The 144179-nt window shown below is 43.6% G+C and overlaps 2 protein-coding genes across 2 annotated transcripts in view; both read left to right on the top strand.

Annotated features, from left to right (window-relative positions):
• Positions 1-24379: 24379 nt before the first annotated feature.
• Positions 24380-130921, top strand: col13a1 (collagen, type XIII, alpha 1; the record flags this gene model as incomplete). The annotated part of the gene is made up of 43 exons (XM_079229879.1): positions 24380-24694; positions 35672-35741; positions 74514-74521; positions 78280-78306; positions 84994-85029; positions 86180-86206; positions 89671-89721; positions 91741-91776; positions 92867-92893; positions 93178-93204; positions 95142-95168; positions 95259-95285; positions 95672-95698; positions 97301-97372; positions 98647-98709; positions 101824-101916; positions 103156-103197; positions 103309-103326; positions 104076-104102; positions 104557-104601; positions 107516-107560; positions 112551-112586; positions 112675-112728; positions 113330-113416; positions 113527-113553; positions 113651-113686; positions 113785-113841; positions 113934-113957; positions 114048-114101; positions 115269-115313; positions 115727-115861; positions 117065-117136; positions 117322-117363; positions 117461-117511; positions 118159-118185; positions 118320-118406; positions 121245-121280; positions 123066-123119; positions 123200-123253; positions 124007-124042; positions 128411-128497; positions 130614-130652; positions 130807-130921. 43 exons carry the CDS (start codon positions 24380-24382, stop codon positions 130807-130809), a joined length of 2253 nt encoding a protein of 750 aa, XP_079086005.1. The 3' UTR covers positions 130810-130921.
• Positions 130922-140344: 9423 nt separating this feature from the next.
• The window catches only part of prkg2l (protein kinase cGMP-dependent 2, like), a 24300-nt gene continuing 20465 nt past the window's right edge, over positions 140345-144179 (top strand). Inside the window, exons 1-3 of the mRNA XM_079230302.1 lie at positions 140345-140360; positions 140969-141194; positions 143643-144038. Coding sequence (XP_079086428.1) covers positions 141076-141194; positions 143643-144038 — 515 coding nt within the window. The 5' untranslated portion in view covers positions 140345-140360; positions 140969-141075. The remainder of the gene's footprint in view (positions 140361-140968; positions 141195-143642; positions 144039-144179) is intronic.

Here is a 144179-nt window from a genome sequence, read left to right as displayed (position 1 = left end):
CCGAGGCTACCATGCAAGGTCAGGACGATCTACTCATCCATACACATTCATGCACCACAGGAACAGCTTGTGGGAGCAATTTGGGGTTAAGTGTCTTGCCCAAGGTCACATGGACATGGACTAATGAAGCTGGGGATCAAACCGCCGATCCTCTCACAGTCCCCCCCCACCCCTGACGGTGGCTTGATCTTTTAACCCTTGAATCCCTTCAGCTTGGTGAGGATGCTGGGGGCCAGTGTACTCAAAGGCTACCTCACTGCTGAACCAGTTCCTTGATGGTTAACATGCAGATCTTCTTTGAAACCAGGAAGTATGCAGAGTCAAATATTTTCATTCTGTCATGAGAGGAGACAGACTAAACTCCAATCGCCCCCTAGGGTGGGAAGACTGAGCGATTGTTATATAAAACTGTAAATCATAGTTTGTTTGATGAAAAAAATCCCCAAACTGCTATATTTGAATGTATTGAACACAATAAGTAATACACAAGTGAAATATATGGTTTGGTACCTGAAAAAATTAAAATGTGCCCCAATGCAAATGATGGAGTCCTCGTCTGAATGTTCTCTGTTCTAAACCCTCTCTAACTTTGTTCTGCTTCATTTTATCAAAGTCAACCTTTGCAGAGAGAATGTTAACATATTGAGCTATGATTTGGGTTAGAGAATGTTCACATATTGTGTTATGATTTGGGTTAGAGAATGTTCACATATTGTGTTATGATTTGGGTTAGAGAATGTTCACATATTGAGATATGATTTGGGTTAGAGAATGTTCACATATTGAGCTATGATTTGGGTTAGAGAATGTTCACATATTGTGTTATGATTTGGGTTAGAGAATGTTCACATATTGAGCTATGATTTGGGTTAGAGAATGTTCACATATTGTGTTATGATTTGGGTTAGAGAATGTTCACATATTGAGCTATGATTTGGGTTAGAGAATGTTCACATATTGTATATGATTTGGGTTAGAGAATGTTCACATATTGTGTTTTGATTTGGGTTAGAGAATGTTCACATATTGAGCGATGATTTGGGTTAGAAAATGTTCACATATTGAGCTATGATTTGGGTTAGAGAATGTTCACACATTGAGCTATGATTTGGGTTAGAGTTGGACCTTACAGCTGCATCATTTCAAAGAAATAACCATCTTGAAAGTGATTTTTTTTTATAGGCGGACCTGAAACCTTTTAATTTTTTTCTGTGTGTCATCTTCATTTACTCTTAACCAGTAACATATAGACTGATATTTACACATCTGAACATAATCTCACATGTGCACCTTTTATTATAACACCCATATTATTCAAACAGCTCTAGTGGTTGCAGAGATACACCCTTTTTAGTTTGGGGATGACATTTTCGAGGAAAGGGCCTAAAAATAGGATGTTTCAAAAGGTTAAAGTAGCGAGAGAGCGAAAGATTCAACTACAGGTGAGAGAGCGTCTAAGTCCAAGCCTTAAACAAAACTTTTAACTGACATCAAAGACAGGACTTTTATTATACCAAAAGGGTGAAATAAATGCATTATTAATTTGCAGGATTATTATGTGAGATAGACACTGTGCACCACTTCAATTATGATAATACACTTTATAATAAATACACTTAGTTCTGGAACTTCAGTGTGTAGAAAGCAGCGAAGGAAGAAGTGTGGGATGTCAAGTGATGCTGTAGAATAGAACCTTAAGGTCAGAGTATAGAACCTTGATGTCAGAGTATAGAACCTTGAGGTCAGAGCAGAGAATCCTGAGGTCAGAACATAGAACCCTGAGGTCAGAGCATAGAACCTTGAGGTCAGAACATAGAACCCTGAGGTCAGAGCTTAGAACCTTGAGGTCAGAACATAGAACCCTGAGGTCAGAGCATAGAACCTTGAGGTCAGAACAGAGAACCCTGAGGTCAGAGCTTAGAACCTTAAAGTCAGAACATAGAACCCTGAGGTCAGAGCAGAGAACCCTGTGGTCAGAGCAGAGAACCCTGAGGTCAGGGTATAGAACCTTGAGGTCAGAACATAGAACCCTGAGGTCAGAGCATAGAACCCCGTGGTCAGAGAACCCTGAGGTCAGAGCCTAGAACCCTGAGGTCAGAGTATAGAACCTTGAGGTCAGAACATAAAACCCTGAGGTCAGAATATAGAACTTTGAGGTCAGAACATAGAACCCTGAGGTCAGAGCATAGAACCCTGAGGTCAGAGAACCCTGAGGTCAAAGCATAGAACCCTGAGGTCAGAGCAGAGAACCCTGAGGTCAGAGCAAAAAACCCTGAGGTCAGAGAACCCTGGGGTCAGAGCCTAGAACCCTGAGGTCAGAGCCTAGAATCCTGAGGTCAGAGCCTAGAACCCAGAGGTCAGAGAACCCTGAGGTCAGAGCCTAGAACCCTGAGGTTCTCTCTCGCTGGACCTATCTGAGTGAGTGCCCTGCTGTAGATGTGAAAGTGAGGCAGAGGAGCAGAGCGGGTTCCTCTGATCCCTGCCAGCTAAACTGTTTCTGGGAGCAACTAATTGCAGCGATTACAAGAAGGGCTTTCATGTTTTCTCAGCTGACAGTCAGCTGCAGGCCAGCGCTTAGACCTGCTTGTGTTTAATGGCTAAAGCATTTACTGGTATAGAAGGGATGGAAATAGTCTGCTGAGCTCACGGAGCAAAGTCAATGCACAGATGCCAATGGTTGCGAAAACGCAAATTTCTTGCCGGGCGGCGCGAATGAGGCGAAAAAGCGCTGCGAAAGATTTGCTTTTCGCAACATTTTGACCGAGTTGAACTAGTGGTTATTTCCATGGTGGATTGCGGAAACAGTAACTGTTTTCACAGAGTTAAGCCACGGAAAAGCCACGCCCCCTTTCCGCGGCGAAAAGGCGAATGATGCGAATTTACCACATAAAGTTGAGCGAGTCAACTCAAGCGAAAAAGCGTTGCGAAAAAGGCTTTTGGTGTGAAGGCAGCATGAGGGAGGATGCTTGCTCAGCAGCTGGAGGCCATGTGGTCTCTCCTGCTGGGCTGGCAGACCCATATGTTCTGGGTCAGGTCGAGTGGACTCACCCTGCCACAAAGACCAATGTTCATCATTTTTAAACAGCCAAGTTGGCAGGAAATTGTTTTGGCATTTTGCATTTCTGTAAATCCCAGATTGAATCTATGTGGACCTTCTTGCCTGGGGTCAGACCGAGTGACGCAACTGGAGAGTCTCAAGAGATTTATCAGAGCGGCCTGATGACAAGGACATGATCCAGGTGTGTATGTCTTTAAGGCATACTGGAAGTTTAGTTAAGTGTTAAGTTGGTTTCCTCTGGCTTGATTGATAGATATACTTGGGTATCATCTGCATAACAATGAAAGTGATTTGTTTTATAATATTGCTGGAGGGAAGCATATATAAGGGAAAGGATTATAAAGCATATGGCCGGGAAGGCAAGCATATATAAGGTGAAAGGAATTGGTTCAGGACCAGAACCTTGTGGAACTCCTGTCACACACACTGACACACACACACTCACACACACACACACACACACACACACACACACACACACACACACACACACTGACACACACACACACAGCAAGAGTACTTTTCGAGGCTGCTGCTGCACTGACTTTATTTTTCCTTTTCTGCAAACTCTCCCTCCTTGTGTCTCTGTGTCTCTCTTCCTTTGACTGGATCATGTCATACAGGCATCTCAAGCAATAACACCATTCATTACAATAAACTACAATAGAAAAGTGTAATTTATGACTTGAATGCATGTGGTATAAATATATCAAAGACTGAAAGAAATGATTAAATAAAATGTGAGCAAATTTCAAATGATTTATTTCCATGGTGTTTTAATAATGCCACGCAACACTTCTCATTATGGAAATTATTTTACTGCAGTAAAACCATAATTTCATAACCAGCATTTCATTTGGGACAGTGGAGGAAAAAGTTAAGTTAGAGCCCTGAATCAAACTTAAAGTTACTGTGAGAACATATTAACTGGTTCATTGAGCTTCAATACAATACTAATGCCTAAATATGACCTACATAAGTAAACAAGACTATTAGTGAATATATTGGCTATTTCTATAGAGTTATTCTTAATCCATGTCATTGGCCCACCAGGTTGGTTTCAGCACAAAACCAGATGAAACGATGGAGGTTTACCAGAACCTACAGAAGAACCAGAGCCAGGACTGACCCAGCTGCAGTGAAATGAGAGGTTTTCATGAGGGACCTGGTCTTCAGAGACTTTTAGTCCAAAGGGACTGCCAAAGCAACGCCAAAGTTCCTTGTAAACGTAATTAAAAAACATGGTGTCTAGTGGTTGGGACTGTAAATGAACAGTGGTCTGTGGCAACCTTCCTCTTGTGTTAGCTTTGTGTTAGCATCTCTTGTGTTAGCTTTCTGTTAGCATCTCTTGTGTTAGCTTTCTGTTAGCATCTCTTGTGTTAGCTTTCTGTTAGCATCTCTTGTGTTAGCTTTCTGTTAGCATCTCTTGCGTTAACGGGTCGGTTTTGACCCATGTCTTAAATCAGCTGTAAAATACACTAAAAACAATTATCCTTCATTCAATGTGTTTCTCATCTCTTGATGACCTTGTTAGGCTTCCTTATCTATGAACATATTGTTTATGTTTAATATTTTTAGTGTGGGTCTCTGGGCCTTTTCTTTGTCACAAAACTTTGATTTCAATAAAGAAATGCTAAAATGAACCTCAAGAGAATCCTATAAATAAATAAAAGGTTGTTGTGTTACATACATTTGTTTTATTTATTGTTTTATTTTAATATTATTAACTATAGTAACTATTGTATCTATGGTGTTACGGGTCAATTTTGACCCATATGTATTTACTTCAAGAAAAAGGCTAAAAAGTATTTTTTTTCATGATGCGATTGCTACTTTGGAGGATTTGAACCGAGACAGATGTCGTTTTGGAGAAATGCTAAAATGACTCTTGTTGTTTTAAACGACAATAAAACAACAGAGAGAGTGTTCAGTATCAACAAAGTCACATGTGACCTGGGATGCAGAGAACCCTGGCGGCCATCAAGACTTCGTAGAACCTTCATGATGTAACGTTTGTTCTTCCTGACCCGAGACGGAGAACCTCTGCTTGGACAGGGCGGGCCCAGAGCAGACAAACAGGCCATCAGAGGGCTGGAAGTCACACGTTACCTGTATCAGGATGCCTCTCACATTCAATTCATATCACACATTGCTTTGCACAAATATTCTCTTTATCACAGTCAACCCAGCAGTGTCATCAGTGCTTGTACTAGTGAGTCATAACTATAAACACTTACAATGTGCTAATGTTGTAGAACAACGTCTGGCAATGTCACCAATACCTGAAGAACTATAATCACAGCTACACTGGGTAGAGACAGCTGGATGATAAATAAACCAGTATTTATCCGACACCAGGGCCTCTGGGTTTTACTTATTGGTTAATTAATGAAGTTACGACCAAGTGTTCGATATAGGAGGTCAGAGGAGGTCAGAGGAGAGTCAGAGGAGAGTCAGAGGAGAGTCAGGGGAGTCAGAGGAGAGTCAGAGGAGGTCAGAGGAGAGTCAGAGGAGAGTCAGAGGAGGTCAGAGGAGGTCAGAGGAGAGTCAGAGGAGAGTCAGAGGAGAGTCAGAGGAGGTCAGAGGAGAGTCAGAGGAGAGTCAGAGGAGAGTCAGAGGAGGTCAGAGGAGAGTCAGAGGAGAGTCAGAGGAGAGTCAGAGGAGGTCAGAGGAGAGTCAGAGGAGAGTCAGAGGAGAGTCAAAGGAGGTCAGAGGAGAGTCAGAGGAGAGTCAGAGGAGAGTCAGAGCAGAGTCAGAGGAGGTCAGAGGAGAGTCAGAGGAGGTTTCTAGACTACTGCCATGTACCGTAAAAGTCGGTTACAAGCCGCTGCTACCTCCGATCAGTGTCACCGCATTAGCAAGCTAGGAGCAGCGCTAGCTAGCGCTGCTGCTATTTAGCGCTGCTGCTATTTAGCGCTGCTGCTATTTAGCGCTGCTGCTAGCTAGCGCTGCTGCTGCTAGCTAGCGCTACTGCTGCTACTGCCCGCGTCCCCTCTGCACAAGTTGGGTGTCGAGCCTGGTCTCGCTACCTTCAGTGGTTTTCGCGGAGCTAGCGAAAGTTAGCGGGGAAGTAACGGAGCGCTAGGAGGAGCCCCAGCTGGCTACAGCGGGGAGCTAGCGGGGACACTGACCGAAGGTAGTGGCGGCTCGTAACCCGACTTTTACGGTACTTTTATCATGTGTTCACTTTATTAGAATAATACTAAAGAACTGAGGAGAAACGCCTTACTATATTGTGTGCCTTATTTTTATTTATTTATTACCTTAAGTTTATTGTAATTCTGTGTGTAAGGAGGACCCAGCAAAATAAGCTTTTCATTGTACAGAGTAACTGTCTGTTATCTGTGCATATGACAATAAAAATATCTTGAATCTTGATTCATGGGGATCGAACCGTGAACCTTGTGGTTTCAGGACGACCACCATGAGCTAGAGCCGCCGCAATTCTGTCCACCACTGACCACCAGTGTCCACCACCTGCTAATTCCAATTATAAATCCAATTATCCGCAATGCAAAATAGTCAGAAAGGACTTGCGACCCCAGTGACCTCAGTCTGTTTCCAGGCCGGACATCTTGACCATCAGTGAGTGTGGTTGGCTGTGGAAGGTCTTAGCTATGCTGGTTCAGGCCCAAGTCCGGACCAGGCCAAACCCCAGCTTCTAAATCAGTCTGCTGACTGGGCCAGCGGGACCAAACACAAGCTGTTAGGAGCAGGACCTGGTGCTGAAGCAGCACTTTCAATCACATCGTCAAAAATAAACCATCCAATGAGATCACGTGCAGCCGTGCATTATGGAGATGTTCAATCCATGAAATATCATCAGCAGTAACGTATCATAATGATGGTAATGATATATGATAGGTGGGTGGGGGTTGCTTTAATTTAATTTTCCTTTTGGGGTTTGTTTCATAATTCTTAATTGGCTATATTAAAGCTTGGGCTACCACTGGTGCCTTAAAGCAGCATATCAAATGAGACCAAATATAATAGATTTGAGTAATACTCCTTAGTAAACGACAATGGTGAATATGCAACAGTGCACCTAAAGTAATACAGACAGAAAACAAAATACCTCTGTCTGACTGAGCACCTCTATCAACGAGGATGTTGATATTGAATGATTCTGCAAAATCCTATATTATATTATTTTTTGTCTTTTCTCTCTAAATCCAATGCCTGTTTTGTATTATTTATTATTGCTTTTGACAATATTTGCACAGTAACTAAGGGGAAGATTGTGGCTATGGCAACTATATGAATAAAGCAATGCTTAACATTTGGGGGAAATACGTTTGTTTGCTTTCTTGCTGAGAGCGAGATCAATACCACTGTTACAAGATCCACCCTTCAGCCCCTCTAACAGTGACCAATGAACACTATGAATGTGAACAAAAAACAATGGGTGAAGTCGACAAGTACTACGGTGATTAATTAGGTACATATTCACTCATTCATTTAATGCCCTCGACGACTTCTTGGTCCTGTAGAAGTGACTCTCTGCTTTGGTGAGGCAGCCAAGGTTAGGGTTATTATAAACCTGCATGAAAGTCAATCCACCACCACGACATTCACATCAAACTTTGGCAATGGATGTATTTCAAGAGGTTTGGGATCTTCCATTCCTTGGAACCCTGAGAGCGAGAAACTGTCTCCATCCAGAGCAGAGGTCCATCATCAGGGGACATGCATCAGCAGGGATCCAATGCCAACGTCTGCGCCTGCTAGTGGTAAACTGTCATCATAGACATCAGTGAAGAAGAAGAAGAAGAAGAAACATTTAATTCATCAGCTCTAACATGAGCTATAGACCCAACACTCAAAGCTGTGGACATCAGCAGTAAATCCTTTACAACTCTGCAAACAAGCTGTGTAATTCAATGACACACTGATGACACAGTTACCACCTGAAACCAGGCCCAGCTTTTCTCCAGTGATTAGCCCATATGCTTCTCCGCTGCCCGCCTGTTTTTCTTTCTTATTAAAGAGATCTCCGCTCCACATGTGCTTTTAACAACTCTCCACTTTCTGGAGTAAAACCTCAAGCGAGCTGTTTCTGATTTGTCGTCCCTTACATGTTATTAACCATTCAAGCCTCAAACCGTTCCACCCCAACTTCACCACGAGCCAAATGTCTTCGTGGCTAAACTGGGCCCTGTTTCTCGCACCTGGCTTATTGAGTTTGCGGGCTAATTGTCAGGATAAGATGACGTAGGTCTGGCTTTCTCGGTTTCTCGAAGCAAGCTTAGATAAATCACCATAGCAACACAGCCAAAAATGTAAACCTGCTCCCTGCTCGGCAGCTCACTTCCTCATTGATGAAGGAGCGATATTAGTTATATTAGTTTTATAGGGAGAGAGTTCTTCCAGATCACCAGGATCCATCCTTTACATTATCATGACTTCCTGTACGCGGCAATATAGATTCTGCAGGCAAGAAATAATTTATTTAGAGAGCTTCTCGAGCCGCGGACACTGATCACCACAGGCGCAGCTGATCGCCCGTCTCAGACACAGACTGTCAGCCGCTGCATGCCGCTGTTCTTAAGTTTATTTAGCGCTGAAGAAACTTATGGATGTGTTGAAAACACTCAAAATTATATGACAGTGTTATTAGTACACCATACAAATCATTATTGTAGAACATGATTAAGGTGATCGTGATGAGAATACAGAGAATCACACATAATTTATTTTCACTGCTTCAATTGATTGGATTTCTGATTATGAATAATACATACATACTGATCCGCCCATACACATAGTCAAACTCCTAGTTATATGGTAATCTACACATACATGTATATACATACAGTACATGATTCATACGCGCATACAGTACATATATCCTCATAAGTATATATTTATTCGTAAATATAATCTGATTGATTTGGGTGATGAAGCACTTCAAATTTGCCGATACATTTCCCCAACACTGACACATTTAACTTGTCTGATATATTTACGACGCTTATGTCTCTCAGCCGGGGCGCTGTTAAGATGTGTTCACGGCAACAATGTTGCAAAAACGTTGGAATATTCGCAACACTTTTGCTATGAATGATTACGGTATTGACTTCCTCATATGCGTTCATGATCATCTCCTGCTTCTCAGCAGAGGAATAAAAAGAGGTTCCTCTGAGTTTATTGTCCATTGTACTGTTAGAACATGGTGGTGTCAGTGCTCCATTATTATCCCTTCTGAAGAGGAGCGGGCGCATTTATCCAGATGACTGACGTCTGGCTAGAATTAACGAGACCGTTTCAGCGCGGTGGAGATTAAGACATTTGCTTGACTTTGTTTAGCCAGGTACGAGAAACAGGGCCCTGGTAACCGTCGAGTGTGTCAGAAACCATTGATATATACACACTGGAGGGCAGCACAACAATACAAAGTCAGCCGTGACTAGATGCTTTGAGTCATGTTGGCAATAAAATGTTTTTTCAAGGAAATGTCAAACATTGAGCTTGGTATCCTCAAGTTGGTGTTTTATATCTGTTTTAACATGTTTTTACATTTCCTTGAAACTGTTCCTGGTGCTGCTGACGTGAACAGATCTTATTTATCCTGTTGCTTTGTGGATTTAATTCTGTTCCTTTATTGCTCGCATGCTATTCACCCGAGATGTGCTGCTGTGACTCAACTTTGAGCGCTTTGCTCGTGGGACAGGTATCACAGTACAGCTACAATGTGGAGATTTGAATACCTAATGTAATAGTACGGCTTGGCTGCTGAACATTCAGCTGCCGATCACGTGATGCTCTGGGATCCAGAAACACTGTTCAACAAACATGGAAAGGAACACTTGACTTTTAACCAATGCACTGGAAAATGTTGAGCAACAGGAAAAATAATCTGACATTGTTCTTTTGTTATTCCACTTCTTTCTAGAGCAATGGTTCAACTGGTCTGGCTCCGGGACCCACCATTCCCCATGAATGACAAGCTGCGACCCAAATCGAGGAACATTCTCAATTTCTCAAATGTATTGAATGATAAGATGGTGCAGTTTTAACCTGAGATACTACAGGATATGTATGCTAACACAAAAACAAGTTTAATGATTAACCAAAACGAGCAGCTGGTGGCTATGAGAGGGAACTTTTCGCTTTTACACTCAACTAGCTGCATTTTAATTAAAAAACAAAAATGGAGTTTCTTCCTGTCATGCAGGCAGCGCCATCAGTTGTGGATTTTATATTCTGTAGGCTGTTTAATTTAATTATCCTAAAAACCCAGAGTTTCCCTATATCAGGATGGTTTGACCCAACCTGGCACACGCTGCTGAAAACATGGAGGACAAGTGCAAAACAAGTTGAAACCAGAGCCGGCAAAAAAACGACACTCCGCTGCATAAAAAAGTCCCTTCAAAATAAAACCACAGGATGAAAGGCGACCCACAGGAAACGGGTCCGCGACCCACCAGTGGTCACTGGTCTAATAGTTGTGATGTTTAGAACAAAATTAATTGCGAATGAAATGAAATTGAAACGGTGTGGTAAGCGTCTATGAGAATCCACATTATTATAGTTGTTCTTGCTGCAGATGGCACCCGTAGCGGATTTAGAGCTGCGAGTGCGGCTCTGGTCTGGCGGGGGCCTGGACCTGCAGGATGTGGAGCTGAGCGGGGCAAGAGTCCAGCTCTCTGAGAAGCTAAATGACCTGACCAGGGAGCCTGTCATTTATTTGAGAGGATGTCAGCAATACTTTAATATGTGAAAAGAAAACAACATGAAGGGTGGAGCGAGCAACTAATTATAGTAGAGTGAGAAAACCACACGACCACAGGTTGGGGTGAAGACTCAGACCACTCAGGCCCAGGATGGAGCAGGGATCAGCCTCACTGTGGCCCGATGGATGCAATGTGTGGAGATCATTACAGATGTATAGTTGCAACATGGTGTCGGGGCTCACGTCTGTCCTGTAGCTGGTTTTAGAATTGTAACCGATTCAAAATTCATTTTAGTTGGTTTCGTGAACTCTGGACAGAATGGGTTGAGGAAATGTGGTAGTCAGGGCTCGATAAGTGTGTGTGTGTGTGTGTGTGTGTGTGTGTGTGTGTGTGTGTGTGTGTGTGTGTGTGTAGTGGGAGGAACTCTGCCGCGACACAGAGAGCAGAAGAGATTCTACAGAGTGATACAAAATTACACCAAAACATAAAAAGGACCAAAAAACAAAATTAAAACAGTAACGTTGGAGTTTATCAGTACTCCAGTTTTTTTATAATGTAGCACTCAGACGCTTTAATGCTGAGTTTCAGTTCCCATCCCCACCTTGTTGGTTCTGGGCTGCTGTAGAAACATGGCGGTGCAACACGGCTGACTCTGATAGGAGGACCCACCTGGTTTCTGCTAAGCTAAAAACAATCATTAAAAACTAATGAAAACATAGTTCTGAATGTTATATTCCATTTCGGCCAATAAATCTCCCTAAATCCACAAACAGTTGAGAAGACGAGATGAAGATGTGGACCCTGACATGAGCCTCAGAGTCCTGCAGGCTTCTGTTTCTCTCTGAACGAGTGAAGCTCTACTGTATAATAACACAGCGCTGGAAGAGAGGCTGTAATTTTGATATTTAAAAGCCGCAGCTGCTTGATCCTGTGGTAGCAGAGGAGCAGATGGAAACCCACTTGAAGTTCCCTTGAAGGTGCCGTGTGTTCTGTGGACTTGAACTGCTCATCTCATTTGGTTTCATTCAAGCTGATTAAAGGCCAATTAATGAAAAAGAGAGGCCGATGCTCTCTGTGGTCTGGGCAGCACTTGTTCCTGTGGAGAAGCTGCAGCTTGTTATTGCATTCAGATAAAAAGGTTGTTACTTCCAGCTTGTGCCCAAACAGCTGCTACTTCTGACATACATATGTCGTTGGTTTGTCGGCACCACAAACGTTGGTTATTAGTGCGTTTGGTCAAACATGCATAATAAACATGCATAATAAACATGCATAATAAACATGCAGAATAAACATGCACATCCATGGGCAGGCTACCTAATCTGGCGAGCGTCAGCTTCACCAATGAAACGCTGCCAATAAGGGGGCTCCAGAGTCTTTTTGGAAGAGTTGAAGTTACCTTCTAAGATTGGTTGAAGGTTGGAAAGCTAATCCCTTCAACTCAGATGTGAATGTTTCCATCAAGATGGAAGCCTTCTTGTATCATGTATCATGTATAATTACTGTCCTGATTATGGGAGGAAAAAAACTTTAAAAATTGTTGTGGGTGGAATACCAAATACAGGTCTGTTGCTGATTAAAATGTTGTATGTGGTATCATAATTCAACTGATTTACAAGAATTGATGTAGTTTTTATGATAGTGGGTATTTCACCTCTTGGTATCAAGTCAAGGTTAGCATGAGCCATAAATTATGGATGGCTTTAATTTGTCTTGAATCAATCAAAGATTAAAAAATGTAAAAACAGTAACATAGAACGGTTAAATGAAGTTTACTATCTTCTGACTGAGGAGTCATTGTGTTACTGCAGAGCACAGTGACATTAACACCCTTGATAGTTTGGTTTTGAAAAGTGCTATATATTTAAAGTTATTATAATTATTAGTATCATTATGATTCATGGACCTGTACCTGTATAGCACTCTAGGTAAGGTAAGGTAAGGATATGTATTGTCATTGTAAAAACATAACACTACTTCATCATTAACTGAACCACCGATCCTAACCCACAGACATATGACATGTGCATAAACAGGTCAAAGAAACAGATGGAGATATAACACATGAAGAAGATCGAGAGAGAGAAAAGGGCATTACCAGAAGATGACCTGCAATGGTGCATTGAGGAAAGGGTTCATGTGTGTGGACTGATGACAAAGTGGAGTTTTTCCTAATATCACACTCGGATATGAAGTTAACAAAATTCAAGAAAACTTGGATTGGGAATCTTGCCGGTCCAAAGCCAACATCCAAGCTCTTTTCCAAGTGCAGTGCCCTTACATGACGACTCTGATAACCAGGGCCGTAATTACCACCAATTTCAAGGTGATATGGGGAAAATATAGGCAAGAAGTACACTCTGATTGGAAAAGTGATCATGGCAGAGTGGTTCTACTGTAGGATAAGTTATCAGATACCTCCAACGACGGACATTCTGTATGTATATATATATATATATATATATATATATATATATATATATATATATATATATATATATATATATATATATATATATCAGTACTGGGCTTCTTGGTTGCTAAAATACAAGAGTCAAGTAGCTTCATAACATCCGTAGCTCTACAGTCGTCTGTTTAAGCAATATGAATGTTAAAGTCTCTATTTTAAATGATTTCATCGTAATTGGTGATAATAAGAACAGCCAGCTGGCTGAATTCTGGAAGAAATAAGGATATCTATAAATTTGTGCAATTGTCCAAATTGTTTCAATATATATAGATAATACCGATCCATGCAATCTTTGTTGTAAACTCTGGTCAAATTGAAATACTTACAGAAACCAGTTGGACATCTCCTTTGGTCATGTTTTCTGTAGCAGGTGTCTGAAGAACAGACACGTAACACAAGGTAACTATCTGTATTATTAACCCTGTAAATAACAACATGTTGCATTTCATGTGTGGCGCTCACCACATTGACCTGTAACTTTAATTGGAGTAATTTGTATCATGTTGCACAACATCAGCTGGGTGGTACAAAAGTGACACAACAGTAAAATGTGTATTTGACATTATTATTTTAATATATGCTTTAGTTTTCCTTACTTGAAGCAGAACTACACTTCTACCTAAGCCCACCATGTGTCACAACCCTAATTGAACCCTACTTTGTGAGTCAAAGGGAAGTCAGAGGGGAAACCACATTTTTCAATGATTTACTGTCCAGTGTGCATGGTGGTCCAATCAAAGACCAATTACCTGTTAGCTCCCTCTCATTCTCAGTGTTCTCTAATGGACATGTAGCCTGCTGTGGACACATGTGTCCACTTTAACAGGACAGGGCTCTTCAGGTGATTGGTGCTTTTTTCACCTCCGGGGCTGTGAACATCCCTTTGACCTTGGGACGTTTCTCTAATTTCTTGACAGATGGCGACAGTACAAAAGCCTCACCCATCCACCAGGGTGACAGTGTCCTCCATTAGGTCTGTGTCCACATGGAGCCTTGTTTTGGTAGAAAAGCAGCTGTAGGGCGCTGGGCGGCGCATCAGCCAAGCGCTTCAACAAATGCTCAGAGCGCCTTTTTCTAATGTTTTAATGCAAGAATATCTTGACAATGTATCGCCACTCTTGCCCTTTGCTTTGTATTAACTATTTAGGCTATCTATTTGTTTTACATAATTTTTTCACAATGAGCACCAACCGAAGGATGTCTGCTTCACACTCTGTTTGGATGAGCTTGTCACCCCTCAATCTGACAGCCGTACCAGTAGAGCCAGACGACACAAGCACAGCAACGCAAGCACCACTCACCAGCAGCATGCAGTGTGTGCTCACCTACTACCTGCTTCTACGAACGCTGCTACTGCTGCTGGTACTGCTGCTGCTACTGCTGCTGCTACTGCTGCTGGTACTGCTAGTAACTACTGCTGCTGCTGGTACTGCTGCTGCTACTGCTGCTGGTACTGCTGCTGCTACTGCTGCTGGTACTGCTGCTGCTACTGCTGCTGGTACTGCTAGTAACTACTGCTGCTGCTGCTACTGCTGCTGCTACTGCTGCTGCTACTGCTGCTGGTACTGCTGCTGCTACTGCTGCTGCTACTGCTGCTGGTACTGCTAGTAACTACTACTACTGCTGCTAGTACTGCTGTTGGTACTGCTAGTAACTACTACTACTGCTGCTAGTACTGCTGTTGGTACTGCTAGTAACTACTACTACTGCTGCTGGTACTGCTAGTAACTAATACTACTACTGCTGCTGGTACTGCTAGTAACTACTACTACTGCTGCTAGTACTGCTGTTGGTACTGCTAGTAACTACTACTACTGCTGCTGGTACTGCTAGTAACTAATACTACTACTGCTGCTGGTACTGCTAGTAACTAATACTACTACTGCTGCTGGTACTGCTAGTAACTACTACTACTACTGCTGCTGGTACTGCTGCTGGTACTGTTAGTAACTACTACTGCTGCTGCTACTGCTGCTGGTACTGCTGCTGGTACTGCTGCTGGTACTGCTAGTAACTAATACTACTACTGCTGCTGGTACTGTTAGTAACTACTACTGCTGCTGCTGCTGGTACTGCTGCTGGTACTGCTAATAACTACTACTACTACTGCTGCTGGTACTGCTAGTAACTTATACTACTACTGCTGCTGGTACTACTAGTAACTACTACTACTACTACTGCTGGTACTACTAGTAACTACTACTGCTGCTGGTACTGCTAGTAACTACTGCTGCTGGTACTGTTAGTAACTACTACTGCTGATGCTGCTGGTACTGCTGCTGGTACTGCTAGTAACTACTGCTGCTGCGGGTACTGCTGCTGGTACTGCTACTGGTACTGCTAGTAACTACTGCTGCTGCTGGTACTGCTGCTGGTACTGCTACTGGTACTGCTAGTAACTACTGCAGCTGGTACTGCTGCTGGTACTACTAGTAACTACTATTGCTGCTGGTACTACTAGTAACTACTACTACTGCTGCTGGTATTGCTAGTAACTACTACTACTGCTGCTGGTACTGCTGCTGGTATTGCTAGTCACCCTACTACTGCTACTGGTACTGCTAGTAACTAATACTGCTACTGCTGCTGGTACTGCTAGTAACTAATACTACTACTGCTGCTGCTACTGCTGCTGGTACTGCTAGTAACTACTACTACTGCTGCTAGTACTGCTGTTGGTACTGCTAGTAACTACTACTACTGCTGCTGGTACTGCTAGTAACTAATACTACTACTGCTGCTGGTACTGCTAGTAACTACTACTACTACTGCTGCTGGTACTGCTGCTGGTACTGCTAGTAACTACTACTGCTGCTGCTGCTGGTACTGTTAGTAACTACTACTGCTACTGCTGCTGGTACTGCTAGTAACTACTATTGCTGCTGGTACTACTAGTAACTACTACTACTGCTGCTGGTATTGCTAGTAACTACTACTACTGCTGCTGGTACTGCTGCTGGTATTGCTAGTCACCCTACTACTGCTACTGGTACTGCTAGTAACTAATACTGCTACTGCTGCTGGTACTGCTAGTAACTAATACTACTACTCCTGCTGCTACTGCTGCTGGTACAGCTAGTAACTACTACTACTGCTGCTAGTACTGCTGTTGGTACTGCTAGTAACTACTACTACTGCTGCTGGTACTGCTAGTAACTAATACTACTACTGCTGCTGGTACTGCTAGTAACTACTACTACTACTACTGCTGCTGGTACTGCTGCTGGTACTGCTAGTAACTACTACTGCTGCTGCTGGTACTGTTAGTAACTACTACTGCTGCTGCTGCTACTACTGCTGCTGCTACTGCTAGTAACTATTACTACTGCTGCTGCTGCTGCTACTACTGCTGCTGATACTGCAAGTAACTACTACTACTGCTGCTGCTGCTGCTGCTGCTGCTACTACTGCTGCTGGTACTGCTAGTAACTACTACTACTGCGGCTGCTGCTGCTGCTACTACTGCTGCTGATACTGCTAGTAACTACTACTACTACTACTGCTGCTGCTGCTGCTGCTACTACTGCTGCTGATACTGCTAGTAACTATTACTACTGCTGCTGCTGCTGCTGCTACTACTGCTGCTGATACTGCTAGTAACTATTACTGCTGCTGCTGCTGCTACTACTGCTGCTGATACTGCTAGTAACTACTACTGCTGCTGCTGCTACTACTGCTGCTGATACTGCTAGTAACTACTACTACTGCTGCTGCTGCTGCTGCTACTACTGCTGCTGATACTGCTAGTAACTATTACTACTGCTGCTGCTGCTACTACTGCTGCTGGTACTACTACTAACTACTGCTGCTGCTGCTGCTACTACTGCTGCTGATACTGCTAGTAACTACTACTACTGCTGCTGGTACTGCTGCTGATACTGCTAGTAACTACTACTACTGCTGCTGCTGCTGCTGCTGCTACTGCTGCTGGCACTGCTAGTAACTACTACTACTGCTGCTGGTACTGCTGCTGGTATTGCTAGTAACAACTACTACTGCTGCTGCTAGTACTGCTAGTAACTACTACTACTGCTGCTGCTGCTACTGCTGCTGGTACTACTAGTAACTACTACTACTACTACTACTACTACTGCTGCTGCTTCTGTTGCTGCTGCTACTGTTGCTGGTACTGCTAGTAACTACTACTACTGCTGCTGCTGCTGATACTACAAGAACTACAACTACTACTACTGCTGCTGCTGCTACTACTGTGGGGGGGGGGGGGGGGGACATTTTTAGGTTTTCTCCATTTGAACATTAACCAAGCCCAACCCTACAAGGTTTTGAGGAACAGAACAACATTGGCCACATTTTGTAGCCATGCTAGCTGGAGAGCTAGGCTTGTTGATAGGTAGGTCCTTCACTTTATATATATATATTGCTAAAACTATTGGATGGATTGCATGCAATCTGGTTTAGACATTCATGTCTCCCATGAATCCTTATAAATTGGGTATCATCCAACTTTTCATCTGCCGGTTTGGTTTATCACCAAATACATGGATATTTTGCCTTGGAAGCAGACTCATCTGTGATCTCATGTTGTGTTTGCTCTGGCAGATAGAGCTGCTCCCCCTCCGCTTAGGAAGGATGTCCAGCAGCTTGGATCTCACGCTCAATCACAACCGTTTATCTAATATGGGATTTGATCTTGACCCATCAGCTTCAGCGGCAATATTGAATGGATTGCATTTTACCTTAAAGGACAAAGTGCTTTACCTTTTGCCTCTTATTCATTCATTCACACACTCACAAGGTGCTAGCCCGCCCAGGTACATTATTTATGCTAGCATGTTAGCGAGATTGTAATAGCGTTTAGCTTAAAGCAGCACTGCGCATCACAGAGATGCTAGCAGGCTGGAGAATTGTCCTCAAATTTTAGAATTCCCACACAATTAAACATCATGCATTTTTGGATCATATCGACATCCTTAAACCTGTCCATACATACCAATATAATACTCAAAGTCCTTCCATAAATCAACACTGAACAACATTATCAATCATAATCAATTAAAGGGAAAAACAAACAATAGCAAATGCAGAAAAAAGTAGCAACACTCAAAAAACTCATATATATTTGTACAATTGTGACCCATTGAGGAAAGCAACATCTTTCAGCAACATCTTGTAACATCTGCCTCTCGGGACTACAGATGAAAAATAGCCTCTTGGCATTCACGCAAATGTTTTTATTATTAATGTGCACTGTCCACTTATCAAATAAACCATTATTACCGAAGTGCATGCTGTTGTCACCGCCTAATAAACCATATCATGAAATGTAAATCTACAGCTATTTCAATATTTTCCATGGGAGATTCAGGTTTTTCCCTTTGTTATTTTTTCCTTACTCTCTCACACACACACACACACACACACACACACACACACACACACACACACACACACACACACACACACACACACACACACACACACACACACATACCTACAGGCACACACAAACACCTAGTGAAGGTATGAAGATCAAATAAATGTTGTGAGACTGAAGCATCTAATTTCACCTTTTTTGCATGAAAACAAGTGGTAAACTCATTCTCAAGTCCCTTGACAACTCCAATCTCTCTCACAGCTGGTATAACAGCAGGATTAGTCACTCTTAATTTGAAAGAATCCTATGATTGCAATAAATGTACCTTTCATTTTGAGGATCATTTTCAAAGTGTGTTTTCCAGCTCAGAGAATCACAAAGCCAGCTGGCCCACCTAGTAATTACAAGGACGCGCAGCACATGGAGCGATTACGTCGTGATCCTGGCCCATCGGGTCGCCGTCATAAACCTCGACAGGCGCATGGCGTCCTAAGATGTGGTTGACAGTCGAGGGGACATCTCTCGGTCTGACTACAATTACAGCGCAAAGACACAAGACAGGAAGTTCTTTATTAGCCTTCTGTGGTGGATGAGACCATGAAGAAAACCACCCGTGTGTTTTTTTATAAATGCAATTAGACGAGCCATTGCATGAGGTCGACCATCTTGATTTGACTTGACACTCAATCATGGTACGGCCAAGCTGCAGCAGAACAGCAAACTCCTGTATTAGTGAGGGGAGCGCACCCCTCAATTTGAGGGACTAATCAATGTGGTGTCCTGAGGAAACCACCACATAAAAACAGAAAGGCTGTAAATCTTCGTCTTACTTTTTGATGGTGAATGGACTAGCATCAAATATGTGTGCAGGGCTCTGCAGACCATGAACACATGCTCAAACTATCAACCAGCTGTGCATTCTCCACAGCAATGAGCACATTGAAACAGTGACCTCTTCTGTTTCCGTGTGATCTGTTTTAGGACTCGATCAAAATTACAGCCACTCTTTATAAATGAACTGAATAGGGTGGAGGTGGAGATCTATAAGGCTGCAGGTAGAGTATACGGTATCCTGGGGATGCTAGCAGGATAATGAGGTGCAGGTAATAGGCAGGAACAGGAAATATTTGAACCTTCAGACCGAAGCAAAAACCAACCACAGCCAACAGCCTGGAAATAACTTAACAACGGTTTTTGAACTGATAAGTAAGCGCTAGTGGCTGTTGTCTGTCAGGAGCAACGGAGGATGCAGCGTGACACGGGAGATAGTTTGTAGGCCAACTTAGGTTTCTTTGAACCTGAACCAAGGGCCGTGAAGGAATACTTCACCCACAAAATGAGCATTTACCCGTTACCCGTTACCCGGAACTCTTGATGAAAACGTTTTTCTCTCATGTCTTCTCGGCAAAGGGAGAATCTAAAAAACAGAGAAAGGTTCTGATGATTTGAAGTAAATGTGGGCTGCGTTTAACTCCAGGATAACTATTAACATCTGTGTGCAAACGGTCACACAACTCATGCAGTATAATCTAAGTCTCATTAACCAGTCGCATGCTCACCGCCACATTAACACATGCATGTTCACTGAAACGTACCGTTTAAAACACACTTACACTTTACATCAACAGTCTCAAGTTTGTGCTAGCTCTTTATTCCTTACCGCAAGTCCAAAGTGTTTCATGTGAATTATTTGTTTGTTCATTCGTAAGGCTGCTGTTGCCATCAGATCTTATATGGGATGTTTTCAAAGGCAATGAGAAATAACTTATTCTGTGGTTTAACTTGGACGACTTATTGGCCACACTGGAGGAGGACGGACGCTAGTCGAAAGTATATTCACAGGTCAAAAAGATGGTCTTAATAACTGATCCATAGAGCATTCATTCATAATTTGTTAAAAATAAACAAAGCCATTGTAGAAGATAGAAAGTGGTTGTAGCAAATTCAGTAATGTTGAAGATGTTGAGGACTCTCACTCATATTGCATTGACACTTTTCCAACATTTACTGCAAGTCAGATGTGATTTGTTTACTGCATTCATCAGTGTAGATCTAATGGACCTGCACTGTTGCCACCTCTGCAGCCTGTTTTTAAGGGCTTGGAGACAAGGACTTCACTACGTGGGTGAAACAACAGCAAACGCATCAGTTTGCTCTTCTGACCCCCATACCTTAGGTACTTTTATGTCTCTAACTTTATTTTCCCAGGTTGAAAGAAGTTCAGTGATTCATGCTTCCCTCTAAATGTTATTCTTGAGGAAGGATGAGACTTTAAAATAATACTCGGACGGCGAGGCCGGCTCAAGATGTTTTGGGAATCGAAGCCCCAGACCCGTCTGTCTCATCACGCCCTGGCTCTAGGTCAGTGGCTCTAGGTCAGTGGCTCTAGGTCAGTGGCTCTAGGTCAGTGGCTCTTCTAACTATGGGGCTCTACGTTCCCGCTGAAGTTTGTTTTAGACGTGGTCAAGAAGGCATGGATGTTTACATTCTTACATGCAGAGTTGTCAAAATACATTTCCATCTGTAACATTTACATTTCCTTCTTACATGCAATCAGTATCTTTACAAAATTAAACTTCTCAGTTTTTAGGTTAACTTGGTGAACTTGACCCAAACAGCAATCTGCTGGGTGAAAGTCCTGTGTTTGTTTGACCCATCCAACGTACCTCACAACCGCTGTACACCAACTTTCTTACTCTTTATACGACCTCATTTGTGTCTAGTAATAACAAGGATGGGTCTATATTGGAGTTAGTAAAAACCTTCTGGGTCTCACACAGACTCTAAAGAGGCTCTCGGGCTCTGACTAAACATCGGTATTTGACCAGTTGAAGCGAGAACAGGTCGATCGTTCATGGTCACAAAAGAGTTCAGACCAAAAAATAAAAAATTGCAAAGGTATCAGACTGAGTTGAAGCCATTTATCTCTAGTTTGTGCGTAAAGTTCCTACTTCTAGTTTCAAACTAGTGCTTCCGTAAGTTCAACCCTGTCTCCAAGAAATTACTTTATATATGACTAACTTGTCAGTGACATCACGGTGAGAAACTGCCTGGCTTGTGTTCGGAGGCTGTTGTTTTTTTGAGTGAAAGAAGTCAGTAAAAAGTACAGGACTGTGTCACTGCATTTTCTTTTGGTGTAGATTTGGTTTCTAAGCACTAGAGTCATAGCGTGGATATAAGAAGTGGATATAAGAAGTGGACGTAGTCATCGTGACGTCACCTATTGGTTCGTGGACTGATGTTTTTGAAGCCTCGAGTTGGCTGATTTTGAAGTCGACATCTTGGATTACGGTCGTTGCCATGTTCTTTCTCTTGCAGCCAATGAATGGAAGTTACCATATTTAGGAGAGACTGCAGCTTGAACACATGAAGCATATACTTCTATACAACCAGAGGAGTCGCCCCTGGTGGTCAATAGAGAGAATGCAGCTTTAACACATGAAGCATAGACTTCTATACAACCAGAGGAGTGGCCATTATACAAAATATATGTTTTAAGACACTTCTACATTGACTTCATCCTTCAGGACCGGATGTTGAGTCCCTTTAGAAAACGTTTTTTTGTCTCTGGGTTGGTCTCGGTGGGAAAGAGCCAATTCAGGATCGCTTTGGAATCCTTTCAATTCCCGTAATTTTCTCCATTTGGGACCGAGGCTGTCTCTTGTTTCCGCCCGTGCTCGAGGACTTTCCCTTTCAGCTAGTTTCGTTCTTCAGTCCATTCTTACTCGTAGCGAGGTCTTTGTTAGCGGAGCAACCTGGAAATTGGTTGCTCGGTAACATCTGAAGTGCTGTTCTACAAAGGCAATGTTATTGGGATAGCTTTTTGTAGTTTGAAGTATATTGTCAGTCAGTATAAATATGTAGTAGTAACTCATCTGAAACTGGGTGATGAAACTCCTCTAAATGGAACTTAAATCATCAACTGGAAACACACTTTACACATTTTAACTTGACACAGTTTAAGTTATGGACATAAATGAGAATAAGTCGTAATTACTTTTGATTTCATAGGAATGTTGTCCCCTGAGTAAAAGTCTGCATCCGTTGGGGAGGGGTTGATGAAAGGTTCATGTTGACAGCATGACGGTGACATTACATCATCCATTTGTGTAGTGAGATAAGCAGGTCGTAAAACTAAAACCCAGTAAACCCAGATTAGGTGTTTGAGGAGGCCATTTTGTAGGAGACAGGGTCGTCTCAGTGGAAAAAGTTCAATTCAGGATCACTTTGGAATCCTTTCAATTCTCGTAATGTTCTCCATCTGTTGAACGAGTGACTGAGGTTGTCTCTTGTTTGCGTCTGTGTTCTGTCGCTGTCCATTGTAGCTTCTTTTCTTACTTCGGCCCATTGTCGTCTTTCTTTCTCTTTGCTTATCAGCCATAACCACAAAATATAAAAGCGACTGTGGCTCAGGATCGGGGTCGTCCTTCAACCAGAGGATCGGCGGTTCAACGTGTCCTTGGGAAAGACACTTAACCCCAAATTGCAGGCTGTTCCTGCGGTGTATGAATGGTTAGTTAGTCCTGCTGGGCAGGTGGCACCTTTCATGGTAGCTCCTCCCATCAGTGGGTGAATGGGTGAATGATGACATGGAGTGTTAAAGAGCTTTGAGTGGTGGGAAGACTAGAAAAGAGAGATAGTACAGTCCATTTAACATGTTGCCTGTAATCAAACTGGAGAGCAATATTTGTTTGCTTCAATGGCGAAGGCATGACCCGCCCACCTCTGCCTCTGATTGGCTTACCCTGATTACCGTAACCAATGTCCCTCATCATGCTTACAGCTAACTAATCCAACCAAAGTAGACAAGTACTAGCCAACAGTTAACAGAAGGAAGTCATGACATCACCATCCTAGGAAAAATCATTTGGCACCCGATGAACAACTATTGGAAATGGCAATAGACAATGTTCTCTCTGGTGGCCTCGTTCCCTTGAAAAACTAACTCATATATGAGTTTTATATATATATATATATATATATATATATATATATATATATATATATATATATATATATATATATATATATATATATATATATATATGAGTCTCAGTATCCAGTTCCTGCAGCCCTCAGATGAATGCAGTGGAGGAAAGTGCAGAATGTTTTGCTCTGAGAGGTTTTGTACTCTCCACCACTGACACAGCAACGCAGTTTTGGCAAATTCATCCTTGTAAATATCATCATCAATAAAAAGATGAGCCTTGCCTTCATCTTTTTGAAACAGTGGTGAGTGATTGTTTCCAGGTGTAAAGGTGCCTTTAGCATCAGGACCGGAGCAGCCTGCCGGGCTCTGGCTGCTCGTCCTCGCATCGCGCGCCCTAAAAATACCCCTCTCCAAGCGCGCGGATCAAAGGGGGCAGAAACATGGCCCCTAACCCGCCCCGGCATTTAACCTAAAGCCTCTCAGAGGAGGAGCGTCCGCCGCGAGCAAAGGGCCCGCGGCATCAGGGCTGAGCCGAGGAGAGGGAGGCGGGCTCGGGTTTCAGAGACGCGCACTGACGGCGGACCTGCCGCACTTTGGCTTTGGCTCGCTCAGAGGAGAAGCAGCGACCGGGACGCGGAGCGGAACACACAGGAGTACCAGTCCGGCCCTGAAGCAGGAACACCCCGACCCACTGAGGACAGACCACCTGCACGATGCCCCGCGCTCTGACGCGCATGTAGTGGATCATCTGAGTGACGCACAGAAGTTTGGAGACAGTTTGAAGTAAAGAAAGACTGCAGCTAAACATCAGAGAGACCAGACCGCCTCTCAGCAACGTAGCGGGACCTCGGGAGTCCTCTTCACCTGAGGAATAGAGGCTTTCTGCGTGGATAGAAGCAGTTAGAGGTCTAAAATGGATGAGCAGCAGCAGTGGGGAGTCGCCGGGAAGGCGGCTGAGGAGAGGCGGACTCGCGGCGAGCAGCAGCCGCCTTCCAAGCCGCCGCGGTGGAGGAACTGGAGAGATCTGCCGGGCGCAATGCTCTGCATCGCGGCTTCGGTTCTGTGCCTCGGGGTTTGCATTGTGGTTTTGGTCCGGAGCTCGGAGCTGCAGACCCGGATAGTAAGTCTGGAGCAGCGGCAGCGCGACGCGCAGCTCTCCGCCTGGATGTTGTCTCTGGAGCAGGTGGAGCCCGTTATCCTGGGCCGGCTGGACCAGATCCTGGACGAGGTGAGGCGGCAATATGATTATAATATGATGATGGTTCGTTATTAATCAGAGGGACTCTGCATGTGCCATATTTGGATAAAAAGTGACTTTTAATTCACCTCCAGTTCAAACGTCTTTACGGGCTCGGGAATCTTTTCGCGGGCAACAAGTGACTTTCTCACTTGTCGGGTCTTTGATGTTTTTATATCTGATTTAAATACATTAATGGATGTTGTTAAGGCACTGTCTGCACAGTTTAAGGTCTTTTCTTCTGCATTTGGTCTTTTCTAATCGTGTTATTGGAGTTTTTGTACCCTAAGAAATAAGATACAGTAATTATTAAATACATTGGTACCATTTTATAACAATTTCTAGCCCCACAAATCATGATGAACGAGCACCTACATGGAAGATAAAATAAAAATGTCTGTTATAGTTTATATTCTATAACTTCTGACTTGTGTGTGAGAGGATAGAAAAGAAGGATGAAGGATGCTTAATTAAATTTTTTTTTAATTTAGTCTTGATGAAACAATAATAACAATTAAGATGATACAAAATAAATAAGAATAAGAAATTATTCAAGGTATTATTTAAGGTGTTTATCAGTTGTTTCTTATTGGTTGATGTTGGAGTGATTATTTTAAACAATATGTGTGACACATTTTTGTAGTTAAATCAAATAATGCATAGCTTAGTTTAATTTGGAAAACCCAAACCTGATCTTATAAACAGCGTTTCACTGATGAACTGACTATGAAGCATAACTAGATACTTAATAAATGATGAATAAAGCAACCCGGTATTGTTAATAAAGCTTTCCTCATAAGAGAATGTCTTGAGTCAAAGCTCTTTCACATTGTTGCTCTGGAGTCACAGCCGACCTCCAGCTCCACTAGGAAGCTCCTCCAGGGGACCGAGTCAGACTGGTGTCTCTGTTGTCTCCTCCTCCGTTTGCTCTGGCCCAACTTTCATCTCCACGTTGTCACCGTTACAAATAACAAGACGCTGTAAGGATGTAATAAGTGACAATGGTACGTTTCCTATAACACAGCAGTTTATTTAGAAAAGACCGACCCTCCTCTGCCTCATACTGCACGGACAGAGAGGAGCCTCCACACACACACACACACACACACACACACACACACACACACACACACACACACACACACACACACACACACACACACACACACACACACACACACACACACACACACACAGGTGTACTAGAGCAGTGATTTTCCACCAGCGTGAGAGATCGTCAGGTGTGCCGTGGGAAAATGACCAATTTTACTTAATCGGTCCAAAACAATATGATTTATTTGCCGCAAATAATTTTCCATTGTTGAGCATCTGAGCTGCAATATAGTGTCTGGTCTAGTAATGAAATACTCTTCCATGCCAGTAGGTAGCACAATACTTACCATATGTGCTGTGTTATGCTACAATGTGACCTTTTGTACCTTTTTGGGTTGTTGGTGTGCCGCAGGATTTTTTTATTGTAGAAAATGTGGCGCGGCTCAATAAAGGTAGAACACACGGCGCTAGAGGACTCAGTGATGTCCAATCCAAGGTGCTGGAGAGACCCAGTCCTTTTGGAGTGCCGGCTCTGGAGCTCCTCCGCGGGGCCCCGTGAGGAGGATCTCTCCATCTTCATCTCCAGAAGGGCCCGGGGCCATGCAGCCTGCCTCTGTGTTTATCTCTGCATGTATACACACTCATTATTAATGGCACACAAGCACAGATGTGTCCTTTTGTTTGGAGAGGGAGAGAGACGCCTGTGATACTTTCACCCGACACTATCCAGAATGCACCTCCTGTCTTCAAAGATGACCAGTTTCCTCTGTTAGGGAAAATGTGCACAGAGGTGCTGCTAGTGTTCCACCACAGAGTCCTTCATATAGAGTAGTGTGTTAATGTTGGACTGGACCACAGAGTCCTTCATATAGAGTAGTGTGTTAATGTTGGACTGGACCACAGAGTCCTTCATATAGAGTAGTGTGTGTTAATGTTGGACTGGACCACAGAGTCCTTCATATAGAGTAGTGTGTGTTAATGTTGGACTGGACCAACTATAGTATAGTAATAGTATAGTATAGTAATAGTATAGTAATAGTATTACAGTAATAGTATAGTATGGTAATTGTATAGTTATAGTATAATTGTTATATATATATATATTGTTATGTATATAGTAATAGTATAGTAATAGTATAGTATAGCAATAGTATAGTAATAGTATTACAGTAATAGTATAGTATGGTAATAATATAGTTATAGTATAATATAGTAATAGTATAGTAATAGTATAGTATAATAATAGTATAGTATAGTAATTGTATTACAGTAATAGTATAGTATGGTAATAGTATAGTAATAGTACAGTATGGTAATAGTATAGTACAGTATGTAATATAGTAATAGTATAGTATAGTAATAGTATAGTATAATATAGTCCGTAGTATAGTAATAGTATAGTATAGTATAGTACGTAATATAGTAATAGTATAGTATAGTATACTAATAATATAGTAATAGTATAGTATAGTAATAGTATAGTATAATATAGTCCGTAGTATAGTAATAGTATAGTAATAGTATAGTATAGCATAGTACGTAATATAGTAATAGTATAGTATAGTAATACTAATAATATAGTAATAGTATAGTATAGTAATTGTATAGTGTATTAATAGTATAGTACAGTACGTAATATAGTAATAGTATAGTAATAGTATAGTATAGTAATAGTATAGTGCAGTACGTAGTATAGTAATAGTATAGTATAATAATAGTATAGTATAGTAATATTATAGTAATAGTATAGTATAGTAATAGTATAGTGCAGTACGTAGTATAGTAATAGTATAGTATAATAATAGTATAGTATAGTAATATTATAGTAATAGTATAGTATAGTAATAGTATAGTGCAGTACGTAGTATAGTAATAGCATAGTATAGTAATAGTATAGTAATAGTTTAGTAATAGTATAGTACAGTATGTCGTATACGTAGTAATAGTATTAAATAAAGTTATCAACCAACATGAATGCTTTCGAGCCGCTGATCCCTGATCATGCTGCTGTTAACACATCTGTGATGAAATGAGTTTTTCCATCAATACAAATACAATCCATTATTTCTTAATTATCAGAATTGTATGCAGTTAACCTCTGTAGACGACAATAAAGGAGTAAAAGGATAACAACCAAACCAGCACAGAAGCCTTCTGCCTGGGCCGATGTGGCTCATCAGAAATCAGTATCAGCAGAAAACCAACGTGCTTTAAAGTCTCTAAAGTTATATTTGCACTTGTTCTTTTCTGCTAATGGGACCCGTCACTCAAAGCCCTGATAGGATCGGGACCCTGAGCCCTCTGATGCGCCGCACTAGGTGTCCAGCCAGGCTCAGTTCCTCAGCCTCCACTCCTCATGCTGAGCGAGCCAACCCGTGTGCTGCTTCCAGCTCGCTGTAATCCTCAGACATGACTGGTATTAGGGCCGGGCCTCATCCATTACAAAAATACATCCGTTTGCATGACATGCATCGGCCGTCACCAGAACTGGCTGTGCCCGGAGAGCAAGCTAAAAAAAAACTCGCCTCCGATCCTCGGATGCTGCAAACTGCTGCAAACTGCTGCAAACTGCTGCAAACTGCTGCCCGTTAAGAACGTGTTGTGAGGTCCTTGAAGGCCACTGCAAGTCCCCAAAACAACAGCCATAACCTCAACAACACCCTGACAACAGCCCAACCTCAGCCTCTCTCTTTATTATCTCGCCCCAAACTTGGCCCCTTCAACATTTAACATTCACCACTAAGTGCTCTCTGCAGACCTGGTGAGCGTTGTGAGTGCAGATGCATGATGGGAGGTGGAGGCCATGTTGTGAGGTGTAGAAGCCTGAAAAACATAGTCCCCCCTCATTCTGCTCCCCACAGACCCTGCACCCAATATATGTATATATATATACACAAAACACAAACACATACATGCATATCCACGTTTACTTCCTCTGTGTGTGTGTGTGTGTGTGTGTGTGTGTGTGTGTGTGTGTGTGTGTGTGTGTGTGTGAGAGTATAAATGACCCGTGTGCTAATCAGACAGCCGAATGCAAACAGCACACTCAACTAGAAGTGCCTGAGCCTCTGCACTTCATCAGAGCACAGTTAGTGATGGTTACACACACACACACACACACACACACACACACACACACACACACACACACACAAACACACACACACTCTGAGGGACTTTGGCCTACCCGAAGGACACATTAGCTTGAGACTAAACAGACCCGCTGAGTTGTACATATTGTAAAGATCTCCAGATATGAGAGTGTTTTTATTAATGAAAACATCACATCACTGTCCAGAAGGAAAACATCAATAAGACATTTCATGACATGCTTTCTGTCTGTGTGATTGATGATTCCTGTGTGCTAATAGTGTAGTAGATACATTAGCCACCGTCTAAGGGGAAGAGTCTGCGTGTGTGTGTGTGTGTGTGTGTGTGTGTGTGTGTGTGTGTGTGTGTGTGTGTGTGTGTGTGTGTGTTTGTCGATGCATCACAATATAACATTCAAAATGTTTAACTGACCGCATGACAGTATAATAACAACACTATTGTAACTGAATTGACATAATTTTCCTGTTTGGAAAATATTTAACCAGAAGACCAGAACTGTACTGTTTGCATTTGTATTATGGACTAGACTCGTATCTCACATGTCATCATTCACCCATTCACCCCCTGATGGGAGGAGCTACCATGAAGGTGGCACCTGTCCATCAGGACTAACTAACATTAACACTGATGGGAGGAGCTACCATGAAGGTGCCACCTGTCCATCAGGACTCTAACCTTCACACACAGCTCCGGGAGCAGTTTGGGGTTGAGGGTCTTGCCCAAGGACAAAAGGACCTGGACTAGTGGAGCCGGGGATCGAACCGTCTGTAAACTTATTTTGAAACCAGTAGTACGTGAATTGCAAACTCTTTCCGTTGAAATATTACAGTGTGCAAACTTCCCACAATGCAATACGGTATTATTGACAATTATAAGATTTCACTTTGCTGTTGTTTTTTTAACTTCAAAATGAGGTCAGACTATGATTCTCATTGTTTACGTGAAGATACACACTATTGTTTATTCACACAAAAGTTTGTTGAGTATAGTACTTAAATTGATTATGTAGTGGAGGGAATGAGATTTTTGGACGGAGCACAGCTCTCTATGAAGCGAGTAAATAAGGGAAGTGAAGGCCTGGATTCAGAGCACCATAACAGGAAGTGTGTGCAGCAGCAGTGCCAGCTCTCACTGTTCATCAGAACACAGGATAGTAAAGGGGTTTGTCATCCTTTTAAAATAGAATGTTCAAACCACATTATAATACGCTGGCATCGGGTTACCTAAAACACACACACACACACACACACACACACACACACACTTCAATCCCTTTAGCAGGCCAGCTGCTCTTCATATGCATCACAAGCATAGCCTGTAGGATACCATGCTAAGACCCTGATAACAGAACATCTCCAGTAGGGTGCAGAGTTGAATGCAGAGTTGAATTAGTTCGGGCAAAAGTGATATCATTGGTTGAGTTGAAGCTCAGTGGGTGGAGCCAACACAATAGGCTTGTTGGAGATGATCGAGATGATCCAGTTCTGCATAGAACTGGATCGACTCAGTGAGTAACGACTCAGTGACCAACGACTCATGTAACTAACAACTCAGTGACTAACGACTCAGTGACTAACGACTCAGTGACTAACGACTCATGTAACTAGCAACTCAGTGACTAACGACTCAGTGACTAATGACTCAGTGACTAACGACTCAGTAACTAATGACTCAGTGACTAACGACTCAGTAACTAACGACTAAGTGATTAACGACTCAGTGACTAATGACTCAGTGACTAACGAGTCATGTAACTAACGACTCAGTGACTAACGACTCAGTGAGTAATGACTCAGTGACTAGCGACTCAGTGACTAACGATTCATGTAACTAACGACTCAGTGACTAACGACTCAGTGACTAACGATTCATGTAACTAACGACTCAGTAACTAACGACTCAGTGGCTAACGACTCAGTGACTAACGATTAATGTAACTAATGACTCAGTGACTAACGACTCAGTGACTAACAACTCAGTGACTAACGACTCAGTGATTAACAATTCATGTAACTAACGACTCAGTGACTAACGACTCAGTGAGTAACGACTCAGTGACTAACGATTCATGTAACTAACGACTCAGTGACTAACGACTCAGTGAGTAACGACTCAGTGACTAACGACTCAGTAACTAATGACTCAGTGACTAACGATTTATGTAACTAACGACTCAGTGACTAACGACTCAGTGACTAACGACTCAGTGAGTAACGACTCAGTGACTAACGACTCAGTGAGTAACGATTCATGTAACTAATGACTCAGTGACTAACGACTCAGTAACTAACGACTCAGTGACTAACGACTCAGTAACTAACGACTCAGGGACTAACGACTCAGTGAGTAACAACTCAGTGACTAACGACTCAGTAACTAAGGACTCAGTGACTAACGATTCATGTAACTAACGACTCAGTGACTAACGACTCAGTGAGTAATGACTCAGTGAGTAATGACTTAGTGACTAACGACTCAGTGAGTAACGATTCATGTAACTAATGACTCAGTGACTAACGACTCAGTGACTAACGACTCAGTAACTAACGACTCAGTGACTAATGACTCAGTGACTAACGACTAAGTAACTAATGACTCAGTGACTAACGACTCAGTAACTAACGACTAAGTGATTAACGACTCAGTGACTAATGACTCAGTGACTAACGATTCATGTAACTAACAAATCAGTGACTAACGACTCAGTGACTAACGATTCATGTAACTAACAAATCAGTGACTAACGACTCAGTGACTAACGATTCATGTAACTAACGACTCAGTGAGTAACGACTCAGTGACTAACGACTCAGTGAGTAACGACTCATGTAACTAACGACTCAGTGACTAACGACTCAGTGACTACAGACTCAGTGAGTAACGACTCAGTGAATAACGACTCAGTGAGTAACGATTCATGTAACTAACGACTCAGTGACTAACGGCTCAGTGAGTAACGACTCAGTGAATAACGACTCAGTGAGTAACGACTCAGTGACTACAGACTCAGTGAGTAACGACTCAGTGAATAACGACTCAGTGAGTAACGACTCAGTGACTAACGACTCAGTAACTAATGACTCAGTGACTAACGATTTATGTAACTAACGACTCAGTGACTAACGACTCAGTGACTAACGACTCAGTGAGTAACGACTCAGTGACTAACGACTCAGTGAGTAACGATTCATGTAACTAATGACTCAGTGACTAACGACTCAGTAACTAACGACTCAGTGACTAACGACTCAGTAACTAACGACTCAGTGACTAACGACTCAGTGAGTAACAACTCAGTGACTAACGACTCAGTAACTAAGGACTCAGTGACTAACGATTCATGTAACTAACGACTCAGTGACTAACGACTCAGTGAGTAATGACTCAGTGAGTAATGACTTAGTGACTAACGACTCAGTGAGTAACGATTCATGTAACTAATGACTCAGTGACTAACGACTCAGTGACTAACGACTCAGTAACTAACGACTCAGTGACTAATGACTCAGTGACTAACGACTAAGTAACTAATGACTCAGTGACTAACGACTCAGTAACTAACGACTAAGTGATTAACGACTCAGTGACTAATGACTCAGTGACTAACGATTCATGTAACTAACAAATCAGTGACTAACGACTCAGTGACTAACGATTCATGTAACTAACAAATCAGTGACTAACGACTCAGTGACTAACGATTCATGTAACTAACGACTCAGTGAGTAACGACTCAGTGACTAACGACTCAGTGAGTAACGATTCATGTAACTAACGACTCATGTAACTAACGACTCAGTGACTAACGACTCAGTGACTACAGACTCAGTGAGTAACGACTCAGTGAATAACGACTCAGTGAGTAACGATTCATGTAACTAACGACTCAGTGACTAACGGCTCAGTGAGTAACGACTCAGTGAATAACGACTCAGTGAGTAACGATTCATGTAACTAGCGACTCAGTGACTAACGACTCAGTGAGTAACGACTCAGTGACTAACGACTCAGTGACTACAGACTCAGTGAGTAACGACTCAGTGAGTAACGACTCAGTGAATAACGACTCAGTAAGTAACGACTCAGTGACTAACAACTCAGTGACTAACGACTCAGTGACTAACGACTCAGGGACTAACGCACAGCCGCTAGACATCGGAGAGCGTTGAAGGCGAATGACAGTCTTTGAAGGATGGTCATGTCATTGCTCTCCCTCTGGCAGACTCTGTTTCTGTTGTGGGTGTTGATGTTTTTATGATGCAGCTCTTTTTCTTACAACGGACTGCTCCAGTTGAATTGAATCTTCCTCCATGATCTGGTTTGGAGAACGTGTCTCTAAGAGGGAGTTCTGGCTGCTCAGCTCTCTGGACCAGTCCGACTAAAGACTTCTCCAGTTGTGAGTGGGCTCTGCCAGTATCAACCAAATAAACTCCTGCAGGAATTCATGAATAATATAAAGTGGGTTGAAGGGAAGTGGTGGCTGAGAGTTCAGTGCTACGGTTGGTTCTGCATGAGACTTTGGAATGACAACAGTACTAAACTTTGGAATCCCTAGTTATTTTGAGGCAGTTATAGATTTGTAAGAGTGTGTTTCATGGCTAGCCCCATATTTAAGGAATGAAGGCCTCACGTAACGCCTGTAGGACGCACATTTATTTGAGTTGTTGAGTTGTTTTATCGGCACTTTCTCTTATGCCCTTTTGGCCTCAATGTGCTTCAGACTAAATGTTTCACCTGAAAACCCCAGAGGAGTTGGGTTTAGGCTCCATCCAGACATTTAGAAACAGACATCTCAGTAATAGTTCAGGTTTCATGAGGTATGAAGGTGAGCAGGGTCTGAACTTCTCTTATCAGCCAACACCACGTCTTCAGAAGACACTGATATGAAAAATGCCCGTGAAAATGCATGAAAATGCAACACATGTCCCGTTAATGATCCTCCGTGGTTCCACTCATGGCCACGTGATATTTTCAAATAAAGGGTTTCAAACCGAAAATGAATCTATTTACAAAATTTGGCCATAAAAAATGAAAACTCAACATGAACGGATGAGGAGTGAAAGAGACTAATCTGACTACAAACTGAAAACAGCATACATAAGCACACACAGCTTATGACATGGCCGATCAGACCATTCATGATCAAATGAAGCTGCCGATCCTTTGATTGAAGGACGACCCGCTCACCACGGAGTCACAGTCGCTGACCACCGATTGGTCACAGTGAACCGTCCCTAGTGTGGCACAGGACGTCCTGCACAAACCCACTGCTTTTAAATAGCCAGGCGACTGTCACTAGTGGCGCAATCTTTTTATGAATGTGACCCAGATCTATTATAAATGTGCCAGTTTAAAAACACTAACTACACTTTGCACACTGAGCCTTGCTTACTGAGTACAGACATATGACATTGGTGGCTGCTATGGCGATCAGGTGAGCGCCCCACCTACGCTGTGGGGGTACTCTCAGCAGTGGAAACCAGTAAGCTTACCTTACCGGTACCAGTAAGGAGGACCATCTCAGGAGCAGCACCCTCAAAGAAACAGAATGTGGAAGGACTGAAAGCCTAACGATGTGTGACTGTACCGAAGTTAACTGAATATACTGTACATTCCACAAATGAGTTTGATGTATGACACGGTATGTGTCATCATGTACGTGTTCTGTGATCTGTGAACAATGTGCATGAGGTCAAAAGGTCAACAGACTCCGTGAGGAGAAAAAGAACTCTTGAAGTTGAACTATAGAACAGGAGTAGAAGTGACATTCACCCATCAGCTCTGAGGTAACGGGCCGTACCAGAATACTGCAGCAGGCCTCAGAATAACAGCCTCCATGACACCTGTTCTGCTCTACACAGCGTGAGGGACTGACTGCTATGCACACGGAGGCTCTTCTATTCTCCTCAGGGCCACGTCACATGCCGGCTTTTGTTTATGTGATGAGGTCATCTGTCACCCTGAGATACCCGGAGAAAGACTGCAAGATGCTGGCGGGCCTCGTGCTCACAGGGAAACCACAAGGAACGCTAGTGTAGTTCCAGTTTGAATGTAGAACGAGACAACGTAATCTTACTTCACCCATTCACACACTGATGGGAGGAGCTACCATGCAAGGTGCCACCTGTCCATCAGGACTAACTAACATTCACACTGATGGGAGGAGCTACCATGCAAGGTGCCACCTGTCCATCAGGACTAACTAACATTAACACTGATGGGAGGAGCTACCATGAAGGTACCACCTGTCCATCAGGACTAACTAACATTAACACTGATGGGAGGAGCTACCATGAAGGGACCACCTGTCCATCAGGACTAACTAACATTAACACTGATGGGAGGAGCTACCATGAAGGTACCACCTGTCCATCAGGACTCACTAGCATTCACACCGTAGGCACATCTACAGGAGCAGTTTGGGGTTGAGCCCAAGGACACAAGGACCTGGACTAGCGGAGCGGTCCATCTGTAAACTAAAAATCTCAAGTCAAGGTCCACTTAGTCTCTTGTTCTGGAGCTTTCTCCCATATCAGGAGGTTTTCATCAGCATATGTTTGCTCAGTTGCCATTGAATTGTAATTTTTTATCCATTAAAGTTCACTGTCAACATGTTGAGGAAGTCCTAGAGGTCACGGGAGGTCAATGTGATAGAGCCAGAGAGTGTGGAAGAAGCGAGTCAAGGTTGAGATGATTTGATAGTATTAAGTATTACGTGTATTAATGTAAACTGTGTTATGACACCAGACGTGTCATGATGTTAAATATCAGTGCTAACGGGCTTCCTCTGTTCCGTCTCTGCAGAAGCTTGCAGCGAGGCTACCGAAGACACGGGAGTCCAGGGAGGCTCCCCACAGCTGCCTGTGTCCTCCAGGTAAGACCCCACACACACACACACACACACACACACACACACACACACACACACACACACACACACACATGAACACACATGAACACAAGGGAGAAGCTGCATTTGGCCGTTCAAACTGTCCCATACTTCTCCGTCACTGTCATCACCGCTCAACGCAAGATGCAAGATGCAAGATGCAAGATGCAAGATGCACGTCTGTGAGTGTAGCTTCAGGCAGTGCTGCTGCTTTCCCACTGGATTTGCAATCGGCAGACGAGTAGCCGGAGGAGAGGAGAAGCTCTTCTCCGGCATGATTGGGTCAATAGAGCTGGGCATCCAGCAGCGAGCCACTAGCTACGACTTACCTCTTTTTTAAAAATTATTTTCCCTTGTCAGGCATAATTAAATCTACAAATTCCAGGAGATTTATGTCACTAAGAAAAGGTTTTCATATTTGCATCCCAAAGCTAAAGCAGCAGGACCGCTGACAGCGGAGAGGAAGGTCACTGCTGCTCGTCATTAAGCCATCAGACTGACAGGGGTGTGTGTGTGTGTGTGTGTGTGTGTGTGTGTGTGTGTGTGTGTGTGTGTTGACACACTTACTCACGTATTCACATCATGTGGAATGGATGGTAGTAGATGCTCGTATGTTTGGAAGTGTTGCTGCGGCCAGACGGTTGTATTCATTCTGAGGTACGATGCTCATGGATCCGCCTCACTGTAAGTGTGCCAGTGTTAGCCAAAGGGCTAATGTTCAACTGTTGTCCTGTGGCCAGATGTTACATGAGACAATAACAGCTCACAACATGTAAAGTTAGAGCTGCATTAAGCCACACATGAGCAGCTGAGCGGGATGAAAAGCTCGGGGGTTTGATGCCGGGTTCCCGTCCCAGGGCGGTGCGTTGTGGTGGCACCTCTGCAGACACAATACTGCTGACTGCTCGCAGCATGTGACTCTGTTCATCTGAGCCTGCGGTTCAAATCCTTTGTCAGGCGCTCTTTCATTTATTAAACAGGCATGATTCAATCGCTCCATACACGGCTGGCCAGACACAGCTGATGGTGAGGCGGGGCGGCCGGCTGAGAAGAACACGCGTGTAGTTGTAACAGGATGTGAGTTACACCTCCGGGCTCTGATGGCAGTACCAGTACCGGTACCAGTACCAGTACCGGTACCAGTCCATACTCCTGCAGCCCTCTGTGCACTATACAGTATATGTAATATACATGAAGATCATAGTGTGGATATACATCTTAACAGCTTCAGGTGTTCATTTAGAATAAAGCAAAGATGTTTGTTTTTTTTATCATTTTTTTGCAACAGCTTGCTTATTAACTTTATTTTTATGTATTCATCATTTTCATCACTGACAGTAGATAACATATTAGAAATAGCTCTGAGGAACTACTCTGAGAACTACTGAAATACTGTTGTTTAGCCAAGAATATGGACAAACGCTGTGTGTGTGTGTGTGTGTGAGAACAGTGGGCGGAGCCAGCCACCACACATTAGTGCTAATTGGTCTGTTAGTGTCTGTGAGGCTCGTGAACCGCTCCGGCGGCGCTGAGCTCTCAGCCTCCGGTCGCTGCAGGTGTGGAAGTCTTTCAACTCCGAGCCGCCAGATGGTCGGCTGCGTTTCCGGCTGCTGGTGACTTTCTGTGTCCCACAACACTGAACGTCTGAGTCTGAGAGGAGGAGCTGCTCTGCTTGGGAGAAACGTACCGACCACCTAAACGCACCTTCGTCTTCTTCGTCTTCTCTTTCTCTGTGGCGGATGTTTTGGTCTGTGCGTCTCTGTCATGAAATGTCTGTTCCAATGCACACAAAGCTCTGCTGTATAATCTATTCTGTTAATCAACCACAAGGCCTCGTGCTGCAGTGAATTGTGGGATATATTCAGGTTTCAACGGCTATGGAGCACCAAGCCACTGCCGAGCTTTTGACAGGGTTCTTACGCTCATGGAAAACCTGGAAGAGTCATGGAATTTTGAAATGGTTATTTCCAGGCCTGGAAAAGTCCTTGAAAAAATGATATCTCCAAAGTTTAGTAAAAGTCATGTAAATGTGTTATATTCATGTGTTCATGACGTTCATTTACGCTGAGTTTGAAATAATGAATATGCTTTTAAAAGAAAGACTCAAAATATAATATAATATAATATTTACTCACTTTTTACTGTTTACTCCCAGATTTCACTAAATGTTTGCTCATGGACATTTGGTTTAAAGTCATGGAGAGTCATGGAAATTTAGTTAAAAGTCATGAAACTCATTGGTTCAGGATATTGACCGAGAGGCAGAGCTCTAGAGACACGGCAGCAGCCCGGTTCATTTTCATGACCAATCAAACAGGAGCTACATCCAGCTTGTATTGCTTTAGTAAAAATCAATATGACAAAGTGATGAATATAATATCACGTGTGTTAGTAAACGAAGCCACTAGTGCCTGAAAGGCTGTGAGCTGAAGCCGACAACCTGCAGGACGTCCCGTGTCAGAGAGCGCCGTTCACTCCCGAGGTCATGAGGAGGCGAGGCAGACTTAGAGTCAGAGAAAGCTAAACGGTGGCTAAAGTATGGCAGCCGCTTCTACCCGACCGGCTCACGTTGGTTCATCACGGACAAATACGTTTGATTAAAGGAAGTGGATCGTCAATGAATATGGAAAAAAGAAGGTCATTCATAGCTCATGTCACAAGGAAGCCAGATGATAGCGTTAGCAGTCGGGCCGAAGGATTGAGAAAATGTTAGAATGGCATTTCATTGACCCACCATGTGTGTGTCTATGAGAAGACTCAGTGATCTTTATCTATACATGCGGTCCACATGGTCTCTGTCGTGAAACAACACATCTGTAGCGGCACAGCCGGTGCGTTCAGGTGCCACTGAGTATTATTCTGAGCGTGACATGTTTCTGTGAAAAATGGACTTTCCCAGTCGCTAAAAGTAGAGCACTTGAGGCCTGGAAGGTGCCACCGAGTCTGTTGTCTTTCCAAATGTTTATCGTGGCCCCGAAACCGAGCAATAGGCCTCACAATATGTGTAACATACGTGTGGCTGTAAGTGGATGGAGATGAATCCCCAGACACATTGCTTATGGCTGAGTGGGCCTCACATCAACAGTCTGGGCATGTTGTGTATGTGCAATCACCACATAGCCTATTAGGGCCGGCCCAGGATGAGGTTTTAATAGAGCAGAGCCTGAGACAACTGGAGCTCTCTGACGCTCACATGTAACGCATTCCACTGCGGACATCACACATGCAGCGCTCTGCTGTTTAAGCTGTCAGTGCTCAGTTTACTCTCCTGCTCCTCCTCAGCGGATAGACTTGTTAGCACATGATGGATACCCCACATGTTCTCCTGGAGTCTGAGCATACAGACGTTTATTGGGCTGTTTGGGAGACAAATAGAGCTGGTTCCCAATAACCTGCATGTAGACCTCCATACTGTCCCAGTTACAACCACACTGGAGGAAGTAGCTGCTGTTTCAAAATTGGTCTCAAGGAAGATGTCATGTATAACATCTATCCTAGTTTAATGGGTCTGAATACTTTCCCAGCAATCTTTCATCATAGGGAAAATAGACACATGTTCAATTGATGCGTTCATTTTAAGACATGCATTAGAAACATGTTGACATGTCTTTAGACACGCACACAAGCTGAGAATGGTGTTTTTGATAATAGGCGACCATATTTTGTACCAAATGATATAATTCTCTCTGGGAAATGTATCCTGAGTTCTTAGAAAGCGTTTCTACTTTCTCTGTCGCTAAAGAGTGCTAAGCTCCTCCTAAGTTATTGTCCTCTGCAACTTGGACAGAGGTAACCTCAGCCATGAGCTCCCAGATTAAATATATTCATTAATCCAGATACCAGTGTTACGGGACAGTAAATATAGAGATCTCCGCTGTAAATAAGCTTTGTTACATGAGTTCATTCCCTATCAGAGGAAGCACACCTGGTCACACATAAACAGCCTTCAGATGGGCCGTCTGTCCATGTTCTGCAATGAGATCAGGCCATTGTTGTGTTTAGGACAAAGGATACAGTGTGTATACGATACACAGTGATTTATGGGTGTGAACACAGATCCGCCTCGTCCTGTCGTAAACAATGTTTGCATTTTTTATTTAGAGAGAGCCAAATGACAAATTCCACCAACTGTTAACTCTGAGACAAGAACAATGCCATCATCTTTAAAACAAGCTGATGAGTAAAGATGTGATGGCGCTCTCACATTTTGTAGAGGGTCTGTAGAGGGTCTATGAAGGGTCTGTAGAGGGTCTATGAAGGGTCTGTAGAGGGTCTGTGAAGGGTCTATGAAGGGTCTGTAGAGGGTCTATGAAGGGTCTGTAGAGGGTCTGTAGAGGGTCTATGAAGGGTCTGTAGAGGGTCTATGAAGGGTCTGTAGAGGGTCTGTAGAGGGTCTATGAAGGGTCTATGAAGGGTCTGTAGAGGGTCTGTGAAGGGTCTATGAAGGGTCTGTAGAGGGTCTATGAAGGGTCTGTAGAGGGTCTGTGAAGGGTCTATGAAGGGTCTGTAGAGGGTCTATGAAGGGTCTGTAGAGGGTCTGTAGAGGGTCTATGAAGGGTCTGTAGAGGGTCTGTAGAGGGTCTATGAAGGGTCTGTAGAGGGTCTGTGAAGGGTCTATGAAGGGTCTGTAGAGGGTCTATGAAGGGTCTGTAGAGGGTCTGTAGAGGGTCTATGAAGGGTCTATGAAGGGTCTGTAGAGGGTCTATGAAGGGTCTGTAGAGGGTCTATGAAGGGTCTATGAAGGGTCTGTAGAGGGTCTTTAGAGGGTCTATGAAGGGTCTATGAAGGGTCTGTAGAGGGTCTATGAAGGGTCTGTGGAGGGTCTGTAGAGGGTCTATGAAGGGTCTATGAAGGGTCTGTAGAGGGTCTATGAAGGGTCTATGAAGGGTCTGTAGAGGGTCTATGAAGGGTCTGTAGAGGGTCTATGAAGGGTCTATGAAGGGTCTGTAGAGGGTCTATGAAGGGTCTATGACAGGTCTGTAGAGGGTCTGTAGAGGGTCTATGAAGGGTCTGTAGAGGGTCTATGAAGGGTCTGTAGAGGGTCTGTAGAGGGTCTATGAAGGGTCTGTAGAGGGTCTGTAGAGGGTCTATGAAGGGTCTAGGAAGGGTCTGTAAAGGGTCTGTAGAGGGTCTATGAAGGGTCTGTAGAGGGTCTGTAGAGGGTATATGAAGGGTCTATGAAGGGTCTGTAGAGGGTCTATGAAGGGTCTGTAGAGGGTCTATGAAGGGTCTGTAGAGGGTCTGGGAGCCACACTGAAGCCTGGACATGTTTGGGCTTCTGAGGGCTGATACAAGAGACCGCAATCACAGTTTGGGTTCTTAAGATTTCAACTATTTTGTGATAGCATTTATTGTTTTATTCATATTTTATAATAACACTGGACCCACTAATTATTGTATGATATCTGGGAATGTTGCATCATTGCTATATGAATTGAGATGGGGAAAGAAACCTGGGCAGTTAAATCAGTCAGCAGGTGGGTTAAAACCAACCTATTATTAGGCCCTTTCCTCTAAAATGTCATACCCAAACTAAAAAGTGTGTATCTCTGCAACCACAAGGGCTATTTGAATACTTTTGGTTATAATAAAAGGTACACATGTGAGATTTTGTTCAGATGTGTAAATATCAGTCTATATGTTACTGGTTAAGAGTAAATGAAGATGAAACACAGAAAAACATGAAAAGGTTTCAGGTCACTTTCAGGATGATTATTTCTTTGAAATGATGCAGCTGTAACGTCCAACTCTAACCCAAATCATAGCTCAATATGTGAACATTCCCTAACCCAAATCATAGCTCAATATGTGAACATTCTCTAACCCAAATCACAGCTCAATATGTGAACATTCTCTCTGCAAAGGTTGACTTTGATAAAGTGAAGCAGAACAAAGTTAGAGAGGGTTTAGAACAGAGAACATTCAGGCGAGGACTCCATCATTTGCATTGGGGCACATCTGTGACATTTGAATGTTTTCATGTACCAAACCATATCTTTCACTTGTATATTACTTATGGTGTTCAATGCATCAAAATACAGCAGTTTGGGGCTTTTTTTTTCATAAAACAAGCTATGATTTACAATTTCTATAACAATCCCTCAGTCTGCCCCCCCCTAGGGGGGATGGGTTTTTAAAAGGTTAAGGCCCCTAAAAGCCTTCTTCAGGAGGAAGTTCACCTGTCTGGGATCCCAGGAGAAGCCATGACAGGAGAACAGAATCCAAACCATCGACCCCTCCCTGCCAGTCTGGCATTGTTGGCATAATTCAGGCTTCAGACCTGTTACTCATCCACCAAACCCATTCACCACATTTCATATTCCCAGCTGTGGCGGCGGCGCTGGTGTTGTGTTCACCTGGACTGGAGCCGGGACGACCCCAGAGGAGGGTTGAGGACTTCAGCAGGTGCTTGTGTGTCTGTCTTTCAGGTTGTGACACATGTTTTCATCGTGATAGCAACACAACCGTGCAAGAGGCTTCTCACAACGTTACAGGTTGTAGTTGAGATCAAAATATGAGTCACGTTGGACGATGAGGTCCAGACGAGGGGATTGTTAGGCCCTGGCTGGATTTGGCATCCTGGCTGTCCTGAACTCATCACAAGCCCAGAGGCTATTATTTTACTTCATTTTATTATGACCTGAAATATGTTGTCCCCAAGAATACGTCAACAACTCCATCCTGTCGGCAGGTGAAGCATTGAGCTGCTTGGTAACAGCGGGGTGACTAATGCTCGTCTTCCCTGCAGTCACTGAAGCAAAGCTCCACCCAGAGAACACAGGCTGTGGAGGCAACTACAGTATTAACATAGAGTACACACATACACACAGTACACACAGTATTAACATAGAGTACACACAGTACTAACACACAGTACACACAGTATTAACATAGAGTACACACATACACACAGTACACACAGTATTAACATAGAGTACACACATACACACAGTACACACAGTATTAACATAGAGTACACACATACACACAGTACTAACACAGTATTAACATAGAGTACACACATACACACAGTACACACAGTATTAACATAGAGTACACACATACACACAGTACACACAGTATTAACATAGAGTACACACATACACACAGTACTAACACAGTATTAACATAGAGTACACACATACACACAGTACACACAGTATTAACATAGAGTACACACAGTACTAACACACAGTACACACAGTATTAACATAGAGTACACACATACACACAGTACTAACACAGTATTAACATAGAGTACACACAGTACTAACACACAGTACACACAGTATTAACATAGAGTACACACATACACACAGTACTAACACAGTATTAACATAGAGTACACACAGTACTAACACACAGTACACACAGTATTAACATAGAGTACACACATACACACAGTACTAACACAGTATTAACATAGAGTACACACAGTACTAACACACAGTACACACAGTACTAACAGTATTAACATAGAGTACACACAGTACTAACACACATACACACAGTACACACAGTATTAACACACAGTACACACAGTACTAACACACAGTACACACAGTGTTAACACACAGTACACATAGTACTAACACACAGTACACACAGTATTAATATAGAGTACACACATACACACAATACTAACATAGTATTAACATAGAGTACACACAGTACTAACATAGTACACACATACACATAGTACTAACACACAGTACACACAGTACTAACAGTATTAACATAGAGTACACACATACACACAGTAATAACATAGTACACACAGTGCACACAGTATTAACACACAGTACACACAGTATTAACATAGAGTACACACAGTACTAACACACATACACACAGTACTAACACACAGTATTAACACACAGTACACACAGTATTAACACACAGTACACACAGTATTAACATAGAGTACACAGAGTACACACAGTACTAACACACATACACACAGTACTAACACACAGTATTAACACACAGTACTAACACACAGTATTAACACACAGTACACACAGTATTAACATAGAGTACACACAGTATTAACATAGAGTACACACAGTACTAACACACATACACACAGTACTAACACACAGTATTAACACACAGTACACACAGTATTAACACACAGTACACACAGTATTAACACACATACACACAGTACTAACACACAGTATTAACACACAGTATACACAGTATTAACATAGAGTACACACTGTATTAACATAGAGTACACACAGTACTAACACACATACACACAGTACTAACACACAGTATTAACACACAGTACACACAGTACTAACACACATACACACAGTATTAACACACAGTATTAACACACAGTACACACAGTACTAACACACAGTATTAACACACAGTATTAACACACATACACACAGTACTAACACACAGTACTAACACACAGTATTAACACACAGTACACACAGTACTAACAGTATTAACATAGAGTACACACATACACACAGTAATAACATAGTACACACAGTGCACACAGTATTAACATAGAGTACACAGAGTACACACAGTACTAACACACAGTACTAACACACAGTATTAACACACAGTATTTTCCATCCAGCTTGATCAAACCATTGTAAAGATCTTGTTTGCATGAGCAGAGTCGTGTGAGATGTAAAAAGCACAGTGGGGACAACAAGGTGAGTCTTTTACTGCCCCAAACACAACCTGCTGCATGGGCCGGTCCCAGGGCCGAGAGCGGGGCACCAGAATCCTGTCGGACACGTGCAACGCTGCCTGGCCTTTATATTGCAATTGTAGTTTATTTTATATATATATAACTGCACATCAAATATGCCGGTCGCACCACAAACCTTTCTTCTACTTTATCCGGTGGACACATCTCACACAGGCATAGAGGGGAACTACTGCGTTGTTATTGTGGGTAGTGGACGGTGTGGAGCCGGTGAGGGGTCAGAGGTCACCGCACCTCACGCCTCTAAACCAGCAGCACGGCGCGGTGCGGCCTTATAGAGGCAGAACTAATAGAACTTCATGTACAAGTACACATATCAAATGCCATCGGAGCTCATTAATAAATATTCTCCTTGCTGAAGCTAAAGCAGAAGGCCCAGAATGCCCTTGTAAACAAGAGACTTCCTCTAATCTGGGCAGCTGGCGGTGGGGGCAGTTATTTAAGGAGACCCAAGTTCACCTTGACGTCCGTGCTGACAGGAAGGAGCGCGGCGGATCCCCTTTCTGCGTCCGCGATAAGTTCCCGCTGCAGCTGCCAGTGTGTGGCCATACCAGAGGCAGGAGAGGAGGCCGACAACGAGGAGGAAGAGGAGCAAGAGGACAGAAGAGATGAAGAGGAATGAAGTGACTGTGACCTTCATCGCCCCCTATCTGTGATTGGTAGGATTTGCATCAACGTGTCTCAGGAGGCTGAACGTCCTAACAGACCTGGTCCCGGTCCTGATGGTTTACCGTGATCCTAGCAGGACTACAGAGTCCCCGTGCACGAGGTTACCCAGTGTGTTCCTTCATATGCTTTATTCACCGCTGATGAACCAAGCTGCTGATGGACGAGCCGGGGGTCTGACGTGTGACCAAAAGACCCTCCAGAGTGGGACGGCTTCAAACGGCAGCCTGGAGCTTCACGTGTTCGTGCTCAGGTTCACAGCTGTTCCAAAGCAGCGCTACAAGGGGAGGCTTATGTCATTGTTTTGGAAAAGCTCAGTGAGGCTGTGGCTGTTAAGTTCAGACGACCTTTACTCACCTCTAACGTTCTCCACTTGAAATGCCAATACAGCCGAAGACACAGCAGAGCTGTTGTGATTGTAACCAGATTGTATAGAACATGTATAGGTGTTCAATACAAGGGCCCAACAGCTGGTTACCATGTCGTGTTTATGGGCCATGACTCAATCAATCACGACAGAAACGGAACGATATGTGAAGGACGACAATTCTTTTGTGATTTGGCTGCATGGACCACATGGTCGTAAAGAAGACCACTCCACCGCTGGGACGCAGCTTGGCTGTTTGCTAACAGATGGAGACGTGTCAGCTTTCCCTGTCAGAGCTTCCCTGTTGACAGAGACGCTCCCAGAACCACCTGGACCTGAAGCCCCTCCCCCTTCAGGTGGCTCGTTGTAGAAGTCTGGCAGTCAGGGGTCACGGCGAAGAGACGACTACGTTATCGGCATCGGTTCCAAATGAACGACTCTTTATCTGAGCAACACCAGCTCATATTCACTTATCATTAGTCTGAATACAAACTCTACTGCTGTTCTTCATCACTGTTTGGGAAGAAATATAAGATAAGATAATGAATCCTTTATAAAGAAAACAAGTAATACATTAAACAAGTAAACAGTAAAATAATCCACAATAGCACTATTATATAGACAGAATAAACAAGTATAACAAAAATGTAGTATATATATATATAAAAAATAAGTATATATATATATATATATACTTGTGAAAGGTGACACATTTTCTTTTTCAATCATTGCAGGTGTTGAGTATGAGAACAGAATGTGGTGTTGAGCTTTCTTACCTTGTGAGGCTATGTTTAAAAAAATAAAGTAGGGATATTCATTTGTTCATACTGTTCAGTATTTTCTTAAAAACAGACATGATGATATGATATTCTGATGCCCTGTGAAAAGGGCGGGAACAGAATAGTTTAATCCGACTGTCTGCATGTGAGCCGAGGAGGAAGCTCGTCTGAGAGGTTTGAGTACAGTAGGTGAAGAAAACACCATCTGGTTTTCTCATGATACATATTGTAGTGAGCTTTCAGCCACCTGATCTCTCTCTCCCACTGTTCCAGTTTGAACACACACACACACACACACACACACACACACACACACACACACACACACACACATCCTAAAAGTGTTAGCATCTTGTTTGGAAAGTGTTCACAGCCAGCTCTCAGAGAAATGTCTTCACGGCCGTTTAGCCTCCTGCGTCTGGTCAGGGCGGCCTTTGAGAGACGCTCATTAGGAGGCAGTGTGTGTTTGTACATGTCCACATTTAGAGATGCACTTACAGTGGGAACATCTGCCAGAAAGAGGAGAATGTTATTATTCATTTTATCACTTTTCTCTTCACGATGCCCCCCAGAAGAAGCGAGCGTTCCCCTGCAGCATCCCCGGGACCGACCCGCCTGTGAGTGAGGCGTTGGCCTGCAGCCTCCCAGTATCTGGTTTCATGTTGGCCCACTCGCTGCATGTTTGTGTGAATGGGGTTCAGGAAATGCGCAGTCATCCGGAGCTGACCGCAAACAAGCGGCCATTTCTGCTCTTCCAGAGAAAAGCATGCTAGTGAATACAGCAAGGTAGAATTAGAGGTAACTGGACCTGACCTCTCCTGAGTGCACCCGGTCCCCATGGAGCAATTACTCTTATGGGAAAGAGGGGGTCCAAATGGAGTCCGGCTGTATTGGCACACTGCTGCTGCCCCACAGGGTTTAAACGTTTTCTGACGTGACTTTTCTGCGTTTGTTGTGTTTTAACACACGGACCGCAGCAGATCGGGAATGCAGATTACATTATAGAAACGTTCAGGTTGAGCGTGTGTATTCTTTCTATTCTGATTCTATACGTTGTGAAAGCTGACGGAATTAGCTTTTTGGTTTGGGCCGTCTGATTTTCTGTCATGTATGCATTGAATTAATCAGAGACACACCGATGTGAGCCCCTGGATCACTATCAGAGCTGCTGGCCTTGTTAGGAGGCCTGAGAGTGGGCCCTGGGGTGTCCCATCCACAAGGAAGGCTTTGTCGGTAGCCGCCAAATGCATTCAGTAGCTACAGCGATGCTCGGCTTTATGCTAGCTGGAGTGAAGATTATTCCAAAGAGATTAATGCATTCTGATTTACAGATTTGGGGAAAGAAAGAGCACTGGTATCAGTAGTACTGGTATTGGACCAGTACTCTGTATTGGCAGATACCCCCAGTTGGAACGTGCACGTACAGTTTCTGTCCAATCAATGTCATTTCTTGGCGGTATAGTTTGCCAGAAGCACTTACCTGAGAAGAGAAGTTCACATTTACACATGGAAGTCTGTTTCCAGGCGTTGTGGACTTCTACTGCCTCGTGAAAAGAGTACTATAACTTATTTAGTGCCTCCAGAAGAAGCTGATTCATGTCCTCAAGTGATGTCATGCTGGAAGGAAGTGATCTGACCAGGCGAGAGGCTCCATGAGCCACTGCTAGCTTAGCATACCTGACTCTCTGACAGGACTTAGTGGTCCAGTTGCATTGTGGGTATCGTAGATGCCAGCTTTTGAAGACTGGTTGGAATGAAACATATCTCTGGTCCTGTTGCATTGATTTTGATTTCCTGGTCATCGTGGGTGTCTGGGTAGCATCCAGGACGGGTTCAGAAGGATGCTAAAGAAGATAACGCCCCCAATAACCCAATAACTCAATAATTCTTTTTCCGTTCAGAGGACTGGACACAATCACAAAATACTTTCTCAGATCGGAAGATCTGGTAACATCACTACAATTAAGTCAGAAAAGAGTCAGAATATAAATCCATGTGGACCAGTCCAGTTCTTCTACCGTCGACAAACAGCCGCTTGTTGGCGTGTGGGTGGAGTTTGGCTGGAAGCGTCCTCATAATCATGCAGGCACGGAACTGAGAGTAAAGACTGAAGCATGTGAACAAAGAAACATGTTTGTTTGCGTTGGATGGAGACACATTTACCTCAGCTTCATTTTCAAAGTCAAGTGTTATTCTCATGGACAGCAGAGCTCTTCCAGATGGTCCTGGAACACCAAGCAGCTTACTGGTTTCAGTGCGAGCTCTACTGGTTGATGAGCCAGCAGATTGTTCACATTGTGGTATTACTGAGAGTCCATCTGTACTCACGTTGAGCACACATCTGCAACCGGAGAGTTGAGAACAGCTTTGTTGGACCCACTCAAAACTAAATGTGTTTGTTGAATTCACACCTCACCAACACATTGTCTTATTTCCACACATTTCAGGCTTTTTACAGAGTTAATTAGTCCCCGTGTGAATATCACACTCACAATTTCACACTATCACAACTGTAGCGACAGCCTGTAGGACAAAAGGCTCTTTCACACATGCTCTGCAGCCCTGAGCTCATGGAGACGCTGCCTTGAGGAGTGAGAACGCAAACATCCAGATCGTTGAACAGACTTCAACCTGTTAGCTCCCGACGACACACTCTGAGCCTGTGAGGACGGAGCTGCTCCCGGGCCACAGAGCTCACATGGGGCGTGTTGGTGATGTGGCCGCGATCAAACCGGAAGAACACAAACACCCATGGAGATGAAGGGTCAATCACACGAAGGCAAATGTCTAACTGGAGAGACGACGATGTTTGTTCTTCTGTCAATGAGGGCCAACACTGAAATACAGAAAGGTTCATGGAACGGTGACAGACTCGGTCGTTTATGCCCAAATAACGAACCGCGACATTATGTTCACCCAGGGTAGGACATTTACATATTTTTTAGGGGGCCATTTAAAAAAAAGGGGGCCTTTTTGAAATTTGTGAAATAACATTTCACCTTTTTTCAAAATAATAAATATACTTATTTAGACTCACAGTGTTTCCCCTACCATTATATTAGGGGGGGGGGGGAGTACCAGAGTAGCTCTCCTGCTCCGGGTTCAATAGAAACGAGTCAAAGTGCTTGAGTCTTGTACCCAAAATGAGGACATTTTGGGGGCATGTTTTGCCCCTCTCCTAGTGACCTCAGGGGCAAACTTATATTTCTTAAGGGCAGTTTTGCCCTTTGCCCTCGTGTATTTCCGATACCACGCTCACCACGTTCTCCACGTTCACCACGTTCTCCACGTTCACCATGCTCCTCCCAGGCGCCGTCCCCTCGCCAACATTCTCCAGTCGGTGAGAACACGTCTCCGGTTGTGTGCTTCAAGTGTGAAAGGGAAACAATGCACAGACGGGAAAACAACCTACGTTCCACATCCACAGCACCGAGCTGCTCTGACGCTTCACTTTGCTCGTGGCCTCTATTCAACTTTACAGTAGAGACATTTCTTCAATATGAAATATTTCATAAGAGTTAGAGAACTGTTCACGAGCTACTGGCTCCACACACTGGAGGTCCAGACTCAGGAGCATTAGCATTAGGTTGTTGAGATATTCACAACAGCCTCCTGAGATGTTAAGACGTTTGCTCCTCGTTAATGGTTGGAATGCTCAGACACTTTCCACTGTCTCTTCAGAGCACATTGACCAGACAACAGCCAAGTCTCCTTGAGTGTTTTTGGAAGTAGTTCATAGCATCAACGTGAACTGGCCGTTTATAGAATCTGCCTCCAGCTAAATGATTTAAACTGCAGAAAGTTCTGTGTCGCTACTTAACATAGAGATGGTTGAACTTAATGTCAGGTCTGACTTCTTGACCCCACCAGGTGGAGGTTGGTTGCAGCCAGGTATACAATCACACTCATCATACACAACAGAATCACATAATGCAACCATGTAGACAAAGCGTACAAAAGAGAGGTAACTTCAAATAAATGCTGTGCTTAGTGCCGAGCTCACTTATGCAAACAAGAGATCTTTTTGTCTTCCGGGCCGGGACTCTGAGGGCAGCTCAGACCGCTCAGCAGCAGGAGATCAGGACCGTCCAGTGGGCCGGGCTCAGACTCTCCACGATGACTAAGCTGTTGCTATTGGCCAGTCATGTTCCCAAACCAGGCCCGGCTGGCCATGAGAACCCAACCGTAGCACCAATCGGGGGACCCTTTTATATCAGGAAAATCAAGAAAAAATCATGGTCTCCCCCCCCCAAAAAAAACAAACATCTTAGGTATCAAATTAAACATAAAAATCATTGGGATTAGGATTAGGGGTTAGGGTTTAAAGGGCTACGCCCTAACCCTAACCCCTAATCCTGTTTATTGTTTGAGTTGTGTTTAGAGGTTGTACATCGGGATTATATATTATTGTAGCCCTGATTTTTATGTTTAATTTGATACCTAACATCTTTTTGTTGATTTGTACCTTGTAACCTGATATAAAAGGGTACCCATTTTTGGGGACCCTTTTATATCCTTAGGGCTCAACAGGTCTTATTGGACTGAAACTCTGCTGTATCACAATACACAGCAACATATCGGCGTTGCATTATAAAATTACATATAGTGATGTCATCTGGCCCACTCTGAATGATCAATGTTAATAATCAGTTTGTTTCCAGATGTTTGGAAGGCTAATGTATCGCCTTTAAAAGAGCCGATGAAAACACACAATTACTCTCTCATTGTGTGTGACATTACCGATTGGCTTAACGCACAGAGTGTAGGGACCAACGCCGCCGCGCTCCTTCTTTGGCATCAAGAAACGCTCTGAGCTACTGTGTCACCACATCACTTATAATGGGAGTTATTACCATGCATTCATCCAATAATAGCTGTTTACAGGAAACACTAAGCCAGAAATGATATAGTCTCACAGCTCCCTGACACACACACACACACACACACACACACACACACACACCCACACACACACACTCTGGCATACAGTCTGTGAGGCCTGCGTTGCGTCGCTCCAGACATGTGGGTATCGGAGTGATTTAGAAACCCACAGAGAGCGTGCTCTTATGTTAACAGACCTGGCAGCCGGCCAACAACAGCACGTTTCAGACGCATTTTCAGGGTCGCAGTTGAGAATCAGTTTTTTTTTTCTTCCACTGGCTGCAAGAGGGCAGAGGGTAGTTAAAATTGCAGTAGCTCATTTGCTAAAAGGTCATGCATCACCTTCAAAGTTCAGTTGTAATTAGGGGCACTTGAAAGACTGGGCCGAAGGGAACACACACACACACACACACACACACACACACACACACACACACACACACACACACACACACACACACACACACACACAATATCACAGGCAGTTTGAGGTGATGGTTTTGTAAAATCATCTCAATCCAGGGATTTTTTAGCAGCAGAAATAGAAGTAATTTTTCAAGCAAAAATGCAAAATCTTTGATGGCTTCACCTTCAATGATTTTAGAGCAAAGTTAAAGAAAGATAACTTAATCTTTTTAAGGTGAAGTCAAATGGACTGTTTTGTTTATTATCCATCCACTAACAGGTTCCTGCAGACACTGAATGCTATGTTAATAAGGGACGGCTCTGGATCCCCATATGATTGACCAAAAGCACTGAAAGCTTAAATAATACACTGTGGACGGTTTCCTCTCCGTCTGTAACTCCAACAGTCCGCTCAGGAGGAAGCACTTTATGACGCTGATGGATGTTTGTCCTCCATGTTGGACAGATGAGCAGTTTTTCACAAGATGTTTCTGCTTCCGACACGTTTTGTCAGCTAAGCCGACGCCTGAGTGTGGAATAAAAGCTGACTTGGTTTCTGTGGTTTGGTTATCGGGTGTTTAGGACAGATTTCTCTCACTTATGGGAGTTCTGCTGAGGTACTTTCTCTCTGCATTTGGAGTTGGTTGCTGGAGAACCAGTCCACATATTTGGCTTTGAAACAGAGTTGAGGAATGTGGAAAGCTGAGACCCGGACTACAGGAAGAGGACCTGTGCCAAACAGGGCTCTAAGCTCAGCTTCTGCATCCTTCTGAATGGAGCGTTACGGTTTCTTGGTTTCCATGGATTTACCTTGTTCCGGTCTGAACCAAACAGAACATCTCACTCTGAAGGACTTTCCTTCTTGACATGAGGCATTGATGTGGCCTTGCCTTCCTTCCATTGTGTCCTTGCATGCTTGAGAGGACGGCGGTCAAGTGGCATTCACTGAACCCAAATAGATGACATGTTGGCTCCATGGGAAGAAATCCACAGTGTTTGTATTGATGCTTTGATGTTTCCGTGCTCACTGTAGCGAGTGAGAGGAATCAGCCTGAAGAGAAGCAGGGGAGCTCATAGACAGACTGGGAGTCTTGATCAGTCTCTGTAGATACTGTTCAGGAGTGAAAAACTCAAACAGCGGGATATTTGTGCAATCTAAACAGCTGTCTATGCTGATTGCGTGTCACTAAACAGGACCAAAATAGACTTAAAGTGTAAAACCCACTGGGGGGTCTCCGTCAGATGGCCGTCTCAAGGAGTCATTGTGGGTTGAGACATTTGTTTAATGGAAGCTTAGCCAGACTGTTCTAGCTGTTCTATTAACAATCTTTCTATCGTAGACATGAAGTGAAAAATCTTGCTGTGTAAATAATTAGTGAAAGCGTACTTGGATTAAACCCTATTTGGAATTGTCCACTGTGAACGTATTTCCACTCGCTGATAACGACCTGAGACGCAGTTGAAAGTGAAGGAAAATCCAAGAAACGAACTAAGGGTCAGATATTCTGTTACATACTGAGCCCAACATCAGGAATACACCTCCATGCTCACAGTGGTTTAGTTTAAAGTTCTGCAAGCACAGCTTTAAAGAGGGCCGAGAGGTTCAGGCATCGCTGTTTGGACATCATAGAGAATTCCTTTGTCTGATATTTCAAAGGCCAAATCAATGCAGAGATCAGTCGCTGAGAATGAAACCTCTGCTTTTATGCTGCCTTTATACTATCAAGGACTTTTCCAGATGCGCACAGTATGAGAGCCTTCACCCATGGATGGTTTACCTTTTGTGTCAGACATGCGGCTCTGATTTGTCCGATCAGCCTTGAGGCTGAGCTTATTCTATTTCCCCCCACGCTCAATGGACTTTTCATATGAAGCCACAAGCCACAGGGCTGGTGGGGCCACGTCATGCAGCGCTTCCTCTCTCCGACTGACTGGCAGGCGGACCGTCCGAGTCCAACTGCAGGTCTTTGAGATGAACGCTCCATAAGCTCCACAAAGTACTCAACATATCAGACATAGTTAATAATAGCAAATGAGATGTTTTGTCATACCACGAAACTCCCCCAAGAATCGTACTGAACAGCATCACGATGGTAGAGTTGCTGAGTGAGACTCTGAAATGCTTTCAGGACATCCTAGATTGTGAAGTTGCACAGAAGAAAGACAATGAGAAGAAAGCAATCAGTCTGTATGTCTGGTCCTGACAGTGAGTTAGTGGTGGTAGAAGAGCATTCATCACACATGGCGTCAGTCATTCAAGTGAAGCCATGTTTCCAAATCATGATGTCTCAGTGAGAATGGGACTAACGCTTTCTACATTTTATAAATGCACACATTGTTAGGACAAGTAGTGATGCGTTGTAAATTGGTTGCTTCTAGATTGTTATCAAAGTGGCTTGAAGATCCTAGAACATAGAATAAAGTGGTGCTGATTTGATCAGTTTGCATTCTTCCCGTCACAGTCTGGTTTTCGGGGAGGTCGTCGTAGTCAGTGCCAGTTTTCAAGTATTCAACCCCCTGGGCCTCCCCACCTCAACCCCGGCGCCCATCAGCCCTGCATCGCCTCGTCCCTGGTCTATAAAAGGATCGTCCCTTGTCTCTTGCAGGCCTCTATGGGGACATAGGGTCTGGTCAGTGCTGTTGGCGTTGGCTATAGATGGAGTAGTGTGATAGGGGCTGTGCCGTGTGGTGAGGAGGAGAAGTCTTACATCAGAAGCCCCCCGTGTCACGGAAAGGGAGATCCATTACAAGCTCCAAAGACTCTGCAAGGGGTCCGTTTGACCTCTAACCCTCAACCATCTACCATCACTACATGTGCATGTGATAATCTTGGAGCATGTATAAGTATACCCATTGCAGTGCGTCTGTCCTGAAGGCTCCAAAGGGCTGGCTGTAGTTGCCATGTCAGGTCATTCCACCTCCGGAGCGGGTCGTCCTTCAAACAGAGGATCGGCGGTTCGATCCCCGGCTCCGCTAGTCCATGTCGATGTGTCCTTGGACAAGACACTTAACCCCTAATTGCTCCCGCAGGCTGTGTATGAATGGGTGTGAATGATGGGACTAGAAAAGTACAAGTCCATTTACCATTTAACACCCTCAACCCCTAACTGCTCCCTCCTTAATTGATTGTATTATAAACACATGAATTACAATCCCACAGTGTTCCTTGTTGGAGACAACAGGACATCGTAAGGTCATATTTGTGAGACATTTCTTTTTCTTAATCCCTGTTATCTCACGAACAAGACAGAGGAAGGAAAAGCACTCGGGCGTCTCTCGCTGTGCCTTTATGACGCTGTGAAAACAAACATGATGATTAACGGCAATGGGGCTCTTCCTCCTGAAGGTGCAGGCCACTTCTGGTTCATTCTGCTTTTAGGATGGATGGCACAAACACCCAGAAACACTCTGGCAGAGTTTCTCTCTTGGTCTATTGTTCTTCCCATTCATTCCTTTAATGCCATCTACTCCACAGAAGCCATCCAAAGCCCTCCTTTCAAAGGGATCTTTGTTGTTGTGTGAATGTGGACGTAGAACCAAAGTGCGTAAGATTCCTCTCAGCAGCCCAAGAATGCGGCGCTCCACGTAGGAGCTTCTTGTTGTCTTGGAAAGACGTTAGCGCGTTAGGTCTCTGAGGCCGCTGCAAGAATGCAACAGGAGCTCTATGGCTTTACCAGAGACACTACGTCGTGCACTAGTCAGTGAAAAGCTAGAAAACCCGGAGCAGTGGAACTGAGGAGGAGGATCATGAAGAAGTGAGAGACGTTGAAGCTCTCGGGTTGCAAGCGACCCTCCTGCAACGGTGGAGATTTGATCCAGACGGAGAGTTCAGCTTCCTACACGGCGAGTTGTCTTATCGATCCATCATTCCACCTCCTTGGACAAGCCGCCCCGGTGTGGTCCTCCACACACCCGTTCATCCATCCATCTCTCTCTCTGGGTCTCAAACTCTCTAACAGAGCGGAAAAAGTCGGTTCTTCTACCCGGCAAAGTCTGGGAACCCCGAGGCTGCAGCAGGTTAAGCTTTCCTCCAGAGCCGACACAGTCCTCCACCAAACCTCAACACACACTTAACAATCGCAGTTGCTGCAAAAGCCCCCCGTCTAAGAATAGTGGAGTGTTAGCCGGGCAGCGTGTCTGTCAGACTCCGGAGCCGTCAGCTGGCTGAGGCCTCTCCCAGAGTCTCTCCATCAAACCACTTCAAAAGACGACAAAACGCCTGCCAGACGGAGGTCAGGGTTTAAGAGGGCCGCAGAGGGGAAGCCGTGTAAACCTATCGGTGACATGCTGATGGTAATAATAACCGAGCACTTTCAATAAAAAGATCATGCACCCACACCATGTGTCCGTCACACTGCTGATCCTCTCATGAGGAACAGGTACAAGCAGTTTACACCCGTTTAGCAGAATAAAGACTCAAGCAGTCAAACCTATAGTGTGCTCTCATAACTCTCATTGCATCATCACAACCATTTCAGTGAAATCATGACCACAATAGCTTCATGGTAGCATTCAACTAAAATCTTGATATCATAAAAAAAACTAATTTAAAAATTAAAAATGTTCCAATAGAAGATAATAAATCCCTAACATCAACAACAGAGGACAGTAAACCCACAACCCTTTCTCATTAAAGAACTCTTAAATCTTATTCCATGTATTCTTTATAGTTCTTCTCTATGGTCTAAATGCATCAAAGCTTTCTTCTCTCATTTGATGTCATGAATTAGTCATTTATCTTTTTTCAAAAGGTTGCTTTTAGGTTTCGATATTGCAGTGAATTCACATTAGAAAAGTCACTAAATGACTTCCAATCACTAATTGATTTGATATTTAGTCCATTTTGGTTTGTGGGAAATTGAGGAGCTGCTTGGAATCATTGTGCTTTATTTTTGTGATGTTTATTTGGCAGAGAACACTTCCTGCTAGTTTACCATCACATGAAAAACATAATGAATTGACTCATCTACTTTGTGTTAATGACAACGCCGTTGTCTGCTGATACGATGACAGGATTGGTAGTTAGCAGGCCTCTCATCTACAGGTCAGAGGTCAAACCTGTTGCTGGCTCACCCCGAGGCTGCGTGTGTGTGTGTGTGTGTGTGTGTGTGTGTGTGTGTGTGTGTGTGTGATGATGGCGGTACCATGCGTCTGCGCCACTTCCCCAGCTGTTGATGAGAGAGCGCTGTGGCGGTCTGGGTTAAGCAGCCGTTTGATGTCTCCAACATCAACAGGGTTCTTTGCAGAGCAGGAGGTGGAGGTGACAGACCAAGTGACTCATCTGCCAAATGTGTGTTCCTCTTGTTTACGGGGAGAAAGTTGACAGCCATCCTGCTGTTTTGTAGCTCTTTCACACGGCCAGCTCTCCAGTACGAACGCTGCTCTTTTTATGGCCTTTAACTTTTAAAAAACACCTATTTCTAGGCCTCTGCTGGAAAATGTCATCCCCAAACTAAAAAAGGTGTGTCTCTGCAACCACTAGGGCTGTTTGAATAATGCTGGTGTTATGATAAAAGAGTATAATGTGAGTTGTGTGTTCAGATGTGTAGATATCAGTCTATATGTTACTGGTTATGAGTAAATGAAGAAGTGAATTATACAGTTTTTATATGGGCGCCACAGTTTTCAACGGGTTAAAAGGGAGCGAGCCTTCAGGTCGAGCACAGAAGAGCAGCAGCGACTGACTGCTGAGGTCCTGGTTCTCTCAGTGAGCAGTTCAGAGACCAACCTCTTTCTCTGCACGCGTCTTTTGAACCATCTCACATTGCTACTGTCTTGAGAGAGGAGAGAGAGGGAGACATATATGATATGATGTCATTATCGACATTAAAGATACTTTTTATGGTGTATAATTCACACATACTCTTATAATCAAAGCTCCAACACTAACTGACATGATGAAAACAATGTAGGTGATGATATGAGTGATGATATGACTCTACACCAGACACGAGGCTGCCGCTCGGTGGGTCTTAACCACGCCGGTGAAGGTCAACGTGTCTTTGAGTGGTTCCCCCTCCGGCTCCTCCCACTGAGGACGGGTTAAGTGCAGAGTTCACCTTTTATGTCTGTGCCTTCATGTATGTGGCCATTGTAATAAAGTTGAAGGGTTTTTTATGGACTGAAAAGGCCATGCAGGGCGAGCAAAGCTCTGGCCTCACATCACGCTCCTGAAATAACCCCATGTCGTTATTCCTGGAGCGAACCTCCCAGCATGCATTGTGTGTGAGCGGCTCCAAAGCAGCTGGTAGTGAGGTGATGATGGTGATCAGCGCCTAAGCTGGTCAAGGCCCCTCCATAGTATTCACGGTTTAATCCCCTTCTGTGTGTGTGTGTGTGTGTGTGTGTGTGTGTGTGTGTGTGTGTGTGTTGTTCTTTTTGTTTACCTTGAGTCAACATCAGCTCAGCAGGGAGGTGATGACTAATCCAGAGAGGTGGAGCGCGAGAACACCACCGATGCCCCCTCTCCCATGGCCCCCTGCTGTGTGTGTGTGTGTGTGTGTGTGTGTGTGTGTGTGTGTGTGTGTGTGTGTGTGTGTGTATGTGTTAACATGCACTGAATGTCCCATTAATAACTTAGTGTTGTGGTATTTTAAGGTATTTGCATATTTCTTGGTAGTGGTGTTTAACATTTTTAAGCATTTAAAACACTTTTCAGTAAACAAGTCATTGTTTTTCTTCCACTCACAATAATGCAATTTCTTGGTTGGGCTTAACGTTGGACTTGCCCGACCTCGATGTCATTGATATATGTGACAGTACATGGTCTACTTACGATAGTCACAATTATTTTGTAATCGCTTTAGGAAGAAAACATTTGCACTTCCTGCTGCACACATCTCAAAATAAAATTATTCACATTGCGTTTTAGTTTGAAAGACACAGCTCACTCGTCACATGATCAGAGAGAGACTTGACATTGGACAGTACATATTATCCAGCAATCACCATATATATATATGACATCTTTTTATAGGTTTGCCTTTTTTAAGAGTTCATATTCAGCAAATTGGCAGCATTTTGCCTTTTTGAACACAGGCATTACTCCAAGCTGGCACTAAAATGCAATTCTCTAGCCAACTAGTTATTCTAGAGCCAACTCTCTCTCCGGGCCCCGGGGCCTCCACCCCATGGAGCCCAGTTCACGGTCTCTGTGTGCTCCCCAGAGGGACCTGGTGGATTGGGGAGGGGGTACCTGGGATTATTGTTGCCATACCAGCTTCAAACCAAGTCTGAAGGAAAGAATACTACAAGTGTATCACTACTGGTCCCTTTGGACACGCCCACCCCAACTCCCACCCACCCACCGGGTCACCCTCACCCCAGCACAGGTCACCATCGTTTTCATCCCTGCATTAGTGTCTGTACTTACTTCAATACTCAATACTGAGGGACGTGGCCTGACACCCATCGTGACGATCCACAGCTCCATCAGGGCCGGTGCCTGCAGCCGGCAGGGCCTCTGTTTCTACCGGGTGCTGCCTTGGTAGATGTTTGGCTGAGGTTCACAGAGTCTGAGCTGCTGGACAGCCATGAACTGAGAGGCTGGAGATGCTCCACCAGCTGCTGGACCAACACCTGAACATGGGCCCGGTTCCCCTACACGGGTGGCATTGTCCCTCCCTACCTTAGAGCTGTTGCCCACTGGTCAGACACTCATTTCATCCCTGGACACGCACAGGACCAAGGGCCTTGCTCTGGGGCCACTTGAAGTGATCTGATCCCTGTGCTGTACCCCTTTGCTGCAGTGCTAACCCACACAGCTTTACCCTCCACTGCACCTCTACGTTCTATGAAGGACAGCTCCACATGGTTCAGCCCCTCCACTCCTCGTGTGAGGACATGGATATCCCAGATGATGAGGCCTGGTGCCACCAAAGGGCGTTCAGACAACCAGTGTGTTGCCCCAGTGGCTCAGTCTCGCTACAGCGAGCCGACATAGACCCCAGAGCCCAGGGGTCTGGGGTCCGACTAGAGGTGTGTTGGCTCAGAGGTTCCACTCTGCTGATCTGAGACACACTGGTTGTTTCTCAGGTAACAATCGAAGAGCAGATGGTTGATCTGGACCAACGTGGGAGAGGCTCTTGTCTCCCAGCTTCCTCTGTCCGGAGGACCCCAAGGAGTCAGCAGACATTTTGGATTGTTACATTGGATTTTGTGACAGGAGTGAGGTCCCTGTTTGGAAAGCTTTGCAGTCTGTAAACCCTGGAGGTGCATGACCAGTGACCACCTTCATCTAATCAGATACAGAGCCCTCAAGTACAAGACAGAGAGTCATTTCTATTCACAGATTCTTCATTAATTGACAGAATTAGTCGGCAATGGGACACGTTTTGGTATCAGCAGCGTTCTGGTTTGTGAGTGGAGCTGACCAATCCCGATCGAGCAGGCTTTGGTTGAGTGAAGGTAAACGTTCCATGCAGAGACAAACGAGGTGGAACACTCGCCGTCTCTCAGCTCCGCCTCCAGTCTCTGATGTCCGCTGGCTCCACAGGAGCCCCAGACATCCAGCAGCCGGCCCACAGGGGCCTCTCATCGCCAGGCTGCTGGACGGCGGTCCAGAGAGCAGCTCTAATGCTCAGGCACCATATGGACCACGCAGGAGTCATAGCGTTCGATGCTCCGCCTCTGTCCAGCGTCTACATACATCATGCAAACCAATTATTAGCAGTGTCAGTACTGCCATTCACATCAACATATCAGCCCTCATCATTACAGTCTTTCCAGCTCATATTGAGAGGACGAGGAGTCCCAGACTAGGAACTTAATACTTTTTAAAATGAATTCCCTCAACTTGATTCCCAGCTGGAGCTTTATCTTGGTTTCCTCTGTAGTTTAGGTTTAGAACCTGGGTGGCATGAAGAGGGGTGTGTGTGTGTGTGTGTGTGTGTGTGTGTGTGTGTGTGTGTGTGTGTGTGACTGTAGATCTGATAGGCAGATGTGTAGGAAATCCCGAGTAGATCCGATCTGAGTGTGTGTAGCTGGGCAGAAGACATCTGGAAACAGAGAGCTGATGGTCATGTGACAGACTGACGTGGGAGGAAAACAGAACGGAGATTCCTAGAACAGCGTCACATACGTTCTAGCTGGCTGGAGGAGAACCAACAGAGATGAGAGGAGAGTGGAAGGGGAGCGCAATTGAATTTCTAATATGTTCAGTATCTATCTTGCAAGCACCCCAATACCAGAACGATGGGTCTGGAGATGTGAGGCTAGTTTGCGGTCTTCTCCCATGACTTTTCCTCTAGTAACCCTCTCTAGACCAACACACATCTCCATACTGTATCTAGCAGCACACTCCGCATGGGGTGTCACGTATCAACGCTCAGCTTTCCAAGCCTCACACACATGGCCCACAAGGGAATATTTGTGGTTTCTTTCCACCTCTATTTTGTTATCAGAATGCTCTTTTGTGGACGGCAGAGGTCGGACACTAGGAAGGGCAGAAGGGGTCGCTGGTGGTGAGGTTGAGGAATGCGAGAACGTCCTGTCAGTCATAACTCTGCCAAGCTGGAGGTAAACGGCCGTCTTTGCGGCCGGGCCTGTTTTTCTCATTATGGTCTGCTCCGTGAGAAACAGGATCCCGTCGTGTGATGGAGCTTTTCATTCTGTTTGTCTTTGCAGTGGACGTGCCATCCCTCATCAGACAGGGCTGTTTATTTTGATAGGCTGTTTGGGAAGGAGAGCGAGACCCGCAGGTTCACCACAGGAATCACAAAGCCTCTCTGTTGGGGCGCTATCGGCCGCATACGTGTGAACACCAACACATGCATTGGGCGGTCCACAAGGACGTGTTCTTTAAATCTGGCCTCACCTGTGCTCCACACAGTCATGTGTACAGTTAGTGGAACCCAAAAAATATTCAGCTTGAAATGAAACAAAGCTGCAGCTCCTCCCACTAGAGGATGAACTGAAACTTAATATACACATGAATGAACCATGTGCTTCAGCACCAGGACTTTCCATGCATGGGCTGTGAACACATGAATATAACAGAGACAATCCTGAAACTGGTGAGGATATATTTGATATAGATTGCTTGCAACTTGTCTGTTGCTTATGTGTTTTGAACGCATTACCCAAAATGAGCTGTCGTCCCAGCTGTGGGATTATGATGGAGAGACGAGGATTAGCATTAGAAAGATGTTATCTTTTATGGTCTTGAACAGGACTTGACTCGGTTGTGACTTGGACTCGATGGAGTGAGTCTTGACTACAGTTTGAGGCTCAAGGCTTCAGAACTGCCCTTCCAGTTGAGTCCAATGCATCATATTTCTAAATGTGTCTGCAGCCATGGCGAGCTCCTGGCTGCACACGTCTGTCTGTGTGAATAACAAATGGTGCATTTCCTTCTCCCCACAAACAGTCGGTTCATTCATTCATTGCTTGACATTACATCCTGAGTCTGTGCTGGTTTCCCGTTCCACTGAAGGTGAATGTGGGTTCTGTGTGCTAGAGGATTGTTTACAGCGCTCATGTCTCATGTGGGCCGGATTCATTTGTTTTGGAGGCAGGAGTCCAGCTGACTAATGTCTTTGATGACAGCTCCCATGCTGAGCCACACGGCATTACAGAGGACCGGCTAACGGCTAACGGCTAACAGCACACTTCAATGTTCAACCAAGCTATCAAAGCGTCTTCTCCAAGTATGAAAGAGAGATAAAGTCCTACTTCCCTGTGGCCGAACAGAGGCTGTATCACCCTGCAGAGCGTTGGCCTTCTATGCTTTGTTTACTTTGTCATACCAATAGGACAAATATTTAGATCTTAGTTCAGAGTTGGATGGACTTTACATACATGGTCTGATATCTGATGCAGAAACATTTGTGATTCCAGCTGCAGTTTAATATTTATTCAGCTCAGACTTGAGACTTTAGTTTCTCAATAAAAGTGTTTGTCTAGAAACTAAATTTAAAAGGGATGTCAACATTTCATCCAATCTATATTTCATGTCCCAAAATATAAAATGGACCGTCACCAACAAATGGTAAATGGACTGTTTCTCTTTTCTAGTCTTCATACCACTCCAAGCTCTTCAATTGGAATATAAAGGTTAAACTAAAATGTGTAAAACATGAAGCCAACTCCTTTCAGGAATAACTCAGTTTGGAGGTTAGAAGTAGCGTCATAGCTGTGCAGTGCAGAGTGTTTTTGTGTCCTAGTCTTAATATATGATACACAATTTATAAATATCTCTCAGTCCAAACCTGTTCAACCTCACAGGAATGCAGTTTTCTGGAAAACAAAGAATGCAAACTACATTCTGGCTTCGCTGCAGATATATTGTCAGCCTTCAGACCGGCAGAGTGCGAGGTGTGAGGAGGAATCAGAGCGGGGCGAGGATGATGAGGGTGATGAGGGTGATGAGGGTGATGAGGGCGATGAGGCTGTGTTGGGAGAAGCTGAAACCAGAGCTCCCACATCAGACTGCAAGAGTCTTTAATCTCAGGCTCATCTTTCAGCTTTGTGGTGCCACAGAAACACTTCAAGACCTCGGGTATGCGTTGGTGGCCAAATATTATGAAATGCTTGGTGAGGTGCCCGGGCCTCCCGTTTCCTCTCACTTTATGAAGTCATGAAGTTTTAAAATGGTTATTTTCAGGCCTGGAAAAGTCCTTGAAAAAAATAAAATCCCCAAAGTTTAGTAAAAGTCGTGTAAATGTGTTATATTCATGTGTTCATGACGTTCATTTACGCTGAGTTTGAAATAATGAATATGCTTTTAAAAGAAAGACTCAGAATATAAGCAGGCATACATACAGGCATCTATATAAATGTTTATTCTTTTAATCAAACTATTGTCTCATTCATTTGAGTCATTTAAGGTTTACTGTATGCTTTGTATTCTCATTGTTAGTTTAAATACTACATTTACTCACTTTTTACTGTTTACACCCAGAGTTCACTAAATGTTTGTCATGGACATTTGGTTTTAAGTCATGGAAAAGTCATGGAAATCTTTTGGTCAGAATGTGTATGAACCCTGTTTATATATTCAGGGCTGAATCTAATCTTTTCCATTCATCATACCATCCAGAAATGCTCTAATAATCTGGAATTTTTTTTCCCTTGGACAGTTTCTTTATTTTCCCTTCACGTCCTCCTTCAGTTTGGGTTAACCCTGTGTGATCAGAGCCGGGGCCCCGGGGCCCCTCGGCCCCTCTCCTACGTAAAGCCTGTGATGTTTATGTTGGTGGTTCTGCTTTTGTTATTAGCCGACAGGCCGGAGCTGCTAGAGAGCAGCGAGCAGCCTCCACACATGGTAGAAGCATCGACTCCACCTCCGTTCATTTCGTCTCTCTCCTCTCAGCTGAGCTTCTGTTTTAAGAGCTCGCATAGCGCAGTGTGTCGGCTACCATTTCTCCGGCCTGGAAACTCTATTTAAGAATGAATCACCTCTTTAAATCCTCACAGCACCTCATTCTTAAACGTGGCCAACGGCTAGCTCACCAAGTCGCGGGACCTCAGGTGCTGAGGTCCCGCCCCCTGGTCACCAGGGAGACCGGGCTGATGCGGTGCATGTTGTGACGAAGCGGGACAGAAAGCCTCGGCCTCGCTCTCCAGGGAGCTGATGGAGCGCATAGGGGAGCCGGATAAATCACTTCAGTTGGTTTTGCTTGTCTTCAGACTGCAAAAGCCACTAATTGTCATGTAAATGTCATCTTGTGATGAGTATGATGCATGGCAGTGCAGCAGCCATGAATAACACCCAGGAATTAAGTGTAAAAATGTTGGCTCGTGAAAATGATGGCAGCTTGTGACTCTAGACCTGTTGGCGGTGCATTGAAATGTCTTGCGTATGGCCAATAAACCAGATCCTGTTATGGTCAATAAACCAGATCCTGTTATGGTCAATAAACCAGATCCTGCAACCAGTGAGAGAGGAGCTTTTGAATTATGCATCCAGGCGCTCACAAACACTAAAGGTTCAATCAAAAGCAGAGAAAAGATGCAACAGGTAGAGGACCTCTGATCTAAACCACTTTATCTGAGTGTGACTCTGCAGCTGGAACGTTATTGATAATGATGGAGGTTGGGATACGATCGAAGATGGATGTTTATAGTGGACAGTTTGGGAAAGAATGTTTCCTTTTGCCTTCCATTCGTCTCATTGTCTCCCTCCCATCACTTAGAAATCACTAGGGTTTCCTTTATTAAGTGTCATGCTCATAATTGGAACGATAACCTAACTATGAAAATAAGATCCCAGTTGTATGAAGTGGAGGTAAAAAGGTCTCGCTATGAACGATGACATACGGTATCTCACTGTTTCCTGGCTTCACTTCTTCTTGTGACCTCAGACATCATTTCATTCATCAGGCTGTGAAGACAATAGAAAGATGAGGATGAAAGTCAGACGTGCAGGCTGAGCATCACAAGGCGGAGGAAGGGCCACAGAGCTGCTGTCTTAACCCATAAAACACTTTCCTCTGTGGAGGTGTTGCTTTAACCTTTGCTGGGTTGCCATTTGTGTGAGTAATGTGCTGGTCGGGAGGAGGCGGGGCTTCCCTCCATCACGCCACAGCCTCGTGTTCACAGAGAGGAAGAGCGGCGCTACATTAGAGCTGCTAACCGGCCTGCAGTAGATTAATGTTATGAAGTCCTGGAGGTGATTTAAAGGGTAGGATTCCTGCAACCTGCAAGGTCTGGAAAAATATGAGGAAATTAGACAATAAGTTTGGGGAATGTAATGGAGAATATTGTTGGACCCGGGTCAGGTCACGACATCCGACATGTTGTGTAGGTGAGGGGAAAGATGACGTCATACCTCAACCATAAGGTCTCTACGTCTGGGGAAACAGCAACATCAGTGATTTGTGAAAGCACTCCATCAGGTTTGTTCTAAGGGAAATGCTCATGTGTTAACACCAGGGCCACCGGGGGCCACTAGGGGCCACCGGGGGACACTGGGGCCACTGGGGGACACTGGGACTCCAGCACCTCCCAAAGCCCCCGCAGAGGTCTGCCAGTCATGAGTCATCAATGATGCATTTGTTTGAAGAATTAACAAGAAATTATGAGAAATAAACAGAATATGGAGATCATAGAACAGGAGCGATTTTTCAGAGATGATCTGTCAGGATACTGTGAGTTCACGCTTATTAAACTTTAATTTGTCTCTTTCTGTTGAGTGAAAGAAGTCATTGAAACGTCAGGCGAAAGCTGCTTTATCCATTTCGAGAGGAACACATAACGCATCATCCAAACATATTAATCTTTAGCAGACAATAGAAAATGAAGACAGACACTTGGCATCATGTTTCCTACCTCTGTCAAGTCTGTTTACGTTTGAATGGCCTGAGATCCCCGTCTCTTTAGTGGAACTTCCTTTTGGCTCGGCCTGTTGAAGCCTCTCCACCCAGAGAGCTTTTCCCTTCCTCTCCCACCTCAGACGCCCACAGGCCACGCCCACTGCTCCAAGACGCCGTTTGAGTCGATCGTTTCAAACTCAAAGCAGATGAGTTGCAACTGCCATCTCCGTTTCCTCCGTCAGGCCGGTGTCATCCAGCAAAGGAAGCGCTGGATGACGTGTTGCTTCTCGTGACAGGGGCCCGTGGACCGCTGAAGGTCGTTCTAATGCAAAGGGCCCCTCTGGGGTTACAGAGTGGGAGGTGGGTGCATCCGAGCCAAAGGCGCTGAGAAGAAGCCTCGTTCCGGTTCCTCGGTTCTGATCGTTTTTTTTTTTTCCCCTCTGAATTTTCCCAGGTTTTCTCCCACATAATCACTCAGCGTTTAAAGAGCGTCTGTCTCTGGCTCTCTTTGGCACGTCTTGCGCTCTTCCTCTTTTTGCTTATTTGTTGCTCTCAATTATCCACCGGCATCTCGTATTTTCCCTCTCTGCTTTGCTGGAAGCCAGCGGACCTAAACCTCAGGCCGCTCCACTTGGAAAGTCAAACTCTTCTTCTCCTTTCACAGATCTTTTGTGTACCGCTAATTCCTGCCCCGAGGCCGAACAACAGATCCCCGTGTTCAAAAGCAGACGTTGAATAAACCCTCAGTGCGCCTGAATGCAACCCACTATTAAGTCAATGAAAAGGCTCATTAGAAGCTCAGGCCGGCTGCAGAAAGGCCCTGAATGCGTCGCTAGTGGGGAGATGAATGAACCAGTGGAGGAAGCGTGACCTTGTATCCTGGGGCTCTGATGTTCAGCCTAATTTCCTAATGATAGACCTTCACGAGCTTCCCAAGCTCTAAGTGAAGTGTTTATTGTATGAGAACGCTAAGCTAATGCAGGGGGATGATTTAGAGGACATTTGTATATAAAGTAAATATACTATGTCTTGCATCACTCAACTGGCTGAACCACAGAGCCCACTGTTGTACATTGGAGTTTGGACTTTGCTGCAATTGCATTCTGGGTTGTATTTAAAGCGGAACTAATCAATATTTTCATTTAATAATAGATCAAATTCCATGTGTAATGGGAAAAGGTTGGTGACAAAGAGGAATTGTCACCAATTCTGCAGCTCTAAAGAGCGTTTTAGCCCTTTCTGTTACCACTTAAAGATGCATTTGGTCATTTTAATAAAATACGTTTTTAGTGATATAACTGGCACTAAATCATAACAGTAGTTCACCAGAAGACATGAGGACATGGGGACATGAGGACATGAGGACATGAAGACATGAAGACATGAGTACATGAGGACATGAGGACATGAGGACATGAGGACATGAAGACATGAAGACATGAGGACATGAAGACATGAGGACATGAGGACATGAAGACATGAGGACATGAGGACATGAGGACATGAGGACATGAGGACATGAAGACATGAGGACATGAGGACATGAAGACATGAGGACATGAGGACATGAGGACATGAGGACATGAGGACATGAAGACATGAAGACATGAGGACATGAAGACATGAGGACATGAGGACATGAAGACATGAGGACATGAGGACATGAGGACATGAAGACATGAGGACATGAGGACATGAGGACATGAGGACATGAAGACATGAGGACATGAGGACATGAGGACATGAAGACATGAGGACATGAGGACATGAAGACATGAGGACATGAGGACATGAGGACATGAAGACATGAGGACATGAGGACATGGGCACATGAGGACATGAAGACATGAGTACATGAGGACATGAAGACATGAGGACATGAGGACATGAAGACATGAAGACATGAGGACATGGGCACATGAGGACATGAAGACATGAGTACATGAGGACATGGGGAAATGAGGACATGAGGACATGAAGACATGGGGACATGGGGACATGAAGACATGAGGACATGAGGACATGAAGACATGAGGACATGAGGACATGAGGACATGAAGACATGAGGACATGAAGACATGAGGACATGAGGACATGAGGACATGAAGACATGGGGACATGAGGACATGAAGACATGAAGACATGAAGACATGAAGACATGAGGACATGAGGACATGAGGATATGAGGACATGACGCCATGAGGACATGAGGACATGAAGACATGAGGCCATGAGGACATGAAGACATGAGGACATGGGGACATGAGGACATGAGGACATGGGGACATGAGGACATGAAGACATGAGGACATGACGCCATGAGGACATGAGGCCATGAGGACATGAGGACATGAGGCCATGAGGCCATGAGGACATGAGAACATGAGGCCATGAGGCCATGAGGACATGAGAACATGAGGACATGAGGCCATGAGGACATGAGGACATGAGGACATGAGGCCATGAGGACATGAGGACATGAGGACATGAGGCCATGAGGACATGAGGACATGAGGCCATGAGGCCATGAGGACATGAGGACATGAGGACATGAGGACATGAAGACATGAGGACATGGGGACATGAGGACATGAGGACATGAGGACATGAGGCCATGAGGACATGAGGACATGAGGACATGAGGACATGAGGACATGAGGACATGAGGACATGAGGACATGGGGACATGAGGAAGCTCGTCTTGTGGACTGGAGCTCTGGACCTTCTTTCGTAGACGTGTGTTCCTCCTCCTGAGAGCGGTTCCAGAGCATAATTGCTGAGTCAGGTTAAATCAGCTCTCCTGGCAGACACACAATGCCATTTCTGTACAGATCCGCTGTAGGAGCTGCTGTGTAATTATTTAATCCCAGGTTTAGCGTTTGAGTTTTTTGGGCTGTAATAGCTGTTGGAAAATATTCCCGTCTCTCTATAAAATGATTTGGCATGGATAGCAAAACAAACACACACATATTTCCCGTTCATGGATTGAGAGGAATGAGATGCCATGAAACAGCTGCAGAAGGTTTGATGGAATTAGAGGTTGTTTGTGTAAAACAGGGCAGGTTGTCTGGCCTCTAATTGATTTAATGCATCAGATATCCTGCAGAACGACACTTTTGTGTTGTTCCCCACCCTGAAACACATTGGCTCCACAGTCTGGGCTCTGGACCTGTCATGTCCAGAGGGCCCTTTCCTGACCATGAACCTCCCTTCAAAGTGACTGGCATGCAGCAGGTCTGGCGGGTCGTTCCTCCGCTGCCCGGCAGCCAGAGCGGAATCATTCACTTTACGAGCTTCAGAGACCTTATTTTCAGACTCCCTTTCCGTCACATTTGACATTGTTTCATGGCAAGACATGAAGTTAGCATCAAGCCAAAGAAATCACAGGCAGCTTTAAAACTATGACTTTGTGTTTTATGAGGCAACAAAGCTATAAGTGCTCCGTGGGAATGGCCGAGCTTTCTTCTATATACTTAATAAGCCGAGGATGAGGATGAAGAATGGAAGCCTTTGTCCTCACTCTGTCTGCTGCTCGGGTCATTTCTTCTTTTAACTCAGCCTCTCTTTTCACTGGAAAGGCTGGAATGGTGTTTGATTAACTTTTATTTCTTTTTTGTGGACGGATGCAAACCCAATACGGATACTGTTATAAAGCCTAATAATCCCCATGTCCCCATAACGTGAATCACTCCATTTTAGGGTGAATGCCTAGTTTAAGGCGAAGGGAAGGGAAGGTTAGGATTAGGTTAGGTTAGGACCAGGCAGCCAACTCCAGTTCTGAAGAGTGAAGCCAATTGTGAAAGTGTCTTAAACTTGCATTCTTTCTACTGACCACCAGGGGGTGACTCCTCTGGTTGTATAGAAGTATATGCTTCATGTGTTAAAGCTGCATTCTCTCTCCTGACCACCAGTGGGCGACTCCTCTGGTTGTATAGAAGTCTATGCTTCACGTGTTAAAGCTGCATTCTCTCTCCTGACCACCAGGGGTGACTCCTCTGGTTGTATAGAAGTATATGCTTCATGTGTTAAAGCTGCATTCTCTCTCCTGACCACCAGTGGGTGACTCCTCTGGTTGTATAGAAGTATATGCTTCATGTGTTAAAGCTGCATTCTCTCTCCTGACCACCAGTGGGTGACTCCTCTGGTTGTATAGAAGTATATGCTTCATGTGTTAAAGCTGCATTCTCTCTCCTGACCACCAGTGGGCGACTCCTCTGGGTGTATAGAAGTAAATAGAACATACTTCTCTCTTGATTTATTCCCTGAGTAAAGTTTCAAGTCTTCTTCAATACAGCATGATGTGCATTTCGTAAATTATGGTAATTTAGAGTCAAACAGACCATAAAGCAAGGGATGCTTTAGGGCGGGGCTACAAGGTGATTGACAGGTCACAGCTCCAATATATGCTAAAAAAAGAAGCAAAGATTGGTGACGACCATAACGTCGCATTTGAGGACATCAATGAGGTGAATAGGTTAGGATTAGGATTAGGTTAAGAATAAAGGGAGGTTAGGTTAAATTAGGTTAGGGTTAGGAAATGAATATCAATGTAATGTACCCAAAAGGCACGTTAACACAACTGTGTGTGTTTGTGTGTGTGTGTGTGTGTGTGTGTTTGACATTCAAGAGCTTCCTCCAGCTCTCAGTAAGACGTGGAGGCGTTTCTCCCCATGAGTGCGGAGCAAAAGTTAATTTAGTTTGATCCTTTGATAGACACACCCCTCAGTAAATCCCCTCCACTGTTTGCACAACTGCAGCTGTAAACCCTTCAAGTGTGAAAGTGAATTTACATAGTGTAGTCATTTTTTCCTTTACAAATTATATCTGCAAATGTGAACATTGGGAGCCAAGTGACTGAGGCTGTGAAGGTGAGGTGACACGCTCGGCTGACAAAGCCAACAGGCCTGTCCATGTCCCGTCACCAGACGGCTCAATGAGACCTTTGACGTCAAGGAGGATTATTTTAAGTTTTTCTTATTTTTATTGCATAATGGAGACACAGACCTCAAACTCACCTCACACCACCTGCTCATTTCATCAGGCTACTTATTGGTCCAAGCTGTTTGATTTGAATTACAAAAGTGTTGCAGACCACTTTATAAAGGATGGGATGTCCCCTATTGGTCCTGCAGGAAGCCACATACCTCTTGAACTCTCACTTTGTCAGAGTTGTCCATGAAAGCCTAGCACTTGGTATGTCCAAGCACAGAAACCTTTTTATTTGTTAGAGCAAAGAACCTGGTCCATCGTTGTGCACCTGAGGCGTCTCACTGTAGTCTCTGGTCCTGATGCCGTTGGAGGTTTGCCAGGCATAGCTAACGGAGGGGGATCCATGCAGGTTCAGTATGACCCCATCTAGAGGAGTTGGGAAACGAGGCTGCAGGGAAGGTCATCTGGGCTATCTCTCTGAGAAACAGGGTTTCTGTGACAGTTGTTCTGATATTGATACGAGTATTGGAGAGTATTAAAAAGCCTTAAATGCTGAAGCTGAGTCTTTGCACCGATCTGATCCGTGTCCCTGGCTACCCGATCCACATCTTCAAAACACACATTGGTGGTTAAACACTGTTCTTCACCATATTTGTCTTGCTTCTTTGATAAAGCTATATTGTGAACAACTAATTTGTGTTAAAAATCCACAGGAGGAAAGCAAGTTAAAGTTAGCTGTTAGCTGTTATAACTTTAGCTGTTAGCTGTTATAACGCTAGCTGTTAGCTGTTGTAACATTTGCTGTTAGCTGTTATAACGTTAGCTGTTAGCTGTTATAACGTTAGCTCTTAGCTGTTATAACAATTGCTGTTGGCTGTTATAACGTTAGCTGTTATAACATTTGCTGTTCGCTGTTATAACATTTGCTGTTAGCTGTTATAATGTTAGCTGTTAGCTGTTATAACATTTGTTGTTAGCTGTTATAACATTTGCTGTTAGCTGTTATAATTTTAGCTGTTAGCTGTTATAACGTTAGCTGTTAGCTGTTATAACATTTGCTGTTAGCTGTTATAATGTTAGCTGTTAGCTGTTATAACATTTGTTGTTAGCTGTTATAACATTTGCTGTTAGCTGTTATAATTTTAGCTGTTAGCTGTTATAACGTTAGCTGTTAGCTGTTATAATATTAGCTGTTATAACATTTGCTGTTAGCTGTTATAATGTTAGCTGTTAGCTATTATAACGTTAGCTGTTAGCGGTTAGCTGTTATAATGTCCTAGCTGTTACATTAACTTTAGCGTTGAGGATGCATTATGATGCCTCCAACCTCCATACAGTCAAAATGAGTATTAGACGATGGTACATTATAATACCTTCTTAACACCTTCTACCTTATAATTAAAGATGTGTTCAAATGTAATCTTGTTTTCACAGCATTATATAGATAATATAGAGGAATTATGATCTATGATCTGTAACTTCCTTACGCTTTCAAATGTCCGATCTTTCAGTCGTCTTCCAGTGTAGTCGGACACACAGTATTTTCTTGGAAGCCTGGCACCCTAAACATTTGCACCGGCGGCTGCTTTGTGTTTACAAGAGCAACCGGAGAAGCAAGGGAACCTGAGAGAGCAGGGGTCAATGAGGAGGCTGTGGTGGGCTTGGATCTGGATATTTTCAGAACTGAAATTCCACAGTTTATTCCTGGAGCATGTGGGACAGAGATCGCTGTGGTGGGCAGGTGGGCTGCCATTTTGAGACAGTTTACTCTTTGTATTACGCAAGGTAAAGAAAGCTGACTATAAAGGGGTCGTTACAATGGTTGATTGGAAGGTTAATCATTCTTGCAGATGCAGAGATGAAAGTATTCTAGTACTAAAAGTTGAGCATACTCATTGTTATTATAGCAAAGTGTCCTTGACTGCGTCCTAGGTTGCATAACTGCTTTGAAAACATGCACAAATTAGTGTGAAGTAGAGGGCGGCCTCCAATAGGACCAGGAAAAGGGAACGCCCATAACTTTGCATGTTGGCATCCAATATTAGATCTCCAATATTAAATCTCCATTTCCGGCCCCGTCTCACTAGTGCTGTTACATAAGCAGAAACAACAGGTGTCTGCAATGGTTTGACAGCAATGACATCAATGCAGTCAAGCAAAAGCCCTTTTAGTGTGTGTGTGTGTTTATGAGTGTGCGTTTGTTTCATGTGGTGCCCGCTGCTCGCTGCATGTAAAGCTGTTGCTCCGGCGGCTCGGCTCCAGGCGCCGCTCCGTGCCGCTCTATTTGAACCCCTTTACCCCCAGGCCCCCAAAGTGCCTTTGGATCAAGGTGCTCTGCAGTATGTCCCTTGGGTGAGCGATCCGAGCCAACAGGATGTGATGGCAGGCTCAGAATGCGACAGGAATTTTGCTTCCATGTTTGCTTTCGCCACTGTTGCATTCAAAGAAGGTCTAAGCTTACCCTTTAGGGAGTGGATGACCACTGCAGGAGAGACTGGAACAGTCCCGCTCTGCTGGAACTGAGACGGAATAAAGAAGATCCCATCTCATAACAGGGGCCTGACCAATGATAAGATGGTTGGTGCTTATATCGTGCACCAAGGTTAACCATTCCATTAACAGTGAAATAGATTATATTAGTGTTGGATTCTGTCACGTTAAAATTAAAACCAGCAAGAGATAACTTGTATTATTTTGCAAAAATGCAAATAAATATGACTTGCAGTTTTACTGTAAAGCACTCCTGTAATGTTAAACCAATCCTAGTGGACTTGAGTAGTGAACCAATGTCCTCCACTTCCTCCGGTCAGTTTTATGAAATGCTGAGCCTCCTAAAACGTTGTCCCTTCCTCGGGTTGGAGATATTAAAGTAACAATCATGACATCTTTTGACAATACAACTCTGAACTTCTTCATTCTTTTTCTGACCTATGAGTTGTTTATAGAAGTCCTTCCTCCTTTCCTCTGATACGAGTATGAATTGAACATAATAAACCTGCTCAGAACATAAAGCGGGGATTTGATTCGACCTTTCAGAGGACAGATTTGTCATTAGTGGTTTTCCCCACCTCGCTGTGATTGACGTAACAGCATCTTTTGTGGCCCTTGTCTGGATTCAGCAGTAATTTTCTTTTTTTTTCGATGACCTCATTGCGCTCATGATAAGGTCAATGGAGGCGTATTGGTTCTTATGAAAGGTCTATTCTGTCCCTCCAATATGTTTTTGACAATCTGAAATAAACAGGGGAGAGGTTTTGATAAGGTGTCCCGGTCTGGGGAGGCTAATAAAACCAACCACTCAACAAATTCACATGACATTTGAGTCTCTTATAGAAGAGGGTTTCACATAATTGAAGGGTTCCACCAAAGTTATAATTGTTGTTGAATTCAAAACTGAGTGATGAATGCAATGCATGAATGTGACTCGTCTAGACTGGACGATGAAAAACTGACAAAATCTCCCATATCTACGGTAGCATTCCTATCCATCCAAAGATGTATTTCCTCGTGGCCAGTAGGGGGCACACTCCTATACTGTACAGGATCACGTACATGAACACGAAACAAACAACGTGGTATCGAGACACCTCACAGCATTTAATACACTATGAACCAATCATAAGAATGGCATTTTGACTGTCTGTACATAATCTATGTTGTATGAATCTAACAGCATCCTCTCTCTCTCTCTCTCTCTCTCTCTCTCTCTTTCTCTCTCTCTCTCTCTCTGTCTTACAGGACCTCCAGTAAGTAGACCAGACGCCGTGTGTGACCTGTATGTGGTAAAGTGACTTTGGTGTGAAGTGGAGTACAGTGATAATGTGCAGTGCTTTATTATATGGCTCTCTATAATTGATTACATAATTCATAGTATACTTATAATATTCTGGCATGAAGCAAATGCTTTGTTTTCTACATCTTTTATGCTCTCAGCTATGCTTCAACTTGTCCGCACGTTGCAGATTTGTACAAATTAATATTCACTGTGTGAATTAGTATGTAACTTAGCTGTAACCTTCAGGGCCAGCTGGGGTTTTTCTGTGTGGGGCGTTCGTGTCCCCTCCCTGTCTCTGTGGCCTGCATGTGTGAACCTGACTGAGTCATATGACTGAGTCCCCGTCTGCCTCTCGCCCACTGAGAGCTGGAATGGGCTTCAACCCCATGCTGCTCTGCACGCACAGGACGAGTGGATCACATCTTATAGCTGAAACCCAGCCTTGGTTGCAAAGGAAACCTCCGGACTCCTGCGCCGCCATGGCACCAAGTTTCCAAACATCTGGCTGCGATGAGTTTCTAATCAGTTTCTAATCACCTCTGCCAAATATCCCTCCATGGAAAGTTTGATCGATAGCTCCTCCTGAGGAGGTTTGAAGGTGCATGAGGTCAGACAGCGAGGCGGTTTTCCACTCTGCCTACACTTCCATCTCCACGGGATCTGAGCTCTTCAAAGTCCAACACATGGTCGGATTCCCCATCGCCTCTTACGTCTCTCTTGAAATACAAAGTGCCGATACATTGATCCGCTCCAGAGCGCTGCAGCTGCAGCTGTGGGGATTATTATTATTATGTATTTCTGGAGGCCAACCCAGACGTTAGCATCACACTGGTTCTGCACACAAAGATGATGGGATTTTTTCCCATTGGATCTGGGATTGCTACAGAAAATAAACTGTGGTTTGATCATCTCGATAATCTTCACCAATGAACGCTTATGGTTTCTGAAGCGTGAATGAGACCAGCCGGAGCTTGAGCAATAATATTGATTGGTTGAACATATCGATCATATGTTCAATTCATTACATTCACGTAGAACAAACAAAGAAGTCTGTAACTTCGGACACTTTAAAGATCAAAAACAGATTCAGTCCATGGCTGTTTTTGACAAAACAAGTCATCATTCTTTTGTGCTGGATTCATGAATGACATTTTACAACTGTGGATTCCCAATAGAAAATAAAAAGAACAAATGATTATTATTCACAGTTGGAGGATTAAACCAAAGTCCGCTCCTGGGTAAAATAACACCAATAGGAATGGAATAAATCAAACTCCCTTCTTATTGAACAGAGGAGCACCCATGGGACGGCCAGATACAGCCTCCCCGCCTTCCCATTCATCCAGCAGCACTTTGCCAAATGGGAGCCACATGTTGGAGGGTTCCTGTGTAATTCAAGTGAAGGGTTCCTTCCGGCAGCGGGCGACCTTTGGCCCCTGCAGACGGCCCGTGGAGACCCAGTAGCTAACGGGCAGGCGCTGCATACAGCGTGTTCACTCAGCACCTGGCCATGCGCCTCATGCACTGCAGCCCGCTGCAGGAGACACGCTCATCTGGGCCCACCGGGCCAGAACCCCTCAGCGCTGACGTGCTAGTGCCTTTAAACCAGTAAAACACCAAGACCTTCCCAAAAGCTGGAAAACTGAGGTTGTGGTTGATAAATGGATAATGCCACCAGGACATTGGGTCTGATGTGGAGTGTCGAGGTTCTGGGTCTCTGCTCTGGCGTTCAGGTACCAGAACATGACACACGATCCTCAATGTGTGCAACACCTACCTGGACACAGACACAGTTTCTCCACTACGGCGGGACGCCCGGAGCTAAATTCTGCCACGGGGCGTCCTGCCTGAGCCGTGGGCCGTGTAAACCAGTTGCCCTCGCACACCCGGCACCCCAGTGCTCCCAGTACTTTAGAACGGTTTGCTCCACCCGTCGGTCTAAGAACACGTAGACCTACAGAGCAGAATGAGAATAACCCTCCACCTATATAATATTTAAATTTCAAAATATTATAGAGAACACAACATTAATATACTTAAGATGTGACTTCATAATATTGTTGACATGGCATTTTTACAAGATATGATGCATAATAATAATAATAATAATAATAATTATACATTATAAACAGCAAAAGAGATTCTGCGCTGTAGTTAATAAACACCGTTCATAGTGGTCCTATGGGGCCGCACACCTCTGAATCTTTCTCTTCATCTGATTTCTCTCTCTGACTCTCTGTTTTATTTGTTCTCTCTCTCTCTCTGTCTCTCTCTGTCTCTCTGTCTATGTCTATGTTTCAGTCGGTGTCTCTCTCTCTCTGTCACACTCTCTCTCTCTATGTGCGTGTTTCTCCCTCTCTCTCCCTCTGTCTCCCTCTCTCCCTCCTTCCCTCTCTCTCTCCCTCTGTCTCCCTCTCTCTGTCTCCCTCTCTCTCTCTGTCTCCCTCTCTCCCTCTGTCTCCCTCCCTCCCTCTCACTGTCTCCCTCTCTCTCTCTGTCTCCCTCCCTCTGTCTCCCTCTCTCTCTCCCTCCTTCCCTCTCTCTCCCTCTGTCTCCCTCTCTCTCTGTCTCCCTCCCTTCCTCCCTCGCTCTCCCTCGCTCTCCCTCTCTCTCTGTCTCCCTCCCTTCCTCCCTCTCTCTGTCTCCCTCTCTCTCTCTGTCTCCCTCTCTCCCTCTGTCTCCCTCTCTCTCTGTCTCCCTCCCTTCCTCCCTCTCTCTCCCTCTGTCTCCCTCTCTCTCTGTCTCCCTCCCTTCCTCCCTCTCTCTGTCTCCCTCTCTCTCTCTGTCTCCCTCTCTCCCTCTGTCTCCCTCCCTCCCTCTCTCTCTCCCTCTGTCTCCCTCTCTCCCTCTCTCTCTCTGTCTCCCTCTCTCCCTCTGTCTCCCTCCCTCCCTCTCTCTCTCCCTCTGTCTCCCTCTCTCCCTCTCTCTCTCTGTCTCCCTCTCTCCCTCTGTCTCCCTCCCTCCCTCTCTCTCTCCCTCTGTCTCCCTCTCTCCCTCTGTCTCCCTCTCTCTATCTGTCTCCCTCCCTCTCTCTCTCTCTGCCCCCCCTCCCTTTCTCCCTCTTTCTCCCTCCCTCCCTCCCTCTCTCTCTCCCTCTGTCTCCCTCTCTCTCTCTCTCTCTGTCTCCCTCCCTCTCTCTCTCTGTCTCCCCCCCTCCACCCCCTCTCCTCACGGAGGACTATCCATGCCAGCATTCAAGAGCATTTCATTCCTCAGCAGCTCTTTGGAAGAAGTCAAGAGTTCCTGTTGCCTTCAGAACATAAGAGTTCATCCTGTTCCCCAGAAGAAGCTTTTGTTTCTTCAATGAACTCAAAGCTCACTTGACTCCTTCTGGTTCCTTGCCCCGGCCGTATGGAAGCCATTGTCCTGCAGCTCTTTGTGTGTGATGGCAGCACCATGTGACGTCACATCCGCCTTCCGTCCTTGAGTTGTGAGGTCAGCTAGGAGCTTCAACAGGGTGCTGTCACTCAGAAACATGCACGCTTTCTCCCAAAAACATCTTTGCATGAGTCTTTGTGGTGAAATGAAGAAACTGTTTGTTCTTCCATGTTCAGAAGCATCTGATTCCCTGAATGCTCATCAGCTCTGCTGCTGCTGAGAGGCCGACGTTACTTCTTCCTCAAACCTCTCCATGTGACCCTGGTTCATGAGACATGTTTCATTGTGTGGACTTCATCTGTAAATTCACTCTTTCCTTGTTGTACCACTCTCCTCTCCTCCCTTCCTCAGGGTCCTCCTGGACGAGCAGGCTTTCCGGTAACTGGTTTTTAAACTTGTGTGTGTGTCTGGCTCTGTCTCCAGTGTTTGCATGATTAGTTCCACTGCAGCATTGATCTCTCACCGGCTCTCTGCTGACGAGTTCCTCTTTGTTTGGATTTCAGAACGGCTTTTAATGATCACAGATTTAGTGAAATATAATATATCAGGATTATTATCAGCTGATAACCATAGCTGGTTTAAAAAACAATGTCATCTGTATTCTCCTAATTTTAATTGCTGAATTTATTTTGGAGGAAACACATTTATTGCTTGAATTTAGGCGATGCACCTTTTGAAAGAGGATACAACACAAACTCTACTTTACTAATCAAAGTTAGATCGAGTAAAGAAAACCTCATGGTCACGTAGCCTATATGGTAGCCTAGCTTCAGGAAATGTACACTGTGTAATGTAAGTGTATGTCTTTAGTTTATTTACAGCATTAAAGGACTCTTAGCTTGTAGCTAAATGCAAATATAAATAAAACAATAAAGTTTTTTTGACCACATAAAATGCAAAAAGGGTTGAATTTCAACAACAAACACAACATTTACAGCAATAAAATGCAAAAGAGGAATGGAAATTGTATACAAACTTAATATTTGTATTTATGGATGCACATTATTGGACATAATACACATCAGATCGTATAGAACCAACTGGTTTCACTCTGAACTCGTCGAACATCGATGGTGGTCAGACTGAGGCCTTTAGAGGCCGTATGAGACGCACCAGGACTCCAAAGTAAACCCGGGACATCCTCATGAGACGCTCAGAGCAACGAGGAGTCACACAGGTGGGATTCGTGATGGATGGGTTTAACAAACACAGGACTTTCACCCAGGAGACCCCTGTTCGTGTCCAGGAACTGAAAGTAGAGATCTTTCAGTCATGCGAGGTGAGGGTCGTGAGTCGTGTAACTCACGTCAGTCGCTGGTCACCTGACTTGTTAAATCGCCACAGGAGTCGTCAGTGAGGTTTAGGAACAGGAAGTAGTGGACATTGATCTGAGTCGTGGTGTTGCCGTGGTGAACCTGACTTCCTGTGAAGACAGGTCCAAAGCTGACGCTCGAGGAGTACGAAGAGGGTCAAGGATTGAAGCTCCAGGCCTCTGACCCAGAGTCAGTGTCTGATGAGTTGAGTGAGAATGTGTTAGCACAAGCACATACATACATGCATATATATATATATATATATATATATATATATATACCGTAAAAGTCTACTTACAGGCCGCTCCTACCTCCTGTCCCCGCTGTAGCAAGCTACTAGCAAGCTAGTAGCAGTGCTAGCGCTGCTGCTAGCTCCCCGCTGCTGTTGCTACTGCCCGCGTCCCCTCTGCCCGAGTCGGGTGTCGAGCCGGGGATGGTCCCGCTACCTTCGGTGGTTGTCAGGGAGCTAGCGGAGTGCTAGCAGAGTGCTAGCGGAAGTTAGCGGGGAACTAGCAGAGCGATAGCATGAGCGCCAGCTTGCTACAGCGGGGAGCTAACGGGGACACTGACCGAAGGTAGTAGCGGCTTGTAACCTGACTTTTACGGTTTACCAAATTACATTCCTATAGAACTAAACTGCATCCTCAATTATGTTTAAAAGTATATTCTCCTGGATTACGTTTAAAGTTTTAAAGACAAGGTTATTGAATCAAAACAAAACTATAACGCAACAAAATTACTCGGGTATGTTCAGGCAGCAAAACTAACAAAAACAAAACATAGCATATAATATTAGTTGGGCCCTAAAACTGGATTAGCAAATAAAATAAGCACATAACAAAACTAGGACCAGGTGGGGAAGTTGGACATATTTAACATTTAAATAACGTTGAATAATGTTCAAAAGTGATTAATTGAATGTTCAGAGGCACTGAAATAGCTGATAATATTTATATATTTGTTCAATAAATGTTTCCACGTATGCAGATAATCGAGGCAGGATTATGTCCAGATACGTTGTAGCTTGAACTCTCCATCAGAGGCTTGTTAGAGACCTTGAATGTGTCCAGATACATTCAAAAGAGGAGTGGAATCAGTCAAACAATCTGATTCTTTCTTACTTCATTGATCACTTTTCTCTCAGACCCTCAGAGATGTCAGTACAGCAGTGGAACCGGGTGCTTGTAGCTTTAAAACACTAAACATTCATAACCCCATGAGCTGTTGGCTGGATTGTGTCGCGGCCTTTTGGTGGTTTGAATTCAAACTCTGCTACAGCTTGAATGTGATGCTACTGTTGTGCTTCTATCTCTCTGCCTCCTTCTCTTCTCTCTTTCTGCTGAGATAACTCTCCCTAAACCCACATGGTTCCCATCATGACAACAGGTGGACCTCTAGTATGTGACCTTTGACCTGGGGAACCCGTTACAACCAGCAGCCCCCGTTAGGTCCTGACTAACTCACTTGTGAAACAGGTCCATAAAACCGTCTCAAGCCGAGACCCGTCCCACGCTTGAGTTTGGCTGAGAGTTTGTGTCAAAGAGATTCCTTCTCGGATGTGTGATTGATTACACCCGTCACACCCGTCCAGCGGAGGGAAATGAAGTCACGAGCAGCGCTGAACCGAGTGAGGGCTGGATGAGGATGTGGTTTTCAGAAGGAAGGCCTGTCAGCATTGAGCAGTGTTTTCCTGGAGTGTGGTTATTTCAGAATGTGAACGTGTAGGTCTTCATAACCAGACACACTGTGCTACCTCCTTCCCTCCTGACAGCCAGCACAGTGTGCAGCATTCCTGCTATTGCTACGAACTCAATTCATAAGTAATTCTCTCATAATTGATAGAAGCTCTTCCTATACCGACGCTCTGGGTTCCCCTCTGGTGTCAGTTCTGGATGTGTCATCTCGTTACATGAGTACTGTCTATTCAGAACAATCTTCCATCTTCACAGGAAGTTTTGTTTATGCAGCAAGGAAAAGATCATGGAACCTTCAGAGCCCCAGGCCTTCTGAGCCTCTTGTTCCCCGTGTTCAAGTAGTCGTATGAACCCCAAATGAGTTCTAATACTTGTGTTATTTTATATCATTTTTTTCAGAATTTCTTTGTGAAAAAAATGTTTATTCAAAAAAAAAAAACGAGGAGTTTCAGTCAAAGAACTGTGTTGTTGGGGTCAAAAATGGTAAAATTACTTATTTTATGGCAAAACATTGTCGGATTCAGGGTATTGGAATTTTCAGGAGCTTCGTGGGCGGACCAGGAAGGACTCAGGAAAAAAAAAACTCTGGCCGTTTTGTGACTTTACAGGTTCTAATAGGGAATGATTTGCATTGCTTTGTGAGACTCCCACCAGCCCGTACGGCCCGTAACAGTCTGTTAGTGAAATGCGACTTTGTAAGAGGTACTTATCAAGGGTTTAGTGAAACCTCACGGTCACCGTGGCAAGTTTACAGAGTTTACATAAGTACTTAAACTTAACAGTTACTTTAATGTGTTCTCTTCTTACAAGGGTTGCGGTATTGTAGCAATTTAAATGAAGTTAAACAACCCTGTGGTTGCGGAGATAATTACGTTTCCGTTTTTTTTAAACAAGATTCTTTTTTTTTCTTGGTAAATGAGGCGCTGGGTGGCTTGAGCTCAACAAGGTTACTTGACTGACTAACGACCCACGTGAACAATGAGTCAGCGCTGACCTTTAGTTACCCACATGACACGCACAGCGGTCCCCTGGGTGAAGGTCCAGCGTCTGAGGGCCATCAGCTGCTCTGAGCGCCGCATAAGGACGTGATGGCTTTACATTGGAGTCCGTTGAAGCGCTGACACTGAAGGGGGCCTCCTTGTGTCGGGAAACTGACTGAGCGTCGGTATTTGAAGAGTTGGGAGTGAGAGCGGGTTGGATATCCATCTGATCCACTGTAAGACTATATCACGACAAATGTGGCCTCATGGGGGTTTTCTCACAGGCAATGCTTCTACTGGTGGCGAGCAGAGGCTGGTGTGACTGCGCTCAGCTGTCTGCGGGTGTGTGTGTGTGTGTGTGTGTGGCTGGCCTGAGTCAAAGTCCAGCTGAGGTCCATTAAGACTGTTAAATATGCCTCAGACACCTCAAAGTTGTCCAGCTAAGGACCTGCATAAATCCTTCTGATAGTGTGTTTGTCAGCGCACGGCCTTGTGTGTGTGTGTGTGTGTGTTATTACAGTGTGTGTTTCTGTCAGTACAGTAAAAACAGCCTACCTTTTCCAGCAAGGAACGCACAGCATCAGCACAGCAGATATCTTAAACCTCCTTCAGCTCATGTGTTGCAACACAGTCCACTCTATTCTCTGTAAAAGCGACTTTAGTGAAGGTTGTGTTTTGTGGTCCCGGCCCGTGATCACGTGAGGCGCTTGGTAAAGCCCCCCAGCTCTGGATTAAAACCATTTTTGGCGGTGCCAGATTCTCCCCGAGGCCTTGGTTTAAATCCAGACCTTGGACAGAACTTCAAAGAGCCCAGATGAAGCCTGATAGTAGTTAAAGGCTTAAAGAATAGACCGCGTACTAATGACAGAGATAACAACGCATCTGATGTTTCAGGACCGAAAACAGCTGAGTCTATGTCCAGGCTCAGGGAGGTTGGGCGGGAAACACAGGCCTTTAGCTCAGAAAGCCGCTGCAGCACCAAGTCAATATTCACTATAGTTCAGTGAGCGACGTCGGTACTATGCAAACCACATCTTTTCCTAGACCTACATTGGAGGTTTTATTTTGAAAAGCTATTCTATGGATGTAATGAGCGGAAACTGTATGTTTTTGGTGAGAATGCGCTGGGTAGAAACTTGCCGTTCATATTTGACTCAACGTGATCCATTCTAGCATCTGATTGGGCGAATGCAGCCCTCACGGGCATTGGTCTTTGCTTTTAAACTAAACAGGCTTTTCAGGTGCTATTGTCACAATATTTCTGAACTAAAAATAGGTTTCTGATCAGATAATAGCTAATAAATTGACCATGCTGCTGTGGATGTTTAGGACTCTCCTCCTGCATGGTTGGACCTCGCATAGATAAAGCCGATAGCTTCAAAGGTACATTACTGTTCAGTTAAAAAGTTTGAGGTACTTATATGTTTGCATTTTGCACCATTTGCATTGCCTTCAACACTGAGTGGTTATGTCTGAGCAGAGACGGACGATATTTCAACATGTGACTGGAAACTGTCAGTAAGCTGACACACTTTTCTGTTGCATTCCTGCCACTGGAGCCTCTCACTGGTTCAAACGTGTTATTTCATGTAATAGTATTATAACCACTGGTCTCGCTAAACCAGAAACAATATTTCTTAAAAACACAGATGTAGAGTGGTTGTTGTTCCACAACGTCGTGTCATTATGTGTTTCTGCTAACGTGACACAAGGCTGATATGAGACATGTTATCCAGAAATGACGATATTCAACGTATTGTGTTTGCAGAAACGTACAATGCTAACAAGTATTCTGCCGATTGGGTTCATCAAAGGAACTGTAAAGAAACTGCTGCATGTCTGATGCTTTATCTGCATTGGCTTTCAGTTAAGGAAATTGAGCTGAGAATATTCATGATATTGTTGCTCTTCAAAGAAATCTGTTGCGTAGTGTGTTACCTTTAGGAAACTTCTGGGAGAGGTCCATGTTGTACCACTTGGTTAGATCGTAGTCTGGGTTAAAGCATCGATGAAAGGGACGTGTCTTAGGTACAGGAGACGCGTGACAAACAGACAACATTGAGGCGGGATATGAACAGCGGTATCCTGGGTGAGAGTCCTGTGTTTTAGACCCACCATCCTAACCTACGATCCTCCGTCCTGGTTCAAGATGAAGTGGTTACATACAACATTATACTGCATTACTGCCCTCGTGATTGTGTTTCTGGTTATCTATCGTGTGAAAGGAGTGTTTATAAAGCCATGGAGGAATCTGTCGTTGGGTTGGGCATGAACGCAGCGCACTGAACGCAGCGCACTGAACGCAGCGCACTGAACGCAGCGCACTGAACGCAGCGCACTGAACGCAGCGCACTGAACGCAGCCCACTGAACGCAGCCCACTGAACGCAGCGCACTGAACGCAGCGCACTGAATCCAGCGCACTGAACGCAGCGCACTGAACGCAGCGCACTGAACGCAGCGCACTGAATCCAGCGCACTGAACGCAGCGCACTGAACGCAGCCCACTGAACGCAGCGCACTGAACGCAGCGCAGTGAATGCAACACACTGAATGCAACAAACTGATTGCAACACACTGAATGCAACACACTGAATGCAACACACTGAATGCAACACACTGAATGCAACACACTGAACGCAACACACTGAACGCAGCGCACTGAACACAGCGCACTGAACGCAAGGCACTGAATGCAACACACTGTTTGTTCTTCTTCTCAGTATCACAAAGTCATGGAATGCCTGTCTGTAGTCTCGGCATGGCATGTTTAACTGACTGAGCCCTCTTCACAAATGATTCAAGCCCTTAAATGGATACCATGGCACTAGAAATTTCACAAACCCAGTATTAATACTAGTATTAATAATAGTGTTAGTATCTCTTTCCTACTAGTAACACCAAACATTTTAACTCTTCCAATGTTCAAGATCTGTAGTATCTACTAGTCTGGAATTTGATTTCAATTAGATTCCACGTAGTGAAAAAGAGTCTAAATGTCAAGGTATCCCTTTAGGAGTTAACCTCAGTCTAACCTTCTTGTTGACCCTTGTTCCTTTTGAATCTGCGTTGGCAATAGGGTGACAAAGGAAACATGGGGATTCCTGGGAGAATGGTGAGTGACTCGGGTTTGGGGATGAAGTGCACACCAGTAATGGTTACATTCATTATGACATGAGGAACATATCGGCTCTATGGAATGCAGGAGGTCTACGGTCGACCCCCATCGGGCTCCCATGGAGCCCCGGGGAGGCAAAGCTCTCCTAAAGGGCGTCCCGCCTAGCGGAGCCAGCGTATTGTTAGTGCTCAGCCTGACTGGAGAACAATGTGAAATGGATACAATCATATTTTAGAAAATACATGGTGATACTGCCATATTCTCATATGCACAGAGTAACACAAGCCCCTAAATGTGTCTTCAGGGCCTCACAGCTGTCAGGTGGAGACTCTATAATATATTCGTCAGCTATCAGGCGTTGTGTTATTTAAGGCAGCCTGGGCTTGATGTCCTCTAAGCCCACCCAGCATGCAGCAGTGTAACCACAACCAACCGGCCTGTAATTTACAGGCTAACCACTCCGTTCATTTGGTTAGCTTCTTTTGGATATGCCATATTTCAAAAGTTTTAGCTCTGTCACATGTGGGTATTATTTATATGTTTTACTCGTTTGCCACTGTGGTATCCATAGCTCACAGCCTCTCACCGGGCCAAGATGATGCAGGTGTTTATCTGATTTTAAACGACAGGCCAGTAATAGTAAAATGCCATGTGAGTGCAACGCTTCCCTTCTCAAAGGAAGTGAAGAGGCTCAGGTGTGTTGTGTAATGCTGCACGTATGTGCTGCAATCTTTAAAGTCTCTTTGTATGTCTTTGTCATATCATCGTGATGAAATCGTGTATTTGTGGACAACACAAGTTGTCTCTCTTTGAAATTATGCAAGATAAGCGATACAAGTTACTTTTAAAATATTGAAAACAGAGAATGACATCAGACAAAGAAGAAGCAGTCGTTCAGTAACTTGTGCATTCAGTGGTCAAGTAGTGCTTAATCCTCTTTTTAACATCCGACAGCACTTAGTCTGGAGCACACAGGCCTTTAGCTTCCACCTAACTCCCACATAAGTTCTTTCACCGCCTCCTCATCACCAGTCCTGAGGATGCTGCATGCCCTGAGCCCTCTCCATATCTCTAACCCTGGTTCCTCTCTCTCTTGTGTCTCCTCCCTTCACACCTTTTTGCATGCGACTGCTGTGACTGATCCCAGGGCTTAAAAGGACACGCAGGGGAAAAGGTAAGTTTGGGACGATCTGCCATTAGAGATTACTTCAAAATGTTGTAATTCAGCACCAATCAAAGACAAACTTTGTGCTCTACGTTGTTGTCTTTGATTTGGACTATATGTGGACTGTAGTCCGGCTGCTCGTTGGAGACATGGCTGCAATGTGACTTGCTGGTGGTTACAAGTGCAGAGCTGTGCACTGTACAGGTAGCATGTGATTTATATCAGGGACTCAGGTCTGTGTTTTCAAACCGCGTGAGCGTCACGTTGTGTAAACGGTTTCCCACCCTGGTTGGATTACCTGAACTCTCTACACCATGAAACACAATCGTAATGATTTGTCACATAAGCGTCTGAAAGTTCAAATTTAAGACTCCCCAAAGAAAGTGGAGAAAGGTTTATAGAGGCCACAGCTGAGTATGGGGCTTCTCAAAGAGAACTCAGAGTGAATAGAGTTATAAACTGAGATACATACAAGTTGTTTCTGTGAGTTGCACAACTGTCTCATAGACGTTACCGTGAATATTAGCTGCCAGCTGGGAGGGAAAAGATTGATATTGGCCTCGAGGTGGAGATTACATGTAAAACACATTTTACTGTCGTCTCCGATATCTCCCACTTGGCTTCATGAATTGCATAAGTGTGTCAATAGAGACGGTAAACATGCAGTAAATCTGTCATGGTCAGCAGCACAGGCACGTAAAAATCCAAATGATCACTTTTATTCACATCAATGAAATGAACTCTAACCGCTAAGAGTATCGATGTCTGCTGCAGTTTGCTGAAGGTCCAGTTCCTCAGAGGAAATGAACCGAGATGTGGAAGTTACACCAAGTTACATGCATAGCTGCTTACAAGTCAATCTGAAAACCTGTTGATCATGGAGCAATGTGTCTAAGAGTGAGTCTGTCTGGGTTGCTCTTCTGTACACAGATGCATGTGCATGGTGCATCCCAAAGGTTTCACACTACTCCAATGATCATCAGAAGTGACAGACAGCAATGAGTAAAATAGTGCATTCAACCATGAGTACAAACTCAGAACAACAAGAATCAAGAAAGTAAAATTTCTTGCCATTAAGTGCTACTGAAGTGCTACCAAGGTGTACTATTCAAGGTGTAGTCAAAAAAGAAGTGTTTTTAGTTCACGGTGGAAGATGTAGAGACTTCCTGCTGTCCTGATGTCAATGGGGAGCTCATTCCACCGTTGAGGAGCCAGGACAGATGTTGAGTAATATATTTTCAGCTGCAACAATAAATAGTTTTCATAACCTTCTTTTTACATCTTAAGGATGTAGCCGGCTGAGTTTGAGATAAAGTGAAGGTTCAGATAGGAGGCTAACATTTGTTGAGCAAGAAACTGAATGACGATAGGTTCTACTGGTTCTACTGGTTCTATAACACCCTAAAGATGTCTCTCCCTAGCTGAAGGCCACCGTAGTTCTCCGACACGCTGTGAGCGGATGGTCATATTGTTGCTTCCTTTGTGCAACCTAATCACTAGATGCCACTAAATCTCTCACACTGTTGCTTTCATAAGGTGTCTCCCGTTTCACCTCAACATTTTGCAAATGCTTGTCTTCAAAACTGGTTCTCACCATTTGCTAAAGCAATCTATCCCCTGTATCAAAGCCAAAACTGCAGATTTACAGATTTATTCTCGTCATATAGAACATGATATGTGATGTGTTTTAATGGAAAGGGAAACACTCGGCACATTCTTGATTGTCATATCACAATAACAAGTCTGGTAATTAGCCAAGCATCTTCATTAATACTGTCCGTCAGCTCAAAGCTTTTGCCTGACCTGTGAGAGAACAGAATTAATAACCCGACAAGCTGACAGCGTATTGGTGGCTTTTTGGATCGTTCTACAGATCCGCGGCCAAAGTAATCAATTGATTTACTTTTATTTCCTGGCAGGGAACTCATTGCAATAGTGCGATCCGGTTTTCCCCCATGTGTGGTTAGTCTCTTAAAGTAGAGAACAGGAATTATACCCAGCAGACCTGGCTGGGGATCATGTCCCTACAATGGAAGCATCTTCCCCAGGAAAAGAAGCGTGAGGCAGACTTAAAGAGAATAAATGAGGTCAAACTTTTTCCAGAACACTACGCTCTACAAACAAGTGGCTTCTGTGGGTTTAGTGGGATGTCTTTTGGGGCAAGAGACTGGCAAAGTAAGCCAGGCCAGGAGAAAAAACCCAAAAGACATGATGGATTGGTTTTGCAAAAGAACCGCAGCAGATGGACACTCTACTCTTTATGAGCTTCAGAAAGTTCCATTAAGAAGGAAATGAGATCTACATAGTTGTGTGTGGTTGTGTTCCACAACATATGCATGGCTTTGTGTGGGTGTGTGAGTGGGTTCTGGTTTTAGTTGTGATTCTAACTTCGCCTCGTTGCCTTGACCTCTTGCAATCAAAGTCATTCAATCTCTGCACGAGTGTGTCTGCAGATCCTCACTTGTCTAACCTACTAAAGCTGTTGAAAACCAATGAAGTAACTGAAAACGGCCTCAGATGACAGGAAACCTCTTTTTCCACCATTGATGTGTCTGACATTAAACCAAGTGTGAGGAAACACATTCTTGGTCTCCTAAAGTGGACATTTGTTGAGGAATATTTAGAATCACCTGTCTTTGATGGATGACCATCAGATGTGTCCCCGAGGTAGGGTTTCCTTCAGGAGGACAGAAGCTAATAAGGGAAAGTACTGGAAACCTGAGTTGGCCTGTGTGGCCTCAGTGGTCTGTGGGATTGTGCAAGAGGGGATCAAGAGGGCTGCTCTGGCCGCCGCCGCCCCAGTGCAAATCAACCATTGTGGGCCAAATCCAGAGCCCTGAGGCACTCCGCTGTTTATACAGCAGCTCTGCTGACCTTTTGAGTCACACTGTCAAGTTACCAAGTACAGTCCTGAACCCAGTTGGTTGTCCAGCTGAATATTTGAGGCCTGATCTATCAAGCGTTTCAAGATTTGAGTAAAATTGTGGATTTTCTTTGCATGGCCAATGCTCGTTAGACTTTCATTGATTTTGACTGTCAATAGAAAATAATCTTCACATGGAAGCCTATTGGCTTTGTTACACAAGACGAGGAGAGAAGTCAATACACATATGTCTGTTGGATAATAACCAGTCAGCTACCTTGGAGAGCCATTGTGACAGAATAGCCAAATCAGCTCCCAGCTGGCTAGCTTGTTAGCAGTTAGTTTGCTAGCTGAAGAAGCTAACTGACAAATAGACACCACGCATAGCACAGGATCACCTAGATCCCCGTCACAGAGGAACCTTCTAGTGAACCAGCGCCTTACTTTTCTACGCATGTCCACCACGGTTGTCTGAAAGCAGGTATTCAGACACATGTTTGGACAGATGCTTGTGGATGGATTTGCCTCCGCTAAAGGTATTTACTTTTGAATGTGCTGAATTTCTCTTATGATATCTTCCTCTCTCTTCCTCTTTTCTCTCTGTCGCCAGGGAGCACCAGGCGAGCCAGGTCTGTCTATCATTGGTCCAAGAGGCCCTCCGGTAAGTGCCTTCACCTCTCCCTACACCTCATAAACCTCTAGTCTTGAATCAAACCAAGCATTTTATTAGACCACTGCTTATCGCATTAGGGTTCCTAAACACAACAGACCTTCACTTCTGTTGATTACACTAGTCAATTGGAGAGTCCAGCCAAGCACATGCACACAGCACACATGATAGAATAATGCTATATAATGACAGACGGTGTGGAAACAGCAACATGTTGGATCATTAGTCATGCCTGCTTTATCGGGAAGCGAAGCGAGAAAATGCATCCTGGTCCAACTGGGCTCAAAGTCCGCTATCCAGACACCTATTGTTAATAAATGCATTCTCTTGTTATGAGGCCAAACGCTTTCAGTGTTTGTTTTCCGTCTCCTTTTCGGTTTCCAGGTGGACAACATGGCCTCTAAGTACCATAATATGCCTTCTTTTTTAAAGATGGGCTCAGTCTAGCCAATTTAAGTGGAGCACACATCTGTTCTTCTAATTGCTGGTTCTTACAATCTGAACCTGTGTGCCCACTGCTGCTAGTGTGTGCACCTCTAATGAATAACAGGCTGTGGAGGGAGCTCTGTGCAGTAGCAGCCAAGTTCCCGACTTAGAGGGCCAGTCAGTCAGAAACACTTAGGAGCTGGTTTAGCACAGCAGGTGAGATTGACATGAGAGACTCCAGTTCTGACCTGGGATGGAAGCAGAGAGGTAAATCAACAGAGAGGTGAGGGAATGAGAGGAGCTGACAGCTAAAGGCAAGCCCAGGGCCTCAGCGTCTTCTCCACACCGTCCTTTCATCGGGTTAGATGAGTGCAAAGATGTTCTCCACCATGCGCTGCATAACACTCGTTTTATTGATATATGCACGCTATATTTTGAATAGCACATGCACAGTGACTTCTTAACTACATGCAGGAAACCGTTTTACAGAAAATAACATGCGTGTAGCCCGAAGATTACAGCATGAAAGTTACTTAACTCAAGGAAGAAAATGAGTGGTGTTTTTCAGAGATGTTATCTTTTCATTGTGTATCATGTTTCTACTTATTATGCATAGACTTCTCACCAGTGTTGGCTTGAACGTTGAGCATGAAAATGAATTATTGACCTTGGAAATAGTATTTTGCTAAAACTAGAACTGACCTCGAGGTGCTCGAACCTTTTCAAAGAGCTTCCAGCTGCATCTCAGAGATCGCTCTTTTAGGATGTCTTTTTCAGGTTTTGCATTGATATTTAGCTTGAAAGTACATTATTGATTTTGGAAATGTTCGACAAAACATTTATTTTAAAATCAAGGTTTTTGTAGCTTTTTATTTTACATTCATATAAATACCTATTTTTAACTAGTAACCACAGGGAGTTTTGGAGTTTGCTCACAAGACTATGAGAAGTTTGAATTTATCTTGGACCTTGAGTTAAGATATATATGTTTTATTATTATTAAATCAGATATTAAAACAAAAATTGGCCTTTGGGATAGAAACCCTTCCAACTCTGTAACTTCCTCGGCCTCCAGGCGATCTGTGTCATGAGCCATGTTCACCGCCTTGTACCTGTCTGTCCCTACATCTTTGTTTTCACTTCCTTATATAATATTATATTACATGTCTCGTGCCAGTTTGTGAGCGATGCTGAAATGACCTGGCTACTTGTTATTGACATACACTCATTGAGCTCATTATCCTTCTCTCTAGTCCGACAGCTTTATGAGATTAGAACACTTTTCTTGTAAGTGTTCCATTTCAGCATCCAATTTCCTGCTGATCAGAGGACACACACACACGCACACACACACACACACACACACACACACACACACACACACACACACACGCACACACACTGCATGTGTCCCCGAGTCTTCAGAGTCTCTCCTGGTGTCAGAATCAATGTTAGTTCTCATAATACCTCCGTGTGGAGGGAGAGGACCGGTTCCTCTTCCACTGACCTTTTTCCAGATGACTTTTGAAAAGCAGAATCCAGGAGAACAACAAACACACTGCTTGTTTTTCTGTTTCTCTTCAGGGACAACCTGGGACAAGAGGCTTTCCAGGCTTCCCGGTAAGTGATGGCCACGTCTGTCAGGTTGATGCTGTAGATGATGCTTCCATGATCGGGAAAATTACATTTGACTTGAATAAACAAAAGGCAGCAGAGCGTAACTACAACAAAATGATTTGGGTCCATGGAAGAAGTAAGAAACTCATTTATGAACAAAGAGTTCACAAAGAAAATGTGTGAATAACTCTTGAATTTATAGTAATAGGAGATTGAGAATTGAGAGCTACATAATATGCTAATGAGCAGTTAGTTTCTAAATGTCTGCATTCTGAATATCTTCCTCATAACGGTGAATCAGCTGCCTATGACTGTATTACTTCTTCTGTACATGCTTGATGAGGAGAAATGAGAAAGTAAAATAGTCAATAGTTACGTTTTGTTATTTTTTTAACAAGCTCAGCCATCTTGTGGACGTTAAAGTAAAGTATGCATTGGGTCGACTATGGCGCGCGGGGGGGTGGGGGGGGTCGTCCTTCAACCCAAGGAACGGCGGTTCAATCCCCTGCTGCGCTTGTCCATGTCAGTGTGTCTTTGGGCAAGAGAGTTCACCCCAAAATGTCTCCCGTAGCTGTTACTCCTGATGGACAGGTGGCACCTTAAAGGGTAGCTCCTCCTATCAGGGTATGAATGGGTGAATGATGACGTGTAGTGTTAAAGAGCTTTGAGTGGTCGGGAGACTAGAAAAGAGAAATACAAGCACATTTACCATTTAAAGAAGCAACAGCATGATTTACGCTATGAAAGACAAAACAAGCCAAGAACGATCATAAATGGTTCCTCCACCGACCAAAGGTATTCATGGTAATACTATTTAAATCACTAGCATTGCTGCAATATATCTTCTGGCCACCGGCAGCAGTACTGAGGGCTTCACTATACTCGAGTCGGGCGGGTGAAGGAGTAAACTTTATTTTATTACTTTACAATCATGCAAGGTAGGCAGGTAAAGCACTAAGTATTCCTGAATCGGGGTTTAACCTATATTTCACTTCACTGCCAACCGGATCATCATCATCATCATCATCATCATCATCATCATGCAGCTGCTGATCTCCATATGTACTAAAACATGCCTTCTCTTCTCTTATAGGGTCCAATCGGGTTGGATGGCAAGTCTGTGAGTTTCGCCAAGTTCCTGTCATGAAGTGAAATAAGTGCTTCTTCAGTACCCAGAAGCCCTCAGCAAAGATAATGAGCATAATTAAACTAAGAATGATTATGGTCATTACTGTCATACAATCTCTACTACATTACTGTTATTATCAGACGGGGTTAAACATGCTATGAATATTCTTTGTACGAGGAAATCAAGTGTCAGTATCTGATCAGAGTGGTGCAGTTATTATATTATATATATTAGATATTATACCACCTGCACTCACTGCTTTAATGTTCACACAGGGACAGAACGGACCGAAGGGAGACATGGTAAGCATTCCTTGAATCTTTCATAAACATAGTTGCACTATAATACTATTCCCTCCGGTCATTTGAGCTCATAACATTGTGAGCATGTTGTATGGAATTTACACCAACAAGCCAAAGCAAATATGAAATGATTGGGCTGATTTATGCCACCCGGTGATGGGCTAACAGTGGGCCGCATGCCGCCGGGAACGGCCAAGCCTGATGGGGGCCGTAAGCCACACTCTGGCTTTCAATCAGGTCGCTAGGTAGAACTCTGACGAGTCAAATGGGCCCAAAGGGGATCACGCTCACTGAGGCCGGAGGACAGGTAAAGCCTCCGGCCTTTGCTTCACAGTTAATACTCTATATTCCCAAATCACTTCCTGTGCCTGCGTTTTTTAAATGGTATGAATGTTAATACGTCCTGATGGGCAGGTGGCACCTTGCACGGTAGCTCCTCCCATCACGGTAGCTCCTCCCATCAGTGTATGAATGGGTGAATGATGACTTGTAGTGTAAAGAGCTTGGAGTGGCCGAGAGACTTGAAAGGCGTTAAACAAATACAGTGCAGTTAGTATTTAAGTATAAGTAAGTTTAAGTATTTAGTATTTAGTGTGTCCTTCATGTCCTTGAGGACGGAATGTAATTGTGACAGTCGTTGTTTGTGTTCTGTCACAGACTAAAGTTTGTTCTTTACTAAACTTAACCATCGGGACAGGGATGTCCTATATGTACAGATTGTAAAGCCCTCCGAGGCAAATTTGTAATTTGTGCTTTTGGGCAATACAAAATGAACTGAATTGAATTAAACCACAACCTTAAGCACGTTAGATGTCAGACCTTAACAAAAGTGAATTTGCCATAACCACGATCTTTCAGTGTCTTACATAGAATACATATATATATATATACACATGTATGGCAAAAAAAGCATTTGAACTTAAAAGAAACATCATTATTGGACACGTTTTGAGGTTTCTTGGAATCATCCAATATCAACACTCATTCAACCGGCCATTGTTCCCATTGTTCCCATTGTTCCCATTGTTCCCTACCAATTTGGATCATCCTCTGGAATTATGTCCAGCTTCACTACAGTTGCTTCACTACAGTTGCTCTGTAGGGTTAGGATTAGGGCTAGAGGGTTAGGGTTAGAGTTAGAGGGTTAGGGTCTCTGTATGTGTACAGATTGTTAAGCCCTCTGAAGCAAATTGTATGATAAAAAAAAAAAAGTAATGTAATTGTTCTTGATTGATGTTGCCATGTGTCTGTCGGTCATCTCAGTGTCGTTCAGCTGAGGCTTGTATCTTGCAAACTGCTGATTTCAGTAGACTCTCACTACTTTGCTGGTGGACCATTACTCTTGGTCAGATCGGGGGTTGTTTTCTAAAGCAGAGGGACTTCTCCACTGAACTACATGCCAGTACAAATGTCAGGATTTCCAGGAGGCCAAGTGGGGTTGGATACTGTTGAAATAATGTTTAATGTTGATTAATGAGTCTGTAATGAGCTCCTGTTACTCAGCCGGACTCTGACGGATGTCAGGGAGCATTTAAAAGGGCTTTGAGGGCTGGTCTGCTAGATGTATAGAGATGTTGTTGCCTTCACAAAGTGCCTTTGGAGCCGCCGAGCCTCTGGGGTCAGCGGCATGGGGTGAAGTGGATGTGTCCTACTGGGCCCTCGCCCCGGGTTCATTAATCAACCAGTCGCTGAGCTCTGACAGCTACTTACAGGGCACACCCCAGGGCCTGCTGGGAAGTCAAACTGAGGGACTTCACCAACGACAAGTAATTGGAATAGACTCCTGTAATAGCTCATTCATCAGTGTGATTGATTCCTTGGCATGTTTACTCATTTCCATCATGTTTATTGGAGCCATTTGTGTTCAGTCATGTTGAAATCTTTGTGAAGCTGCAAATCTGAGCCTGAAGCCCGACTGTGCTGCTGTTGTCTTTCAGGGTCAGCGTGGCGTTAAAGGAGTCCCAGTAAGTTCCTCCAGTCTGATCCCTTTCCTGAGATAACAACCTGCTCAATGCTGGACCACTTATCTCATGCACCTTGTGTTTCTTTCTTAGGGGGAGCCTGGACCCAGAGGAGAGAAGGTGAGGCATGGTTTGCAGTAGTTTGACGACTTCTCATAGTTCACCAGCCAGCAGTGGTGAAAGACAGGTTCAGATGTTTATTCTCTGTAATGGGGCACTCCAGCTAATTAGCAGAGCACTCCCATAAAGTTGTGTTTTGGAGGTGTTAAAGGAGGGATTGCATAAAAAGATCAAAGCTGAAGCAGCAGAGGTCGAGATATCGTGACTTTTAGTCCCTGTTTGGGCCGAGCGCCGCAACACTACATGGCCTGCAATAAAACAGATGAAAGCTGCTTTTTGTTGAACCTCCTTGCCTTGTTAACACCTCCTTTTAAATGTATTGCCCTCAGTTTTAAACAGACTGTCTGATATGGATCTCTGAAATACTTCTTTTCTGTTCTCTCCAGGGCGTATGTGGAGACTACACACACCGGGTAGGAAAACGTTTCTGTGGAACTCGTTCTTTGACACAAAAAGCACACCGTCAGTGCTTATGCTAAAAAAAACAAATGAATAGCCTGGTTTGCAATCTCAATGTTAACCTGTACCATTGTCCCTCCTCCAGCGTATAGCATTGCTCTCTCACTGGTCCACATGTATGTTCAGTTTATTCACGTCAGAGTGGAATAGAAAAGGAAAGCTGTAGGAATGGAAGCCGTTGCAAAAGAAAAAAAAGCTAGCACAGGGAAGCTAGCACGTGAAGCTAGCACAGTGAAGCTAGCACGTGAAGCTAGCACAGTGAAGCTAGCACAGTGGAGCTAACACATGCAGCGCTCTGCGGCTCTTTGGCCCGTCTCTCTGGGGTTTGGCCAGTTGAGAGAAAACAAGGCAATTACCAGGCGGGCTGCTGGAGCTACGTGATAAGAGCCTGTGTGCCGGGTGCCAAGAATAAGAGTCTCCTGTGTAAAGGGGGGATTTTTCACATCTAGAGTCAATTTCCAGCGTAATTCAACCTTTCAGTTATTAAACTGCTCCTGCTAAAAGGATCAAAGTTGTTTTTGTCATGCTTTGCCATCGGCATGCCATTTGCTACCTTGTTTAAACACATCTCAAAATACCAGCACGATACTGAAATGGTTTTATGAGCTGTTATCAATAATGGACCATGTGATATACATCTCTGGACAGGAAGTGCTTCAGGCCACATACACTTCAGAAGAGGGAGTCAGAGGAAGAAGGACCCAGAGAGGATTTGGGGTTTGATGTCTTTAGCTCGTGGAGCCAGCAGTATGCCTCCTCGATTGGTTTAGACTCCTCAGAGCCGCCTGCAGCCGTCTGTATGGAAGGTTCATTCCCAGAGTCGGCCTCCATCCCATAGTGATACCCCAGGGGGCTCGGGGTGACTGTGGTGGAGGTAAAATGTTGAGTGGAGAAAGAGTCTCAGGGCAAAGCCAGCAGTATCAGCACATGTGTCTTGTGTTCTTGTGTAATGTGTATTTCAGCAGCAGCCCATCGTTCAATATGTTGGGAAATATGCTTCTTTACCTTCTTCCTGAGAGCCAGAGGATTGATATCAATCTCACATCTGCGTGAGTACAGAGCTGGAGGCAGGGTGTGGTTAGCCTAGCTTAGCATGAAGACTGGAAGCAGTGGGTAACAGCTAGTCTTCCTCTTCCCAAAAACTGCTACAAAGCTGTTTAACATCTCTTTTGTCATCTCATTCAGAAAAACAAATGTAAAAATGGCAGTTGTGGTTTTGAGGGTAGTGTCTTGTCAACAGTTTCTAGATTGATCATAATGTATTTCTCACTATAATGAAGGTTTGTTGCAATGCCCAATATGTTTTTTTGTGAATTATTATTTTACATTTTCTTGAAAAAAAATGTCATTATGCACAGAGCCAGGCTAGCTGCTTCCAGTAATCATGCTAAGCTAGGTTGCTAACCACATCTTGACTCCAGCTCTGCACTGAACACAAAGAAGTTAGACTGTGAGATTGATGTCCATCTGAACGTCTCACTCATTGAACTGAAGTCCTCACGAGACATGTGCCACCGAGACGCTCTGACTGAAATCACCGCTTCTCTGGTGTGTAGGGCCTCTTTGTGCAGGACCTGCCTCTGAAAACCCTGGCTGCCTTGCGCTCCAGTCAGGCTCTGATGTTGAAGGTTTGTGGGTGCCATCACCCAGATAGATGACCCTGAGCAGGGTGTCACCAAGTCCTGCCGCAAAGAGAGCCAGTGCCCGACAGAGCCGAGGCTCCCTCCACCCTCTGCTCTCCGCTCTCCACCCGAAAGACAGAAACAGATCAACGTGGTGACGAAGTCGCTACTGATTTGATTCATTAGTCTTTCAAGTCAATTAAAAAAGAGACAAACGCTACATAATATGCAGTTAGTATCTCTTTGAATTGTTAGTGGAATTAAGGTTAACTGTGCAAAGCCATGTGTGTGCTGCCATTTGGACATTTCAAATTAGATTCCAATATGGTTATGCCCATGCTGCGTGGCGGTGGATAGCTGGAGATGGTGAGGGACAACGCTGCACACTTGCCTACTTACTACATGTATACCCCTACTTATATCTACTCATAACATTCTGTATATATTTCCATAGAAATAGTACTATTGCTATTTGGGGTTTTCAACTGATGTACAATGAAAAGAAGTATGTTCCAAGACTGTAGTAATAGTGAATACTTCTCTTGGGGTTTCAGGTATTTTTGCTTTAAAGGTTGCTGCATAATACAAATTGTGGAAATATGTACGTTATGTAAAAAGTAGGCAAGTTGCACGCAGCTGGTTCTGCTTGGTGTCAGTGGGGAACGTAGCTGACCCGTCCTGTATAAACTGTTTCTGATCCTGCTGGTCGTCTCAACAGAAGCGGCGTATTGTACAGCCCCGTGTGGGACAGTTGGCCACAGTAAGTCTGGATGTGACCTGTAACGTTACCGCTGTCTCTCTTTGTGGCAAGACCGGCGCCCACCTCTGCTCCGCTGCAACCTAGGGGCCTGGCTCACTGGAGGGGCCATTGATGCACATGGATCCTGAGTAGGGGGCATTGATGCACATGGATCCCTAGTAGGGGATGTTGATGATTTGGTAATGTTAGAATTTGACACCTTCAATTTATCTCGTTTTAAACAAAGAACCATGACAGAACATCAACCATCCCCTTTGCCACTCCAAGCCCGTAGTTTGCTGTGCTGGTGCCGTTGTTGTCTTTCCGTTCTCCAGCCTTGTTTCTTCTTTTCTCCCCTTTGCCCTCCCATTTCCTTGCTTTTCACTCTGATGTTCTATTTCTCTTTTTTCCTACATCCCCCCCCCTCCCCCATCTTTCCTCCTGGTTCTACCCTGTTTCCTTTCTCTGGCCTCCTGGTGACCTTTGCCCTGTGACCTTTTTGCACCGCTGGCCACCTGTGCTTTGTGACTCCCCCCGGCAGATGTTGCCCATCACCCTACGCAACATGCCCTCAATAAGCCCTCTAATCCTAAAACGCCTCAAGGTACAACTCTCTCTCCTCCCCACCCCCCTCTCTGCTCGCCCCTTGGATGCCAACCGCCATCATCCGTCGGCAAAACCTCCCCAACCGTCCTCCGCCGTCATGCTGTAATTAACCAACTTTTGGCTGCTGCCGCTTCTGAATGTTTAGGCATATTCAAAGCCTTTTAATCGATGATGCGTGACAGTGTATGAAGCCAAAATGCTGCATTGTTCTAGTTTCAAGCGAACTGCAAATGTTTTATTTAGAGCTCATTTCACCTTAGATTAAATAATATTATACTAGTTAAAACTATACTTTGAGGTTTTAAGTGCAGGTAGCGAATGGCATGAAAGGAAAACAAATATGAGAACATGCAAAGTAGATTCAACAAATAGTTTGTATCTTACGTAACGATCCACTGACACAGATCTCAGCCCTGTAGTCCATCCTCGTGTCTTCATAAAGTCCTCCAGACATTTCTCTTTCAGATGAAGATGCATTAGTGATTTTCCTTCAGCGACAACGTTTAAAAGAGTGCGGACAAACAGTGTTTGCTCTGATAATCATTATGTTTTACCCTGACCACCATCTTTCCCTGACCTCAAAGTGACTTTCACAAACAGAAAGTTAAAGGACTCAAAAGAGAAAGAAAGAAAAGAAAGATTTTACATTTCCCACAATGCAACTTGGTGGCACCTCATTGGCAGACACTTTCAAACTCGCACAAAGTTGATTGAGTTCCTATTTATCAGATTACTTCAATACGAATAGTGAAATATATAATGGAAATAATATTTCATGCAGCATTACCTATTTGCAGAGTCACATTTTGCAAACGCAAAATCGACCCGATTACTGGTCGAGAACGTTGATATTAATGGTTCTCCTGAATCCTAGTTAACATCTTTTTACAATATCTATGCATGGAAACTATTTTAGGGAAATATTGTGGTTATGGCAAATACTGTACGGTTAAGGGCCGAGGTACTTACAAATTTGGAAAATACAAGATGGACTAAGAAACTGTAACCAACTCATACTCCCTTCCATAAAAAATCAGATATCAGCCTTGACCATCTGATATAATGGGGTTTCCATCATGATAAGAATAGAATTATGGCAGTTTTGTTTTTCCTTCTAGAATTCCCCTTCATGTGGTCAAACTGTGCAGAACAGCCCATTGGCGGCAGCACTCTCCCAATAACAGTGCATAAACCCAACTTGTCCAAAGACATAAAACATATCTGGACACATTCGGAAATGACAAAATATGGATCTAATATGAAGGGATATGTCGTCCATGATCTTAGAATAGAAGCTTGGCAGCGCTGTGGTCCTGAGCTACTGTACATGTGTGTTCTCCTACAATAACAGCCTGATTGCTGAGTGACTGAAGTAGAGCCAGCGGTGTGTTAGGAACCGCTCTAAGTCAGAACACATGTGCAAATAAATCATGCACTCTCGCATAATGCATTCGATTTCATGCCATGCAAACGTGTTGCCCTGTATGATAATACATATTTCCATATGGAAGTGTCTTCAGTCAAAGACATTGACCTGTAAGAAACATCAAATCGAATTTATTAGCCCCAAACAGTGAGTAGCGGAAATTATTTTGAGCAGGAAACAAAGGAGAAACAGATTCAGGACGTGTAGCAGCCAGACAGATTTATTTCATCCGCTGAGCTGTATTTATTCTCTTCATATCCTGTGCTCATTGTAAATTTTCTTTATTTGACTTAGTTTAGTATTAGCTTTGGTTTGAGCCAATTCCCAAAGTTCTGGCTGTCTAGCAAAGTATTTCAAAGTAGCTGCAGGAGGATCAATGTCAAGATGGCATTCATTCATTTCAATTATTATGATCTTCTTAGAATTAGAATTCATAGCTAAATTTATAAAAGCTGGAGTACATTTGACGGCACGTGGTCCAAGAGATCCAGGTCATGCTATGGGGCTATGTGGCCTGCCAAAAAGTGAGACAACTACATCAGTGTCACGCCATTTATTTCCCAGAGTCTTGCTCTCTTATCAAAAGCAGTCTCTAAGAAGAAAGCCCTTAGTGTCCTCACTCCTATGGAACTTTTCAACTGCATTTGCCTTCGTCAGAGACTGGAACCTGCTCAGGTGACCTGCATACCTCCCTGTGGTAACTCGACATGTCAAACCATAACCCGTCTCTCTTCAAAGACGGACTTTGGCCTCATCTGTGGATGTCCTCCTTGATCTTTCTGTGGCTGTTCACTGACTCCTGGTCAATAACTCTAACCTCTTCTCAGTTGCTGCTGTGATGACTTTGATGCTCGAGGCAACTTTGAGTGTCAGTTTGAGATGCACTTCGATACCACGTCATTATGAGGCGCTCAGAGCCACTGACAGTAGAAAGGGTGAGAGAGGGGAGGTTTAGTGGGTCAAACAAAGACACATGACTCAGTAAATAAACGGAGTCGTTGGTCAGTCAAGTCAACCAAGTTCTTTTCCAGAACCTAACTAAGGTTGTGTTTATTTTGAAAAGACACTGAACAAGTAACGAGTGGAAAGTGACAGGTCCAAAAGTGATGCTAGACTCAACAATTCATTGACTCTACCTTGGTCTACCAAATGTCAGCAATGAACTAGTTAGGAGTGAGAATGTGTTGTAACCGGTGCTCGGGTACTTTCCCAGAGTCCATGCTGGGTAAGGATCCGGCAGCTAGGTGCAATATCAACAGGGAAGGTATCAAAGTCATCCAGCAGGAGTCAGTAAAAGAAAGTTCTGCCCTGAGCTAACATCACGACCAGCTCATGCCGTGACCAGTTTCAGTCTCATATTCAGAGGCACCTGGTCTCACAAGGCTCCTTGATTATGTCCCGACACCTGGCTCGATTCGCTGAAGTCCTTTGGACATCGTACGGACCCTGGAAAAGAATGATCTTTGAATTTGGACTATTTGATCCAGCATACGTGTTCCAAAGGTCAAGGATGAATCTTCCTGCTCAAGCATTACAGCATAAACGCTCGCCCTGCTCGCCGGCTAACCTTCCCCTCTGCAACCCCCTTTGCAGTCCTTTGTGGTGTTGTGTGAGGTTGTTGTGTGGGCATGGCCAGTGTGGTGAGGAATGCTCCAGCATGGCAGATTGTAACTCAAGGTCTCCCAGCAGGGTGAGCCTGGAGCGCAGGGACCCCCGGGACCTCCAGGGCCCCCCGGACTCCCAGGAATCACAGGTCTGAATGGAGCCAGTGGCCCAATGGTGAGTCCCAGTCTGAGTTCAACCAGAAATTAAACGTTTTCCTTGACATTTGTTCATTGAATAGCCAACAAGTTGTTGGACAGAGTCTCACAAGCAGCGTAAACTGATGTTAATCAAAATATGCGTGGGTTCCATTATTTCATGCCTTCGTTGACACCCCTCAATGAAGGCTACTTTGAAATAATTTCTCCATCATGTTGTGGACTTTGTATCCTCCCCTTTGACGCAGTTGTGTTGTATGAGAGTTACCTAATTACCAGTTTCCATCAAGTAAATAGTGTTCACATCAAAGTCTGAATTGTAACCATGACTGGAAATTTTCTGACATGTTTCTTAGTTATAGAGAAGTTGCTGAGTTATAGAGAAGTGCCTGAAAAGCGAACACTTGGATGTCTTTGGGTCTGCCAAAGTCTATCGATCAAAATAACTGAATCCAAATGTATTAAAAATAGTGTTGAACTGTTCAACATGATCTCATCCATACTCGTCATCACTGTAATGACACCAGCTGCAGGTCCACATGATTGGAGTCACTTCCCTTTACTCAGAGACAGCATGAAAACCTGGACACACAAGTCTGTGTTGCAGCCGAAGAACATGAACGCACCGGTCAACTTTCACTGAGACAAGCACTACAGCTGTTCAGTATGTGAAGGTTTAAGGTGCAAGTTCAAGCCTTTTATTGGGAAAATATGAAGACTTTACTGTCAGGTTCTCAATAACTCCACAAAAGGCCAGCCCAGTAATGTGGCAAGTCAGGATATAGTCAATGAATGTAGTTTATGGGCAATCTATTGGTTTTGTATGAATGGACACGAATCGTAAGTTTTTTTCTCATATCCCTCAAGACATAAACAATGCCAATGAAAGCCAATTAGGATGCATGTCTGTGGCAGGCCCACACATTAAGCACATCCATGTGACTATGCAATGGTCAGATATGGTGACAGTCTAAAATATGGACAAAAAATATGTATGGTGGGCGGCTGGTCCAACAAACAGGACTTTCAACCATGAGACCGGTGTTCGTCCCAATGGTTGCATAATGTCCCGAAATACAAGTTGTACACAAGCCACACCAAAACAAAACCCCAGACAATGTGTGTGCCTGTACAGAGAAGAATAGTTTGCAGTTTGTGACTATTTTCATGAACTTTGCAAATTCAAATGCCTTCATGGAAGAGGTACGTAGATTGTCTGGTAGGTTCTGTGTAAAGAGTGTGTTGTGTGCTCCTTCAGGGTAAACCCGGTGAACCAGGCAAACCAGGAAAAGACCCGCGGGTAAGCGTTGGCTCATTCAGGCCTCCACCTTTATTCTCTAGAATCGTCTCTTTAGTGAAGGTTTGTTGGTGTGACATTAACATTCTTGTGATTTCTACATTGTTTCTGCAGCTTTTACCAGGACTAAAGGTAAACATTTTCTTCTTCTTATCCAAACACCAAAAGTACAATTCTACAAAACTTGATTAGCATCACTGTGACCTTTCATGATGACTTTTAGTTATTACAGACAAACACAGACAAATAAAACCAGCTATGGCTCAGGCTGCTTAGGTCAGAATGTTTCCACTTGGTCTCTGTGCAGCTGCTCCGATAATAATACTTAGATTTCATACAACGCTTTTCTGAATACTCAAAGATGCTCTACATAGGAATCATTCACCCGCTGATGAGAGGAGCTACCATGCAAGGTGCCAGGTCAATCTAACATTCATACACCGTAGGCGGCTACAGGAGCAATTTAGGGTTAAGTGTCTTACTCAAGGACACATCGACATGGGCTATCGGAGCCGGGGATCGAGCCGCCGATCCTCTGATTGAAGGACGACCCTTCTCACCACTGAGCCACAGTTGCCCCCAATACTCAGACCACAGAAACTCTACACATCACTATGTTTCCTTTGGATTGGATGAGTAGATCTCCACATACAGAATCCATGGTCACAGAATATCTAAAAGAGGGAACGTAGATTGTGAGGCCAGGGTCCTGTAAATGCCTCTCACTGTGGGAAACATCATCAGAGAAGCCTCTGGGGGGGAAACCTGAATATGAAGCCTCAGTCACTTCCTGTCTGTCTACTTTTCAATGTAGAATACTACTGAACTTGTTACACTGGATATGTACTTTTTAATGCACACACTTTGTGTTACGTCTTCAGGGGGAGCCAGGTGTGTCGGGACAAAAGGTGAGCTGTTTCACTTTTTAAAAACAATGTGGTCAGCATTGTGTGGTTGGATTGGCTATGACATGATTATTCCAGCACACAATCGATCTATTCACACTGTGTGCACATTGTACATAGAGGAATAGATGGATTTTCTATCACAGGTCATACAACAATAACATTTATTTCCCTTGATTATGATGGAGCTTCATGTGTTTTCAAGTACCGGCAGGGACTAATTCAGGGGGAAAAGGAAGTTGTGTTTTATTTATGGTTGTTTCGATTTGGCGGATAAAATATTCAGTTTTAGAATCAAATAAATTGGTAATTTAGAGAGAAGAAGAAAGAAAGGAGTGCCTCAGAGAAAGAGAGGCTTCAACACAGCCTCCTTCCTCTGCAGGTGTTGTGTGTTGTGGTCATCTTTCTGTGAATCAGTGTGATGTATTCTAATATTCGTCCTTCTGTCCCGACTCAGGGGGATCAAGGGGACATTGGCCCACTCGGTCCTGAAGGCCCAAAGGTATTCATAACTTTTTTTTTTTTGTTCTTCACTCAAAATTCTGCTAAAAGAGGTTAGAATTAAACTCAAAGCATATGCTCAGAGTTGTGTTCAGTATAGTTCACAACACGCTTCACATAGCATTGAACTGGAGGACGGGGGAGAACGTCTTTCTGACCCCCGGGTGTCACGTTTCCATCACTAATGACGGAGCCAGCTGATGAAAAGCTGTGACTACTGCAGTCATTTGTCCCAGGAATCAATGCTGATTGCATCTTCCCTCCTAAAGACAGAAGCTACATGATAGTGGGCGTTACTGCCGTTTTGTCCAGAGGGAACGGGGCTACGGAGAATGAAGACAAGCCACATTTCATTTAGTTTGACAACACTTCAATAGAAGGATGCAAGACACTAAATCACAGCGACAGCACCAAATGAAATGAGACTGAACAAACAAAACCCGCTAAGTACAAATCAAAAGACAAATGGGGCTCTGGAGAAACTGCAGATCAGGTGTTTTAAAAATGTTTTATTTTGCCTGGACTGGGAGTTCTTTCAAAGCTGGAATGTCCAGAGTTTCGGGCGGCCAACTCTCATGCGTTCATCGTGAGAATCACAAAATGTACACTTTTTAGACGCTCTCACACACACACACACACACACACACACACACACACACACACACACACACACACACACACACACTGGTAACGTTGTGCTGGGAAAGAGGACGTTGACTTCAACTGAAGTAAATTATAAAAATGTAAAGATGGAATCAATAAGTCATATGTTATACAGGGTTCTTATGCTCATGGAAAACCTGGAGAAGTTATGGAATTTTAAAATGGTTATTTCCAGGCCTGTAAAAGTCCTTGAAAAAAATAAAATCTCAAAAGTCATGTAAATGTGTTATATTCATGTGTTCATGACGTTCATTTACGCTGAGTTTGAAATAATGAATATGCTTTTAAAAGAAAGACTCAAAATATGAGCAGGCATACATACAGGCATCTGTATAAATGTTTATTCTTTTAATCAAACTATTGTCTCATTCATTTGTGTCATTTAAGGTTTACTGTATGCTTTGTATTCCCATTGTTAGTTTAAATACTACATTTACTCACTTTTTACTGTTTACACCCAGATTTCACTAAATGTTTGATCATGGACATTTGGTTTAAAGTCATGGAAAGGTCATGAAACCCATTGGTCAGAGTGTGTATGAACCCTGGTTATATATAATTCATGACTTTTACTTTTCCCCTTCCACGTTACTTTATTAGTAGAAGATTAAAGTGAAACCTCTCAGTCCTCTGGGTGTCCTCCAGCAGTCTGGCTGCTGCTGTCCCAACAGAACCACAGTTCATATCATGACTCTGTAAGCTCTGTAGATTCTGCCTGAGGTTTTGAGGCCAGGACCACTGGAAGAACTGTGTTGCTGTGAGCTTCTGTGCAGATTATTGCCACATAAACTTCAACCGTTCTTCCGTCTCGCTTTGTTTTCCCACGAACTCGGCCGAGAACCCTGATTCTGTTTTCTGCCACGAGCTTCATGAGCGCATCATGGCCGATAGAGGGTCACTGAGAGGACAGAGCAGAGGCCTACGCATGCACAATTATCTGCCTCTTTGTTTAGAGGTTGCACAACAAATCACAAATGCAAACGCTCCTTCAGTCCGCACATCATGCTGTGAGGTTTGGGCCACGGTCCTCTATGACGCTCTCAGAGGAGCTCCGGCTCCATCTAGTGGATGCATTGTTGCATTTAACTTATCTGCCTCTGCTTTGCTTCACAGGGAGTTAACGGAGACCAAGGAATTAAGGTAAGATATTTTACCTTTTTCTTCTTCTTGCAGGTCTCAAACTATTAGGAACAGCTGTCAATAAAGGTTCCAGCCCACGTGCTATGTTCTGTTCAGGGCCATAGCCAAGGCGTCTCGAGTCTAATCCTCTCCTTCTCTAAAGATCAACTCACTGTTTTCTTAATTACTGGAGTCTTCAAATGCATCTGATGGGGTTTGCTCAGATAGAGCTCCAAGACGTCACCTTTCTAGAGCAAAGGAAAAGTCTGTTTTCAGCTTGAGAACAATAAATTTTTCCAGATTGTCCAATCCAATATGTCACCAGCTAGTTCATGACCTTGATTTAGAATTTTTTTGCCAAACTTTGGGGGCATATAATAAGTAAGAATGTGTATCTATTAGCTGTTGAAGTAAACTGCGCTTTCAGGGATGAAAACGTCCACATTTTCATCAAAAACTTGAGTCAGCAGTAGTGTGGCTCAGTTGTTTTAGCTTCAGTTTGTGTTTTAGACTCACATGGATATAATGAAAGAGTCACGGACCTTGCATTGCTTCGTCTGTCTGTACATTCTTTGTAAAGAATAGAACATCTCAACACCGTCTGTCCACAGTTTGCTCTCACAGAATCTTCTTGCCAGCTTAATCCTGATCTAAGTTTGGGAGTTTTGTTTCATAGTTCATTGGAAAGGCGCACTTCATTCAGCAGAGCAAAACGTTCACGTTCGGATTCAGGTTACATTAAGCCTCACCCTACGACAGGCAAATGTCTGTGAATGGCCATTCTGTTCCTATATGACAAGCCTCCAACTGAAAACATGATAATAGATTCATGATCTGGATCTATAATAAACATTTGGTCTCCATGTTGATTAAAATGGGTTAACATTGAGTTGCCTTACTTGCCTCACTCGTCTGGAGGAAAAATCACCCCTCCGCTGGCTACTGTTTAATTTCTTTACAAGGGACCAACATGATAGAAGGCCCCTAGTGTCATCTCTGAAGATTTAGATCTCCTCCTGTCAGTCCATGTCAAGAAGGAATACTCCCTTTCCCCCCGAGCCTCTGCTTGTCTTTTGATTCTCGCTGGTTGAAAGGGTCTGATCTCGGAGCTGATGTTTCCATCCAATCTGCAGGGAGATGAAGGAAAGAGGGGTTTCCCAGGAAACAGGGGAGAGAAGGTAGAGTGAAAGCCAAGCACGGCGTTTGTGTGTGGCGTGTCAAGATCTATTTCTGCATGAAGACATCACAGACCTGGCGGCAGCAGTCTGGATTAAATCTTGTTGAAAATGAGTGGAAAGGCATTTCAAAAGTACCCTGAAATCCGGCATGAATTTAAATCCATTTGAGAGGACATGGAGCTCAGTATCATGGCTCTCAACACCCTGGCCCTTGAGTTGTTCTGTGTTCAGCTGGCAACAAGGCACACACTGCACGTGTACGAGGAGCCTTCTGTTGTCGTGATGTTGAATCTGGCCTTTTTGGTTCTATTTTAAATGGGTAGGATCCTATTTATCAGAGACATTTCAGTGTCCATGAGACACAAACCAACGGGTGACGTCACGTTGACTATGTCCACTTCTTAGAAACACTCTCTGGGCAATCCATACTCCATGCTCCATACTCCATACTCCATACTCCATACTCCATGCTCCACTCCATAGTTCATAATCCATAATCCATACTCCACACTCCATGCTTCATAGTTCATAGTTCAAAACCCCATCAGACGTCACCTATTGGTTTGTGGACTACGGTTATGAAGCGACCTGTAAGAGTAGTCCTGACCGAAAGTATAATCCTCTTTATGGTCTGTTTGACCCTAAATGGGCCATCATTTACTAAGTGAACATCATGCTGTATTGAAGAAGAATTGAAACTAGAGATTGAGACATAAACTCATGTTTACGTTGTTTACCGAGGTAATAAACAGTAGGGTCATTTTCACACAGATTTCTATTCTATCAGACTTACTTTTACAAGCAGAGGAGTCGCCCCCTGATTAGAAAGAATGCACCTTGAAGGCACTTCCGCATCGGTTGTACTTTCAGACCCGGAGGTTGTCGCCTGGGAGTGCCTCAGGGTCTAAATGCTTCCATTGGGCCCTCTCATTAATGGATATAATATATCTGTCCACTTGTATGCAGACTATAAGAAGAGAAGAAGAGACCTGCAGCAGCTCTTCTTTGGCTACAGTAGCATGGCAGTAGCAGTGGCAGTCATATGTGTGTTTTCTCTATTAAGCCTAACAAATGGAAGAATGGGGGGAAGAAAACTTAAAAAGCAGAAAACCTCAAAGAAAGTGCATATGCGTTGTTATCCATCGGAAGCAGGGATCTGGAAAGGCTTTTATTGTTTCATAGTAAAGTGAAATTGCTTTTGCAGGCCGGTCCTTCACTGTTAGGGTATGGTCACAGGCTTCCATCTACGCAGGGGAAGTCTGTTCTATATATAATCTCAAAGAGCTGGCTGCTGATCCCTTGTACCAGAGTTACATATAATGGACCAGGTAGAGGTTTTGTGGTATAGACAAGAGCACTTAATATCTGCATGGGGCCGACCACAAATAAGGACTTTGGTAGACTCAACCTCTTCAGTTCCAAAGCTCCCAGCAGCCAACAGGCCCATGTCTAGCCATGAAGGAAGCAGACCAGCTACCACCCCAAGACCTCTTCCCATCTGTCACTCTGGTGAATTACTCTACTACTTTACTCCCGACTGATCTAATAAGCTCCATCTTTGATTTTACTTGACCTCTGGGAACAGCAACTTACGGCAGAGAGAGAGTGTGGATTTCATAACAAAGGAGAGTGTGTGCCAACAGCCACACTTCTTTGACCAAATGAAAAGGTATCTCTGTCTTTTTCCTTTCACTGTAAAGGAAAATCAATGAGCTACCCAGCTGGAAGAAATATTATGAGCGGAGGGGAAGACAGCAGTTAAGTTCTCCAATCACCCACTGTGTCCTATAACTCTTCACAGTGGACTACATCTGGATGCAGCGTTTCTTGTTATGTCTCTCTATCACTTTATTTAACATTTATTTTGGAAAATCATAGCCTTTTTTGAGAAATCTGAATCTCCTGAACGAACCAGAACTAATCAGGTTGGGTGAGGTACCTGAGACAACTATTTTGTCCAAATATCCATGGCCCCCAGAGGAAGATTCCTTGAACCATTCCTCTTTGGTACACCCCATGAACGTTCTACTACTAGCACTCTTAAGTCTATTAATTTGATTAATTTGTGCGCAAATTAGCAAAATAATTACCCCCAATACATCCCTGGCTTTGTCCAAAACATTCTGAGGGTAGAGGATCGTAGAGGACCAACGTCAGAGGACCTGGATGTCGTCACTAAGGCTGAGCAGAATGAATAATGGCACTATACTGAACAGCCCATGAACCCTTACGGATGGCAGCAAAAGGCTGAACAAACACGCAAAACAAGATCTGAAAAGGCAAAGGCTGGAAGTCAGGTCACGAACTGGTAACACAACTTAACACAAGTAGCAGATCATTTGCAGGTTAGCACGTGGAGGGTAAGGGTCAGGAACAGCATGCAGACAGGCAAGAACAAATGTGGCTCTTTATCGACGTGTTGTACCTCACATAACTGCATATTTTGCCTCCAATTGTGGCTTGTCTGAACAGCAATCTCGCATAGTGTCCCTGACACTTACAATAACTGCACAATGTGTATTTAACATGTGTTAGAAACTGTTGGTAGTAATAAGTAGCGGTACTCAGTTGAGAGACAATGAAACTGTTCATTGACACGTGTTCTTGTTTACTTGAAGGAAATCCGATCAAGACCTTTTTGATTGGCCTTTACCGTTAGGAAAAGGTGCTTCCTAGCAACCATGTGGTATTGATTTATTTGACAATCAATATTTTCAGAAAAATACCTAATTTCTATAATATTTGTCAGTAGTGACACTGGCTGACTGATGTAGAACGTGTAGGTGCTCTTACTGTTATAGGAGCTGATACACTGATTCATGAGGACTAAACCTAATCCTGTCCATCTGTTACCAAGCATACCAGTTCACTGTTGGGTGTACACATGGAACTTGTCCTTGTAAGTCATTACCAAAACTCTGGCAATGAGAAGCTCTGTCCTTCCTCTGAAAGTGAGTGTGACAGGACGACTTGGCTTCAGTACAAACAGAATGAAAAGAAGCTCTCCTGCAGCTTCACTGGAAGATGATTACACTTCCTGTAAGTGTGAGGGTGAGTGATTGGTTCAAACTCATCCCTCCGTACTGTTCCTCTGAAGTGGAAAGCCTGTGGCTGCATGCCCTCAAAAAAGAGATTAGCATATTGATAAATCAAGACATGGCATGCTAGTGTGACAGGATCCATCTGGGCCTCCACCCCGCTGTATGTCACAGAAAGAGAGATGTTAAAATAGAATGAAGGACAAACTTTCCAGGACCAGAGGAATGCCACAAGCTGATTGGAGCAGTCATGGATCTAAGAGAGGTGTTGTTTCCTGTTTGGGTCAGTTGGTTGTTTGGGAACGTCTCTAATGAACCCCTCTGAGCATTTAGTGTCATCAACACTCAGGTCCTTCTGAGGGTAGCGGGACTAATGGAGTTCCAGCAATGCTTTTATCTGGCCACAAACTCTCACCAACAGACGCTCTGTCCTGATGTGGTCCCTTTAGTCTCCATCCTAATCACAAGCTACGTCATCAATACTGATGACGTGTAATTGGACTGGAGAAGAGCGTCAGTACCCAGGATACAGTGATGACAATATCCCAGAATGAAGGCTTGTCGTATTGTTTCAATCGGGCTGAAAGAAAAGTTGGTTAAGGGGCAAGAAGTATCAGTGTTACAGTTTGCTATAGAGGCACTAGTAGGCCTAGTAGCTGCAGCGATAGCAGTATTATGAGTAGTCGTACCAATACGATATGTTGTATACTTACTGATAAATACACGTACTGCCAATGTGCAGCTTCCTGGTTATTAATGGAAATGGACTTGTTGATATATACTGGTTTACTTTGCATTTTGTATTTATGTATTCCTATCAATGGATGCACTCTGATAACATAAACTGCCATTTTCTGCCTAGCTGCCTGTCATGGGTTAAAGCTGTATGATAATGTGGATGATCCAGCATAGATTTCTTTAAATGAATCACAGGCAGAAGCTCTTGTCTTCTCTATTTCACCAAACTAACTGCTATAGTGGTTGAAATGGAGGCACCACATATGTTACTTGAACATGTGATACCTGTGTGGTATTAAAGTCATTTGAACTTCCTAATAAGACAAAGATGAAGGTTAGTCAATGCAATTTCGTGGAAGAAAGCTAATTATTCGCTATCTTTCTTGTATAAGTATGTTAGTGCTCATTTGATGGAGCTTGTTCAGATGGTTCCTGCATCATCTGTCTCCGCTTTGCTTTACAGAGCATATCACAGTCCTCTGAGAAAACACTTGCAATCTTAAAGTCTGCAACTATGATGCATTTAATGCAAGCCTCATGAGACACCCAGTTGACAGCCTACTGGTTCCACTGGGGCAAACCGGATTGGAGAAACTCCCTCGACCATCCAGCTGTATCTGTGCTTGTGTTGCCACCGCTGGGGCTGTTCCTCGTCTTTAAACCTTCATTCATGTGAAAAAATGAGCCAGAACACAGACAAGCTAAAAGGCTCTGGTGTGTTTCCTCTCACTGTCTACCTTTACATGGGCAGAGAATGGGACATTGGGCCCATGGCTCCCAGGAAAACACAGCCGGACTGAGAGAAGCATGTTTTGTCGTCAGTTTGCAGTGGTGTGTGTTGCAGTTATATTCTGCAGTGAATTATTACTCCCAAAGTGTCAGAGACGCAAAAACAACTCGGAGATGATGTTTGCAGTCTTTTTATTTCTCTCTGGAGTCCTTTTGCATCTCATTATGGTTGTTTTGTAGACATTATATTGACTTCCCAACAAGAAATATGAATCGTCACCTCATACAGAGGCTCAGGTCCAAGGCCCCTTCTCTTGGGCCCAGTTAGTCCATTCAGTACTCTATCCATGCATTGCATGCATAATGCTTTCTTGATGTGTCTGCATGTCTTTTTCAATAACCTGAACAAAAACCTGTGTATCAACTGTTTTCCTTTCCTTCCTTTTCCACCATCTTTGACCTTGATGCCATCTTGGCCGTGGTAGGGAGTGTCAGGTTTCCCGGGCGCTTCTGGGTTCAAGGTAAAGTCGTTAATGAGCCGTGTGTGAGGCAGTTGTTCCATACCCAATGGGATCAGCGGGTCGTAACTGTCTTTCTTCCACTGCAAAGGGCCAGGCTGGCCTCCCCGGTATCCCGGGCATCCCAGGCAAGAGGGGCTACAGGGTAGGCCTGGAATGGAATGAGCAGCCGTACCGCCTGCTTGTCCTCCTGTCAGTCGCCCTCATCCCTGTGTAGTCAGATATCCGTCACATCACTGTGTTGTGTTTGTGAGCTCCAAACACGACTAAATGTGCTTTGCTTTACCTGGTCGTGCTGTCAGCTGCGCTTGCCGTGCCGTCTGTTGGAGTGCTCTGATCTCTTTGGGTGGCGTAGTTAGCCTCATCAGAATGGAGCCAGCTAACTCTTTATTGTTGCACTGTACAAACCATATCACACCATTTGTTAGTCCTTTCTAAGAAAACCCATGTATGCCTTTTTTGATCCAGTCTGAATCAACGAAGAATGGAGTGTGTTGGATTTTTTGTGCTTCATGAGAATGTACAGAAATGCTCAAATAATCTCAATCTATAAGCACTGACTGGCGTACTAACTTCCTGTTTCTTCAAGTTCTTCAAGATTGGTGGATCCTACTTTTTTTGTCCCAGCATTGTATTAGAAATAAAACATCTATTGCTCTATTAATCTGTTATTCATTGTTCCTGTCTGGTTAACAGTAACATGTCATACTTCATTGAGCTAAGACTCTCTTCTCTGTGTATGGCAGGGTGAGCGGGGAGAAGCGAGCATTGCAGCCCAGGGCATTAAAGGAGAACCAGGTTCCCCAGGACTGTCAGGCCTCAAGGGAATCAAGGTAAAGGGAAATAGTTGCATGAGAGGAACGATACAGTAAAGCCTCCATCAAGCATGATTACAGCAACAATACCTAGCGCCTATTGAAGAGACTGTATGTTTCCCTTACAGGGTGACTCAGGTGTTAAGGGAGACAAGGTGAGATAAAACCGCATTATGGAAAGACTTTGCAAATAATAACACAAGTTGATAGTGTTTATGGAGACTAAGTGTTATACCTTCATCTAACCTCTAGGGAGCAGCAGGTTTTGAAGGCCCAGCTGGACCAAGAGTAAGTGGCTCATGATAACTAACACAGAGAACCCAACATGTCCGATGTGTAATCATGATGTTCATGTCATTAACAAACCGTTGTTGTTTCCCGTTTAGGGTCCTCCAGGCCCAACCGGGGAGCCAGGAAAGGCTGAAATCCACAACAATGAAAACGTATGTAACTAATATTAGTTGTAATTTTCCTTCCATGTATTAACGTAAAGAGTAAAATAAAGAATACTCTAACATTTAACATTCCTCCTCAGGATATTCGCAACATACCGCTGATGGTAAGTACTTTCTAGGTTTTGCCAAAACATGTGCAAGCTCAGAACAGTAGTAAACATGGTATTTAATGACATCATATCTTCTCCTCCCAGGGCCCCCCTGGATTACCTGGACCTTCAGGGACCCCTGGACTCCACGGTACCAAGGTAGGAGACATTATAGAATGGCAATATACACGTTTCGTTCTGACACGATTTCCTGTAAAAGATGAGCCACAATTACTACATTCAGAAAATAAATATATTGTTTTGGTTTGTTTGTGTGTTAATGTTGTGTTCGTCCCATAGCCAGAGGGACCTGTCAGGGGGCTCAGGGGCCAATATTGGCTCCTGGGCCCCTGATCCCAATGCTGTCATTTATTTTGTTTTTTATAAACATTAAATGCATAATCATTCTATTCTATGAGTATAAAACTGAAATGGTACAGGTGTTAAAACAAGTTTTAGTTCACCTTGTGTGTCAGAGTCTACACAGGTAGCGTAGCGTTAGCAGCATGCTAGCAGAGCATCTGCAGCTATCAGCACAGTATTAAGATGCAGGTCAACCATTACCATGGTTGCACCAACGTATCCTCACCCAACCGTTTGGATGACGGTTTTGTTTGACCATATAAGAACATCTGGAATACCCAGCTAAAGACAGGCAAATTAGTGCGCTAGATTAAGGAAAAGATCGTTGTTTGGGTAAAATAATAATAAAGTGGCGTTACTCGAGTTACATGATTAGTCAACATTGACTTTTGAGTTTGAGTAGACGACAAAATCACCCATCCTGGCGCATGATTATGTGTATTCTATAAAAAAAAGAGTATGTGCTTATTCGACATGAACTCATAAAATCATACAGGCATGGTGATTGCTGGGTAATATATATGTTGATGTTGTCCAATGTTTAGATTATATTTAATCATGTGGCAACACTGCACAATATTTATACGCTGCCAAAATCAAGACGCACATCTGGAGGTCTAGTGAGCAGTCATGCCTTTCAAACTAAAAGCTTTAGAAAGTAACCGGCCCATAATAGTGTAACTACCTTCCTCCACTGGTGCCAACACACAGAGAGAAGACAATGCAGGGCCCTCTGCCAACGGAGCTGGCTCAACGTCTACAGCAACGCAATCATACATGGAAACCCAAACTCTTGGTGGATTACTTTGTGACGTTGATGCTGTATTTCTACAGTTTACCTTGAGATTGTTATGATATAATAAAATAGTTTGACTTTTCACACTTGAAAAGTCTTGTTTGTGAGTATCACACACAAAGATTGGTTCTCTGCCTCGTTGGTAATACAGCCTTGGTCTTCCTCAGGGTGATGTTGGTCTGCCAGGCCCTCCAGGACTGGACGGAGACAAGGTAAACGCTATCAGTACTTCATATTATTAGCTAGGCAGCTGAATTCATTTTTCATAGATCTACATGTTGATGGTAGTCAGTTGATTGCAGTGATGATGATTAAAGCTCCCATTTTACATGTCGCTGTTTTCCTGATGAGAATATGTATAGTTAAGATGTCAGCCATGATATCCAGCAAGATAATTGGATTTTTTTTGCTGCAGTTTGCGTTTCTTTCTGATGCAACTTTTTAAAAAAATGCACTAGAGGAATACACTAATGTTTTAGTTTTGTTTAGTTTTCTGGCCACACCTGTGTTGCGTTGTGCATTCCTGTGTTACACAAAGACAATGCATGCTTCTTGACTCCTTGCATCTTAACGTAGCTTCTATCAGCTAACACTAACTGGTGACCTTGACCTCTTGTGCTTTCAGGGGCCCAGGGGGAAGCCTGGAGACCACGGCCCCGCAGGCCCAGCCGGTCCTGCAGGTCCCAGAGGGGAGGGTGGTGTCATGGGCTTCTCAGGACCCAAAGGGGACAAGGGAGACCTGGGTCCATCTGGATCACCTGTGAGTGACTGTGTTAAGCACACACCACACATCCCACACCACACCACTGCCCGGGGTTCCCGGGCCAAAGCCCCAGTCCCACATCTGTCATTATCCAGAGGGAAGGCCTCGGTCTCTCATTACCTAATTAGAGGCTCACTCGCTTGGAAGGGACCCCAGGAATGACACTGTGTTTAGCTTTTAATTCCCAGTGGCGTGGATCCCATATAAAAGGCTATTTGTAGCCCAGTGTTACTTTGAGAGCTTCGGTTACAACTGTACTTCGGTGTCCTGTATATCTGTCCGGTTCACAGTTAGCTTGGTTTGTTATTAACGGAGACGTTCATTTTGCTCTTGTCTATACATCATCTTTTGTTTGTTTATCCTCAAAAACGCATCAGAAGCGGTCTGATATTTTTCTCGGGGCCCAACAAAAATGAGATTGAATGCAAAGTATTCCTTCACACTCCTCCTAATGAAGACATCCCTGTGTATGTTACTGCTAAATGCATCATTTTATCATGACGTCTCCAAGGGCCCCTCCTCTACAGTCCCACCGTGTACTGGGATCGTGCTTAAGTAACATTTTACCATTTTATGAACATTTTGTGTGAATGAGCCGGCAGAAGGATGGAAAGTGATGGAAGAACTAACAACTCCTTTACTTAAGTACCAATGCAACAATGTAGCAAATGCTGCATTGCAAGTAAAAGTCCCACAAAGATTAATCAAATAAAACACATTACATTTAATACAGTGGAATGTAGCTAAACTAATGTAAAGTAGAAGTATAAAGTAGAAGTATAAAGTAGTGCAAACCTCAGATCTGTACCCAGGTACCGTACTTAGCTAATTTAAATCATTATGACTCCTGTAGAGATTGTCTATGTTAATCAATAAGTCAACCACCCATATGTTGCAGGTATAATTACGTCATTTTCCTAACATGGACTCCAACAGTTTTCCAAATGGAGGATTTATTTTCCCCACCGACAACTTTGCTTGGAAGCTAAATATATACATTTTAATTTCAAATAAAAATTGAGCACTAATTTAGGTGGACTGGCCCGGGGGCCGGTTGGTGTAAAGTTGTGTTAATGGATACTAAATTGGATGAAAATGTGTCTTTATGCTTTGATTCTAACACGAAGATGAACTCATCGTCCCTGAGTGGAAACACTCTGCCGTCATCGTGATGTCCATCTTCCCTTTCTCGTTCTGTAGGGTTTAGACGGCCCTACGGGTGAAAATGGGCCTACAGGGGCCCCTGGCCCTATCGGATTACCTGGCTCAATGGTGCGACATGGTGGCCCTCAGGCTGCATCTCTCTGGATGCAGTCTGGCTTGGCAAAGGGGGGGCAGGAGAACATATGTTGTTCCCCCACGTGCTGTGTGAAGAAGTGCTGTGTCGTCTCATTTTCATCCACTCAGTGAGTCTGACTCAGGAACGTGACCCTCTGTGTTGTCCCTCTTGTCTTTAGGGTCCTAAAGGGGAAGCTGGAGAGGGAGGAAGGTCAGAAATGGTGAGCGTCCGTCAATAACCAAATCAATAACCTGCTAGACATACAGCATGTTTTATGAGAAACATTTCCTCAATTGAAACATTTTGTCTGTGTTTAGATTTATGGCCCTCCAGGGCCCTCAGGACCTACAGGACCAGTTGGCCCCGCCGTGAGTCACATATGCCATTCAACCACTGGACCTATATATATAACTTTTTTTTTTAATAACCTTAAAGAAATTATAAATACAATAATCATTTATTCAATCTTAGATGATGATCAGGATTCATTAACAAGTAAAGTATAATATTGTCTGCATATAATTCAGATGTATTTGTATTTTTACCTCTAAACAAAAATGTTGAATAATCTTTTTCAACACTTCATATTTATTAAAGGTTTGACAGAGAGAAATACAATTCAGTTTAAATACATTAAATAGGAGAATAAAGTAAATACAATAAAAAATGAAATCAAATAGATATGTAAGTTATATAATATATGTTCATTCACTGAAGCCCCACCAGTAGAGTTTTCTTAAACATGCTAAACTTGTATTGCACTGGTATATCTTGGTGGGCCTCCAGTAGACCAGTAAGCAGCACTGGTATATATTGGTGAGCCTCCAGTAGACCAGTAAGCAGCACTGGTATATATTGGTGGGCCTCCAGTAGACCAGTAAGCAGCACTGGTGTATATTGGTGGGCCTCCAGTAGACCAGTAAGCAGCACTGGTATATCTTGGTGAGCCTCCAGTAGACCAGTAGCAGCACTGGTCTGTTTCAGTCAGTAATCCCACTGTGTTTGCTCCATTCAGGGATCTCAAGGATTTTCAGGGCCTAAGGTGAGATATTGATACTATAACATCACATTGAGCAGCTCCTAAAGGATTAATAGGCTTCACATGTTGTAACAAACATGGTACATATTCAACGCATGAAAGTGTAACAATGGAATCCATTGTTCTCTGTCTCTCAGGGAGAACCCGGCATCGGCGTTCGAGGAGAAAAGGGAGCGTCGGGTCACAAGGGCGACAAGGGCGACAGAGGCCATCTTGGACTTCCTGTAAGTACACTGCACTTCCTGTCGGTTCATAAGTCCTCAGATGCCTTGCCCTCTATCTTCTGTTAGATCCTCTTAAGTTTCCTAAATCCATTTTCAATATTTTAGGGATTATCAACATTAAAAATCCATATTGTTTATTGATGTTTCATGTCTCAGATGATGCTTGAATCATTTACAGAACACTCCAAATCTAAATATTTCCTATTTTCCTAAACATGATATCATGTATACTCTACTAGTATATGGTGTCTATCACTTTGGGTTTCTATTCTTTGTTCTTGGTTTACACTAACATGAAAGAACACGTAACATAGTCTCTGTCAGGTCCTCATCTTCCTCCTTAAAGCAAATGACATCATTGCACCCTCAATCCTCTTGTATGTGAAACTATGAATATTGAATGTGATGCTCTCTTTTTAGAATAATACAGTAACATTTCATTCTGGGCCAGAAGTATACGCTCACCAGCTGACAGGTGGAAACAGCATCAACACAACTTAGTGAAAAGCACATAGAACGCATTCAGGAAAATTAATACTGCAAATAAATAAAACAAACGGATTAAGCAACACAAGAGACACACTACCAATCAAACAAGAGAAAACGACGGAGTTAAAATAGTCTGACATCAGTCAGGTGTTCTCACAAAAAAATCACATCTACCTGTTAACTTTACCATGTGTGTGTATATATATATACATAATATATATATATATATATATATATATATATATATATATTATATATATATATATATATATATATATGTACACACACATATATATATACGCATATATGTATATATATATATATATGCATATATGTATATATATATACGCACATTGATGCATCATGTGTTACATAATAGAATAGAATAGAACCACACAAAGTAAGTGGTCACTTGTCTGTTTAATGATGGATATCAATTCCACACAAGTTCCAGATTTGTCAGCTGTTTAATCTAAACATAACTCATCCATACATGTTTCATTATCGCCATCTACTGGAGAGCGCTGGCTCTTTCTGTTGTCTTGTGAATCTGGTCCAGAGGATCCATAAGAATCTGTTTCAGCTCACAAACGCTATTCCATAAAAAAAATTCTGTTCAGAGTTTGTGATGTTATGAAGCCATTATTTAGTTAAATATGATGGTTTGTACAGCTGCTTGTGTTTATCAACAAGTGGTGTTATTCCAGTTGTAAATTATGGCAAAGAGACACATTTACTGATTCAAATCCCTCTGTGTGTGTTTGTGCATCGTTGCGTAACTTTGTTTGTGAATACGTATGAGACTGTTTTAACTCCATGACTACAGAACTATAAGCAATACAAAAACACTCACTGGAGAAATATGATCTGGCTTCTGGAAAAGAATAAGTGATTTCAGGGAGAAGCAGCCAAACGGGTCTACAGTACATACATACAATATGTGTTTGAAGGATATATATATATACATATATATATATATATGTATATATATATACAGTACATACATACAATATGTGTTTGAAGGATATATATATATACATATATATATATATATATATATATATATATATATATATATATATATATATATATATATATATATATGTATATATATATATATATACAGTACATACATACAATATGTGTTTGAAGGATATATATATATATACATATATATATATATATATATATATATATATATATATATATATACAGTACATACATACAATATGTGTTTGAAGGATATATATATACATATATATATATATATACATATATATATATGTATATCTACATATATATATATGTATATATATATATATGTAGATATATATGTATTTATATACAGTACATACATACAATATGTGTTTGAAGGATATACAGGTATGTACTGTATATATGTATGTATATATTTCCATGATGTCAAACAGGTATACGCTATGATTGGCCAGTCTGCGTTTGAGGGCGGGACATAGCAAAGGGTCAATTTTAGCTTTAACATTCTGACTGCGTTATTCTGCTCATTAGCGTCTGACTAATCACCAGCGTGTCCATCATGTGTCGTGTTATTAATTGGTTTCAAATGACTGTACGTGTTTCTTTATTTGCAGCACGTTTCTTTATTCATTCAATTTAACAACAACACACACTCCTTTTTTTTTTACCGTAATTGGGTATTTTTTAGCGCTTTAAAACGTATCATCAGTGCACGTAGTCAAGTTGAAGACCATGAGAGCTGAATGAAAGCTCTGTAAAACACAAGATTGTGGACCTTGACTGTTAGAATTTAAATTCTTGGTCCAGTAGGAGGCCGTTTCAGGTCTTCAACATATGATGTCGTGGTTTATTGGTGAGACATTAGTTTATGTTGACTCCACATGCCCCGTCCCCGTAATGTGGATTATTCCACCACAGAAAATAGTCCCAAACAAATGACTGCTCCTTCCTGTTTTAAGAAACGTTTGTTAAAAGCTGTTCACTGAATCTTTTAAAGAAATAAATCACAATGTTTGTGAGCTGTTAATACAGAAACGTCACAATGATTGATAGACAGACTAACAACATGGAACCCTCTGGGTGTGACGTGTCAGAGCACGGAGCCACAGGGCTGCAGACCTGAGATCAGCATCCACCACAAATGACTCACAAAGGCTCTCACTCACTTTACCTCCACCTCCACCACTTCCTCACCCTTTATGTGTCATCATCTGAATGTGTTTTTGAAGTCACTGAGTCACAGCTTCACTCACCTCCCCTCCTCCTCCCACCCCACCTTCCTCCTCCTCCTCCTCCTCCTCCTCCTCCTCCTCCCACCATCTCTGCTCTCTAACTGTGTACGGCGCTATACAGGGGGCTCATGGGTTAGACGGCAGACCGGGTCCAGTGGTGAGTGGCACAAGTCCCGTTCCAGTCCCCCCCCCCCCTCCCTCCTCCTCCTCCTCTTCCTCCACCCCCTGCTACAGCTTGCGTTATGTCTGCTCGTCATATCTGCTTGCTTTCCTGCTCCCATGCTCGTCATGTCTCTATTCCTTCCTGGTAGCTCTGTGAGGACCGCTCTGTTCCGGGTTGGGTTCTGAGGAGGACCGGCATGGAGACAAGCAGCTTTCTGCCGCCATGCTTTTTATTGACACGCCTTCAGCAGTTATATCAACGCGCTCAGCGAGATTCTTTCTGTAAGTCTTAGTTCCAAAGACTGAGAGAAAGAAGAGCCTCCCACCAAACAGGGTATAGAACATATGGGCCAACAGCTCACAGCTGATATGTTGTCCGATATGAAACAGTAAATATCAGGACTGAAAGGCAATGGAATGTGTCTGGTCATTTAGAAACTGTTAATGTTATCCAATGCAGATAGCGGACAAGACTTTATTTCAACTTTAACATACCAGTCAGAAAACAAATTCATTTGATCCTTATCAAAATGTTTGGGTTTATGAGAAACAATAGGTCAAATATATTGATCAGTACTTGGCTCAATATTGGACAGGCTTTACACCTTCTGATTAATAGACTTAAATAGACCTTGTATCCTCATACAATGGGACTCACTTCTCTCCACTTGTCCTGTAAAAAAGCACTGCAACACAGATCCTTTACAGCTCGTTATATTCATGCAGTCAAAATAAAAGAGACAAAAGTTAAAATAACTACGGTGTGCTTAGTGCTAAAGGGAACGTTGCTTAGTGCCAAAGGGAACGTAGCTTAGTGCCAAAGGGAAAGTTGCCTAGTGCCAAAGGGAACGTTGCTTAGTGCTAAAGGGAACGTTGCTTAATGCTAAAGGGAACGTTGCTTAATGCTAAAGGGAACGGTGCTTTGTGCTAAAGGGAATGCTGCTTAATGCTAAAGGGAACGTTGCTTAATGCTAAAGGGAACGTTGCTTAATGCTAAAGGGAACGTTGCTTAGAGCTAAAGGGAACGTTTCTTAATGCTAAAGGGAATGTTGCTTAGTGCTAAAGGGAGCGTAGCTTAGTGCTAAAGGGAACGTTGCTTAGTGCTAAAGGGAACATAGCTTAGTGCCAAAGAGAGCGTAGCTTAGTGCTAAAGGGAACATTGCTTAGTGCTAAAGGGAGCGTAGCTTAGTGCCAAAGAGAGCGTAGCTTAGTGCTAAAGGGAACATAGCTTAGTGCCAAAGAGAGCGTAGCTTAGTGCTGCGTTGAGTCTCCAGTCGAGTGCGTCCTCAGTCCTCAACCCGCCTCATGGTCCCGCCTCGTGCTTCTGTACCAGCGTGAGCTGCCTCTGCCTCTGCTGAGCTCTGAGGAAGAGGAGCATGCGATGTGCTGCATGCTGACATGTCCTTCAGTGCAGATCGCTGTCCTCCACACGGCGCTGCACACTCTGGATGTGCCTGAGATGCAAGGTCTTCCTCTCAGTCCTGAGAGCTACTCAGACAGATAACTGCAGCTGTTGACATGTTCTTCATTTCCCCTCATTTTTAACCGTTTGAACAGAAGTCAACAAGCTTGGTGTGATAATGCTGCAGGTGTTTCTGTCTCCAGATTACCACAACATGTATCTCAATGATCCATGCGATCCCCTTTTGTGAGATCTATTCATTTCCACCAGAAAGCTTGTTGATTTACTGACTTGAGGCATTTAGTGATGATATCTTCTCTAGAACTATTCTGTTGGTATTTTCTGACCGGTATTTATTTCCCCTGTTCTGTTTTAAAGGGTCTAATAGGACCAGCAGGTGTGTCAGGGCCAGCAGGACCAAAGGGGGAGAGAGTGAGTATCTTTGTGTTTTTATTTTCAATAAATATCGTGTCAGGAGAATAGATGTTTGATATGTTCTCTCGTCGCTCCAGGCTGAAAAGGGAGATGTAGGACTACCAGGACCAATTGGGCCTCAAGGCATCCCTGTGAGTCTCTAATTCCATATTTAATATCCATCACAACGGGCAGCATCGTTTAGCTCGCTGACAGCAGCATGCTGGGAAATAAACCAGCGTTTTGCACATGGGGAAGTTCTCCACGACGGCTTTCTGCCAGAAGTCTCCTTAGATTGAGCCAACAAACCTTCTATGTCATGGTTTGGTTACAATAAAACATTCATGGCATAAATCCCAGAAGGAAAACTTTCCTGATGTGTCTCAAAACCTTAAAACCACTGACCAATATTTGCTTGTTTGTCTCATATCACTTTAATTCCTTCTTAAAGTTTGACAACCAATCAAAAGACAACTGACAACCTCTCCCATACATGTACATAAGCCTTACCGTTGTATAGTTAGTTAGCCTGTATCTCACTATTTGGCTCTCTTTCTATGAGTCACAACAATCTCACTACGTGGACCGGACCTTTGAGATGCTGCATGTGTAAACATGAGGAATATATATTTAATAAGCTAAACACATAACCTCTGTCGAGACAATGATGGAATAAACAGTCCACATCACAAAGGAGTCTACGTTATTGCTGTCACACATGAGGCCGACAGCAAAGCTCAACCTGCATGTTTCTGCATCTTTTCACCGAGTTCTCAGCTACGTTTGAAGATGGGTCTACATCTACAACAAGCACATTTCCCCAAATGTAGTTATTATGCATATTTCCCAAAGTGAGACAAACATGCAGAGCAAAGACAATGTTGTTTTCTCATTTATTTTTGCAGGGTTTAGTTGGACCACAAGGACTCAAAGGGAACCGGGTAAGATGCCACCTATATTATTTGCCATTTATGAAGATAGCAGAGCCAAGGACATGATCCTGTCCACTGGACACACCTGTAATTAACCATTACATTCAGCAACTGAATTAAACTCATGAGTCATATTCAAACAGGCCAGGCTGGTATTTGCATTCAACACATTATTTGACGTCTCGTTATGGCTGCCACTGCCTCGCTGGGCCATAAGAGGCCATAAGAGGCCATAAGAGGTCATAAGAGGTCAGCTGAGCAGAGCGGTGACCACTTCAAAGACTCTCAAGCAGTAGAAGAGAATTAAAGAGATGAATATAAAAAACCTGGATTTTCTCTTTGAAATCCAGCTTGAAAAGAAATCCAGATGAGTCGTTAGTTCCCTTTGATTTTTTCTTTTTTATGATCCTGAATAATTCATTGGAAGATGCTTTTCTTAGGCTAATGTATTCATTTTGCAGTGGCTTTGTTTTGAGGGTCAGAATAAACTTTCACAGATTAAATGACATGAATAAAACTGACAATAGTCCAGAAATGATTTTCATTTATCAAAGAAAAACTCTGAAAATAATGAATTATTGTTGTGAAGTGTTCTTGGAGACAGCTTTGTTTGCCTCAGACTGTGTGACTGTGTTGTATGTGACATCATGTTGCATCTTCAGATGACACGTGAGATTGAGAGATGGATATCAGTCTCATGTGCGTTGGAACGGCTGTAATCAACATGTTTACATCACTGGATCAAATCACAAGGTGGAAAGCGTGATTTATCGTAAATTTCCCCACTGTGGGACTAATTAAGGATTATATTATCTTATTTTAAATTGGATTTGTCTGCGATGGTCGTGACTGTCTGCACAGTCCCAGGCAGCAGGTGTTCTCCTGGCCGGGTAGTTTAGAGAACCCGAACAGATAAAAGGTTGTGAAATGTTTGTCCACAGAGAAATATCCTGCTTCAGCTTTATTTTTAATTATTCAGTTTTATATATTTTTTATATCAAACGTCAGCTCATGTTGTTTCCGGCCTGCTGAACGTAGTGACAGGTAGAGACGAGCATTCAGACATTTACCACAAACAGAGAATATTTCCCCAGAAGACCAGAAGCACGACAGGTGTCTGCTGGATGTATGAATATGACTCTGTTTGCTAACATCAACATAAAAGGTGATCAATATTGCAAGTTTCATATCTAAAGCTCACCCACAATATATTCTATCTTTTTTTTAATTCTACAAAAATGTACAAACTACAGTATTTTTGCATGAAGGTAACAGCTGTGACTCAGGTCCATGTTACTGTGAGGTTGGCAGGTTTGGAAGCATGCATACATTTCCCCACTGTGGGAATAATAAAGGATTATCTTATCTTATCTTGTCTTATCTTATCTTATCTTATTTTAACTTATTGTGCCTCTACAGATATTAAAATCTTTGCCCATACCTGCAATCCACGCTTTAGTCAGAGATGCGACCCAGAAGTTATGACCAGATGGATGAATTGTTCACTTTTCAATAACTCTTCCAGTCTTTCAGTTGATGAAAGCCATCATGTCCAGACTCCAGCTGTTCTGTATGAGACTGATATCCATCTTCTTAATCTCAGAAATTAAGCAAATACGCATATTTCCACAGTTCCTTTATTTGTTAGTGAATATCCAAATGTTTCTGTGTCAAACCCGTACTTCCTCTCCAGGTTTCAGAGAATGTGTTTCATTGACCTCATACCCTTCCTCTAAGAGAATGTTTCTGTTTCCTTCCCTTAACCTGTGCCTCTTTTTAATATTTCCACTCCCACATGTCATAAGCTCCCTCAGCACCTTCAACCGGCCTCTCTCAAACACGCCCCTGCTCCAGAAAGCAGAAGAACAGCATTGTGGGAAGCGGCGGTCCGGTTGAAGGTGCTGAAGTGCAGCTTTGGGATGCTGTTGGTGTTTTCACTCTCTGTCCCGTCTCCCTTTTTGTTTCCGCAGGTCTTCCTTTCCCCTTTCCTCCCCTCCACCTTGCTCTGTGGCCCGCGGCTCTTTGTGTTGCCGGGTTGCCCTCTCTCCCTCTCACAACCCTCGGCCTCCTGCACTCTAATGTAGTCCTGGGTTCATGTCCCTCTCTCCCTCTCACAACCCTCGGCCTCCTGCACTCTAATGTAGTCCTGGGTTCATGTCCCTCTCTCCCTCTCACAACCCTCGGCCTCCTGCACTCTAATGTAGTCCTGGGTTCATGTCCCTCTCTCCCTCTCACAACCCTCGGCCTCCTGCACTCTAATGTAGTCCTGGGTTCATGTCCCTCTCTCCCTCTCACAACCCTCGGCCTCCTGCACTCTAATGTAGTCCTGGGTTCATGTCCCTCTCTCCCTCTCACAACCCTCGGCCTCCTGCTCTCTAATGTAGTCCTGGGTTCATGTCCCTCTCTCCCTCTCACAACCCTCGGCCTCCTGCACTCTAATGTAGTCCTGGGTTCATGTCCCTCTCTCCCTCTCACAACCCTCGGCCTCCTGCACTCTAATGTAGTCCTGGGTTCATGTCCCTCTCTCCCTCTCACAACCCTTGGCCTCCTGCACTCTAATGTAGTCCTGGGTTCATGTCCCTCTCTCCCTCTCACAACCCTCGGCCTCCTGCATTCTAATTTAGTCCTGGGTTCATGTCCCTCTCTCCCTCTCACAACCCTCGGCCTCCTGCACTCTAATGTAGTCCTGGGTTCATGTCCCTCTCTCCCTCTCACAACCCTCGGCCTCCTGCACTCTAATGTAGTCCTGGGTTCATGTCCCTCTCTCCCTCTCACAACCCTCGGCCTCCTGCACTCTAATGTAGTCCTGGGTTCATGTCCCTCTCTCCCTCTCACAACCCTCGGCCTCCTGCATTCTAATTTAGTCCTGGGTTCATGTCCCTCTCACAACTCTCGGCCTCCTGCATTCTAATGTAGTCCTGGGTTCATGTCCCTGTCACAACCTTCGGCCTCCTGCATCCTTATGTAGTCCTGGGTTCATGTCCCTCTCTCACACCTCCTCCTCTCTCCTCCTCCTCCTCCTCCTTACCCAACCCTCTCCCTTGCACGCCTCCCTGTCGTCCCTCCCTCTGACCCGTACCCCACATCTGCCAGCAGAGCTCTCCATCACTGTTCAAATGCTCCGTCTGGATCACTGCGCACCAAAGAAAGGAGCATGTTCATGAGCCCGACGTTCTTAGATTCATTTCTCAGAGTCCGATAAGAACATTCAACGTGTGTTTAGATCAGCGGCTGTATGTGGAGTCTCTGACATGATGTGCAGACTAGAAGCTCCAGCAGTGGCTTCAGAATGTGTACTCTATGGAGAACAGCAGGACTGCTTAAGGAGAGGTCGACCTGAAGAGGTCGGCGTTGCACCATTTGCATATATCCAAAAACGTCTTTCATAATGTTGAAAAGAAGTTTGTGTTTCTCCATCTTTCCTTTTGGGTCTGCACTTCTGCTCCTGCAGACTGACAGCTGGTTAGAGAGCCAACTGAACCGACACCAGGTCTAGAGTCGCTGGTTAGAGAGCCAACTGAACCGACACCAGGTCTAGAGTCGCTGGTTAGAGAGCCAACTGAACCGACACCAGGTCTAGAGTCGCTGGTTAGAGAGCCAACTGAACCGAAACCAGGTCTAGAGTCGCTGGTTAGAGAGCCAACTGAACCGACACCAGGTCTAGAGTCGCTGGTTAGAGAGCCAACTGAACCGACACCAGGTCTAGAGTCGCTGGTTAGAGAGCCGCCTGAACCGACACCAGGTCTAGAGTCGCTGGTTAGAGAGCCGCCTGAACCGACACCAGGTCTAGAGTCGCTGGTTAGAGAGCCGCCTGAACCGACACCAGGTCTTGAGGCGCAAACTGTCATATAAACCAAAGAATTCCTTTGAGTTCCTCCACCAGTCAGTCACTTCACATCGTCATCACCACTTCATTATTCTGGAGCTTTTATTTTTTGGACATAATCCTGTTGCTTACTTTCATATCTAATGTTTTGCTCAGTGATTATTATTTATTATGATCAGATGAAATCATCTTTCTCATTTCTTACTCACAAGTCTTCCAAAGCCTTTGTTTACTGGACCTGCTCACCAGCTGCTTCTGGCTTCAACCCCTCCTCCCTCCTCCCTCCTCCTTCCTCCTTCCTCCCTCCTCCCTCCTCCCTAACTCCCTCTACTGACCTTCCTGTTCCTCTAGATGAACATCACACAATCATATTGTCTAAAGGCACACAGCCTGTCAGTGACTTAAGATACCTTGTTTTCTCACTCTGTCTAAATCACACAAATGGAGGATTACCTGATAGATGAAAGCTCACACATCAACAAGGTGTGCTTCATGTGTGTCTTCATGAGGGAGGACTAAAGTGTGTCTTTCTTAATACGCTGTTGTTTCAGGGAGAGAGGGGCAAGAAAGGCAACAGGGGGACCAAAGGGGATAAGGGAGACCAAGGAGCACCCGGATTAGATGCCCCCTGTCCGTTGGTATGTGAGGAGTCCCATGTGGAGAAGAGGCTGGAGGAAGCAGGACTGCTTCACCACACAGACTGGAGATGTGTGTCCAGCAGTCCACTTCCTCTGGGCTCTGGTTCAGTGTTCCTAATCTTCCTCAGGCAGCGTCTGGTCCACTGCAGCCGTCAGGGATGGAATTGATGACATCAGAAATGTGATGTTTTCACACCAAAACAGTTTCAGAGGTTAAAGCGTAAAGGTGAAAACTCCTCAGAAGGACTACAGACCATAACTCTGCCTGAGGAACCTCTTCTTTCCAGAATGAGGTCGACAGGAACCGGGCAGCTGATGATGATGATGAGCAACAGATACCAAAGCACTTTGCCTTCATTTTTAAACTAGAGTTCTGCACAACCCCAAAACTGAGACTGCAATCCAGCCCAAAACCCTGCCTTTAACATCGGGCCCAAATACATGTAATACTTCTAATGTCCAGACCTGGAGACCCATAGAGCTCTTGGGACCTGAACAGACCTGAATCATCCAGGTAGACCAGGTCAGCCAGTCAGTCCCGGTTCCTCCAGGAGAACTCCTTGACTCAATGGAGCATTAGTCCAAAGCTAAGCTTGGCCCAAGACCTTTAGTGTGACACTCTTGGTTGGTTGCAGAACTCCATAAAGGAGCAATGTGTCCTGAAAGCTTGGTAAACTGTTGAGAGTCTCCTCAGTGAGCCCGGTTCCTGCTGGTCCCGGGTCGCCTGCATGTTCAGGAGACCTGCACCCAGGCACCCGGAGGACGGAAGTGACCGACGCTCCTCCGCGACAAACGAGCCGCAGCGCTGGTTTTTAAATGATGATTTCACAAACAGGGTTTCCGAGGCTTTAAAGGGGAGAAAGGTGAACCGGGCTTGCCGGGCCTGGACGGGCTGGATGCCCCTTGCCCTGTGGTATGGTGCTCTTCTTTTCCCTTCACTCACCAGCATGCCTCTAGCTGTCCCTCACCAAACCCCTGACCATGCTGCACTCACTCAGACATGCATGTTGGCATGAACATTTAAATATACGTATTGTAGTCAGTCACCTCATAATAAACCAAAACCTTCTCAACTGACCTCCTGCTGAACTAAAGTGAATCCTTCTCTTTTAACTCAACCTTTCCATCACAACTATTAAGCTTCCTGTGTTAACCTGCAGGTATATGAGTGGGACTAACCCCAGAATGAACCCTTCATGTAAAGCCTTGCCGTTGTTAAGTTTGCTTGAGCCTCCCTTCATAATGCCGTGTTTCCTTCACCTCCTCTTGCATGGAGCACCACTTCTCTCCATCTTCAAGGCATCTCAATACCACAGGTGGTGAGAAGCAGTAAGGAACTACAACCTTCTGGTTCAAAGCCAGGCAGAGTCCTGCTGTTAACATGGAGCGCATCATGGCAGTTCACTCTGTGGACCTTTAGGGAGCAACACGCATCTTGTTATGCACAGAATGGCAATCTGTAAATTCATAGCAGCGACTGAGTTTGTGTATGTAGTCTGGCTTTGCAAAGCTAATGGACTCAAGGTGGTTAGGTTTAGTGATCGAAGGTGTCTGATCAAGGCTCATAAACATCTTCACAGGTAAGGCTCTGACATGCACATCTACATGTCTGGGTAAATGTGAGCGAGGCATAATCACTGGAATGAATGGAATCATGTTGCAGAATATTGGTGGCCGCCAGTGATTGACCCTGCTGGGTTGCCATAGGGTTCAGAATCCTCTCCTGCACAATGTATTGACAAACCCAACTATGGATAGATATCTAAATACAGAGACTGCTAATCTTTTTGGTTATGATCTAATTTGTTTATTGTATTTATACTCAATATTATGAATTATTAAATTGTGGTACGCTATAGAGTGGTGAAGTTTGGGGATCCTTTGGTTCTGGAAGTAACGAAGGCTATAAAACCTTTCTTGAAGTTTTTTCAAGGACAAAAACATAAATATTGCTGCAGAAATGAGTCCTAAACCAGGAAGTGAGTCCTCAGTGTTGCACTTCCTGTTCCTCGTCTCAAAATCAACACATTATTATTATTATATGAGCTTCTGTATTGGTTGTGTCTTCGTGATACTAATATTCATCATGTCTCCCTTCACTCGTGTGTGTGTCCAGGGAGACGACGGCTTACCGGTACCCGGCTGTTGGAACAAAGTGAGTTTCAGAGCGGTGTTGAGTTGTGTTGTGTTGTGTTGAGTTGTGTTGTGTTGTGTTGAGTTGAGTTGAGTTGTGTTGAGTTGTGTTGTGACATGTGATGCTAACATGACCTGTGGACTAACGTGTGGTGCCTTCTGCTTTCTCCTTGCAGTGACCATAACTCTGGAATGCTTGTGTGATTGTACATAGGATATTTATTTTTTTACATTTTCCCAATTCTGTTATACGTGGGGGAAAAAAATTAAATCCTAAAAAATATATGGCAGCATTTTTGTACAGATGTTTTATTTTACTACGTATGACAGTGTTTATGTATTGGATTTTTATATCTATGCATTATTTTAATATTGGATTGATAAGTAAAACATATGCATGATATTTGTGCATAATGTGAAGTGGATAATGCTTATTAACTTATTGTATTATCTTGTTGTAATAGACCATGCTGCACTGAGTTGTGGGGCTGGAGAGAGAAGCTGTTTCATGTGGGTCTCATCTGAACTCTCCTCTGGGAAAAGTGTTGAAAACAAACCAATGAACTCATGTTCACAGTCACAGGAAGATGCTGACGTCTGCACTTCTGTGCTCATGAGCTCTATTGTAATGATGACATGCAGACTTAAAGGATCACGTTTAGGGCTGTCACCATAATAATAATTATATATATATATATATGTTGCTCTGGTAATAGTGTAACCTGGTCATGGCAGCGGTGCATAACATAATAACTGTATTTTAAAGTAATAAGAAATGACAATGCAAACCTGATTTTAATGCAATTAAAATGCTGACCTCCTAAACTAGTTGTTTATATCACATGTTATGTATAAAAAACAATAATTCATATGACTGTACATATGAGATGCGTTTGTCTCTCTGACAGGACAAAAGGTTACAGAGATAAATATATACATTAATAATTATACTGTTAGCTAAATAGTTCAAATGAAGTGTAAATAAATATATGAAGCAGAATAATAGTTTAGCATTGTTTGTATCTACGTGATCAGTATCCAGATTAGTTTAAATGTTGAAAATATAAACATCCATATTGTTAACAGGTATTTTAAAATCCCAAATATTGATGTCTGTATTGACCTCAAAGATCTAGAATCATTTTTAGAGTTCAGTGATAACATTTTGTCCTCAACATCTTTCTACATTAAAAGGCAGGTTTGTTTTTTATTACATTAAACACAATTACGACATTATCACAAATACATACTGATACGTATTAGCAATAGTAGTAAACCTCCACCAGGCGTTATACCCACACTACATCCATCATCTGGGGACAGCCTTAAATCCCGTCTTTGAGATCTGATCCAGTAACCTTTAACCTTCTCCACACAGCCACATGTAGCTGCCACCTCCAAAGCAACACTTGTTCCTGGAGGAGAGTTCAGCCAAGACCTCTTCTTCATTTGAAGTAAATGTTTAGTGTCACAGCAGGAAAGCGACAGCTTGATGTTTTAGCTTCTTGTATTGCTTCTGGGTTTAAGTTCACTGTAAATAGTTCATTGTATGGGCAGCCGCTTCCTGCTTTGAGACGGTCCGGCTCCTGTTCGTTTGTGTGTTCTAACCTGAGGGACAGAACACAGCCCATATCGCTGCTGACCCTTGAGACAAAGCTGCAACCTGCTTGGACAGTGAGGGTCTTTTTGTGTCTTAATCAGGAACTATAGAGCATTTTATTCACACGCATGTTCATGAAGTAGCTGTGCTCATGAAGCTAACCTCATTAACGCTACCGAGTGACTCCTGTTGAAGAGATGGATGGACTGGCGGAGCGGGGCTCGATCCATTATGTGCTGCTGCCCTTAACAAAGCTGTGTGTGTTCGGGTCTGGATCTGATGATGCCGTGAGAGATTGTTGTTGGCTTCTTGCCAGCAATAAAGACTCATGGTGTCATGTTGCTGCACATGTACCTCACACTCACCCACGCCGTAGTCACGAGCTGGCCTTCATTTGGCCGTCATAGCGATCATAAATGCTTATGTCCAGATATGTGCTGAAATGTTCAAAGTGTTGATTGTGTTCAATAATTAAATATACATTTCTGAGGATTTTGGTTTTGTTCTCAAAATGTGTTTGAAACATACTCACGTGTCAATGTGAGCGATCCGTTCTATTCCTTTTCTGTACACGATGCAGTGTTTTAGAAAACAAGTTGAAAAACCAACAAACGCATTTCAGAAAAGCATCATCTGAGATGACGTGAGTCCTGAGGTTTAGTCTGAACCAGCTCCTGTGTCCCGTAGCATCACCTAGAAATTAAATCTATTGCAGACCTGCAGGTTTAATGAGTTGCACCAACAATGATTCATTTGATCTAAGATTAGTTCTTATCAGTGCTTTTAAAAACTAGGGTTAAGAGGAATAAATCCACGATTTAATCGATTTGACATAATTTCTTAAATCCACCTTTTAAGGCACTTGCATATAAGATACATACCCATGTTTTACATCATAAATTGCAGAACAATCTCAGCTCTCTATATAATGAGGCACCATTGTCATAAAGCAAAAGTGTAAAGACAAAATATGACTCTAAAGCTGAAAAATAGAATCTCGATTTTTGGAAATTATTCATATTTCGTGTGAAAACATAACTTTACATGGTATATAGGTTTTGGTGATGGAAATTGGTTTACCAAAGGTTCTAGGTTCACAATGAACCTAAAACCTGAAAAGTGAAATATATGAATAAAATGGTAGATACATGTAAATAAATGTCTAAAACTAAAAAATGTATTATTGTTTTTAGTAGAAATATGGTATTTCACACCTTTCACCAAAATGATAAAAAATGGGACCCAATGACTTCATACTGCAGATAAAGCTTCATGGGGTGTGAAAGACACAACAATTATTATTTTTTTAAATAAAAATATGTATTATAAATTTAAAATATATATTTACGCAATATACATGTTCAGAAATAGACAACAGACCCGGGCTGGCTGTGCTAGAGGGGCTGGTGGTGGTGAATCCTCTCTGTAAAATAAATGACTACAAGTCAGTGCTAACTTCACACAGTTTCAACAGTTCAACAGGTGTACACTATGACTACTGGTCACTACTAAGTTCACTGAAAGAAAGTTACGATTGCACACCAAAACTAACTGCTTGTGTAAACAACCTACCTGCGTTACGCCAGACTCGAGCAGAAAGGGACCAGCTAAATGTGCTCACTCTGCTAGCGTAAATATGCTATTGCAACACAAAGTGTAGTATCTAAATACACTTACCCATCTTCAAATGGATCCCTTCTGTCTGCACCTTCCTCTTGGTCGCAGGAGTCAAAGCCTTCAGGGTCGTCCTCGTCGGCAAGATCGTCGCTTTGAATATTTTAGAAACGTAGAGTGTCATACCGCGAGCGCTAGCGTGGTGCCGCGGGGCTCCCGGACAGCAGGGAGTTTGCCTGCTGCTGCTGAGAGCATCCTGTTTTACAGTGAGATCACTCGTGAAGGGGATTTGGACATATTTCACATGATTTTTGTATGTCTTGCAACTGCTGCTAAATTTAGAATTGAAAAAATCCACAAATCAGCTGCACCAATATATAAACCGCACGTGTCAAAGTTGAGGAAAAAAATAGAAAAATGTGTCGGCTTATTGCTCGCATTTTACAGTATCAGTAGGTTTTGTATGGTAACACTAATGTACATGATGTGTAATGTAAACTGCACATTAACAGGCTTTTCATAGAGCAGTAGACTGTAACAGTTACTGTCGGGTCAAAATGCTGTAGGATGTTATTTACATTTGGGGATACGCGTATGTCCTCAGCAGTTATTCATAAATGATAAATATTGGTCTCAGGAACAGAACAGACAATAATCTGAAAGAATGCCAATTACATGAAACTACTTACCTTAGATTTGTTTCAGCTTTGTAATGCTTACTTGAGGTTTAAGAACCAAAACACCTTTTCAATCTAAAGGAGAGATTCCTCAACATTCAGTTCTAGAAACCAGAGCGTCATCATCCCACTGAAATACAGACCAGACTGCACTGACACAGAAATGCAATGTTACCATGTCAGTTACAATGAGCTGTTTGGTTTGAGTTTAGAGGAAGACTTCACTAGAATAGAGCAAATAATCAAATAACCGAATAAGGTCCTGATAAAATTAAGTAAATGGTGGTTTAACAACAGCAAAATTATATGAAAACGTCTGTTTTAAATCCCTTGCACAACTCATGCAGTACAATCCAAGTCTCATTTCTCCAGTCTGATGATTGCTCCTCCAGGAACATGCATCTTCACTAAACTCTTCCAGATCGTGTGCAGGCGTGCTGCTCTGAGCTCGGATCAGCGTCTGACCCCAACGCACAAGAAAGCAACTCCAATGTAAACCCAGGAGACCAGTGTTCCTGTCCTGGGTAGAACCAAGTCAATGCTCAGTTATTGTTCTGACGTGGAGCAGTGTGGTTTGAAGCGTGGGGGCATTGACCAGGCGGAGGTATTGAGGAGCTGGGTGTGAGAATGTGTTGACTGCTGCATGAACAAGGAGCCCTTTGTTGAGGGAAGAGGCTCTGACATGACACTTGGATCATATTGTGAGGGTTGCGTGAGTTTTATAAACGGACGTTTTCATCTCATTTTTATGTTTTTAAACACGACGCCCATCTACTTCAATTCAATGTGAGAAAAACAAGGTTTCCTTCAAGTGATTTTGGGGGTGAAATGTTCCTGTAATGAGTGTAACACAGTGGGAACTAGTGGAATAAAGTGTCCTTACATTCTGGAGTTGTTCACCAGTGTTCTGACTCTTAGAGTTGGCCGTTTAAAGCGTTGCAGACAGCCTACGGTGGCAAGAACTTTAACACGTGTCTTGATGCTAAACAGCCAGTGGAGACGAGACAGATACATCATAGCTTCTTGGTTCTACCCGGCTAACGGAGCCTCAGACAAAACTTCGTATGACGTCTTAGGAAAGGTTACTGCTCTTTCTTTGGGTTTTCCTATGAACGTCCCGCATTTTTTTTCTTCGAAATAAACCTCCGTCTTCATAGAAAACAACTTTGTTAGGTTTAGACAAAGGAAGCACTTAGGAAAGTACCGTGGTCTGGGTTAAAAAACTACTGAAGTTACGTGACTAATAACCTTTGGGTAAAAATAATTACGGAAATGTCCCTGACTTCCTTCCTACAGATCATGTGTTGCTCTCTATACTTCCTAGTCCCCGATTACATGGAATAAATATGTTTAAAATTGTAAAGAATTAGTAAAAAAGAAAGCTAAATCAGGAACTAAAGCTTGAATACGTCTGGAAATGCACTGGACATGAAAGATAACCAACCTTTCTGCATGGCCCCTTCTAACGTCCCCGGTCTCTCCTGCTGTGTTTAAACTGTATTCCCACGTATGCTTTAAGGGTCAACATCCTTTCCAACTGGCTAAGAAGTAGCGCCGCGAGAGACGGTCTCCATGACGCCACAGAAAAGGAAACTTGAAGACATTTGAAGATATCTTTGAGTTTTTACCCAAACCTGGAGTTGGCACGTCAACGTTTTTTCCCAGGAGGCTGGACACAGGGCCAGTACCGGTGGAGGCCCGCGGGGGCAGTGGTGAGCACATCCACCTCCATCAGATGGAGAGCCCTCTAGCTCTCTATTGAAGGCTCTCGCTCATCACAGTCTCAGAGACACTGCACCCACTGATGTGTTCCTTTGACTGCATACACTTTGATCTATTTATCATGGACACTAGCACCGGCTATTCTTAGTGTTTGACGTGACATCAAAACTGTAACTGTGATAAAGAATTCAGAGCAGCTCACAGAGCAGGTAGATTCCACGTGTTTCCCAGACATAAAACCAAGGGAGACCCTCTTGATGATTCCTTCTAGATATTATCTGACTCACTGACTTTTCAAACAACCCTTTACATGCAGCTATGGCATTTTGTTTGAAAGAATGTGCTGTATAGGAAGTACACGTCATGCCTGGTCACATATATGGTATTATTTCTTTTTCTTTTTATTGAGGTGTTAGAAGACACCATGATTTAATACTGTAATTGTAAGTATTGTACAATAGAAGACGAAAGATTGTATGTATAAAAGTACTCAGTCTTTGTAAATACATTGCGTTGATGAAACATGATTTCCAGAATAAGCATAGAAAGGGCAGTCTTCATATGCTGATTATGTACAGATGATTGACAGTTGTGGGGAAAACATATTTTAGCTTTTCTCACAATTGCATGCCCCACATATCCAGTCTCTATCTCCTGCAATCAAATATATGGCATGCAAATAGTATTTTTACTGAAACATATTTTTCAAATGACTCACTCTTTTGATATTTAGTAAAACATGTAAACACACCACAGTCAGAATATTTTAACAGCTGTTTGTACATGCAAATACCCTAAAAGGTTCCCTCTGTCAGCGTGTCACACTTATCTGTTTCATTGAAAATATAATGTACAGAAGCATTCCTTATGTCATATTGACAGCTGCCTTGTAAACAGACCTGGTTTGGTTGTTGTTGTTGTTGTTGTTGTTGTCTTTCCAGTTTTTAAGTTCAGGAGTTTGAAATTGAAAGAAATGTATTGCAGTTTCATTGTTTCAAAAACTATTTAGGGAGTGGGGGATGTACTTATTGTTCATTTATAATCGTATTGAAAGGAAATAGCCTAAATAATGCTTTATTATTGAAATCATTGAAACATTTTCACTAGAAAAGGTACAACGAGCTTAAAGCACTGCAACTTCAGAAACTATGAGAAGAAAGACAAAATGCAAGCAGAGAAATCTAATAGTTGTGTCCATTAGCTGGTGTGAATGTGTGTTGGATGTGTAACTGATGGCCTCTGTCTGTTTATGTCACGTTGCAACAGCATCTGATTTCATGAAAATATTGAAGTCGTTATTATCACTAAGTTATCATTTCAATAGTAACTTTCCTGTCCGGCATTGTAGCATTTACCAAGTAACTTATTTCAAAGATATACTCCCTGGTTTTTCCCAGAATGCAACAGCCCTCTAATATTCTTCATCTTTAAACACCATGGAAATGAAAGGCTGGGTTGTTGTTGGGAGCTGTAACACAATCAGGGACTTCATCTTCACCATGTTATGCCTGGACCTTTCTTTCTGTGTAGTCTCTGTTTTAAACTTCACGTTTCTATTTTGCACAAACATGGAACTAACACAGTTTTCTTTGTATAAAACAATTTGTTCATTTGCTTTATTTAGTTGGTTTTCTATGTCATATAGCCTATACAGTTGTAACAGTGTGCTCTTTATGTAATACACTGCAAACAAAGCTTTTGTGCATGAATTTGGGTTTCGGAATGCAATTGTATGTAAGTCACAGTCTGAACCTCAGGGTTGTTCAAGATCAGGAAACGTTCTGCTGCTGCCGTCACACGGGGCGGACGCAGCGGGAGCAACAGTCCCCACAATGAGATCAGAAACACCGTGATATCAGCCGCTTTTCCACTCTGAGTTGGATTATGTATTTTTTAAACGCGAGGAGCTCAGCAGAGCAGAAACTGTTTCCAAAACATTGAAAACTATCAAACAGCCGCACGAGGCTGTGGGCAGTGATCCAGAGGCCGAGAAGGCGGCCATTACTGTTTATATTGGAACACCTCCAAGTGCATTATTGTATTTGTATCTACAGCACCAGTTTCACTGTATTCTATTTAGGTCACACTGTGTGTATTTCAATTTGGAACGTAAAGTAGAATTAAGTAGACGTTTTCCTGCTTTATTTTATTTTATAGTTGCAGTCTTGATGTATAATTTGTGTCAGTTTGAAATTCTGTACTTGTCAGATTCGAATAATATCTCAGATTTGATGAGAGGGCATTATGTAGAATTTGCATGCTATTGTTTTTTCATCTTCTTTCCTATATTAGTAATGTAACACTAGATGAACTGTGCATTTGATGTGTTCATTCAGAAGAGATCTGCCAGCTGAGGAACCTTTGAGCAGACTCTGTGTTCACGACATTGATAATGTTTAAGTTTCTTTTCCAACATTCAATGTGACTTCCAACCACAGTTGAGGTTTTCACTTCGATCCAGTTGCTGTTAGTTTCATGTCGAAGCTGAATGTTTATACGGTGATGATATTGTTTTTGTTTTCCAAAAGAATTTATTTGTACTTTTTATTATTTTTATCCAAACAATGGCAGCTGTCGTCACTGATTGCCGAAACAGATTCACTGTTCAGTACAAGTTCACTGACTGAATAAAGAACCCTATTTTCAATGGAAGATGTTTCTTTTGTTGATGCTTGAGTGCAGCACTTTTGTTCTTTTATTTAAATGTGATTATCTTCTATTTTCTTATTTCTGACACAATACCATTCCCAGACAAGAATGGCTTTTTACAATTACACAAAAACCTGCGTAGAATGTCCTATAGCCGTCTCATGCCCTTCTCATACGTGGCATTAACATGTGTTTTGGGTAATCAGATCTCAAGAGTCATAACATTATTATGCGTCTTGAGTGACCTCAGGTTATCGGATCTTGTTCTATATGCAGAGAACTACGTACATCATTTATATCTGCAAAGACCAAATGCAAATCCAATATATGGGCTTATATGAGGGAGAAATGTATCTTCTACAGCAGGGCTTTTTCATCTCAAGGTTTGGGAATGAGGCTGGGTATGGAAAATATACTATGGCATTCAAGATTGAGGAGTTTGCACGTTCTCCCCAGCATGGGTTCTCTCCGGGTTCTCCGGCTTCCTCCCATAGTCCAAAGCAGCGTAAGTTCATTGGAGACTGTGAATGTGTTAACGTGAGCGTGAATGATCGTCTGTCTCTATGAGCCCTGAGATCAACCGTTCACCTGTTCAGGTGAACCCTGCCTTCGGCCAATGTCAGCTGGGATCGGCTCCAGCGCCTGAACAGTATAAGTGGAATGGAGAAAGTACAAAAGGACTAACGAGGAACCGGTGAAAGGGATCAGGGCCGAGCAGACTCTCAAAATGGCAAAACAACAAGTAAAACCAAACATACCACATGTGGAGTGAACTTCAAAATGATGATGATGACACTGATTACATGAAGCTGTCCAACCTCTACATAAGGTAGTGCTCCAGACAGACTCAACAGAGTGTTCATCGAGTTAGATACTGAGAAAGAAATACAGAAAGAGGCTTTTAAAAGGGCGTCAAATTGGGGGGGCAATTGCCCCTTTCTCAGCTTCTACCCTCAATACCACCTTTGATCTTGACCTACTTGTTGATTTTAACTGCACACCTGTAAAGCCTTGTGAATGCATCTTGCAGCTGCTATTGCATTCATCAAATCTGTCCGCAGACAGACTGACATGGTGCAACAATACGTTGCAGCTCGTAACAAAAAGCATCATGAAAAACTAATTGATATATACATTATATAGATATATAAATGAGTTAAATACTACTAGCACTACCACTACTACTATTATAGAATTGCTTCTGTCCACTCGACCTCTCGCTCTACTAGCATGTCAAACACTTCCAGGCCACCAGGGGGCGCCAGATGCTCCCCCTGCTTGGTCTTGGTGACAGTTGGCAATATGAACAGAGGCTGCAGCCTCCCCTCATAAATAAGTGTCTTTGTGCTTGTGGACGGCAACCAAATGAGACGCAACTATATTCTGGAGGGCGCATGAAACCGGGATCACACAGTCGGTGTGTCACAACATCAGGATTATTATTGTCAACACATTTGGCAGCTAATCTGTAAGTAAATAATGGAAATTGTTCCTTTTCTTGATAAATAGACTGTATAGACAATGGGAGAATCTGAAGGCTGCATGGTATAACAACCTGATTGTAGACTTGCTTTAGGACCATTGACGAATAATACAAAGGCTAGTATGTGGATACATAATATGTTTGTTCACTCATGAGCAAGTAGTATGTGTGAAGGAGGATCTGAAGCAGGAGTCTGTCAACCTTTAACTTCATATCAGAATCAGAACCATTTATTGCCATGTATGTTTTCACATGCAAGGACCTGGCGGGAGGTGCATAACACTAAACATTTAACAATAAACAGAGTGCAATAACGGGAAGTATGAATATTTACAATTAAATCTAAAGTGGAATATCAAATTAAAGTTAAAATAAAGTGCACAGTCAACAGATAGCAGTACTTTAAGGTGGGATGTAACTGTTATGTGAAGGTGAGATATCTGAGTTTCCATTTCATGGTAAGAATCGTAGCTGATCCACTAACTCATCAGTCAGAATAATCCTTCACCAGTGTTTTCTTCTTCTTCTTCTTCTTCTTCTTCTTCTTCTTCTTCTTCTTCTTCTTCTTCTTCTTCTTCTTCTTCTTCTTCTAGAGCACTGAAGTATTTAAGCAAGCAGGCGTTAAAGAAGAGAGAGCACCTCGCCTGCTGGCAGAGCTTCCTCTCAGACGGCCATCGCGGTGAGACGGAGAGCCATTCCTATGGTGGCCAGCCGATGCCTGGCCATGGGCAACGGTTCAATAAAAGCCCCACAGGCTGAGAGCAGCCGCCGAGCCTCCGTCCACACAGAGGCCCCGGGCCTGGACACAGAGGTCCTCAGGTACTGTGTGTGTGTGTGAGTGTGTGTGTGTGTGTGTGTGTGTGTGTGTGTGTGTGTGTGTGTGTAGTACAGTTTGTGGTGACTGGTTCCAATCCAATTGGTCCAATGAAGAGAATGTATGATCCAGCAGGTCATGTTGATTCTTAACCTTTGTTGCTGAAATGTGAAAGCATGTAGGAATCAATCATCAAGATGAATGATTTCAAGAAGTCATGATCACCGTGGTTGGATGGATGCACTCTTTGCTTCGGGGTTCCACTTCATTGAAAAAGTCCATTGGTGCCTTCCAAAACCTTTTTCGTCAATGTTACAGAAAGACTCATTTAAGCTTTTTCTGATCTGCCGTGATTTAAAAAACGACTTAGTTATGGGTCGAAAAAGTTCATGTTGTGGTTAAACAACACCGAGGTTGGCTCTTGCTCACACAAGTTCAAGTACAAGTTCACTGACTGAATAAAGAACCCTATTTTCAATGGAAGATGTTTCTTTTGTTGATGCTTGAGTGCAGCACTTTTGTTCTTTTATTTAAATGTGATTATCTTCTATTTTCTTATTTCTGACACAATACCATTCCCAGACAAGAATGGCTTTTTACAATTACACAAAAACCTGCGTAGAATGTCCTATAGCCGTCTCATGCCCTTCTCATACGTGGCATTAACATGTGTTTTGGGTAATCAGATCTCAAGAGTCATAACATTATTATGCGTCTTGAGTGACCTCAGGTTATCGGATCTTGTTCTATATGCAGAGAACTACGTACATCATTTATATCTGCAAAGACCAAATGCAAATCCAATATATGGGCTTATATGAGGGAGAAATGTATCTTCTACAGCAGGGCTTTTTCATCTCAAGGTTTGGGAATGAGGCTGGGTATGGAAAATATACTATGGCATTCAAGATTGAGGAGTTTGCACGTTCTCCCCAGCATGGGTTCTCTCCGGGTTCTCCGGCTTCCTCCCATAGTCCAAAGCAGCGTAAGTTCATTGGAGACTGTGAATGTGTTAACGTGAGCGTGAATGATCTGTCTCTATGAGCCCTGAGATCAACCGTTCACCTGTTCAGGTGAACCCTGCCTTCGGCCAATGTCAGCTGGGATCGGCTCCAGCGCCTGAACAGTATAAGTGGAATGGAGAAAGTACAAAAGGACTAACGAGGAACCGGTGAAAGGGATCAGGGCCGAGCAGACTCTCAAAATGGCAAAACAACAAGTAAAACCAAACATACCACATGTGGAGTGAACTTCAAAATGATGATGATGACACTGATTACATGAAGCTGTCCAACCTCTACATAAGGTAGTGCTCCAGACAGACTCAACAGAGTGTTCATCGAGTTAGATACTGAGAAAGAAATACAGAAAGAGGCTTTTAAAAGGGCGTCAAATTGGGGGGGCAATTGCCCCTTTCTCAGCTTCTACCCTCAATACCACCTTTGATCTTGACCTACTTGTTGATTTTAACTGCACACCTGTAAAGCCTTGTGAATGCATCTTGCAGCTGCTATTGCATTCATCAAATCTGTCCGCAGACAGACTGACATGGTGCAACAATACGTTGCAGCTCGTAACAAAAAGCATCATGAAAAACTAATTGATATATACATTATATAGATTTAAGCTTTTTCTGATCTGCCGTGATTTAAAAAACGACTTAGTTATGGGTCGAAAAAGTTCATGTTGTGGTTAAACAACACCGAGGTTGGCTCTTGCTCACATACAGCGGATGTAAAACACAGAGGGTGAAGGCCGGGTCCTGCTGCCTAGTAACTGCTGTTTGCTTGCGAGAGAGTGTGAGCCAAAGGCAGTTTAATGATGATAGGTTAGTTCTCAGGAATGGTGTCGCCCAGGGCTCAGTCTCAGGGTGCAAAGGTCAAACATCACTCCAGAGCAATGCTAGTGTAACTTTACTATATTCCCCAGTGTGTATTGTCTTATAAATGACACCTTACAGAGTTATGAGGTTCATTATTCTCTCAAAACGTCCCCCACGTGTATTGATTAGTCCAGTGGTTCTCAAACTTTTTTTTGTCACGCCCCACTTTGGAGGAAGAAAAATGTTCATGCCCCACCGCCCCAACAAAGTTGTAACAAAATGGTCCATGCTGAATTTTTGAGCAAGACTCTGAACCCCCAGTTGCTCCCTGGGTGCTTCACAGCAGCCCACTGCTCCTTAATTACTAAGGATGGGTAAAATGCTGAGAATAATTTCCCTACCATTAATAAAGGATTATAAAAAATGTAATTCCCCCGTGCCCTTCCTGTAATACCTCCACTGTGGGGCGCTTCCCTCCACACAGTTTGAGAACCACTGGATTAGTCCAACATGTATAAGCTATACATTTCTCGCTAGATGTAGCTGCACTGAGTCTTGTAGTGAGATATGAGTTGCCGTATCGTAGCCTGGCTTATGTGTATTCAGTGGTTGAACCAATGCTGATCTTCAGGTTGCGGATCACCCACCTGGAGGCGGAGCTGGCACGTCGGGACCTGGAGTTTCGAGCCCAGGAGCTCCAGTTAGAGCATCTCCGCGTGGACCTGGAGGCCAAGATCTCCCAGATCGACAAGCTCCAGGACGCCATCGGCTACAACGACAGCCTGGGCCGCTCTCCGCCGGCCCTGCGCCACCACAGCCACCGCCGCTTCAGTGTCAACAACCAGGGGCCCAGCCGCTTCAGTGTCATCAACCAGGGGCCCAGCCGCTTCCACAGGGTGGCTGTGGAGGTCCACCGCCGGCTCAAAGCAAAAGACGGCGTCTCTGCTGAACCCACATCGGAGAACTTCTGTGGAGGGTTCAGAGCAGCACACATATCAATTGCAAAGTCCATCCACAAAGACTCACAGTGAGTTAACCTTTTTAGGCCCAAGCCCCGCGGGGCCCATTATCGGACAAGAAAAGAGAAGAATAAGTCCAAAAGAGAAGAATAAGTCCAGTGACGTTTCCTAAAGGATCTCCGGAACCACAACGTTGATTAACTTCATTT

The sequence above is a fragment of the Taurulus bubalis genome (genome assembly GCF_910589615.1).
Source record: "Taurulus bubalis genome assembly, chromosome: 14".
NCBI lineage: Eukaryota > Metazoa > Chordata > Actinopteri > Perciformes > Cottidae > Taurulus > Taurulus bubalis.
This window is presented reverse-complemented; position numbering and strand designations above follow the sequence as displayed.